The sequence below is a fragment of the Bos taurus genome, chromosome 19 (assembly GCF_002263795.3).
Source record: "Bos taurus isolate L1 Dominette 01449 registration number 42190680 breed Hereford chromosome 19, ARS-UCD2.0, whole genome shotgun sequence".
Taxonomy (NCBI): Eukaryota; Metazoa; Chordata; class Mammalia; order Artiodactyla; family Bovidae; genus Bos; species Bos taurus.
Genome location: NC_037346.1, coordinates 17,778,968 through 17,908,571, shown reverse-complemented (window position 1 = coordinate 17,908,571; position 129,604 = coordinate 17,778,968). Strand labels below are relative to the sequence as shown.

The 129,604-nt window shown below is 45.9% G+C and overlaps 3 protein-coding genes and 1 non-coding gene across 25 annotated transcripts; 3 read left to right on the top strand and 1 right to left on the bottom strand.

Annotated features, from left to right (window-relative positions):
- The first annotated feature begins 32,166 nt into the window (after window positions 1-32,166).
- On the top strand, window positions 32,167-87,848 carry RHBDL3 (rhomboid like 3). Of its 2 annotated transcripts, XM_024980654.2 has the most exons (9): window positions 32,167-32,884; window positions 34,468-34,491; window positions 53,022-53,180; window positions 57,296-57,520; window positions 61,283-61,431; window positions 63,268-63,380; window positions 69,435-69,535; window positions 80,364-80,424; window positions 83,993-87,848. In XM_024980654.2, the coding sequence occupies exons 1-9, from the start codon at window positions 32,780-32,782 to the stop codon at window positions 84,262-84,264; spliced, it is 1,209 nt and encodes a 402-aa protein (XP_024836422.1). In that variant the 5' UTR covers window positions 32,167-32,779; the 3' UTR covers window positions 84,265-87,848. The 2 variants fall into 2 exon arrangements, with proteins under 2 accessions (XP_024836422.1, XP_024836423.1); XM_024980655.2 differs by lacking the exon at window positions 34,468-34,491.
- Window positions 87,849-90,056: 2,208 nt separating this feature from the next.
- Window positions 90,057-102,530, bottom strand: C19H17orf75 (chromosome 19 C17orf75 homolog). 2 transcript variants are annotated; one of them, XM_024980652.2, is made up of 10 exons: window positions 102,384-102,530; window positions 101,477-101,557; window positions 99,190-99,315; window positions 98,114-98,257; window positions 97,668-97,725; window positions 96,082-96,201; window positions 95,246-95,310; window positions 94,959-95,095; window positions 94,031-94,134; window positions 90,057-92,404 (listed from the first exon to the last, which is right to left on the bottom strand). In XM_024980652.2, exons 1-10 carry the CDS (start codon window positions 102,503-102,505, stop codon window positions 92,189-92,191), a joined length of 1,173 nt encoding a protein of 390 aa, XP_024836420.1. In that variant the 5' UTR covers window positions 102,506-102,530; the 3' UTR covers window positions 90,057-92,188. The 2 variants fall into 2 exon arrangements, with proteins under 2 accessions (XP_024836420.1, XP_024836421.1); XM_024980653.2 differs by having other exon boundaries at window positions 90,057-91,326.
- TRNAQ-UUG (transfer RNA glutamine (anticodon UUG)) lies at window positions 95,724-95,795 on the top strand. The gene has a single exon. It is a non-coding gene; the product is annotated as a tRNA-Gln (tRNA).
- A 3,229-nt stretch (window positions 102,531-105,759) lies between the features above and the next one.
- Window positions 105,760-129,375, top strand: ZNF207 (zinc finger protein 207). Of its 20 annotated transcripts, XR_009491488.1 has the most exons (15): window positions 105,784-105,942; window positions 107,337-107,463; window positions 111,737-111,875; window positions 112,824-112,994; window positions 113,118-113,193; window positions 113,706-113,753; window positions 114,856-114,935; window positions 116,545-116,702; window positions 117,835-117,927; window positions 118,918-119,160; window positions 119,774-119,933; window positions 120,064-120,247; window positions 120,467-120,549; window positions 123,270-123,324; window positions 126,974-129,375. XR_009491488.1 is itself a non-coding variant. In XM_059877818.1 (13 exons), exons 1-12 carry the CDS (start codon window positions 105,902-105,904, stop codon window positions 120,222-120,224), a joined length of 1,497 nt encoding a protein of 498 aa, XP_059733801.1. In that variant the 5' UTR covers window positions 105,784-105,901; the 3' UTR covers window positions 120,225-120,247; window positions 123,270-129,375. The 20 variants fall into 20 exon arrangements, 15 of the variants coding, with proteins under 15 accessions (NP_001030345.1, XP_059733801.1, XP_005220042.1 ...); XR_009491493.1 differs by having other exon boundaries at window positions 112,827-112,994; window positions 114,856-114,926; window positions 123,270-129,375; XR_009491490.1 differs by lacking the exon at window positions 120,467-120,549 and having other exon boundaries at window positions 126,977-129,375.
- The last annotated feature ends 229 nt before the right edge of the window (window positions 129,376-129,604 follow it).

Here is a 129,604-nt window from a genome sequence, read left to right as displayed (position 1 = left end):
ACACATACCTTACTGATGTAGTTTTACTACTATGATTTACATGTTTATTTTCTCCTTTAACATGGATTTTTTTTTCTCCTTTGCCATTCTGAGGAGTGTTTTGTCTGAAGATCACGTTCCTTGAGCAGCTAGTAACAATATAATTTACTAGCTATAAGCTTGTAAAATAGTATGTGCCATGCTCACCTACACACTTCCCCATCTCCCTCCCTCACATTTTCATTCTGAATCTGAGGAAAAGGAGAATTGAGCGAAGAAAAGTCTACTGACGCCTCATTTTCATTATTTCTTGAGAATTCCTCATTTACCAAATAAATTTCAGTTACACAGCTTCCAATTCAGTTAATTCTTTCCTCCCAAGTTCTTCCTTGTTCCAACTGAAATGTTATTTTACGTGAATATGCTTTGTAGATTGTGTTTGTGAGAAACAGAGGAGAGAAGTTAGTGTGCCAAAAAGGTGAAAAGCAGCATGTTTACATGTTGCGATTTTTCTCTCTCAGTCTTTTCGTTTGAAGTGTCTGATTGTCAAGAAGGCAGACTGGCAGCTGCCCTGTTTCCTTCCCTGCTCTTGACAGCAGCCTCCTTCTCCTCTCAGTCCAGTTTGCAGAGGAAACACTGCCTTCACCTCGTTAACTTCCTGGCTCATGCAGGTCTTTTTCCTTCTTTCATATCTACGTTAAGGACTAGTTAATGTAGGAAAATGTGTGCATGAATACAGCAGAAGGCTTCTTCTGGCTTTACAGTGTACTCAGATGATCGCTGTAGGAATCTAAGGGTTGAAAGGAAACCTCTCACTTTGTGCCAGTGGCATTCTCTTTTAAAAGGACAGTCCTAAAACTGTTTGCTACAGCGTTTTAATGAGTTTTGGAGGCGGTCCTGTGAAGGAGCATCACTTTGAAGGTTTGTAGTCCCTTGTCGTGATGTAGTAACTTAGCCTTAACGAGCACATCCCTTGCTGTTGCTTCTTGCCATCCATCTGTTCTTTCTCTTTCGCATTGGACCAAAAAAATGGGCCATGTCCCACATTGTCAGAGCTCCCAGTGCTAGGTGGGACTGGGCCCTGATGTTAGGAGTTTGGGGAGCATGTCACCATTCTGAAGTGGCCTGTGAAGAGAGAGGAAGACTGTAGGCATCTGTGCAGATCGACCCATCACCTGTAGGGGACAGCACCGCAGAGGAGGCGTCCTGCTGAGCTGGTCCTGAATGAAAGCAGAGGAGGCAACTGGATAGTAACTAGCAGAGGGGAAACAGAGGTAAGTGCTCAAACGATACAGCGTGGAAACCTTTCCTAAACAGACCCTCAGAATGCAACTGGTGCCAGCTTCTTCTGTCTGCACTGTACTAGTAAATATCCATGTAAAAGTGTCTTTATTTTCTTTTCTTTTGCATGCCTGCATGCTAAGTCACTTCTGTCATGTTCGACTCTTTACGACCCCGTGGACTGTAGCTCACCAGGCTCTTCTGTCCATGGGGTTCTCTAGGCAAGAATCCTAGAGTGGGTTGCCATGCCCTTCTCCAGGGTATCTTCCCTACCCAAGGATCAAACCTGTGTCTCTTTCGTCTCCTGCATTGGCAGATGGGCTCTTTACCACTAGCGCTACTTGGGAAGCTCTTATTTTGTTTTATTGGAGTATAATTGCTTTACAGTTTGTCTTTGTTTCTGCTGTAAAATGGGGTGAATCAGCCATGTCTATACATATATCCCCTCCTTCTTGGACCTCCCTCTAATCCCCAACCCCCATCCCACCTATCCAGGTCATCACAGGGCACCAAACTGAGCTTCCTGTGAAAAGTATCTTTAAAATATATGTGCACATCTTAAAAATGGGTACGTGACCTAATTTTCATTAGCACATTTATCTATTTGGCATCATCCTCACATTTTTGAGTCCATGTGTTCTTAGGAAGCTGACTCGGGACTACATGCTTTTTAAGAAACACCCTATGGCAAGACTCTAAATGTATTTAATGTTTCTATTAATAGTATGAGAATGCACCATGCTGGTAATCTGAACCAAAAACCTTGATCCCCAGTTTCACAGTCCCAATAACCCATTTGTTAAAACCTCTCATCTTGCAAGTAATTCTTGTTTTTTAAACTCTATTTATCAAAAGGCTCCATCAGTGAGAGTGAATGTCTGTTAACCTGTTTGGCTGTCAGCTCTGTGGAAGTCTCTGATCTGTGAGTATCACAGCTAATGTGTTTCAGATCTCTCTAGTGCATCCCACATTCAAAAACTGTGTTCACTTGCCTCCCATGGCATGCTCACACTTGCCACACCCTTTGTCCCAGTCATTTTTGTTTGAGAAGGTACGGACACCTTACTGGAAAGTGAGATTTTGATTCATTTGGAAACATTTCCTAAGTTCATGGTTCCATTCTGGTTCCCGGCTGTATTTTCCAGTGATACTGTTTTGCTCTGTAGATTTTCTCTTCTCCTTTAACATAGAGAGCTTCAGAAAGTCAGAGAGTGAAACCGAGAGATTGAAAGCTGCCTCTCAGGTACACACACAAGGAGGCATTGCTAGTATTATCTTCATACATTGAAAAATCCAAGTTCCATGAAAACACTTTTCCTCGTTCAGTATTTCCTACTCATTCTTCACATATAGGTCTTTTATAATCAAATGACCCTTGGAAGTATTTATTATCCGAATGATGTTGGTATATAAGATGTAGTGTAACTTAGGGGTCACAAACTTTTTCTGTAAAAGGTCAGAGAATAAATATTTGAGACTTTTGCGGCTGCTCAACTATGTCATAGCAAAAAAGCACCCGTAGAAAATTGTGTAAACAAGCATGACTGTGTTCCAATAAAACTTTATTTATAGGCCCTGAAATTTGAATTTTTTGTAATTTTCATTTGTCAGGAAGTATTCTTATTTTGATTATTGTAACCACTTAAAAATGTAGGAACTATTCTGAGCTCACAGGCTGTAGAAAAACATGCTGTGGGCCAGATTTGACCAACTCCTTGGTGTAACTGATGAAGATACTAGTAGTAATCACACGGCAGCTGAAAAAATTATCTGATTGCTTTGGAATTCAGAAAGGTGCAGTGCTAGGAAGAACTTAAAATGACTTTAGTCATGTTTTAAGTGTTTGATTGGTTCCCTTCTTACTGAAGACACTGGTCACTAGGACCCAGTGCCCTGGATGAGCTGGCGCCAGCCTCAGAGGGCAGCATTGTGCTCGCAAGGGGCGTGTCCGCCGCCTCTAAGCACACCTGCAGCGTTCTCGTGGTGCTTTATCAGTGTGTGCTTTCCCTGTGTCCAGTGACCTTACTGACGTGTGTAGAAGGTGAAGGTGAAAGAGTCCCACAGGAATGTTTAACTTGACCTCTAGTCTGGGACTATCCCTTCTATGGGTGACAGTGTCATAGTACCTCTTCTTTAGATTGTAAAGTCAGAATTTCAGAGCTTAAATAGACCACAAAGATCATCTGTCCAACTCCATACTTTGATTGCATAAACTAAGCACAAAGCCACACTATTAGTGTATGCCTGGGCAGGGCTGGAACCCAGACGTCCTGACTTCCCAGTTCAGCCCTCCTTCTGCTGGAGGAACCAGCCTTAACACTTGCCCTGACTTTATACGTTTAGTAAATATGCTGTATGTTCAGTTTAAAAAGACAGGCCAACAACAACAAAAAGAGACAGAGAAAACAAAAAAAAACAATAAAGAGTTTGACATTCCTATCACCAAGAAGGGTTAAAGTTGGCAAAGCAAATTTTCTGGACGCTTTTCAGTTCCTCGGAGGCATTTTGCCTTCCCTTCTGGTAGCTGTCACCAGGTAATTGATGATGTCTATTTAGAGGAGTGCAGGCTTGACGGTTAGGTTTATTTCAGGTGTAGATAATTGAGGGAAGGTAAGGATGTAACTACTGTTTTAAAAGCAGTCTTTATGGTTTTTGTTTTAATTGTTCTAAAATTGTTAATGTTGAAAAAATTACTGTTTTGCTTTTTATTTATTAACGGAAAAGTACCTTGGAACAGGGGCTTTAATTGAGGGGAAAACAGAAGTTTTGTCATTAACTATTTTTATCTCTGCTTCTCCATTCTGCCTCTGGGATTTCTGTAATTCCAGCGTCTTTTATCCCAACTTGTTCTGTATTCCGTCTAGAAGAACATCAGGGACTGTGTGTGTCTTCATTTCCTGGTGGTGGTGGTGGTGGTGTTTATAGTCGCAAAGTCGTGTCTGACTCTGCGACCCCATGGACCATAGCCTACCAGGCTCCTCTGTCCATGGGATTTCCCAGTCTAGAATACTGGAGTGGGTTGCCATTTCCTATGCCAGGGGCTCTTCCCAACCTAGGAATGGAACCCGCGTCTCTTGTGCCTCCTGTATTGGAAGGCAGATTCTTTACCACTCCTTCTGCCTAGCCTTAAAGTACCCAGGGGGATACATGCCAATCTGCTTGTGTCTAATTTAATTTTCTTGATTTATTCAACCTTTTCTTGAGAAACCGCTTTACTCAGTCACGGCAGCCCTTGTGGATACACTTGACTAGCAGCCCTGGAGACTAATCTCTTAGTGCTACTGACAGTTCACTAGACTGCTGGCAGAGGAATAGAAAGCATGGGCTGAAGAGCTAAGAGTTGGAAGGCCAGCTCTGCCTCATTCAGCGTGTAAATCCCTTGACTTTTCTGGTTCTCTCTCCTGTCTCTCTAAAACGAAGATTAGGGTCATTGTGTACATTCACTGAGCTCTGTCCCTGGTGGTGTTTCGCCTTCTTTCTTCCCCGGGAAAATAGATCTTTGTCCCCACAGCAGACAGCACCTGGGGGTTAAGCCTCTGTCCCATCCCCCGCAGTTGAGCAGGGCTGAGCCATTGCATCTGGGTGAGCTGCTGAGGCTTGGGTGGCAGCCAGATTCTTTTGCTACATGTATCTGACAAATGTCTTGATTAAGCTGTCTGGGGTGTTGGGGCCAGGAATGCATCCCTCACCTCTGTTGTCTTGGCAGGCGGTGCAAATAGCTGATTTTCCTATCTGGCTGACTGCTTTCTCAGTCTCTTGCTGTTCAACCTGTGTTCACCCTTTTAAAAGTGTTAGCACACCCCAAGTTTCTGTCCCGAGTTTCCTCATCCGTTCTATCTCTGCTGTCTCTCGGTGATCTCATCAAGAACCCTGATTTTATTTTTTTTTTAACTTTTTATTTTGAAATAATTTGAAACGTTAAAAGTTGCAAAAATGATAATAGGGTTTGCCTATTCTGAGCATTTCATATAAATAGAGTCTACAATATGTGGTCTTTTTGTGCCTGGCTTTTTTTTTTTTTTTGGCTGAGCTGGGTCTTCACTGCTTTTTTTTTTAATCAGGCTTTTCTCTAGTTGAGGCAAGTGGGGCCTATTCTTCGTTGCAGTGTTCGGGCTTCTCATTGCAGTGGCTTCTCTTGCAGGGCATAGGCGCAGGCTGACAGCATGTGGGCTTCAGTAGCTGTAGCACAGAGGCTCAGTAGCTGTGGCTCAAGGGCTGTAGAGTGTGGGCTCAGCAGCTGTGGCGCCCGATCTTCGTTGCTCCTCACAGTGTGTGAGATCTTCCTGGGACGATTGAACCCGTGTCCCCTGCATTGGCAGGCAGATTCTCATCCATTGCGCCATCAGGGAAGTCCAGCTTCTTTCTCTGTAGCCTGTTTTCACGGTTCATCCACATTGCAGCAGGTGTCAGTGCTGCATTCTTTTCTCTGGAGAGGAAGCAGAATCATATTTCATTGTATGGCTATGCAGTATGCCTCAGCAATATTGCAAGTTTGGTATCGAGCCCCCAGATAAAGCAAATGTTGCAGTAAAGTGAGTCACTTGAACTTTTTGTTTTCCCAATGCGTGTAAAAAGTTCTGTTTACACTATATTGTCGTTTATTAAATGTGTAATAGCAATATTGTAGTTTATTAAATGTGTAATAACATTATGTCTTAAAAGAATAATGTGCATACCTTATTTTAAAAATACTTTATTACTGAAAAAATGCTCACCACCCTCTGAGCCTTCTTGCCTCAATGCCGATGGCGGCAGACTGAGTAGGGTGGTGGTTGCTGAAGGTTGGGGTGGCTGTGGCAATTTTTTAACAAGATAACAATGAAGTGTGCCACATCAATTGATTCTTCCTTTCACAAGTGATTTCTTGATAACACGGGATACTGTTTAACAGCACTTTACCCACTGTAGGACTTCTTTCAAAATCGGACTCAATTCTCTTAAACCCTGTCACTGCTTTATCAACCAAGTTTATGTAATATTCTAAATCCTTTGTCGTCACATCAACAGTCTTCATAGCATCGTCTCAATAAACCACTTTCTTTGCTCATCCCTGAGAGGCACCTTCTCACCCATGAAAGTTATATTATGGGATTGCAGCAATTCAGGCACATATTCAGGCTCCACTTCTAACTCTAATTCTCTTGCTGTTTCCTCCACGTCTGCAGTTACTTCCTCCACTGAAGTCTTGAACCTTCAAAGTTCAAGATAAACTTGGGATAAACTTCTTCTAAATTTCTTTTAATGTTGATATTTTGACCCTTCTCCATTTATCATGAATGTTCTTAGAATGTTGAATTCTTTCCAGAAAATTTTCAATTTATTTGCCCAGATCCATCAGATGAATCACTTTCAATGGCAGCTATTGCCTTACAAAATGGATTTAAGTATTAAGCCTTGAAAGCTGAAGTTACTCCTTGATCCATGGGCTGCAGAGTGGATGTTGCATTAGCAGGCATGAAAACATGAGTCTCATTCTGAGTCACCAGCTGCATTAGGCCCTAGTGAGAGTTAGCTTGCCCTTTTGATGCTTTGAAGCCAGGCATTGACTACTCTCTACTAGGAAAGTCCTAGATGGCATCTTCCAAAATACTGTTTAGCTGACATTAAACACCTATTGTTCAGTGTAGCCACCTTCACTAATTATCTGAGCTAGATCTTCTGCCCAGCTTCTACATCAGCACTTGCTGCTTCATCTTTCACCTTTATGTTATGGAGATGACTTCTTTCCTTAAACCTCATGAGCCAACCTCTGCTGGCTTCAGATTTTTCTTTTATAGCTTCCTCACCTCTCTCAGCCTTCATAGAATTGAAGAGAGTAAGGGCCTGGCTGTGGATTGGGCTTTGGCTTAAGGGAATGTTTGGCTGGTTTGATCTTCTACCCAGACCACTTAAACTTCCCCCACAACAGCAATAAGACTGTTTTGCTTTCTTACCACTCATGTGTTCACCGGAGTAGCGCTTTTCATTTCCTTCAAGAACTTCTCTGTGCTCACAGCTTGGCTAACTGGAGAGAAAGGTCTAGCTTTCAACCTCTCTTGGCTTTTGACATGCCTTCCCTGTTAAGTTTAATCATGTCTAGCTTTTGATTTAAAGTGAGAGACGTGTGAGTCTTCCTTTCACTTGAACACTTAGAGGTCAAGGTAGGGTTATTAATTGGCCTTATTTCACTAGAGTTGTTGTCTTGGGGAGTAGCGAGGCCTGAAGAGAGGGAGAGACGGGAGCAGCTGCTCAGTGGAACAGGTGGGACATACTCAGCATTTTTCAGTTATGTTTGCTCTCTTACAGGGATGTGGTTCATTGTGCCCCCAAACAGTTAAAATAGTAACATCAAAGATCGCTGATCATAGATCACTATAACAATATGATAATAATGACGTTTGAAATACTGCAAGAATTACCAAAATGTGACACACAAACGTCGTAAAGCAAATGGTTTTGGGAAAACTAGCAGCAAAAGAGTTTCTCAACACAGGGTTGTCACAAACCTCCAATTTGTTAAAAAAAGAACAAAACAGTAAAAACCACAGTGATCTGTGAAGTGAAATAAAACAAGATACGCATGTACCACATTTTGTTTATTCATCAGTTAATGGTCATTTTTATTGTTTCTAGTTTTTGACCAGTATGAATAATGCTTCTATGAAGATTTGCATACAGGTTTTTGTGTGGACATATGCTTTGATTTCCATTGGGTATATACCTGGGAGTGGAATTGCTGGACCGTTTGGTAACTCTGTCTTTGAGGAACTGCCAAACTGTTTTCCAAAGTGGCTACACCATTTTACATTTTACCAGCAGCCTATGAGGGTTCTCGTTTCTCCACATCCTTGCTGAGACACTTGTTATCATCTATTTTTTGTTGTTGTTGTAACCATTCTAGTGAGTATGAAGTGGTACCTTCATTGCGATTTTGACTATTACCGATTTTGCCCAGAATGGTTACTGCTCTGATATTTGCCGAATTTTTCACTTCTATCATTTCTTCTACATTTACTAATGGGAATTGTTATGTAAGGGAAGGCAATGCCTTCCCCCCATATGTTTATTCAGTGGTTTATGGGCTAGTGTGTATTTCCTTCGTTCTTTGGATCATAATCCACTGCTGTCATTTACTTTGTTGCTCAGTGCTGCATGTTCTTATCTCAGGGTTGGCCAACAGCAGCGCCTCATCTTGGTTCATGTGCCGTTTCCGCATGTGCCCATTATTTTCTGAGCCCTCCTGACTTTCTGGCCCCACAAGAGAGGTTCCAGGCAGCTTTTGTACTTATGGACTTCCCAGGCATCCTCCTGTGCTTTCCCTGTCCTAGTCCTGACACAACTATTTCTATAAGAAACACTGGTCCTTTTATTATTTTATTAGAAACCAAGATCCTGGAAGTAGGTATAGCTCATTGCTAGTAGCAGCACCGTGGCTTTAAATCCAGTCCTCTGGTAACTCCCAAATCAGTTTTACCAGCCTTGACCTCATTCCAGAAATCCACACTTCTATTTTGTTTCATGCCTATTATTTCCTCTTGGATTTCTCCTTAAATAGAGCCCTAGATATCCAGCACTAACCACCCGCTTCCCAGTTTTCCTGTTTTACCGGAGTACACTGCCGTCTACACTGTTTCACAGGGCAAAGCTCTGGAAGTTATCTTCTGCTCTCCCCACCCCTGCAATCCATCAACAAGTCCCGTGGGCTCTGCTTCCAAACTGTAACTGTCCACTTATCTCCAGTTCCACTACAACCACCTAAGTCTGGGCCTCCGTGACTTCCCACTTGGACTAAATGCAAGTTAACTATTGGTTTCCCACTCCCATCCTTTCCCTTTTAAAATCTATTCTCTCATGTTGCCATGACTATCTTTCAGGGTCTCCTCATCACACTTAAAGAAAGCCTAGACTCCTTGCCCTTATAAAGTGTACCTGAGGTGCTCCTTGCCTGCCTCCTGGCCTTACCTTGTGTTTCTCGACCTACTGTGTGCCTGCGTCAGAGCCTGGGCACTGACTCTTCTCTGCCTGGAATGCTCTTCTCTCTGATTTTTGCCAAGCTGCCTCGTTCTTGTCATTCACATCTCAGTTGTAATGTCACCTCCCCAGAGAGGGACCTTTCCAGACCATCTAATCTTAAAAAAAATTCCCAGAAGCGTCACCCCGAATGCTTGGCATCTCACCATCTGTGCTTCATCCTTTTTTTCCCTCGTGTGCATTCCTTCATTTGTTGAGTATTTTCCTGTGCTTGCATATACACTTCGTGGGTGTAGGGCCATGTCTGTCTTTTTTAAAATTGAGATTTAACCGGCGTTACATTCGTTTCGGGTGCACAACGTGATTCACTACCTGTATGTATTGTGAAATGATCCTTACAGTAAGTCTGGGTAACATCCATCTTATACGTAGTGACAAGTTTTTTCTTGTGATGAGGACTTTAAGATCTGTTTACTTAGCAGCTTTCGATTATGCAACACAGTATTACTAACTGCAGTCACTATGCTGGGCCTTACATCCCCATGACTCATTTACGTTCTAACTGGATGTTTATACCTTTTGACCCCCTTCCCTCATTTCGCCTACCCTCGACCCCCAATCCCACACCTCTGGCAGCTACCAATCTGTTTTCTGTCTGTGAACTTGGGGGTGGTGGATTTTCAGATTCCACATATAAGTAAAATTGTATGATATTTGTCTTTCTCTTGACTTATTTTTGCTTAGCATAATTCGCTCAAGGTCTGTCCATGTTTGTCGCAAATGGCAAGAGTCCATTATTTTTTATTGCTGAATAATATTCCATTGTGTGTGTATATATATACCACATCGTCTTTATCCGTTCATCCATTGATGGACACTTAGATTGTTTCCATATCTTGACTATTGTAAGTAACGACGTACTGAACATGCGGGTTCATATTCTTTTCAAGTTAGTGCTTTTGTTTTCTTCAGACAAATATCCAGAAGTTGAATTGCTGGATGGTAGGTAATTCTATTTTTAACTTTTGGGGGAACCTCCTTACTGTTTTCTGTAGAGGCTGCACCAGTTTACATTTCCACCAGCAGTGCACAAGGATTCTCTTTTTGCCGTATCCTTGCCAACATTTATTTCTTGTGTTCTTTATATTCTAACAGGTGTGACGTGATAACACATGGTGGTTTTTATTTTCATTTCCCTAATGATTAGTGATGCTGAGCATCTTCCCAGGTACCTGTTGGCCCCCTGTATGTCGTCTTTGGAAAAATGTCTATGCAGATCTTCTGCCCACTTTTAATCCTTTTCAAATTGTTGTTTTGCAGTTGAGTTTCACGAGCTCTTTATGTATTTTGGTTATTAATTCCTTATCAGACGTGTGACTTGCAAATACTTTCTCCCATTCAGCAGGTCGCCTTTTCATTTTGTTGATGATCTCCTCTACCGTGCGGAAGCTTTTCAGTTTGATGCGGTTCCACCTGTTAATTTTGCCTTTGCTTTTGGAGTCAGATCCAAAAGCTCATCACCAAGATTGATGCCAAGATGTTTTAATCACCACTTGTATACTCAGAGCCTCGAACAATACTTGGCACAGTTGTGCTAAGTATTTTAATAAATATTTTGTTTGAATGAGCAGACAAACAAATGAATTGCAGGCTGCTTGCCTTAAAACTCTATGGAAGGCAGTGCAGCTTACTGGACTGAGGAAATCAAACTAAAGGGAAAGCCAAATATTTTCTGCTGAGGTGGCTCTGAAGCTGAGACGCTGTGGGGAGGGGCCTCAGCAAAATCAGATACTGAACAGCAGAGACTCAGGTAATTCAGATCCAGTGGTCACAGGCTTCAAAGTTGAGCATGGGGTGTGTGTGGGGGGGCTTCCCTTCAAGCCATCTGGGCAGCTGTCCTTAGCATGAACTCAGTGATCACCCTCCTGCTGCTGCACTGTCAGGAGGGAGTCCATACTGCTTGGGCATTCATTCATTCAGAAATGTATATCTGGAAGCTTCTGTGTATAAAGCTCTGGGCTGGGTGTAGTGAGAACTAAAGATAAGATATGGTGAGATAAATTTTTATCTTCCAAGAATTAATATGTAAATGTCTGCATTTACACGTAGAAAAATAATAACTGTAAGAGATAAAATCGAGTGCAATGGGGATTCAAGCAAAGGGGGAATTTTCTCAAGTTGAGGAGCTCCCAAGCAGCTTTATGGAGGCCATGTTCAATGTGGACCTTGAACAGTTCACACATAAGACATATTTAGTTAGTTTCACTTGGGCTGAAGGATTTCAAGTTCCTGTGTGTCTTCCTACTTCTGGGGCTGGAGACCAGCAATCACCTCTTTGAAAGAATTTCCTTTCAGTGTGGTATGTAAAGCATTTTTGACACACACTTCTACTAAAAAATACCAAGGTAGCAGCTGAGTTGAAAAATACCCTCTGTGATAATGCACTTGAGACGTCTCTGGTGATCCAGTAGTTAAGAATCCACCGTCCGATACGGGGGACATGGATTCGATTCCTGGTTGGGGAACTAAGATCCCACATGCTGCAGGGCAGCTGAGCTCTCATGCCACAGCTAAGACCCGATACAGCCAAATAAATAAATATTAAAAAAAAAAATAATGTACTTGAAACAGAATAGGTGTTCATCTCAAACAACTGGAAAGCTGTGGTTACCTGTTAAGTGTTGATGGCAGCTGAAACATGGACCAGATTTTAAGCCTGGTGCAGTTGTATCATCTTAACATTGCCTTCAAGATTCTACCACATTTTAGGACTCACGTTTGGGGAGTGAGAGTTATTATTTATGAGAAATGACCTTTAAAACCAAAATAAAGAAGCTCTGCCTGCCCAGCAATCAGTGAAAAAGAATTAAGAGAGGCATGCCATCTGCCAGGAAAAGCCCCTCTCACGTGGCCAGGACTGTGGAGCTCCCAAGGCCACGAAAGGTGGGAGTGGGCAAGGGAGCTTGCCGGAGGGTCTCCTGGCTGACTTCTCTGTGCCAGTGGAGCTACCTGCTTTTAGAGCTCCCTGCTCCACTCTCTGTTGAGCTTATATTTTTGCTAAATCGAATTTTTCAACGGATTTTCTCTTTGTGAATCATAAATTCTGGAACAGAAAACATGTAGTTCTGGGAGGTGTGCAAAACAGGGAAAGTGGTATGTGTTGCTTCATGGGGTGGTGGTTTAGAGATGGAGGACCCAGCCCAATAAGGCATCTGGTCTTTACACTGCATTCCGATAAGGATTGACCTCCACCTACTACCTCCAAGGAACAATTCAAGTGCTGCTTATGCTGTATTTGAACGAAGGATCTCAAGAACAAAATGGAGGGAATTCCCTAGCTGTCCAGTGGTTAGGACTTTGAGCTCTTGCTGCCGGGGGTGCAGGTTGAATCCCTGGTCAGAGAAATAAGATCTCACGCCACACAGCCAAGAGAGAAAAGGACAATCTAGATTTCGATATTTCTAACAAACCTTGGCCTGGGAGCATTGACAGATCATCATTCCTCCTGACCTTAGGTCAGTCTGCATGTGTAGGAGTGCTTGATGAGGCAGTATCCATTTCTTTCCTCTTTGTGTGATATTTTAAATGTGCTTACATTAAGAGGACACCCAGGGACTTTGCCAGCGGTCCAGTGGTTAAGACTGCGAGCTTCCATGGGGGTCCGGGTTTGGTTCTACATGCCACGGGACAACTAAGCCGACTTACCACAACAAAATATCCCACATACTGGAGTGAAGATCCTGCATGCCACAGCTAAGACCTGACCACACAGCCAAGTAAATAAGTTAAAAAATGTTTTTTTTTAAAAGAAGGCACCCAATCTGCATATATCTTTGTGTCTGTCAGTCACTCAGTTGTGTCCGACTCTTTGCGACCCCTTGGACTGTAGCCCACCAGGCTCCTCTGTATGTGGATTTCTCCGGGCAAGAATACTGGAGTGTGTAGCCATTTCCTTCTCCAGGGATCTTCTTGAACCCAGGTCTCCCTCATTACAGGCAGATTCTTTACCATTTGAGCTACTCGGGAAGCCTGCATGTTATCTTTACGCACTTATCAATATGAATTCCTAAATTCCCCAGCTCATGGGTTGGATTCTCATTCATCTTGTTGATAGGATGGGTCTATTAGGGTGCCTCTTCCCAAAAAACAGAAACAACAAAAAAATGCAACAAATCCTTCTGAGAGAGGGTATGGGGTTCTAGCAGACAAGGGTAAAATGCCTGTCCCCGAAGATAATCTCTCTTGCTCATCAGTGAGTCATCTGTCCTTTGACTTCTCAAGGTCCTGGAGAGACAGGAGCCCAGCTGGCAGCACCCCTATGTGTGCTTCGAGCAGTGGGTAATTTGAGGTGGAGGGCGGGCAGTGGGCCCTTCTGACCCCTTGTAGAGGGCAGCATAGGACATTCCAGGTTGCAAGATGAGAACGTCCGTGCACCAGCCTGCTTCTGCCTTCAGGGTCCAGTCCGAGGCCCTGGGGATAAAGGGATCATCAAAGCCCTTTGACCTCTTGCCAGATCAGAAATGGTTAGAAGCATCAGGATTTGGTAGGTCTCGTTTTTTCTTCCCGACTCCCTGCCCCTCCCCCGCTACAAAGCCCTAGAAGGAAAGAGCAACTTAGCCCCCTTACCAGCAGTACTGAAGAATCACCCACCCCCCACCCCCCCCACCTCCAGATTACCCTCCTCCAGCCTGTATGGGAACCGTGGTCCTGGGAGAAAAAATGCTGACCTACGAACTCCCTGCCCCCCATTCTCCTCGAATGCACCCAGGGCAGAGTTTTGACTGAACTCATCAATCCTTTCTTGGGAACCTGTTCTTCCAGCTTCATTTTCTTTTCCTTGCTTCCTTTATTTCTAGAATTCTGAGAGCTGTACTGTTCATTGTTTCTACCCATCATTATTAAGGGAGAGAGATGGAAACATTCCCATGGTAACAGTTTCATCTCAAAATATCTGAATGCTATTAGCTGCTTTCCCACTCCGGGGAACAGACTAGGTCCTTTTTTTTTCTTCCTCATCTTCAGAGTACAGTTGACAGATTCTCTCGACACTGCAGGGAGGCCTGCTCAGGTCAGGAGCAGAGATAGGAAAGCCCAGAAAGTCAGATTTGTTTCTTAGCAGACTTCACTTTCTGAACTAAGTGGAAACATTTCAAAAAACTTAACATTATATGGCCCTCACACTGACCCAGAGAATTGCTGGTGGGAGCCCTGATGAAAATACCAGCTTCTCTGGTGAAAATCATCACCTGAGAACACATAAGAGGGGCCAGCACAGACGTGCTCCAAAGTCCCACGTGCCACACTGATTTACCGCAGAGCAGCCTGGTTTGAGCAAGTTCGGATGTACATGCTGATGGTCGTTAGGGAGGCAGGGACAGACAATGCGACAAGAGAGGATTATATTCAATAACTTTATATTCATGACAGGCTTTATGGCCAACCAGCGATTTTCAGATTGACATATGTTGATGGAAGAGACAGGACACGCTTGTCTTAAATAAGTATATTCGTTACCTCACTGTTTTTGTGGGTCAGACATTTAGGAGCGGTTTAGTCAGGCGGTTGTGGTCGAGAGTCTGTAATTAGGTTGCTGTCATCTGAAGGCTTGACTTGGGTCTGAGGACCCCTTTCCAAGATGGCTGGCTCATACGGCTATTGGCAGGAAGCCTCATTTCCTCACCACTCGGGCCTCTTCCCATAGGGCTGCTTGAGTGACGCCGCGGGCAGCTCGCTTCACCACGGAGCAAGTGAGTCAGGAGCTAGAGAGCAAGGGGGAACCTGCACTCTCTCTCATGACCTCGCCTCAGAAGATGCACATTGCTTCTGCCGTATTCTGTTTATTAGGAGTTACTCAGTCCAGCCCAAACTTAAGGGGAAGAGACTCAGACCCCACTTTTTGTTTTGTTTTGTTTTGTTTTGTTTGGCCTCGCTGCAAAGTATGTGGGATTTTAATTCCCCAACTGGAGATTGAACCTGCATCCCTTGCAGTAGGCGCTTTCCTAGTGGCTCATCAGTAAAGAATCTGCCTTCGATGCAAGAGACATATGTTCGATCCCTGGGTCGGGAAGATCCCCTGGAGAAGGGCATGGCAACCCATTGTAGTATTCTTGCCTGGACAATTACCATGGACAGAAAAGTCTGACGGCTACAGTCCATAGGTTGCAAAGGGTCAGACACGACTGAAGCAACTGATCATGCGTGCATGCCCTTACAGTAGAAGCTTGAATTCTTTTTTGAAAAATATTTGTTTATTTGGCTGCACCAGGTCTTAGTTACGGCACATGGGGTCTTCGATCTTCACTGCGGTGTGAAGGATCTTTTTCATTGCAGCCTGTGGGATCTAGTTTGCTGACTAGGGATCGAATGCAATCCCCCTGCATTGGGAGTGCAGAGTTTTAGCCACTGGACCACCAGCGAAGCCTGAAGCTCCACTTCTTGAAAGTAGGACTATCAAAGACGTGTGGACATTTTTTAAAACCATCACATCATAGTAGTTATGTAAAAGAATGAGGCAATGCTATCTGTACTGATATGAGGCAATCTCCAAGATGCATATTCAGGGAAAACAGCAAGATGCAGAACAGAAAGTCTGGATACCATTTGTGGTTTAAAAAAGCAATGAGGGAGACATATGCAAATACACACACATATGGTCTCACATATGTAGATTATCTCTCAGAAGATATACAATAAACTGGCCTTGAGGTAGGAGAGAGGTTGGCTTCTGAACTTTTGAGTTTCATTTGTGTAACTATTACTCTTCAATAATAAAATGTAATTTAAAAATAGATTAAAATAACAGAGGTAAATAACGTTGTTGCAGGAATTCCCAGTAAAAGAATGACCAGTTTGAGTGGAATGAAAGCTACCGGAGCAGATAATTTCTGGGGACTGGTTTGCTTGTTAGCTTGCTAGTTTTCTTTGAAGCTAGTTTGCTCTGTTTGAAGGTGTGTGTTGGGATAGGAGCAAGATGGTCAAGGAAAATAGACTGAGTTCTCTGAAGGAAGGCACTTGGAAGAGAACCTCCCGTAGCTCCCACACCATGTATATCAGCGTTTTGTATGTGTCTGTTGTCCTTTCTCTCCTGTTACTACAGATAAACTGTCCACAAGGCAGCCCCATTACTTCAGCACTAGCTTCCAGCCCCTCTCATCTGCAACCTCCAGAAATTCTTTTTCTTTGTCTCTCTCACCCTCCCTCCCCGCCCTGCACCGTCATCAACTTTTTTTTTTCCCCTTTCTTCTGGATTTGTTTGTTTGTTTTGGCTCATGGGATCTTAGTTCCCTAACCAAGGACTGAACCTGGGCCCTTGGCAGTAAGAACTCAGAGCTCTAACCACTGGATGTTCCCTGGATGTTAGAGAACCACCCTCCCCTAGATGTTCTTATACAAGCATATTGTTATTTCTGCCATTTAAAAAAATTATCTTCTTGTCCTCCACCTTCTGTTCCCCTTTACAATAGCATTGCTTAAAAGTTTCTCCCATGTCTTCTGATACGTCACTGTGGTTTTGATTTGCATTTCTCTAATGACTAGTGATGTCAGACTTTATTTTTTGGGGCTCCAAAATCACTGCAGATGGTGACTGCAGCCATGAAGTTAAAAGACGCTTACTCCTTGGAAGGAAAGTTATGACCAACCTAGACAGCATATTCAAAAGCAGAGACATTACTTTGCCAACAAATGTCCATCTAGTCAAGGCTATGGTTTTTCCAGTGGTCACGTATGGATGTGAGAGTTGGACTGTGAAGAAAGCTGAGCACCAAAGAATTGATGCTTTTGAACTGTGGTGTTGGAGAAGACTCTTGAGAGTCCCTTGGACTGCAAGGAGATCCAACCAGTCCATCCTAAAGGAGATCAGTCCTGGGTGTTCATTGGAAGGACTGATGCTAAAGCTGAAACTCCAATACTTTGGCCACCTCATGCGAAGAGTTGACTCATTGGAGAAGACCTTGATGCTGGGAGGGATTGGGGGCAGGAGGAGAAGGGGACGACAGAGGATGAGATGGCTGGATGGCATCACCGACTCAATGGACATGAGTTTGAGTGAACTCCGGGAGTTGGTGATGGACAGGGAGGCCTGGTGTGCTGCGATTCATGGGGTTGCAGTCGGACACAACTGAGCAACTGAACTGAATGACTAGTGATGCTGAGCATCTTTTCATGGGCTTATTGGTTATTAGTATGTCCTTTTTAGAAAAATGTCTGAGTCCTTTGCCTATTTAAAAGTTGTTATCTTTTTATTGTTGTAAGAGTTTACTTTCTCATTCTGTGAGTTGTCTTTTCATTTTCTTAGTAGAGGCCTTTGAAACACGTAAGTTTTTAATTTCGAAGAAGTCTAATTTACTTATGTATTTGTTGTGTTGTTTGTGCTTTTGGTAACATATCAAAGAAACTGTTACCTAACCCAAAGTGACCTATATTTATAGCTATGTTTTCTTCTAAGAGTTTTAGCTCTTGTATACATTCAAACCTTTGGTCCCTTTTATATTATATGAGCTTATATACACTGAGTATCTGCTTTGCATGTGGATATTCAATTATTCCAGCACCACTTGTTGAAAACACTATCCTCTTCCTACTGAACAGTCTTCTCTAGGTCTGTCCATGTTGCTACAGATGGCAATAGTTCATTCTTTTTATGACTAATAGTCCGCTGCATATATAAATACAACTTCTTTATACATTCGTCTATCAGTGGACGCTTAGGTTGCTTCCGTGTCTTGGTTCTGTTGTAAATATTGCCGCTATGAATGCTGAGGTGCATGTGTCTTTTAGAATTAGAGTTTTTATTTTTTCCGGGTATATGCCCAGCAGGGGGACTGCGTGATCATAACGGTAGTTCTATCCTGAATCCGTGCTTTCTCTTTCTCTGTTACGCTTATCACCACTCTTCATACTGTACTTTTTGTATAATTAATTTTGTTAGTTGTTTCCCCAACACTGTCAACTCTGTGAGGGCAGAATTTGTGTTCTGTTTTGTTCACGGCTTTATCCTCAGCTCCTCGCACAGTGCCTGGCACATAGCAGACACTCAGATATTTGTTCAGTGAATACATAAAGCAAGCCTGTGGGCACAAGGGGGTGGGTGGGAGAGTATAATAAAAAGGAGGGGAAATTAGCACATTTTATAGAGCTGTTTCCAAAGTCCTTTTCACATATTTAATTCTCATATCCAAGAGGTATAGTATTATCATCATCCTCGTTAAAACTGTAACAGAGCTGCAGCTGAAGGAATGTGGGTAACCAGTCATGGATCCAGCTGAGTAGCAGGACTGGGACTTGAACCAGTGTCCCCTGTCTGATGCCTTGATTGAGGTTGGTACCTGTTAGCAGTGGCTTCATATGTGTGTGTTAGTCGCTCAGTCGTGTCCAACTCTTTGTGACCCCATGGACTGTAGACCGCCAGGCTCCTCTGTCCATGGAATTCTCCAGGCAAGAATACTGGAGCGGGTTGCCATTCCCTTCTCCAGGGGATCTTCCCAACCCAGGAATCAAATCTGGGTCTTGGGCATTGCAGGCAGATTCTTTGCCGTCTGAGTCACCAGGGAAGCCCTCTCAAGCTCCTTTCTGCTTTCATTTTTGCTTAGGACCACATCCCAAAAGAAGGAACAGAGCTTCTGGCTCGGGCTTGGCACAGGCAGCTCCACATTTCCGAACTAGAGCACCTTAAAACCCCGGCGTGACAGAGTGAGCACAGCACCTGCAGATGCTCAGGAGAGCCTGGCACTTATTTTTAGCCAGAAGAGGAAAAACGCAGAATATCTTCTAGGAGAGTTGGCAGCTGGCGGGCTGCTGATACAGCTGTGTTTATGTAAGCCAGCGGCAGAGGAGAGCATGAGGGTTAAGAAGGAGGCAGGAGTTTGCTGAGTCCATCTATCCACTTAGCAATGCTCTGATGCCCACTGCCTTTTTGGGGGGAGTTTTGGGTCAAGAGTTATCACTGAGGAGAGAGGGCTGTGCAGATCATATAGAGACTGTAGAGAGCATGGGAGCAACCCCCACACCCCTATCAGAGCATTGTCAACGCAGTCCCTTAGAAGATGTGTCCACTGGTTCTCAGCCTCTTCCCACCGTGTTATCCAGGAGTAAATCAAACAACAGGACTGCCCTTGTGGCTCAGTGGATAAGAATCTGCCTGCTGGTGCAGGGGGCACAGGTTCAATCCCTGGTCCAGGAAGCGTCCATGTGGCACGGAACAGCTAAGCCCATGTGCACGTGCTGCAACCACGGAGCCCACGTGCTGCATCTACTGGAGCCCGTGCACCTAGAGCCCGTGCCCCCCAACAAGAGAAGCCCCCACGAGAAGCCCATGCACCGTAACAAGGAGCAGTCCCTGCTCGCTGCAACTAGAGAAAGCCCGCGCACAGCAACGAACACCCAGCACAACCAAAAACAAATACATAACATTTAAAAAAAAAAAACCAGAAGCTCATTTGAATGGTACAGCTGTAAAGCACAGCAGTTCGTCTGATTCTGATTGTATTTCTCAAGTGTTCCAGGTGAAAGCAATCCCTGACACCCTATCATCCTACAGAGGTTGTCAAACAGCGGGCTCCGGTTTTTTCATGTGCTCTGCTTAGTTGCTCAGTCGTGTCCGACTCTGCGACCCCATGGACTGCAGCCCACCAGGTTCCTATAGCCACGGGATTCTCCAGGCAAGAATACTGGAGTGGGTTGCCACTTCCTCCTCCAGGCGATCTTCCCGACCCAGGGACTGAAACCAGGTCTCCCGCATTGCAAGCAGACTCTTTACCATCTGAGCCACCAGGGAAGTCTGTGTTTTCTCGTAGAGTCAGAGAATAAAGCTTTAAAGGAGCCATTGGCAGGTTCTCTTGAGAATTAAGGTGGAAACTTTTTCCAGTAGGGATTTTTTTTTAACCTTTAATTATGAAAATGTTCAAATAGAAACAGAAAGAAGCAGACAGCATAATGAACCCTCAGGAACCCATCAGCCACCTTCAACAGTCATCAACTTGACCAGTCTTATTTCATCTGTTCCCCCACCCACTCTGAAATTGTTTTGAACAAATCTCCAACAGCACATCATTTCATCTGAAAATGTTTTGGCGTGTACCTCTCAACAATAGGGAATCTTAAAAAAAAAAAAAAAAAAACTAAAAAACACGATACCATTTTCACACTTAAAATAACTTCTCAAGATTAAAATACAGAGTTCAGATTTCCCCAGTTGTTTAAAGAAGTTTTTCTCCCCATTTTGTTTAAATCAGGATCCAAAAAAAGATTCAGCTCTTTCCCTCTCTGCTTTGCAATTTATTGCTGAAGAAACGAGGTCATTTGTCCTGGAGAGTTTTCCACGGTCTGAATTTCTTCTAACCACATCCCTGTGGTGGTTTTCAACGTATTCCTCTGTAAGTTTGTTTGTTAACTATCAATGTGTTTCTTGTGAATTGGTGGTTAGATCTAGAGACTAGGTCAGACTCAGGTTTAGTTCTATTGAAAACGTCCTTCAGAGGAGGTGCTATGTGCTTCCATCGGAGAAGGCGAATGACAGGGTTCTTTCTGTGTTGCTGGCAGCCTGGAATCATTGTCTAGACCCCACTCACTGACTAATGCCTACTCATTTTAAGGAACGAGTATGGCTGTCTCTGAGTAATACAATCAGAAAAGCATTTCCTGGAATACGCGTGGTTCGTTTGTATTTCCCAGTCAGGAAGACAGCCCTGCAAGTCTTGGTGGCTGCACCCTGGGGCCTATCCCAGAGCCCTTTAGGGAACTGCGGGCCGGGGACTTTGCAGCTCAGTTGGCTCTGTGGGGTGCTGTGGCTACTTTTCCCCACTAGAGGACACTGTGGCTCCAGGACTTCATGTGGTTCCCAGCCAGTCTTGCAACTCCCAATCCTCTCAGAAGGCCAAGCCTTCGGTGTGCAATTATTAGGCACCAAATGTGTGCCTCCTGGGTCGAGGGGAGAAAGAGGTCAAACATGATATCTTGTGGCACTGTTTCCCAAGCTAGTTTCTTTGTATTTTCTTTTAAAAATAAACCTAGGTACTTCTCCATCTTTTGGATAACACCATAGACCCAGTGCTGTAAACTGCAAATTTGGTTCCTTGGTTTGGGGGGAAAAAAAAAAAATTGCAATATATGGGCTTTTCAGAATGTGAAGGGATCCAGGAAAGATGTCAAAGTGTATTAATCTCTGAAATAATTATTCATGTATTCAACACCATGTATTGAGAATCCAGGAGGAAAAGGGTGCTGATTGAGAGGTATTCTGTGCCAGCCAGGCACTGTCTCTTCCCTTTTACTACATGTGGCAAGCTGTGTCATACTGTGTGCGCACGCACGCTCAGTCAGTCATCACTAACTCCTTGCGACCCCATGGACTGTATTCCTTCAGGCTCCTCTGTCCATGGGATTTCCCATGCAAGAATACTGGAGTGGGTTGCCATTTCCTACTCCACGGGATCTTCCCAACCCATGGATCAAACCCATGTCTCTTGAGTCTCCTGCATTAGCCGGTGGATTCTTTACCACTAGCGCCACCTGGGAAGCCCTGGTCATATTAGCCTCATTCGAATCCACGGAAACTAAGGCTCATTGAGCCTAAGTGAACTAACCTGCTGGAGGTTATCTTGCTAGATGCAAATGGAAGTCTGTATGAATAAAGATACGTGTTTTCCACTAACCCCCTGGATACCATATCATAGGGCATCGTTCTCAGGGGTAGAGAAAGTGAGGTGATTCTAAAGGCATCCTTTCCTTGTGGAGGTCTGTAGCATGGACTCTCACAGGTACCCCGTTAGGTGGTCAGCCTCACGACACACAGACTCTGCTGCTGTCCTTATGCGGGGGCAAGTCACAGACCACTAGTCACAGGGTACCACTGGGCTCCGCTGTCAGGGTGCCTTTGTGTGGACTGCCCACTCACCCTCCCCACCTCTGCCTTGCGACCAAGGCCCTCAGGGGCATCTTCGGGATTCAGGCTTTGACCCATCCATCCACTTGGAATATGTAGCAAAGCCAAGACAGACATAGCCCCTACTTTTCACAATCTAGTTTCGCAGAGAAAGACAAAAGAGACACGTGTTATCGGGGAAACAACAAGCTCTGGCAAATTCTGTGCTAATGTAGCAAATAATTTCAAACCCACTCCCAGCCTCGTCCCCATTACCTCACAGTTCAGTCCTGGCGGCACAGCCACACTCACAGCATAGGAGCCCCAGCTGTGTAATTGACTAAATGCAGTTACATTAAGGAGAGAGAGTGACAGCTGGCAGTTGGGAGGATGGACTGATGGGCTTAAGCTGGGAAGGAAGATACAGGTGGCGGGCATCTAAAGACACAGAGCTTGGAGTGCTTGGAGAGGCCCAATTCCCCTCGACACCTCAACCTCAGGCAATCAGAGCCTCAAGGTTCTGGGAAGCGAGGACGAGCGTGGGTGTGCTCCAACCCCCAGCCTCCTCCAGAGGAGCCCTGAGATAATGAATGAGCCATCAGCCTGCGCCTCTGCTCTCCCGTGAAAGGACCTCCCACCGCAGACCGTTCCTCTGCAGATACAATTGTGCCCCAGGAACCATCTGGCAAATGTGCCCGCTCCTTCAGCGGTTCTGGTATTTCCCTGGCTTGCAGCCCCTTCCTCTTGGATATAAATTGTTGCAGCAAACCACGCCAGTAGAATGCTTGCTGGCGCTTCACTGGCTTTCCCCGAGCCTGGTTAACCCCATGGCTCGCAGCCTATGAGTCTGTTCACAGCTAACGGATGTCTCGGACGCCTGTGTGTCTCCTCTCTGCTGTTCTTATGTATTTGAGAGTATGCAGAGCAGGCATACAAGCTGCAGACCGGAGCTGCCTCCGCCGCAGCCACCAGCTTGAGCGGCTGGGAGGACAAGCGCATTTCCGTTGCAGGACGTCCTTCACGGAGAAGGGACAGGTTAACTCCATCGCTCTGCAGAGGACTCGGTCCGCTCCCTGAGGAGCCACAACAGGCCACCACAGCTGTAGGACAGATCACGTGCCCCGGCCACATGCGGGAAGCTGCCCAGCAAACCCAGACAGACTGCCGCACCAGCCAGCCTCTGGGCCCCCATTTTACACAAAGCCATGTCCCTCCCCTGACCCAGCCTCATGGTGTGCAAGGCTGGAGAATTATGGGTCACCTTGGAGCCACTCGCAAGCCAGCCCCCTATTTCCAGCCTGCTTTCCTGATTCTAATTTAGAGAATAGAGAAAGGCAGGAGATGGAAAGGGAGCCCTGTGAGTCTCTCATCTCCTTGGTGATGATGCTTTATGGACAGGGGGCCAAGCGGAGTCGTCAGCCATAAGCCCCCCTTATACCCATTCAGGGAGTGCTGGATTGTTCCAAAGGGGTGGGAGAGGAAGCAGTCAGTGCACAAATTCCCAGAATGTCTCCATCACCCTAACAACGAGCGGGCAGTTTCTATGCAGATTCACACCTTCCTGCCTCAGTACATGCAGCTCCCTCTGTCTTGAACGCCTCAAGCTTCATCCACCTGGCCAGCTCCTACTCGGTGGTCTCTTGATTCTGCTCTGGCATCACTTACTTGGACTCCCTTTCTGCCCCCATGTGCTCTGCATACATCTCTACCCAGTACCCATCGCATTGTACCGTTTTTTGTTTGTTTGTTTTTTCCTAGCTTTTTAGCATGTCTCTTCCATCCGACTTAGACCTCGGTGAGGGTCTAATTCATCTCTGTGTCTGGAGCCTCAGCCTGTAAAAATGTTCATCAGCAGTGTTTTGGAGGGGAAAATCAGAGATTGCAGAATTGCAAGATGGATTTTCCTACTGAAATCCCCTAGTCCCACCCACATGGTTTGCAAAAGACAGAACTGAGGTTAGGAACCTATGCCTTCCCCACGGTCACCTGTCTACATAGTGGGCAGAGCTTGGACATGAACCCAGGCCTGCGGACTCCTGGGCCTGCTCGCAAGTGCTGAGGAATCCCATCCTGATGTGCATTTGTCCTCTCCAGACTGGGTAGAGGGCTGACTAGAAATGATCAGGCTTCTGAGCCGGCAGCAGGAGGATGAAGGATTAGAATGAGAACAATTGAATTTCAGAGCCAGAAGAGATGTCACAAGTCATCTAGTCTGACCTCTGCATTTACAGATGAGAAGACGGAGGCCCACGGGATTGAGCTGCTTTGCCCAAGGTCGCACAGCAAGCCGGTGGCAGAACTAGGGCAAGGATGCAGACCTCCTAATCCCCAGGAGACCTGGAGCGAACCTCCCACTCCAGAAAGATGATGGCCAAGCCCCCCTGCCCAGCTGCTATCTGAGGGGCGGATCCCCGGAGTCCTGGACTCTTCTGGGCTTTTCTTTCCCTCTCTCGGTGGCACGGCACTTAAGTAGGGTGCATGCTGCATAAATAATAAAGCACAACTCCCTTCCAGGGAGGAAGGCCGCGTCTGGGCAGGCAGTGTGACAGATGGTATTTACAATGTGTACTGAGAAGTTCTCACACAGCCTCACTTGGGCGGAGTGGCTGAGAGATGGAGGAAGCAGATTTGTGTGCCCACCGTCTCACTCCTGTGCCTGGCGTTCCTGCTGCTGCTGCTGCTGCTGCCGCGGCTGCCGTGTTTCTGTTCACTCTCCCTTGCGCTGGTTGCCCCTGGCTATCCTGGATCTGGAGCTCCAGGATGGTTGGCTGCTGCTGCTGCATCCTCATCATCAGAAAGGACCCCAAGGCTTCCTTCAACAGAGCAGATGCTGGACTCACTGACATTCTCGCGAAGGAGGCCGAGGAAGGCTTCTGAGGCCAAACCCTGGGCTGCGTTTCTAGGAATTCTGACATCTGGGAGCCCTTCCCCAGGCCCGGAAGAGAAATAGGAGAGATTTGTTCATTGAACAGGTTGTTGTTGTCGTTCAATTGCTCAGTCGTGTCCAACTCTTTGCAACCCCATGGACTACAGCACACCAGGCTTCCCTGTCCTTCACTATCTCCCGCAGTTTGCTCAAGCTCATGTCCATTGAGTCAGTGATGCCATCCAACCACGCCCCCTTCTCCTCCTGCCCTCATCAGGGTCTTTTCCAATGAGTTGGCTCTTCGTATCGGGTGGCCAAAGGATTGGAGCTTCAGCTTCAGCATCAGTCCTTCCAATGAATATTCAGGGTTGAGTTCCTTTAGGATTCACTGGTTTGATCTCCTTGCTGTCCAAGAGACTCTTAAGAGTCTTCTCCAGCATCACAGTTGGAAAGCATCAATTCTTCAGTGCTCAGCCTTCTTTATAGTCCAGTTCTCACATCCATACATGACTACTGGAAATAGTCATAGCTTTGACTAGACGGACCTTTGTCAGCAAAGTGATGTCTTTGCTTTTTAATATGCTGTCTAGGTTTGTCATAGCTTTTCTTCCAAGGAGCAAGCATCTTTTAATTTCATGGCTGCCATCACTGTCCCCAGTGATTTTGGAGCCCAAGAAAATTAAATCTGTCACTCCTTCCACTTTTTCCCCATCTATTTGAGCAGGTGGCTTGCTGTGAACCTTCCAGGTGCCAGGAATCATTTTAGAAGTCAAAGATTCTGCTGTCAGCAAACAGAACCAAGTGCTTGTCCTAATGGAGTAGATGCTCAAGCAGGAAGTTTACCACAGGCTTTGTGGCAGATTGCCTCCAGACTCTGTCCCTTTCACTCTGCACAAGCTCCCATCTGGCTGTGTAGTGGGGAGTGACAGCAAACCATTCCCCATCCTGGGGACCCCGCACACGCAGCTTAACAACAGCAAAGCAGAAAACAATCCAGTGGCTTTTATTTCACAGCCAGAGAGCCTCCCAATGTTATGATTTCTACCAGCCTACAGCTGGACAAGCCCCACCTACTTGCCCTGGGAGGCTGTCACTGCAGGTCGTGGTCAGGACTTGTGTATTTAACTTTTTTTTGGCCATGTGGTGCGGCTTGCAGGATCTTAGTTCCCTGACCAAGGATCAAACCCCAGCCCCTTGCAATGGGAGCATGGAGTCTTAGCCACTGGATTGCCAGGAAAGTCTGTCTTTCACTCTTAAAATCAGAAATTTGGGGGCTTCCCTGGTGGCTCAGTGGTAAAGAATCCACCTGCAATGCAGGAGACATGGGTTCGATCCCTGGTCTGGGAAGATCCCATATGCCATGGAGCAACTAAGCGCATGCACCGCAACTACTGAGCCTGAGCTCTAGAGCCCGGGAGCCACAACTGCTGAGCCCACATGCCACAACTGCTGCAGCCTGCGTGCCCTAGAGCCCGTGTTCCTCAACGAGAGAAGCCACCACGATGAGAAGCCTTTGCACCACAGCTAGGGAGTAGCCCCTTCTCGCCGCAGCTAGAGAAGAGCCCACGCAGCAACAGAGAAACCCAGAAAGCCTCGTCTTCATTTAAAAAAATAAAAAGAAATTTGGTGAGAGGAATGGAGAATCAAACCCACTCTGGGTCCAGGGAATCTTACTGTCCCTCCTTTGTATCTGTTCTGCTACCTCAGAAAGGCCGGCTTCTTGAGGATGAAATGAAATGACAAATGTGTAAGTGCTTTGAAATAAAGGCAATGGAGATACAATTGTATTTTTATTACGCAGAGAAATCTTTTCTGTAAAACATAAAACTTGTTTCTTATCAAGGGCTGAGACTAGTAACTGTGTAATTAGACCCAATGTCAGATCAAGAGACATGCTCTGTTTTTCATTAAAGAGACATTTGTTCGGCTCCTACCGTGTGCAGTGTTGTGTTTTGTGATGGGTGTGACACTGAATAAGCCATAATCTCTCCTTCAAGGAATATGTATTTGGGTACAAGGAAGGCAAAACTTAGATATTGTAATGCAAGGTCAAAAGAAATAAGTGATCCAGAGGAAGCAGTGGTTCCACTTGGGCTTGGAGGGTTGCGTAAAGACTTCTGAAGGAGAAAGCATCCATCAGACAGCACACGATTGAACTCGAAGGTGCTGTTTGCTAAGGACACAGGGCCTACCTGTGACATAACCAGAGGTCACACAGAGCATTGGAGGCCCAAAGAGAACCCAGAAATGGGGCCCCAGGCACAGCCTACCCCCCAAGGAGAGGGCAGAGAAGGAAGAGGAGAACCAGCAGAGCAGCTGAGAGTTTCTCTGCATGTATGTGCGTGCTCTCATTTCAGTCAAGTCCAACTCTTTGCAACCCCCTGGACTGTAGCTCGCCAGGCTCCTCTGTCCATGGGATTCTCCAGGCAAGAATACTGGAGTGGGTTGCCATGCCCTCCTCCAGGGGATCTTCCCGACCCAAGGATCAAGTCCTCATCTCCTGCCGCTCCTGCATTGCAGGCAGATTCTTTATCCCTGAGCCACCTGGGAAGCCCTTCCCTGCATGTGCGATTGGCTAAATCTTGGAACTGGGCGAGTTTCCCCTGTGCTTTTCTGAGCTTTTCCCTTCTGGGTGCCCACACCTCTCTTTGAAAGGATCTGGTGTCTATGGACCTAGACGTCTCCCAGTGATTTTAGTTCCCTGGAAAATTGGGGGCCCTGGAGTGAGAGGGGAAGAGACGAAAGGCGAGAAGAAGAAAAAAAAAGTCCGTTTAGCAGCCTTGTTGCGTTTGATCTCGGAGACAGCGGGCAATAATGGAAGAATGCTGGAGCTGGGGACGGAGGAGGGTTGGATTCCAAGTGTCGGTCTCCTCCCTGAGCCGCACCCGCTGTTCGGACTTGCAGACTTCAAACATGACTGGGGGATTCCGGGAAGACAAAAGAATTCAGGGCCGGGGCTTGGATCTCAGTCAAAAATAACTCATGTCTTCATCTCAAGCAGCTCGGGGCTGTTTGCAGGTTTCTCAGAAGATGGAGCTGGATGCAGGCAACGGGGACTGTGAGGGTCAGTTTTAGGTTTGCTTTGGGGAGAAAAAGTGCCCTGAGGGGTGTGGGCCTGGCTGAGGGAGACATCAGGATAGGAAACTGCTGTTTCAGAGGAGGCCTCAGCTGAGAGGTTCTGGAGAAAAAGTCACCCCCGTTTACCCCTCCTTCTTGGCGCTGCCATTTGCTTTGAGCGGTAATTACAGCCCTTAATGTTTCTTCCCTGTCTTCTCATTAGCTCACAACAAACAAACATTTGTCCACAAACAAACTCCTGGGCCCCCCTCTCCACCCTCCTTCCCTCTCCCCGGCCTTCCTGCTTCTCCAGTAGCAGCCCCATTGTGCGGGTGCTCCCGGCCCATCAGAACATCAGTTCCTTAAAGAACCGCCCCCCTCCCTCTCTGGGTGGGTGCACCCCCAGACAGCTCTTCCTCCCTTATCGCACTGGGCTGTAATTAGAGGATTATCTAATTTTCTCCCAGGAGGCCAGGGTCTGGGTCTTATTCCCTTTGTATTCTCAGCACCTCGGCCAGGGTCTGGCAAAGAATGGACACTCGCAATGCGTTAGTTGAATTGCTGTCCTGGGCTGCTGCCAACTTAATGTTCCTAAAATGCTGCTCCAGTTAGAAGCCGCCACCACTTACTTCTTCCATCACCCATTAAGCAAGGTCCAGGCTCCTCAGACTGGCACTCAAAGACTTTCTGGACACGACTTCTCACCCATCTGGTCATCCCCCGTTTGTGCTCACCCACTGAGTTGTTCCCAAGACAGTCAGTGGCTTTCCTGTCTCTGCTTTTACTGCTTTGGTTCTGTCCTCCGAGAAACCCTTCCACACTCTACTGCACAGCTGCCCCCTCTGTCCAGGTTCATCTCCATAGCTCATCCTGTCCCTCTGAGTTGGGTTTGCCGCTTCAAGGTTTGAACCGCTTTCTCCCAGGCTCTTATCTTGTTCAGCGTTGACTTAGTGTCTGGCTGTTGTGTGCTTAGTAGCTCAGTCGTGCCCGACTCTTCGCGACCCCATGGACTGCACTCCACCAGGCTCCTCTGTCCATGGGATTTTCCAGGCAGGAATACTGGAGTAGGCTGCCATTTCCTTCTCTAGGGGATCTTCCCATCCCAGGGATCGAACCTGCGCCTCCTGTGTCTCCTGCACTGCAGGCCGATTCTTTACCCACTGAGCCATCGGGAAACTATGAATCATAAGAGGTCATGGGTGTCGAGGTCTTACACAGTGAAGAGCAGAGTGTAAATGCCAGTCGGCCTCTGCTGACTGTCATCTCCAGGCAGACCAGGGCCCTTGGGCAGGGCCCTGCAGCATCCAGTGAGAGTGGGTGGTTGCTGTGCCCTTTCTCTCCTCTGTCCCCAGTAGGGCTCCGGATGTGCTGGTCCTCAGGTCTTCTCAGAGTGGGACAAGAGCTCTCAGAGAGCCTGGCCACTCCTACCCCCCAGGGGTTCTGGGCCTTGGGACCCAAGGTCCACGTCCCACTGCCTGCTGAGGGGCAGGCTGGCCCCAGCTGCATGTTCCCCTGGGCTGAGGACTGCCATGGGCTGGCTGGTGAGGCAGAGGCAAGGCTGAGGGCAAAAGGTGCGTGCGGCCTTAGGTTCATAGGAGCTGCCGGATGTCACAGCTGGTCTCCAAGTCCAGATGGTGGTGCTCCTTCCAGCGGGGACCGGGGAGGGACGGGAGCGGGCTCCTGAAGCGAGAGCCCTGGCTGGAGTTCAGGAATTCCTCCCTAGGAGACTTGGGAACACTGTTTGCCAGGGTTGGGTGTGATGTTCCTAGGACTGATGAAGGAACAACATCCCCTTCTCGATACTTCCCAGAGCCCCGCTCTCCACTTTATTCTAACTGGTGCTGCCCTCATGACTGCTTCCTTGGATCGTTGTTCAGTCGCTGAGTCATGGCCGACTCTTTGCAAGCCCATGGACTGCAGCATACCAGGCTTCCCTGTCCTTCACCAACTCCCAGAGGTTTACTCAAACTCATGTCCATTGAGTCCTTGGATGTCACCTCCCATCTCCCTATGCTTAGGGTTAGAGAGGCCAGCCTCCTGGACAGATTTTTTTTTTTTTTTGGACCAGCTATTGAAAGGCGGTCATAGTGTGGAGTCCTAAGCACTGGACCACCAGGGAATTCCCTGGAGGGATCTTTTCCAATGTTACTTTCCTGCTCACAATCCTTTGGTGGCCTCCCCATTGCTCTTAGGGCCAAGTCCAAATCTCTTTCTCAGGAAACTCCTCACAGCCCTTTAAACCTTCAAACCCTCTGCTCCAGGCTGGGTTCTTTTTTTTTTTTTTTTTTTAAAGACTTTTTTTTTGATGTGGACCATTTTTCAAGTCTTTCTTGAATTTGTTACAATATTGCTTCTATTTTATGGGTTTTTTTCTTTTGCCCTTGAGGCTTGTGGGATCTTAACTCCCCACCACCGATTGAACCCTTACCCCTTGCATTGGAAGGCAAAGTCTTAACCACTGAACCACCAAGGAAGTCTCCCAGTCTGGGTTCTCTACATTTGAGTTCCTTGCTCTAATTTCCAGCCGTGCCAAATTGATTGTAGTTTCTTTTCCAAACCATACTGCTGCCCAAGCCCAGCCTCTGTCCATGCCGTTCCCTCCACCTGGAAGGTTTCCCCTCCAGCTTTCCCACTTTGCTCTGTTTTGGGGCATATCCTTTGGGAAGCCCTCTTGGACCCACAGGAACCCTCTCCCTTGATCTTCCCTGGCTATCACTCGAATTAAACAGCTTCTGGAGGTCTGGGTCTGGATCCTATCTACCTCTCTTCCCAAAGTTCTGTCTCTGGCACTTAGTAGGAGCCCAGCAAAGGTTCAGCAAACTGAATGGAGCCTGCTGAGATCCCTTCTACTGGAGGGGATAACAGAATTGGATGGGTTGATAAGAGCTGTCCCTGGGCTGAAGAAAAGGCAGAACCCAAAGGGCAGCTGAGGTCAGAGACTGCCCAGAGACCAAGCCCTCTCTGAGCTCTTCGCCTCCCCTCTTCCCTGGAACTTCCCATTTCCTGACCACTTCTCCAGCCTGGAAGATCTAAGTGTAAGACAGCCAGCACCCAGGCAGGTCCTGTAAATGATAGCAGTGGGGGTGGTGGGGGCAGTGCCACTGACCTCAGGGCCCCCAGCTGCCCCTTGTCCTTTGGGCTTCTTTCCATAAAGGAGTCCATCGGCCTCTCTCCTGTCCCCTGAAAGCTGTTTCCAAAATCACATCCTATGCAGACAGTTTTATTTACAAGGAAATCTTGGCAGGATCTTGACTTGTTAGTAGAGTAGGGATGGGGGGAGGGTGGTGAGAAACAAAAATAGTTGGAATGATCACACTTTCTGAAACCAGAGATGAAAATTGGTGTCTGTAGCAAACTCACCTAATTAGAATGGAGTTAATTTCCTTCTCTGGGTTTAGGGGGAGCAGTTATTGTCGGCTGAGATGGTCACAGGTTGGATCCTGGGGTTATGTGTTTGCTTTATGAAGATGAGCACATTAATTGCAACTTGCACTACTGGAAAAGAGCATCCATTTCTTAGAGGGAGAGAGAGGAGCAAAGGCCAGTGGGTGAGTGGGTGGTGGTAAGAGGAGTGGAAGGAGGCACCTTTAGTGTGGGCTGGGGGCTGACTGGGGAACATCACCAGAAATGAATCCCTGAGAGGGCACCTGTCCCAGCCAGCCATTGGCACCCTTTCCAGGCAGAGCCTCTGCTTAAGGGAGACTGCCTCTCCTGGGAGGTCTTTCCTGCAAGCAAACAGCACCAATTTTTTTTCTTTAGAAGATCCCCTACTCCTCTGTCTCTAACTCGATTCCTACTTGCTGTAGTTTCTTTACCTCCCATCTTGCCTGGTCCTACCTTTGTCAGCCTGGTTCCGTGAAGCCAGGACACTGTCCCATAGCTCTGGGTGTGCGGAGGGCAAGATTTCAGGGTTTGGGGTCCGGGACTCCCCTGATTTCTCCCTACCTGAGCCTACCTGGACCTCCCAGGATCTGGGACCGAAGTGAGGGAAGGGTGGCGGTGGGGGCGGGGATCCTGTCTTCCTAGCGTCCTGCTCCCATTTCACTCCCAGTTAACCCCGACATTGCCAACTTAGTGAGAACCTCGCCCCTGCCACCTTCACGCGTCTGCTGCCTCCAACTCATGTTAGCCCGGTGGGTCTCGGCAAGTAGACACTGCACCCCGCCATCCCTCACCCCACTCGGTCCCGCACGGAGAGACAAACCCGGGCCGGGCTGGAGGCAGGTGGTGATGGGGCCCGGGCCCGCGCAGCCCCACCCCCGCCAGGGCCATGCAGCCACTTCCCCGCCAAGCCCGCCGCAGCCCTCCTCCTCCCCGGGCCGCGGCGCTCTGACCGACTTGGCCCGGGCGGTGGCGCCCGGGGGTGGCGGGTGGGGGGCGGCGGTCCCGGGAGCAGCCCCGCCCCCGCCTGCGCACCGCCCCCGAGGAGTCCGCGGGGAGGAGGAGACTCGGGCGCAGAGCGGGGGCCGCGGGAAGCGAGGAGGGAGCGCGCGGGGAGCCGCGGGGCCGGGGCCGGCCCAAGGGCGCCCTCGCCTCGGAGCCGGGCGTTGGGGCCGGGGCGGAGGCGGAGGCCGGCGGGGCCGCGGGCGCCGAGAAGTTTGCGGCGGAGGGCCTGGCGTCCCGGGGTCGCGAGGCTGCGGCGCGGGGGCCGGGACCATGGGGGCGGAGGCGGAGGCGGCGCGGCGCGCACAGGCAGCCCAGAGCGGCGCGGCCGCTGCGGCGCAAAGTTAGCCAGGCGCCCCGGGACGAGCCCCGCAGCCGCGCCGGGCCCCGGACGCCGCCCCGGCATGGGCGAACACCCCAGCCCGGGCCCCGCGGTGGCCGCTTGCGCCGAGGCGGAGCGCATCGAGGAGCTGGAACCCGAGGCCGAGGAGCGGCCGCCGGCGGAGGACGTGAGTGCCCCCTCCCCAGCCCCGGCAAACTTTCTGGGGGGTGGGGGCCGCGGTGGGGACCGCTGCCCCCGACTTGCCCCCCGCGGGGTAACTGGGAGGTTTCAAGGTGACGCGGGAGCGCCCCGGATTGGCCGGGTCCCCGCGGGCTGGAGGGGGCGGAGGGAACCGGTCTCCCCGAAACGCGCGCGCGCCATCCCCTGCTCGGGCTCCCGGGGCTTCCCGGCGGAGCGCAGCGCCCGCCGCTGCGCCGGGGACCCGCCGGCCACCAAGCCCCCTCCCCGCGGCTGGTGCAGTGCCCGGGACACGGCGTTTTCCCGCAGAGGCGGCCGCGTCACAGCAGTGGCTCCCCTCCCCTCCCACTCGCGACCTGCGGGCTCTCGGAGCCGGGGAAGGAGCGGGCGCCGCAGAGTCCCCGGAAGCCGGCGGCGCAGACCGCCCTGGCGACCCCTTCTCCGCTCGCTGATGAGCCCCGGCCCGGCACCTGCCCTGTCCAAGACCCTGATCGAAATTCTAGCTGGCCCCTGGCCCCGAGCCCGGCTGGAGGACCCACAGGAGGAGTGCCAGGGAGCTTTCGCTCCCAGAGGGGGGCTTAGGAGTCCCAGACCGCGTCGGAGCCAGCGACGATCCCCTGGGTGAGGATAGGGAGGGGCTGCCCCACAGGGCTTCCCTGCCATCTGCTGCTGGAGTCTCCCCACCTCCCTCCGGTCCTGGGAGCCATGGGCAAAGCCGGCACCGGGGAGTCCTGGGAACTGGAGTTTCTTAAGCTTCTCCCTCCCCAGGTTAACCTGCTCCGCAGAGGTGAAAAACTGGGCAGACGCTCTGCCCTGCCCCTGACCTCTCAGTGTGGGGACCGGGAAGTGAAGCCCGCCCACCCCCCACCTCCCCCCACCAGCCCCGCCGGTCTACCCAGCCTCCGCGGGGAAGTCTGAATAGGGTTGTATCCCCTCTGGCTCTTGTGCTTAAACCCCTTCTGTTGCTTCTGGTCCCATCGCTTTGGCTGACTCTTAGGGGCTCCTCACTTAGGCTCAGCCTGCAGAGAGACAGGGGTGGGTTTCAGAGCATGCGGGAATCCCCTTCTCCCAAAGTAGAGGCCAAACCTTAATGTTTATGCCCGGATGTGTTTTCCGGATAGGGGGTCTTTGACCCCCAGCAGGTGGAGACTGCTGCAGCGGGTCTGATGGAATTGCAGGAGATGCATCCGGGCATGCATTCCCAGGCCTGGGAGTAGACACCGAGATAGCTAAGCAGCAGAAGTTATTAGAGGCCCTTGGACAGAATGGCACACTTTTTTCTTTTTTTTTTTAAGGAATGTTGAGAATCACCCTTGCTCTGCTCATGTCCCCTCCTGCGTGTCCCAGAATGAGGGATGCTCTCCCTCCCCAATCTGAGTTCTCCCACCTTTGCTAGGTGTAGACTCATTTGGGAAACTCTTCCCAGGGATCCCTGGCCTCGGGTCCCTGAGCCTGGGCCCGCAGCGGGAGGCTAGGTCAGAAACAGCAGGGGGCTGCAGAGGCCTTGGTGATAAGTGTGTTTCTTTCTTTCTCTCCTCTTCCTCCTCTCCTGCATGGCTCCTTCTCTACCAGCACTGGAAAGTCCTGTTTGATCAGGTAGGTGAGCAGTTAAATGCCCCCTCCCTTCCTGCCAGCCCTCCCCGCAGTCTCCCTGCCTGCGTGGGCTTCCCCAGCTCCGCACTCCTGAGACGGTGACGTGGGGGTGGGGGTGTGGCCTAAGGCAGCTCTGGGTCTGAATGGTACTGCTCTCCAGGTTTCAGGAAGAGGTTGGGGGGGCTCCCTTAAGAGATCCTTACCTGCCTCCTCCCAACGCCACTTCACGGGAACCAGCTTTATACCAGGGAGAAATCCGATAATACGCATTGAAAGCCCTGGATGTATGTTCTCTGTGTGCCAAGGAATTGGCCGTTTAGGCTGAGGAGGTGGGGGAAGGGCTTAGGTGAACTTCCCCTCCCCCCCCCCGCCCCCTTTTTTTTTCTCCCTCCACCGTCACAGATCCACGGCCATCTCTGAGGTCAGATCTCTGCCATCCTTGGTGGGTGACTCAAATATGAGCCCTATTTGAAAGCTGACCACTCTTGATTTTGCCTCAGGGATGGGGGAGCTATAGGGGGAAAACAGGATGTGACTGCAACACCTCAAGTCGAAGTGTGGGCGGTGGAGTTGTAAGTGCCCCATTGGCTTTGGAACAGGGAGACCAACTCTTGGCCTTTAGCAGGGAAATGGTCTTCTTTGCTGGGAACTGCTTTTGCGTGCTGTTGTCTGTTTCCTTCTCCCTCCCTGTTTCACAAGCTGCCCGGGTGTGGGGGAACAGTGAGCATGGTGCCCTGGGCTGAAGATGATTATGCCAGGAAGTGTGTGCGACTTTAAGACACCAGTCTGGTTGGGTCAGAGGGAAGGTGTTGGGTTCCAGAGGCAGATAAAGCTGAAAAAGTAGCCTGCACCAGACCTCATCCTGTTGAATGCAGGGGAAGCCTTTCAAAGTATTTTTGGCAAGTTTGTTACAAGATCCAGGGGTTACCTTGGGAAGATGCTGTGTGAGAGTTGGGTGGAGATGAGAAGCCGGCTAGGAGCCTGCAGCAGTGCATGGGGACAAGCACCGTGACTTGGAAAAGTGGGAAGGGAAAGGAAGAAGGACATGGTGATGGGCGAATTGGAAGATCTTATTAGACTGGAATAGATGAGGTGAACCCCATCTGTTACTTTGAGATTCTAAATGTAGATTTGGGACTTCCCTGGCGGTCCAGTGGCTAGGACTGTGCACTTCCGGTGGAGGGGGCCTGGGTTTGATCCCTGGTTTGGAAATTAGGTCCCACATGCCACAGCTAAGAGGTCCGTGCTGCAACTCAAGATGCTGCAGCTGCAGTGAAGATCGGAGACAGATCCGAATAGATGAGGCAGACCGCGTGTACAACATCGAGCTTCCGAACCTGATAGGAGAAGGAAATGTAAGGGTTCATAAAACTGACAACTTTGATTTCAGACCAGTTCAGTTTGAGTCAGCTAAATGCAGATGCCGAGTGGGACTGAAAACAGAATTCAGGGGACTTCCCTGGCGGGCCAGTGGTTAAGACTTCACCTTCCAGTGTTTGGGGGGAGTGGGTTCTATTCCTGATGAGGGAGCGAAGATCCCACATGCCTCTGGGCCCCCAAAAAATCAAAACATGAAACAGAAGCAACATTGTAACCAATTCAGTAAAGACTTTAAAAATGGTCTGCATCAAAAAAATCTTAAAAGAAAAAACATGGAATTCAGCTTGAAAGACAGGGTGGGCCTGGAGTGGAGATTTGCGGGTGTCATCATCTTAACACAAGGCCTGACTGTGATGTGGGGAGCTTCCCACCGCTCCAGTCCTGCTGGGGTAGACCGACTCCCCCTCGGGCTCCTAAGAGCACAGCAGCTGCTGGCCTGATGCCCTGAGGCAGGAGGGAGCCGCCTGCTGCCACCGATGCCTCGACCAGCAAGCTGCCAACCCTTCACACCTCCTGCCAGATTTAGAATCGAAACCTAGAACAAAGTGTATCGTTCGTTTTTCCCCTCTGTCTGTGTCTTTCTCATTTGATTAATTTCCTTCCCCAGTCCCTGCCTGTGTGTTTACACTGTGAAACGAACGATTTGGAGGAATGGAGGGAAATTTTTGGGAGGAAGGATTTGGAACTTGAGGGAGCAGAGAAAATGCATGGCACTGGAGAGCAGTGGGTGGTCCACGAAATCCAGTTTTTCCCACTGGAGGGAGATCCCGAGTGTCACAGAGTGCATCCCCCTGCTTCTGGGAAGGCCCACCCAGAAACCATTCTGGACAGACACACTTCTAGGAAAGAAACTCTCCAAGCTTACTCTGGACAGTTTTTTTTCTCTCACTATAAGTTCTGCCTTATGTTTGCTCCCCAGCCCTCATACGGCTTTAGGAGCCCGTTTCTGTTGTCTTCCTTCCTATCGGTGCTTTGTGTTTGAGGAGAGCTGCTTGTGAGCAGGGGGCCCAACCTCTGGCAGATACCCATCCCTCTGCACCTGCTCCCCTCCTTTGTGCAGCTCCCCTTAGACCATCCCCTATAGGGCTGAATGCAGAGCAGGTGTGAGGCTCCATAAATGGTCGTACAACTTCAGAAGGGCCCCAGGAGAGCTGGGGGGTCTTATCCTCTCTGACTCTTCCTCTGGGCCTACTTGAAGGCAGGATTTGGTGATGGTGAACTTGTTGCACTCAGGAAGGAATATTTGTCTGGGGGTTACAGGCAGCCTCCCTACAATTTCTTACAGGAATAGACCTGATGGATCGACCTGTGCTGAATGGAGTAGGATTCTCCTGACACTTGTCAGAATCCCTGCTGGCTAATGTGGCCCTGGAATTCACCTTTCTGAGGTCATAGGATGGGGAGGCTGGCCCCAGTCAGTCCGCCTTCCTTTCCTGGGTCAAGGGGATACCAGCGATCACCTGGTTTCAAACTGGGATCTGCTGCGACCTTTTTCCAGTGTTAGGGGTGGTTTTGGAGCAGTCTCTCTGTGCTCTTTGGTTCTTCAGCGTGTAGAGTGGCTTTGACCCAACATGATGCTGATTGGAGCCAAGGGCTAGAAACCATGACCTTGGCCTTTTGATCCTATGTGGACACCCCCTCACCAGAATGCCTTCTGGGTAGTTGGAGGTGAAGAAAACAGGTGACTCCAGCCCCATGGAAATTCACCCAGCTGGTCCCCACTGGCATCCTGGGTGTTCGTCTGGTCTGTTCAAGCAGGAGTGCAACACGCCACCCAGCCTCATCCCTTCCCCTATATTTCCCTGTGGATCCCAGAAGTTATAACGGGTAGGAAGCCTGAAGATCATCACTTCAGCCCCCAGATATTCCAGGTGTTTGTTTCCTGTTTGAACTTCTCACTGAGGAAATGATCTTTTCATTGCCTTGGAATCAGAGTGGTTTTCCTAAATACTGGATCTTAAAGTTTAAATATTAACCTGTTGTTATGGTGTAAAATAATGGTAAAAATGTCTTCTTTTTCTGCAGTTCAGTCTATTGGGCTTTTCCTTCATGATTCCTTATGTTGCTTCAGAGCTGAGACACTTTCCATCCCTCTTCAGATCTCATAAATTGCTTTTGTTGTTCAGTCGCTCAGTTGTGTCTGACTCTTTGCAACTCCATGGACTGCAGCACACCAGGCTTCCCCGTCCTTCACTATCTCCTGGAGATTGCTCAAACTCACATCCGTTGAGTTGGTGATGCCATCCAACCATCTCATCTTCTGTTACCTCCTTCTCTTCCTGCCCTCAATCTTTCCTAGCATCAGGGTCTTTTCCAGTGAGTTGGCTCTTTACATCAGGTGGCCAAAATATTGGAGCTTTACCTTCAGCATCAGTCCTTCCAATGAATATTCAGGGTTGATTTCCTTAAGGATGACTGGTTTGATCTCCTTGCTCTCCAAGGGACTCTCAGAGTTTTCTCCAACACCACATTTTTTTAAAAATTTTATTTATTTATTTTAATTGGAGGCTAATTACTTTACAGTATTGTAGTGGTTTTTGCCATACATTGACATGAACCAGCCATGGGTATACATGTGTTCTTCATCCTGAACCCCCTCCCTCCCCATCCCATCCCTCAGGGTCATCCCAGTGCACCGGCCCTGAGCACCCTGTCTCACGCATCAAACCTGGACTGGCTATCTGTTTCACATATGATAATATACATGTTTTAATGCTATTCTCTCAAATCATCCCACCCTCGCCTTCTCCCACAGAGTCCAAAAGTCTGTTCCTTACATCTCTGTCTCTTTTGCTGTCTCGCATATAGGGTCATCATTACTATCTTTCTAAATTTCGTATATATGCATCAATATACTGTATTGGTGTTTTTCTTTCTGACTTACTTCACTCTGTATAATAGGCTCCAGTTTCATCCACCTCATTAGAACTGATTCAAATAACACCACAGTTTGAAAGCATCAGTTCTTTGGCACTCAGCCTTCATTATGGTTTAGCTTTCACATCCATACATGACTACTGGAAAAACCATAGCTTTGACTGTATGGACCTTTGTCGGCAAAGTGATGTCTCTGCTTTTTAATATGCTGTCTAGGTTTGTCATAGCTTTTCTTCCATGGAGGAAGTGTCTTTTAATCTCATGGCTGCAATCACCATCTGCAGCGATTTTGGAGCCCAAGAAAATAAAGTCTGTCACTGTTTCCATTTTTCCCCATCTATTTGCCATGGAGTGATGGGCTTGGATACTATAATCTTAGTTTTTTGAATGTTGAGTTTTAAGACAGCTTTTTCACTCTCCTCTTTCACCTTCATTAAGAGGCTCTTTAGTTCCTCTTTGCTTTCTGCCATTCAGTTCAGTTCAATTCAGTCGCTCATTCGTGTCCGACTCTTTGCAACCCCATGAATTGCAGCACACCAGGCCTCCCTGTCCATCACCAACTCCCGGAGTTCACTCAAACTCACGTCCATCGAGTCGGTGATATCATCCAGCCATCTCATCCTCTGTTGTCCCCCTCTCCTCCTGCCCCATTAGGATCTCATAATAGGTGCTTCTATTTCCTACTTCTTTTTCTCTGATTAAAAAAAATCCTCTAACCCTTTACTCCCTCCAGATCTAATTCCTATCCAATTATACCAGCATCATTTATTAAGAAAGCCTTCCTTTACATAGTGAGAAATTTTATCATTTGGTAAGTTTTTATTAATATACGTGGTGAGGTTTATGTTTTATTTCTGATCTATTCCCCTGATATTTACAATTTTGTCCAGTTACCCTTTAGTTATTGCTTTACATTTCTTCCATAGGTTTCCTCCAAGCTTCTCTTTTTCAGGTTATGCTTTGATAGTCTCCCAGTCCTTCCTGGACTCCAGGGAGGTACCCTCAAGGACCTAAGGTCAAACAGCAGGTTGTGGCAGACATAGGACTGGAGTCTGCTAACTCATAAAAGGCTTTGGGGTTGGAAAACCATTGCCACATTCACACATCCAAGTGCCTCCAAGATCTCCAAATGTTTAATGAGCAAAACGGTTTGGAGCAGAGTTCTGTTAAGTCAACAGAGCACAATTGCTTTCCAAGCTCAAGCACGTGAGAAGGAAAAGGGAGAAATAGAAGGAAATTGATCATGTTTCCCGTTTTTCCCCTTCCCACTGGGAGCATGCATTTTTCAGTCTCCAAGAAGAGACCCCTAACTTTGCCAATCTCCCAGAAGGGAAGCAGGCAAATCTTGACTCTCCCTCCAAAATTATAAACATGTTACAACCACAGCAGGAGGCTGCTTGGGTGGGCTGCTGGAGAAAACCCTATATGTGGGGCAAATAGTCCTGGGTTCAAGCCCTACTGACTCTGTGATTGGGGTCAAGTGACCTTAGCTCTCTGAGCCTCAATTTCTTTATCTCTAAAATGGACAGGATAATCTTTAAGTCTAGGGATGATTGTGGGAGTTAAATGGAAGTGGAAACTCTCTTAATAATGTCTGATACCCAGTGGATATTGGTTGGTGTTTTTGTTTGTTTGGGTTTTCCTGTTTTGTTTTTGGCTATGCTGAGTAGCATGGGTGATCTTAGTTCCCGGACCAGCGATTGAATCCACGCCCCCTGCAGTGGAAGCATGAAGTCTTAAGCTGTAGTATACCTTTGACAGCTGTTTTTTGATGGGGAATCAGAATTTGCTAGAATAAGCCCAGAGTCATTTCTGAGATCCATTCCTCCATAGGGAAGGTCTCTGCCTCTAGACAACCTCCTTCCCAGCCCCAACTCCTGGAGACAGAGCCACTTGTATGCTCAGAGGAGTTTTCTGCTTGCTTTCCCCAAGTATCTCCTCTACTCAGTCCCCTTGCCCCCAGCCTGGGGTCCTTCCTGAGCCTGACCCTAAAGCCTACCTCATTTACTGTCCTGCTGGCTGGCTTAAGACGATTCTGGGAGCTGAAAAGAGGTGCAGATGAGACTGCTGTATGGATTAGTGAGGAGCCGCAGAGAAAACACGTGCCCCAGACTCGGGGGCCTTGGCGGCGCCCCTGGGGACACAGGATTAACCAGCAGAGAGGGGTTGCCTTGCCTGGGCTCTGTGCCTCCAGCCCCTTATCAGGTGGTGTCCAGGTCCCTAGAGTCTGTGGACTCTCCTCCACCACAAAGGCCGCTCCCCTCCCCTGCCCCCAGGGACCCCAGCAGTCATGCTGCATTAACACTTTTATGCCTGACTCCCAGAAAGGCACTGGGTAGCAGCTGAGCAGTGAGGCTGAGGGAGCTGAGGTGGTGTGCTGCCCGGCTGCCTGCCTGACACGGAACGGGCACACACATGTGGAAGCGAACAGGTCCAGCTACATCCCTGCCCACGCCGTCTCTGGCTCTGATGTCCTCTCCAGGCGCTGGCCCTGGCTGTGGGCCACCTTGCCCCGGTCGGCCCCTCTGGGGCTGCGGCCACCTCGAGGACCTCGGCTTATCAGGAGGTCGATGGAAGCAGCTTGTCCAGTCTGCTCATTTTGCAAATGAGGAAACAGAAGTCTGTGACCTTAGGAGGTCACTTGGTGCTGGAGTATCAGACTGAGACAAGAGCCCAGCTCTGCTTTCTCTCTGACCTGTGTTTCTGCCGCCGGGCCATGCAGACTTCTGGCCGCTTCCTCAGCACCCCGAGTGACTAAGGGACAGGCGAGGACACGGAGTCTGGCTTGAGTCCCAGTTCTGTTTCTCCTTGCTTGCTACGTGACAAGGGGCCAGCTGGGTGATGTCTCCAAGCCTCAGTTTTCTCATCTGTCAGCTGCCTGCCCTCAGGGCTCTTTCGGGGCCTGATGAGATGCTGGGTGCACAGCACGAGGTGGTGTGTAGTGAGCCCCTGGTAAACACACGTGGTTGTTACTGTGTTACTGGAATTTGAAGAAATTGACACCATTTTCAAAATTACCTCTGGGTAATAGTTCTAGGTCTTGAATCAAAGTGTCCAGATCCCCATGCTGGGGTTCCTTCCAGCTTATCAAGCTGATTTCTTCAGGGCAAGAGCTGGAAAACCATGTTCCCTCTGAACTTTGCACAGAGAGGAGAGAAGTTTTTGGATAGAGACTGCCGGGGGTAGGGGCCGGGGGGATGGACGTCCAAGCGTTTTTCCGTCCTCTCACTGGCTGTGGGAAAGTCTGTGGCGAGAACAAGGCTTCAGGCACCAGGTGATCAGAGCCCAGGGCAGGCCTCCTCTACCCAGGGTTCCCATTTGACAGTTCCTGGTGAGCCTGGGCACAGGGCCCTGGTTTGTGTTACGGAAATGAGCTGATGAGCGTCTCGAGCTGTGGACAACTTGGCCAGCCTTGTTCCACCGGCTTTTTAAATTTATTTTGAAAATGTATTTATTTATGGCTGCACTGGGTCTTCGTTGCTGTGCGCGGGCTTCTCACTGCAGTAGATTCTCTGGTTGCAGAACACGGACTCCAGAGCGGTCTCAGTAGTCGTGGCACATGGGCTTAGTTGCATCTCGGCATGTGGAATCTTCTCAGACCAGGGATCCAATCCATGTCCCCTGTGTTGGCAGAATGGATTCTCAGCCCCTGGACCACCAGGGAAGTCCTCCGCCAGCTTTTTAAGTTTATTTATATCTTCTATTATTTTTTGGCCACGCCACATGGCAGGCAAAATCTTAGTTCCCCAATCAGGGATCAAACCTGAGTGCCCTGCAGTGGAAGCCTGGTCTTAACCCCTGGAGCACCAGGGAAGTTTCCCATCACCTTTTTTAAAAGGACGGTACAGGTTTGAGTTGGAAAGTATTCCTCTGAGAGAGCAAACACTGAGCATCTGCTGTGTGCACACAGGTCATCTCATTTCGCTCTCTTAATAACCCTGGGAGGTGAGTGGTGCAATCCCCTCTTTACAGAGGAGGAAACTGAGGCCTGGGGGCGGGGCCCCAAACAAAAAGCAAATGAGGACCCTCTGCAGAGGGGTTTGTGTGAGTGCACAAGGCTCCTGGGTGGCTTCAGCATCGGGGCTGAGGGCCACAGGAGACGAAGGAGCCTGGTGACCCTGCATCCTGCCCACCCTGCTCCTGGTCAGAGGTCTGCATCCCACTTCCCTCCTCCCTGCATCCAGCGGGACCCGTTGGTAGTTTCCAAGAGAAACAGCAGGAGGAAATGGGTTTAGGCTGAAGCAGGTGGGGTGGGGAAGATGTAAGACCCCCTCCCCACTCGAACCCACTCCCACCTCTCCCTGCCAGCGGCCGCCCTGCCTTTACAGCTGTGACTTGGCCTCAGTCCCCCAGGAGCCGTGACGGCCGGGCCTGGATGAGTCAGCACAGGCGTTCCATCTGCCTCTGGGACCCAAGGGGCCAGCCTGAGTCCCAGCCCCCAGCTGCCCCTCAGGGCCTGTGCACCTCCAAGGCCTTCTTTGGGGAGGGGACTCCTGAAGGGGAGAAGCGGGGTCCTCCAGGAGGCTCTCTTTCAGAGTGGAGATGGGCAGGGCCTGGAGGGAAGAGGTGGCCCCCATGCCTGGGCACCCACCTGACCCCCGTTTCTGCACCCCGGAGGGGGAGTCTGGGAGCTCGTCTTCCCCTCACGGCCCAGGTATTGAGAGAGAGGGCCGGATGGTTTTCTGGAAATAGACCAGCTGCCCAGCAGCTCAGCCTGGATCCAGGCCAAGACATCCCTGGCTTCTCTGCTTGAGGGAATGTGTTCCAGCCTCCTAATCAGCCTGCCAGCCTCAGATCCGGGGGATCAGCTCTTCGACTAATGGGGAGTGATGTTCAGGAGTCTGGCCTAGAGCTTCTGGGAGAAGCCCCTTGGGAGGGATGGAGCCCTGGGCTGGCAGCTGGAAGGACAGAAATAATAAAACTGGGAATTCTAGAATTGTGGAAGGTTCACTCGCCGTCAGATGCCTGGCCAGACCTCAGGGGAGCTGAGCGCCCCTCATGCCTCCAGGTGGGGAGACTGGAGGGCAGAAGAGGTCGGAACCAGGCTTTTAAAAACTGGTCTCTCCTTCCCAGGGAGACTTGAGGTCTTCATAAATCCACTCCTAGCTTCAGCTGCTTTAAAGCAGGCCAGAGAGGTACCCTGTTCTACTCACTGAAGTGCCTCTGGGCAGATCATTCATCTTGGTGTGCCTCAGTTTCCATATCTGTTAAATGGGACTAATCACACTTATACTCTAGGATTGATGTGAGAATAAAAGTGGTCAGAGGAATTCCCTGATTAGGAATGGTTAGTGTGGTTAGGACTCCTCTTTCACTGCCTAGGGCCCAGGTTCAGTCCCTAGTCGGGGAACTAAAATCCCACAAGCTGTGTGGGGCAGCCAGGAAAAAAACAAAACTGTGAAATTATTGTGAAAATATGTATTTCAGGTCTGGGGGAAAAGACAGAGCGGATGGTGTGAGGTGGTTTTCTCTATGGGGCGAATTAGCATCCTCATTTGCAAGGCAGAAGTGCTAGGGAAAGCTGCTACTCCCATAACCTCACCTCCTGACCTTGGCAGCTGCAGGCCTGGACCTAATTTATGGGGCTGTAAATATCCATGAATGGACCAGAGTTCCCTGGTGGGCTGTAGCTGCTGAGTGGGGACAACTCTGCTGAGCCCGAAACCCTAGGGCAGCCTCATTAATTCTGCTTAGCCCAGAAGCCGGGTAATGGTGCAAGGAGCCAGCAGAGGAGCTGTGATAACCCCCTGAGTGGGGAGGGGTGGCTGTCTGCACCTTCCCCTGCCCCAGCATTCACACTATGTGGTCCTTTCCCAGGGATCTTTTTGTCTTGGTAAACAGGGGACAGTGGGGCCGAGATGGAAGCCTTCCTTAGACTCTAGGTCCTAACCTTCTGGGTCTGAGAGGTCTGTACCAGGATGGCTCTCTAGGTGGGGCTTCCTGGGTAATGCTAGTGGTAAAGAACCCTCCTGCCAGTGCAAGAGACATGAGAGATACCTGGGTCAGGAAGATTCCCTGGAGGAGGGCATGGCAACCGTCTCTGGCATTCTTGCCTGGAGAATCCCATGGACAGAGGAGCCTGGATCACACATATAAATGAGCCATCCAGTAGGCGTGTTCCTTCCTCTTTCTCCTGTGCCTTGCTGCTGCTGAAGCTTGGCTGGGCTCTCGGGCCTGCGGCAGGGAGGGAAGTGGCGCCGCTGTCCTGGGTGCTGAGCAGGCAGATCTCAGCTCAGCAGCTCATTAGGCCCATCACTTCCTCCTCTTTCTCTCCCAGGGTTTGGTACCCTCCTCAGCCCTCTGCCTGGGGCCAGGATCTGGGAGATTTCTAACTTTGCTGGAGGACACCAGACAACTGCCTCAAGGGCCTGCCATTCATGAGGTGGGGGTCAAAGGCTGGTTTGAAACCACGGACAAAGGGGCCTGGTTTCAAAGAAGGGAAAAGCACCTCTATTATGGATTCATGCATTTCCCCCAAAATTTGTTGCATGGAGTGTTGCTGTGAAAAAATATTATGATCAAAGATCCAATAAGTTTAGAAAATGCTGGGCTGAACAATTCAGACAGGTTTCTCCACTTTATAAGACCTTGAAGAACTGTTTATATGGTTTTATGCATCATGCCCTTCCAAAAGGGTTTCCCATAATTTTTTAATTTTATTTTTTGGCCACCTTGCCTGGCATGTGGCCTCTTCGTTCCCTGTGTGTGTGCGTGCCAAGTGGCTTCAGTCGTGTCCGACTCTTTACGACACTATGGACCGTAGCCTGCTAGGCTCCTCTGTCCATGGGATTCTCCAGGCAAGAATACTGGAGTGGGGTGCTGTGCCCTCCTCCAGGGATCTTCCCAACCCAGGAATCAGCCTGCGTCTCTTCCATCTCCTGCCTTGGCAGGCAAGTTCTTTACCACTAGCGCCACCTGGGAAGCCCCTTAGTTCCCTTACTGGAGCAAACCTGTGCCCCCCACCTTGAAAGCATGGACCATTGGACCATTAACCATTGGACTGCCAGGGAAGTCCCAAGCGTTTCCCAAATTTACAGGACTACAACACCCTTATTACATGCACCACCTTGGGCCTGGTGCTTCATGAAACACACACTGGGAAGCACTGAGCCAGTTATATTTCAAATGCCAGAACAGGGCAGAGAAAAACAAGGAAGAGCAAAGCTGCACCAGCTAGCCCCCATGGAGGAACACTGAACTATTTCCATTTTGATCACTGACTTGCTCTGTGACCTTGAACTAGTTCCTTTTGCCCTCTGCACCTGTTTCCCTGTCCATAATACAAGCATGATACCCGACACATAGTTGATCCTTGGCAAGTACTTGTTGAATGAATGGATGAGAAGACTGAGTTGGGGTCTCTCAAACCCTTCAGGATGCCGCAGCATCTGAAACTGGGAGACTGTAGGCTCTGGCCCCTCCACCTGGATGTGAGTCCACCTGCCCAGTTACCAGCTCTTCAAACCTGGGCAGCTCTGTGCTGGATGCCTCGTCTTTCTCCCGTATAAAATAGCACCTCCCTCATAGGACTGTTGTAAGGTTTAAATGGGGGGATCATTTAGTGTCCACCCTGGGACTGTTTTGAGAGTGAAAGGGGGCACTGTTAATAAACATGCTGAGGGACTTCCCTGGGGGTCCAGTGGTTAAGAATCCACCTGCCAGTGCAGGGGATGCAGGTTTGATCACTGGTCATGGAACTAAGATCCCACAGGCCTTGGGGCAACTAAGCCGGTGTGCAGCCCTACAACTGGAGAGCCAGCAGACAGCAGTGAGGTTCCCACATGCCACAGTGAAGATGGGACGCAGCCAGATGAATAAGCTGGAATAAACAAATAAATCATCCTGTCATCTCCAGTTCCTGCTCACCCAGTTCCTTCTGAAACATGCTGAGACGATAGGTGTAAACCAGGACTGTCACAGACAAACCAGGATGTAGGGTGACCTGAGGTTTCCACGAGGTAGTGCCTGATGCTTGGCTGCTAAGTCACTTCAGTCGTGTCCGACTCTGTGTGACCCCATAGATGACAGCCCACCAGGCTCCCCCGTCCCTGGGATTCTCCAGGCAAGAACACTGAAGCGGGTTTCCATTTCCTTCTCCAGAGCATGCAAGTGAAAAGTGAAAGTGAAGTCGCTCAGTCCTGTCTTGACTCTGAGCGACCCCATGGACTGCAACCTACCAGGCTCCTCCATCCATGGGATTTTCCAGGCAAGAGTACTGGAGTGGGGTGCCATCGCCTTCTCCTGATACTTGGCAGGCACTGCATATGCAGCTACTATTGCGTCTCTGTTCAACCAGGGAGTCCGCAGGAGACCAACAGAGAAAACAACTCAGGAACGTCCCTGGTGGTCCAGTAGTGAAGACTCCAAGTTCCCGAGGCAGAGGGCATGGGTTTGATCCCTGGCTGGGGAACTAAGATCCCTCAAGCTGCACAGTGCAACTAATAAAAAGAAACAAAAAACTGGAAACAAACAAACTCAGATGGGGCCTCTCTGGCTGAGGAGGCAGAGGGGGCTGTTCAGCAAACCCTTCCCCACCTCTCTGGGCCTCAGAGGTCCCCCCAACTCCTAGAACTCTGCAGAGCAGCTTGAAAACCACTGAGGTTCCTTTTCAGCTCCCGTGGACCGTGAGATAACAATCTCCTGATCTGCTGCCTGTCTCCCCAGTGTCACCAGGTCCCTCGTGCAACACAGACCTCAAGCCCCACCCCTCCACCCCTGCCCCTACCATGTAGCTGCCTCATCCTGAGTCCAAATTTCCCATCAGCCCTTTGACCGAGCAAGGATGCAGAACTGAAGATCAGCCGCTCCACGCACTGTATGGGTCGTGAATTTCTCTTTCCCCGGCCGTCATCTGCATACGATGTGTTTATGTGTGCAGGGCTGGGGACAGACCCCCTTACTTCCATCCAAGAGGGGAGAGTTCCTCCCACATGATGGATAGAGAAATCCAGGCAGTGTGGCTAATGCTCTGCCCAAGATGGCACAGCAGCTAAGGGTGGGGTTCTTTCCAGAACTCTTCCCCAGCTCCTCGCCCCAGAGGAGGGGAGGAGCCCTCAGAGAGAATGTGGTGGGTCCTTTCCACAGTCGGCTTCCACAGTGGCTGAGATGATAAAGAATCGGCCCACAATGTGGGAGACACAGGTTCAATCCTGGGTCAGGAAGATCCCCTATGGCAACCCACTCCAGTATTCTTGCCTGGAAAATTCCATGGACAGAGGAACCTGGAGGGCTACAGCCCATGGGGTCGCAAAGAGTCGGACAGGACTGAACTGCTAACACTTTGCACAGCTGAGGTTGTAAGTAAGCCAGGAGGGGGCCCAGGGCGGGAGACAGGGATATATATGTACAAACGGCCGAGCATGCGTGGGGCCCCAGGCAGGGGAGAAACCGGCAACCCAGAGGATTAAGGGGCCAGGGGGCTGGGCATTCTGGGATTAAGCGCCCACCACCCCAGTCTCGCAGCTCTTTTCAAGGTCCAGGCAGGTGGGCGGGGGCTGCTGGAGGATCACTCCTCATTCTGTGTTTTCCTCTCTTTCTGCCCCAGCAGCCCCCACACAGGCTGAATGTGGGTTTGGCTTCCCCTTCACCCACCTCCACAGTCAGGCCTATCCAGGAGGCAGGTGCGAGGGTGCTCCTGGCTTCTGACTCCCAGGGGGCCCTCTGCCTGGGGCCTGTTCACAGCCCCGCCACCCTCAGACCAGCCCCAGTCAGGCTGTCTCCAACCCACCCAGCCTGGACCTCACCCTGAGAGCGCCCCACCCAAAGTGGATGAATCTGGGCTTGGAGCACCCAGGACCCGCAGTTTCGGGGCCTTCGGTACATTGCGTGTGTGCTCAGTCACTCTGTCGTGTCTGACTCTTTCGTGACCGCATGGACCGTAGCCCTTCACGCTCCTCTGTCCATGGGATTTCCCAGAATTTGAATGAGGCAAGAATACTGGAGTGGGTTGCCATTTCCTCCTCCAGGGGATCTTCCCAACCCCCGGTTTGAACCTGCCTCTCCTGCATTGGCAGGCTGATTCTTTACCACTGAGCCACCAGGGAGCCCCATTCGGTACATTATTGATGAGGAAATGAAATTGCATTCGTTTGTTGGGGTGTTTGTTTTTGGCCATGCGTTCTGTGGGCTCTTAGTTTCCCGTTCAGGAATCCCCGCCCCTTGCATTGGCTGCGCGGAGTCATATTCACTGGACCACCGAGGAAGTCCCAGAAACTACATGCATAGGGTTTGTCTCTCCCAAAGCTCCAAACCACTGTGCTCGTATGATCCTGTCCCCATCGCTGCCCTTGAGGAGGCCCAGGGTGGGAGTCGTGTCCAGGAGGGTCGGCCAAGCCTCCGTAACACGGCTGCTCTCCCTTCCTTTGAATGAGGCAAGTGGAACTGGACACTGAGTCCGGCCGACCCTGGACCCTGGAGAGCCCAGCCCTGCGTTTGCTTCAGCCCACTGCACCCTGCGGAGAGGCTCGCTCTGCTTGATAAGTGAGGCCGAGGCAATTATGGGTCGAGATCATTACCCGAAATTACGCAAACTGCTCCATGGCCGAGGCAAGAATGGGATTTTGCCTTGTTCGTTGCAGCCTTCTTTAGAAGCTCTCAGCATCCTCCCGGGCAGTGGTGCCTACCTCTCTCCACCTTCTGCGCGAGTCCTCTCTCTGTGTGTGTTTCTGTCTTCCCCTCACTCGCTCCCTTTGTTCCCTGGCTCCCCCTGCCCCATCCATGCCCTCTGTCAGCCTGTGCTCTTGCCCTCTTCCGAGGTGTCAGGGGTGGTGGTTGGAAGGTGTCCTGTGTCCATTCCTGTGGGGCTCAGGCAGCTGGCCCCCTCCCTTCTTCTGCCTCCCCCCAGTCACCCTCCTTCATCCCTGAGGCCTCATTATTAGGGTAGCCATGACCTCGCATTGTCTGGCCTGTCTGGCCCTGGCATGAAAGGTAGAGTTTTGGCAGAGAAGGGGAAGCTCGGCCAGCTTCCAGCTCCTTCTCTGTAACATGCTGGGGGCAGACACGGCGGGGCGGGGTTGGGAGCTGGGGCAGGAGCCCCAGGGCAGCCCCTGTCACTAGGGCAACAGCAGGGAGCCCTGGGTTGTGGGGGGGCGGGGGAAGGAGACCAGGGGAGCAGGTGGTTCTTTGTCTGGAGCCGGAATGAAGGAGAGGGGCCCTTGCCTGATCCCAGCCCCTTCACCCCATCCCTCGGGAGAGCCTTGGATGGGCCCCCCGGGGAGGGATTATCTTCCCCCCACCCCAGGCTGATGCAGGAGACGCTCCCTGTGGTGCTCACCAGGGGAGGGGCGGGGAAGGGTGAATGTTTCCAGGATTCAGGGCTGCTTCTGAACACCCTCTACTTGGAACCCACCCCCCCCCCCCGCCGCCCAACCCCCATCAGCCCACCCAGGACGAGGGTCACAGGGAACCAGGCAGGGCCAGGCTGGTGAGTCCCTGTTGCCGGAGGGGTAGGGGCCCAGGCAGAGCGGGAGACCCCCACCCAGCTGCTGCCGCTGCCACTTGGTCACCACAGGCATCATTTCCCGTCTGAGCTGTAAGGAGATCAGAGCTGTTGCTGTGTGAGCGCTTTCCTGCTTTAAAAATCTGTTTAGAGTGGACCCTGGAGGCTCCTGGAGCCCCTCCTTTCCGGGCTTTGCGCTCACCTCTTTGATGCTTACATTTGGCTTCTGAGCAGCAGAGCAGGCTCTGAAGGCTGACGGGCAGCGGCAGCCGGTGGTGATGGTAGGGCCGGGCTGTTCGGGCCTGGAATTCTGGGGTCTTTGGCTCCGTGGCTCGCAGGCCTGTCACTTAACCTCTCTGCGCTCATCTTCCTGAGTCTTCACTTCCTCATCTGTGAGACTGAAACCATGTAACTCGGACTGGGACTCGAACCCATGTCCCAGGACTTGAACCCACGTCCCTGGACTCAAACCGACCCAGGCTTTTAACTGAGATCGCACACCTGGTTTCAGGACTTAATGAAGCTCAGGCTCTTGATGTCTCATCACAGAAAGAATTCAGTGAGAGACCAGCTGATAGGTAAGAAGTGGATTTATTTAGAGAAAAACACAGTCCACAGAGTGTGGGCCATCTCAGAAGGCGAGAGTGGCATCGAAATGGGGTGGGGTTACTTTTTATGGGCTAGCTAATTTCACAGGCTAATGCGTGGGAGGATTAGTCCAGCTATTTGGGGGAAGGGGTGGAGATTTCCAGGAACTGGGCCACTGTCCGCTTTTCAGTCTTTGATAGTCAGCCTTGGAGCTGTCATGGTGCCTGTGGGTGTGTGACTTAGCTTGCTGATGTGTTACAGTGAGTATATACTGAGGCCCAAGGTCTAGTGGACGTCGACTCATCGGCCACCTCGCGGTCATTTAGTTCTAATAAGTTTATGTCATGTCGTTTGGCTATGTCGTTCTCTTAAAGGCTGTGCCCTGCCCCCTTCCCTCTGGTTTCAATATGAAGATAATTATATGACATACTCGTAAGGTTGTGGTAGGAGGTTAAATAAGTCATATATATGAGGTGCTTGGAATGGTATTTAGCCCCATAAAAACACTCAGCAAATAGTAGGTGTTTTTGCTCCTAGAGATCTTTCTGGAGCAGGGTGGAGGTGAATTTCCTGCAATACTCCTTGTTGGGACCCAAAGAAGTGTCATTCCTGAAATCTGTTTTTTTGGGTGGAGGGTGGGGAACAAGTGCAGACTTTTCAATAGGCCTCCTTCGAGATGTCCCCTCTCACTGAGTTCTGGGGAGGATTGAAGGAGTCATATCTCCTGGGCTGTCTTAGAGAGGCTGCACACAGAATCAACCTTTCCAAAAATAGTCTTCACTGACCTTATCCAGGAAAGGCAGAAAAGTGGGCTTGATTTTCCCGGCTCCCTGTCGTGCACATGCAGATGTCCGAAATGTCTGTTCGCTCATTTTTTAAATGCCTTTTTAAAAAATTTATATATTTTATTTATTTGGCTCTGCTGGGTCTAAGTTGCATTCTGTGGGTTCTTTAGTTGCAGCCTGTAGCATCTAGTTCCCTGGTCAGGGATTGAACCTGGGGCCCCCTGTATTGGGAGCACAGTCTTAGCCACTGGACCAGCAGTGAAGTTCCTATTTGCCTGTTAAAATCGAAGCAGCCCGCAGAAGCATCTCCAAGTGCAGTGAGTTCATGTGGGGAGGCAGTTTGTGATCAGGAACTGCTCTGGGTGTCTGTAAAGCCAGTTAGTGTGCGCTGACTGGGGACACTGGGTGCGTTCTGTGGGGAAAGAGATGGGGCAGTGAAAGGGGGACCTGAAGGTCACGGGCCTCTCTGGGGGAAATGAATAAGCCCCTTTTCTTTTCCTTTTCTTCTCTTTTGGCCACTCTGAGTGGCACGCGGGATATTAGTTCCCCTACCAGGGATTGAAGCTGCAACCCCTGCAGTGTAAGCACAGAGTCTTAAACCACTGGTCTGCCAGGGAGGTCCCAGTCCCTTTTCTAATGGAACCCCTGAGCCGTTCCTTGGAAAATGACTGCCCATCTTTTCACCCAAACATCCACTTATTCACCCAACAGATCTTCAGTGGGTGTCAAACTATGCCAGCCTCTGTGCTGAGCCCCAGGGATAAGTTGTGATGCCAACCTTCAAGGAACCAGTGTCCAGAGAGGAGTTGAAAATAGATAGTGGGGTGGAGGCTGGAGGGCTGTTGGAGATTCCAGGGAAGCAGATCGTGTGTTGGGGGAAGGCTGGCTGGACATGGGACATCTGAGGAGTTGGAAGGGTGAATCCGAGTCTCCCAGGGAGATGAGGGGCCAAAGGGCAGCAACCAGACGTTCAGAGCACGGGGTCTTTGGGGAGCCTTGTGTGTAGGGTGTGGGGTGCATGTGGCCTGGGCATGGGAGAGGGGCTGGCAGGCTGTGTTCCCCACTGCCCGGGGCCTCTTGCCTTCACCCACTCAGCCCCTCCAGCCCAGGGTCCAGATTTCTTCCTCCACTCATCACCTTTTCATTCCCACTTCCCACTTGTCCTGGGTCAGAAGTAGGGCAGAGAGTCACCTCTCTGAGCCTCCATTCCCCTTTTCTGTGCACCAGCTGGTTGGATTGGGCGATCTCAGAGGTCTCCAGGGCCTTCTAGGGTTGTTAATGGTTGTCTGCCCTATTTGGATGTTTCCCCTGGGGGCCTTGGGAGCAGTCCAGATGCCGTCTGGTCCTCTGTCAGCAGAGGGCTGAGGATGAAAGCCACGAGTGGTGGCAGTGATGGAGCGCCTGGGGCCTGCAGGTGGAGGGACGGAGCCCCACTGACCCCGCTGCTGTGTGTGCTTCTCCCTCAGTTTGACCCTGGAAACACAGGCTTCATCAGTACAGGCAAGTTCCGGAGCCTCCTGGACAGCCACAGTTCCAAGCTGGACCCGCACAAGAGGGAGGTACTCCTGGCTCTCGCCGACAGCCATGCCAACGGGCAGATATGCTATCAGGATTTTGTCAACCTGGTGAGCACTCTGGGTCCCTCACCACTGGGAGTGGCCTGTTTGGGGGCGTGGCTTAGAGGGCCCTTTTGGATAATTAATTACTGGGATTGGTGCGTCTTCATCATTGAAAAACTCCAGGACTATGGCAGCAGCAAAGTGGCTGCAGCTGTTCCAGCCCTCACACCCTCAGACCTCACCCCAAAGGAGAGGAGAGGAGAGGAGCTCTTTTTATGGGAGCTCCCACATGAGGCCTGGGATTTCCTTCCTTCCATTGGCCTAGATTGGGTCAGTGGGATGTGCTGATTGACTCAAACTGATCAGTGCCCACCCTGGGGGCTCAGAGGAGAGTCACTTCCATAGAAATGAAGGGCCGGAAGTGGGAAGTCATGGTTGGCAGGAGAAGAGCTGGGGAGTGGATGTTGGGAGGATCGGGCCAGGCCTTTCAGGAGCAATGGGGCATGTGGTGAAGGCTGAAGCTCTTCAGACCTGCTGGCAGTGGTCCTGGGTGATCGGAGGGGCTGGAGACAGGAGGCCCACGCATCCTGCTCGGTGGTCTGGTGTCTTGGAGTCAGGACATCCTCCTTACTGGGTACTGCTGTGATGTTTCGGGGCTACAGTGGCAGGACTGGAATGGGGTTCAGTGGGGTTGAGCAGGAAGCAACCCACCGTGGGTGAATGGGATGTGAGCAGAAGCCGCATGAACTAGCGGGATGAACACAAGGCTGGGAGATTCCACGCGGTTCCCTCTTGGTGGAATGGAAGAGTCGCCTCTCTTCTCGTCGCCCATTAACTAAATGACTGGTGTGAACAGTCAGTTCTTGAACATCCAGGCTCCTGGAATTCACAGGCGTCAGTGATGGGGGAGCCAGGACTTGCCATCGTGCCAAGTCCGTTCTCTGATGCGAAGGCTTTGGTGGTGTTTTAATTGCCTCTTAACTGAGGACCTGCCTTCATCCAGAGATTAACAGATGGCAGCGAGCAGCTGTGAGGCTTTTAGGGATGAAGTAATCTGCTGTTCAGATTGGACCCAGGGAGCAGACCTTTTAGAGGGTGGGAGGCAGAGCTCAATTAAGCAGGGAAGTTGGGATTCACGGGATGGGTCATGGAGGTGAGTTGTGTGGCTGGGAACCCAGCAGCGCCAGCAAAGATCAGGCCACAGGTTCGAGCTCGTGGCTCCTCCACAGCCCCAGCACTAGCATGTTTGACGCGTGCTCTGCTCAGCCCGGGGCAGAGCGAGGGCATGGCAGAGCCAGTGAGTGGCTTCTGTCCAGCTGGGGGTTCAGGAAATCTGCGTGAATTCGCAACAGCAGGTTGCTTGTTGCCATCAAGATTTCTCTGTTCAAGTTCTGAGCTGGAGTGGCCAACCAGAGCCTGGATTCCTGTGAACAAGGCTGCCCTGGAGGTGGGACTAAGAAGGGGCTCACGGGGAGGGAGGATCTGGGAAGGGCAGAGAGCTCGGGGGCTGGAGTCAGGCGGACCTGGGTCCTGCTTAATGCGCTGCCTTTGCCACTCAGTGGGAAAGATTCTCTGAGCCCATGTGTAAAATGAAGCCAAAGTACACCTTCTTCAGAGTGGTGGTGGTGTTTAGTCACTAAGTCACGTCCGACTCTTTGCGACTCCATGGACTGTAGCCCGCCAGGCTTCTCTGTCCATGGGATTCCCCAGGCAAGAATACTGGAGTGGGTTGCCATTTCCTTCTCTGGTTGATCTTCTTGACTCAGGGGTCAAACCTGTATCTCCTGCATTGGCAGGCACGCTCTTTACCACCGAGCCACCTGGGGAAGCCTCTTCAGGATGGTGGCAAGGATTAAATAAGATGAAATGTTTGAAAGTTTTTGTTGCCTCTTAATGTTCTTCCAGGTTAACTCCTCGGCATCTTTTGTGAGCCTTTTCCCACGTCCACCCAGGCAGAATGAACTAACCTTATCCTGAGCCCTCCAGTGCTTTGCGCAAGCCTCTCTTCTAACACAGACCACATTGCATTACAGCTGAGTGGTCAGGGTTGTCATGTATGGGTCTACAGGTTGTGGACTGTATAAGGATGCCAGGCAGAGAGACGAATGACTGAAATCTGCCCTGGGCTTTGTTCAGCAAGGCCTGGAAAGGGTGCATCCACCTGGAAGAAGAGGCTTCCTTATCTAACTGGCATGAAAGCACCATATGGGCCAGCATAGGCCCCAGAGTCAGGCAGATCTGAATCTGAATCCTGACTCCATGATTTACTAACTATGGGTCCTTGAGAAAATTACTTTCCAAGGAAAATTACTCTCCAAGCTCCCATCTCCACCTTTATATCACGGGGATAACACAGTGCACCAGATAACAAAGGAGACATCATCTTTTGCTGCTGATTACACCTCTGTCTCTCCTATAAGCTCCGTGAGGCTGGAGACCATGGCCGCTGCTGTGCCTAGCACAGTTCTAGGCACATCAGGGCAAAGGTCAATGGTGAGTGTGTGTGTGCGCACACACACTGCTTCTCCCATACTCATGCTGAGCGCCTCCCCCCATGAGTCTTGCAACTGTGTGTTTGTGAGTGCATGTACACACCTCGAGATTGGGGGAGAGGATGGCTATACACTAATCGGATCACATGATCTTGTCTTGGGCTTGCAGCGAATGCAGAGCCCTAAGCCCTGCCTAAATTTATAGAGCTGCCAAGCCACTGAGAACCAGGCCGAAGCTTTGCAGGCATGGAGGGGATGGGAATAAGGAATCATTGGAAGGGGTTCATCCGGGAAGGCCTGCTAGAGGGGGAAGGCTTCAGCCAGATTTTGCAGGTGTGTGCAGAACCCAGGAGAGGGGATGGGAACTGCTGATGGAGACTCATTCGTCCTGGCCTGGTCTGAACCCAGATCTTCCCCAGCTCTCTGCCCCCAACAGGGCTTCAAACCCCTATGCCTTTATCCGGCTGGCTCCCCTTTGCATCCCTGTCTGGACTCCTGCCTTCGGGTTTAGCCTGATGTCCACTTCTGGGCCCGCAGTCCCAGAAATGCATTGATAATCCTTACTCAGTGACCGTGGGGCAGCCCCTGGGCAGCACTGTGGACTCTGGTTGGGAGAGCTGTGTCTCTAGAATATTTCCCTGTATGGAGGGTCTAGAGTGTGGTCGGGGAGAGTGTGTGGGAGGTAGCAGAGGCCTCTGGAGGCTGAAAATCAGCAGGTCTGCCTCTGGGAGTCAGGTTGCCAGAGCTCTGTGGGGGAGAGGCCCTGGCCTGGGGTCCTCGAGTATCACAGTTCCCTTGGGGTCCTTCAGGACTGATGACCTTCCACAAGCACAGCTTTGGGTTCTGGCTCTAGGGGCCAGGGATGCAGACTCCTACTTGTCCTGTAGTTCTCACTCATGCCACCTCCTCCCAGGAAGTCCTCCATGACCACCTTGGGACCAGGTTGGGCCTCCCTCCTGTGTGTTCCCACAGCAAGCTTCACTGTGAACCATGATTGCTGGTTACTTAGGTGGCTCAGACAGTAAAGAATCTGCCTGCAGTGCAGGAGATCTGGGTTCCATCCCTGGTTGGGAAGATCCCCTGGAGAAGGGAATGGCTACCTACTCCAGTATTTTTGCCTGGAGAATTCCATGGACAGAGGAACCTGGTGGGTTCCAGTTCATGCAGTCCCAAAAAGTTGGACACGACTGAGTGACTAACACCTTCACACTTTCTTCACTTTCACTTATCGGCCTTCGACACCTCTGTATTCCAGTGTCTGGCAACACCTGATGCTTAATAGTTGCTCAGGAAATTGTGAGGGATGACAGGCTGGTGGGTGGGAGGAGATATCGTGGATATGAATCCAGGCTCTGGAGCCTTGCTGGGTTTGGACTTGATGGATTCTTAGAACTCTACGCTTTGGGCTCGTCATCTGGTGGGATGGGGATATTCATGGTCTTTATCTAGCAGGTAGACTAGATGCATCAAATGAGCTGAGCTGTGATGTGCTTAGAACAGCCCCTGACACAGAAGAGCTTGGTGAATATTGCTTGTTAACTTACATTTAACTCCTTGCAAACTATTACAGAAGAAAGAGGAAGGTGGCCTCAGGCCTGGGCGGTCTAAGGAACTGGCTGGCTGGGAAATGGGATGGGGCTCCCCTGAGACCCCGGTTCTGACCCCCTCCCCTCCCCTGTTCCCATGTAGATGAGCAACAAGCGGTCCAACAGTTTTCGCCAGGCCATCCTGCAGGGGAACCGCAGGCTCTGCAGCAAGGCCCTGCTGGAGGAGAAGGGGCTGAACCTCTCCCAGCGACTCATCCGTCACGTGGCCTACGAGACCCTGCCCCGGGAAATTGACCGGAAGTGGTACTACGACAGTTATACCTGCTGCCCCCCGCCCTGGTTCATGATCACGGTCACACTGCTAGAGGCAAGGATGGGGGTGGCGAAGGGGCTGCTGGAGGGTCAAAAAGATATAATTTTTTTTTTCCCTGCACCGTGTGACATGTGGGATCTTAGTTCCCCAGCCAGGGATTGAACCCACACCCCATGCAGTGGAAGCATAGAATCCTAGCAATTGGAACCACCAGGGAAGTTGCAGGAGGATATCTGAGATCACAAGGGGAGGGGCAGCACCTTCACCACCGAAAGGTGATGGTTGAGGATCAAATAGCAGTTGTCACGGCAGGTTAGGCCCTGGTACAGGGCATGCAGGTGTTGTTATAACCCCTCGGCCACAGAGGTATTACAAAGATCATGACTTGAAGTCACATGCACTGCAGCAAAACTCCTGTATGACCCTCCCCCCCGCCCAAATCAATGGCAACACGAACAGTGTCAGAAGGTCTTTGATTGGGGGCATTTCACCAAGCAAACTCATTAAAGCAACTTCTGTTAGTTCCTCCCAGAGTGAGTGGAGTGAGCCTCGTGGATGGGTCATTTGTTCCCCCCGGCCTCCATCTTCCACCTGGAAAGTGGGAATAACCAGACTTGCCCTCCTTCTCCCACGCGACTCCTCTGTTTAGAGCCAGAGAATTGCTGGTGGTGCTTTCTGAGCACAAAAGCATTATATCAATACGTATGGGAAGGAGTGTTTATGAACAGGTAAATGTGGGCTTCACATATTTTGCAGGAACATTCTCCCCTTAGGGAATCATCCTTACCTATTGTAATTCTAAAAGTCTCATCTTATGCAACATGATCCAAAGTACCACTTTCTGAATCAGCACTCCTGTATGAGGGACTCTGAATGCTTCCGGCTCTTCAGCCCCAGAACTTGCGGCCCACCCCCATCCCCAGCGCGGGCTCTCAAACGGATGCTTGGCTTCCTTTTGGCATTTTATAATCTCCACCGTTTCTCTTCCAGAGCTAGGGGCCTAATTACCGCCCCTGCGTACGTTCATATAAAATTCCTGCTGAATCAAACTGCAGGATCATTAAGCCTCATGGCGTCCTGCTTCTTCCTTTCTTTAATCAGAATATCTGGACTGCAGACCAGAGCTCCTCGGTTTGTTGTTCTGGCTTCCTCCAAGTACATGTTGAAGTTGCGATTTTTCCGAGATATTCTTGGACTTGTTCTCCAAGCGCTTACTGTGTTGGTCTATTTATTAACTTCTATTTGAGGACCAATAATAACGAGTTGGCTTGCAAGCTGTGTTTGCTGCCAGGCCACCCGCATGCATGGTGTTAGGTGAACAGATTCGGCTCCCAGGGAGTCCAGCTGCTGGGAGCCCTGAGCCATTCCCAGGCTTAGCCCAGGAGGGCTTAACCCCAAGCTAATTACAGCTGCCTTCCCTCAGCTGATGCTGCTCACAGGGCTGGCTCTTCGTGTACTTTATCTTTAAAAAAAAAAAATTATTTATTTTGACCACGTCGGGTCTTAGGGCTTCCCAGGTAGCACTAGTGGTAAAGAACCTGCCTGCCTGTGCAGGAAACATGAGACGTGGGTTCGCTCCCTGAACAGAAAGCTCCCCTGGAGTAGGAAATGGCAACCCACAGTAGTATTCTAGCTTGGAGAATCTCATTCTAGCTTGGGGAATCCATGCTGAATCCCACGGACAGAGGAGCCTGGCAGGCTACAGTCCATGGGGTCACAAAGAGTTGGGCACGACTGAGCATGCAGAGAGAGATCGGGTCTCAGTTGCAGTGCACAGGCTTAGATGCCCACAGCGTGTGGGATCTTAATTCCCCAACCAGGGGTTGAACCAGGTCCCCTCCATTGCATGGTGGATTCTTAACCATTGGACCACCCGGGAAGCCCCTGGTGGGAAGCCCACCTTTAAAAAAACATTTTATAGTTTATCATTTTTAAGCCTCACAATCACCATGGAAATGTAGACATGAGTATTCCCATTTCCAAATGGGAAAACCACGTGTGTGCTCAGTCTGACTCTTTGCAACCCCATGGACTGTAGCCTGCCAGCCTCCTCTATCCATGGAATTTTCCAGGCAAGAATACTGGAGTGGGTTGCCATTTCCTACTTCAGGGGATTTTCCCAACCCAGGGATCAAACCCACATGTCCTGCATTACAGGGGGATCCTTTACCACTGTGCCACCTGTGAAGCCCCAGAGAAATGGACGACCAGTGAATTAAAATAATTTGCCCAAGGTTATCCAGAGGAGCTGGATCTTTTGTCCAGATTGGTTTCTGATTTTCCAAAACCTCAGCTGTGTAAACTCAAATCACCAATCTAGAAGAAACTGGAAAATGATGAAGTAACTGTTTCAGAGTCCTTATACCAAAGCCCAAGCCTTTTGTTTTATATCCTGTTCCAGTAACCTAACTTTCTGATTCCGTAACAGTGAGCATAATGGGAAGCTACTGGAAGAGGGCCTCCTCCCTGCCAACAAGAGGAAGTAAGAACCTGGTTGTGGTAACTGGTTAACAACTTGCTGACACCCCAGGCATGGCAAGAGAGGACAAGAGAAAATGTACAAGCAAACCTGAGTCACAAAGAAACAAGAATTTGGGATCATTTAGTACAGGAGCGAAACCCCCATCAGTTGCTGGAGAAGACATTGCTCCTATAGCCCAGATCAATACCTGAGGCATCCTTAAAATTAAGAACCTAGGGACATGAATTATGCATCGTAGAGAGAGTTCCAGGGAGAAATAGTTAAAATAAACACCCTTTTCGGGCTTAAACAAGTATGCTTCAGTCATCTTCACAAATTCTTATGTGAGGTGTTGATGAGAATTCAGAGCAATTGAAATCCTTGTGTACTGTCGGTGGGAATGTAAAGTGGTATAGCCATTGTGGGAAACAGTATGTCAGTTCCTCAGAAAATTAAACCAGAATTATCACACGATCGTGCAACTCCACTTCTGAGTGTATACCCAAGAGAATTGAAAGCAGGGACTCAGATATCTATATATCCATGTTCACCGCAGCATTGTTCACAGTAGCTAAAAGGTGAGCGCAACCCGAGATCCATCAACAGATGAATGGATAAACAAAATTTGGTAGCTACATCCAGTGGAATATTGGGAAGGAGATTTTGACACATGTTACAACGTGGATGTATCTTGATGACATTATGCTGAGCGAAATAAACCAGTCACAAAAGACAAATGCTGTGTGATTCCACTTCCACACAGTCCCTGGAGTAGTCGCGTTCGTAGAGACAGAAAGCGGAATGGTGGTTGCCAGGGGCTGGGGGGCAGGGAATGGAAATTAATGTTTCATGGATATAGAGTTGCTTTCATCACTTGTACAAGATGGAAAGAATTCTGTGAATGGATAGTGGTGATGGTTGCCCATTATGAATGTATTTAACACCCCTGAACTCTACACTTAAAATGGTTAAGATGGTAAATTTTATGTTACTTGGCTTTTGCCACAGTTTTGTGTGTTTTTTTTTGGAAATCAACTTATATGGCATTGCCTCAACCCCAAGTGGGTATGTGAGTTATTACTGGAATTAAAGTTTAAAATCCTCCAAACCCTTTCTGCTTAGCACCGAGGAAATGTGGGCAGAGACCTTGAGACCATTTTGTGAACCGTGAACACACAATGAACAGAAGTGGAGTGAGAGGTGGTAGAGAGCTAGCTTGGGTGCTGGTCACCGGGGTGTGAGAGAAGGACAGATGGCAACTTCCCTAGGGATTCCGCATGATAATAAGCTCAGGAGGGCTTCCGGGCAGTTTCCTGCCTAGTAACGGCCTCTCTGTACTCTCTGCTCTCCTCCAGGTTGCCTTTTTCCTTTACAATGGGGTGTCGCTGGGCCAGTTTGTACTGCAGGTGACCCACCCACGGTACCTGAAGAACCCACTGGTTTACCATCCACAGCTCCGAGCACAGGCTTGGCGTTACCTGACATACATATTCATGCATGCGGGGTGAGTATTGGTGTCCTTCACTCTATCAACAATCCCTGCAGAAAAATAACTGGTCCAGAGAGCCTGGATTGAAATTTTATTTTTTTTTAGTTTATTTTTGTCTACCTGGACACAGGATTTGAGATGGCTTCTTAAAACTTATCTAATACCAAACCGGTATGTGTAAATTATTTGGAGTATATGGGAGATGAAAATGTTTTACAGTTGGTGGTGGTGATGTTTGTGCATGCCAGGCCATTAAAACTATACGGTTTAGGGGACTTCCCTAGGGGCGCAGTGGGTATGAATCCACCTGCCAGTGCAGGGAGTTTGATCTCTGGTGGCGAAGATTCCACATGCCATGGAGCAGCTAAGCCCGTGCACCACAGCTACTGAGCCCTGTGTGCTGCAGGTACTGAAGCCCATGTGCCCAGAGCCTGTGCTTTGCCGCAAGAGAAGCTACTGCAATGAGAAGCCTGCGCACCTCAACGGAGAGTAGCTCCCACTTGCTGAAAATAGAGAAAGCCTGTGCAAAGCAATGAGGACCAGTGCAGCCAAAAATAAATAAAATTATATATTTATTATATATATATATATATATATATATAAATTGTACAGTTAAAAAAAAGAGTGTATGGGAAAGAGAAAGCAAAGTGAGATCAGCATACACAGCATGTGATTCTATATCTTTGCTGTAAGTAGGTTATAGATTTATTCTGAGCTTCCTGGTGGCCAAAGCAAAGAGGGAAATGTGGTCAACCACCAGGTTCATTGTCCATAAACTATGTGTGAGAGCTCCTATAAGTTGAAATAAAGCACTGATTTGTTGAAAGGAGGTCTACCTATATGGTGACATGAGTCTTCTGGAGGAACTCTGGAAATATTAGAGTTTCTGTTTACATAGCCATGTGACCTCTTTTGGGACCTGGAGTGCCACCAGTTCTCAGGGATGCATTTTACCCCATGATAAGGACCTCCTAGCTGGCCAGGTGACCACCCAGGTCCAAGTCTCTTGAATGCACGATCTTGGCTGGAGAGTTTTTACGTAGTGGAAGTGTGGAGTTGGAAAGTCAGAATCCCCGGACCCCAGACCTCTGCAGTGTCTTCTACAGACTCTAGAGAAGTGGAGAGAAAGCGTGGAAAAGCCCTGAGGGTGCCTGTCCCTCAGGCAGTGGGGATGCCAATGGGAAGAAGATCACCCGGGCCCTCATGGTTCTTTCCTTGGGAGAATGACCCACAGTGGCCACGAGGAAGCTCCACTGTGAACCTCTGCTCCTGCTGAGCTTCTAAAGGGGCCAGAGAGCCTCCCCCAGCTGGCTGCACCTGCTGGGGAGGCTGCTTTGGGGTGAAGAGACTTCTCTGGTGGTCACTGATGAATGTCTCTACTCTGAGCCTAAGGGGATGGCAGCCTGGCCTGCTATGTCTCAGCTTCAACTTCAGGGCTGAGGAGGAGAGTGGGGGAGGCCCTTCATGCTTGGGTATCCTCATGAGCCAAGATGTGGACACAACAGGAACTGGGGGAATAACTTTGACTTACTAAGTTGTTTTTTTTTAAGTATTTATTTATTGTTGCACTGGGTCCTCATTGCTTCATGTGGACTTCTCATTACAGTGGCTTCTCTTGTGACGGAGTGTGGACTTTGGGAGCACAGGCTTCAGTAGTTATGACACGAGCTTAGCTGCCTGGCAGCATGTGGGGATCTTCCCAGACCAGGGATCAAACCCATGTCCCCTGCATTGACAGGCGGATTCTTCGCTACTAGGCCACCAGGGAGCTCCCAGCCGTAGGGTCTGGTCCACTTCTGGATGCCCAGCCTCTTGACATGCTGACTGAATGACTGTGGTCTCTCTGTACAGGATAGAACACCTGGGACTCAACGTGGTGCTCCAGCTCCTGGTGGGGGTGCCTCTGGAGATGGTGCATGGAGCAACCCGCATTGGGCTTGTCTATGTGGCCGGTGTCGTGGCAGGTAGGCAGGTGGGCCCAGAGTCCATAGGGGTGAACCTCCCCAGGGCGGCTGATGAGACCCTGTGCCATCAGGCAGGCCCCAGGCTTCCAGCGGACGCTCATCACCCAGGCTCCCGACTGCTAGGGTTCTCCTCCGGGTACCTCTCCCCACCTCCCCAGGGAGACCGGACGGGGATGCCACCCAGAGGGGGAGGCGTGTGACGGCAAAGCGGGGGGAGGGGTGTGATTTGGAGCCGGCAGACTGACCGAGGTTTCAGTCTCTCACTGCCGTGTCGTAGCCGTGTGAACTTGGGGAAATTCCTTACCTTCTCTTGGCGCCTGTTAAGCTTTAAGAGGGAACTAATGAGATCTGCCACAGAGAGTCGGACACAACTTAGCGACTGAACAACGAAAAGGGAGATATGCGTGCAGGATGTGAGGAGGGCGGGGCGAGGTGAAGAATGAAATAAAGCAAGCGTAGTGAGATCCCGGGGGTGGTGGTGGGGCACCTGTACCCGAAGGGTAGTCTTGCCTCTGCCTGGGCTGGCCCTTGATTGACCCACTGCAAGCAGGAGATAGTCTGGCCCAAGAAGTCGTGAGCACTTGTGCCAGCTGGAGGAGTCTGGGCCCTGGCTGACTCAGCCCACGTGGCAGGTGATGCGTGTAATCACTGTGGCCTTGAGGACAGTGTCGCAGCTCCTGGGCCCCCGCCCCGGTGGGAGGGGAGGTGGACCGGGGCAAGGTGGGGAGAGCGGAGGAGATTTCTGCAGGAGTCTGCACCAACTGTGCTTCTGAACAGAGGAATCTCCCTGGTGATGTCTCCAACTTTATTGCTGGCTTTTTTTCTTTACAAGGTTTGCTGCTTCAGCTCTTCACCTTGACAGCGGTGCCCAAGGGAGCTTTGCGTGTGTGTTTAAGTAAGATCTTAATCCTTTCTGAGTGGCATTAAAGCTGTCATCAGGAGAGCAGGGCAGCGTCGGCCTTGTAAACAGAGGGCAGGCAGGGACCCCGGGAGTGAGTGGGAGGGCTTCCGGAATCAAAGAGGGAAGGCTCCCACCCCGCCCGTCCACCCGTCCATCCCAGGAGAGGCTGGTCTGCTAGTTTGTAAAGCCTCAGCCTGGGAGGTTGGCCCAGCGCTGTTCTCCTTCACTCCTGGGCTGAGGTTGAAAACTTGGCCACCTTGGACAGCGCCCACACCAGCCTCTCTTCTCCCAGAATCCAGCACCTTCTGCATCCTTGAACAAAGGTCTGAGGAGCGTCTCCGTGCGCCAGACTTCCTCAGTCACCCACACACCCGTGAGCGTCGGCATGTGGGGATTCAGAGCCACGTTTTCCATACCTACTCAGAGACCCAGATGGTTAATGGCGAGGAACAGGGAAGTGCTCGTAACACTTGCAGTTAGTAGTCAATTAAGTGGGCGTGCCGGAGTAACCTAGAAGACAACACAGATTCAAGATGACTCAGGTCTCGTCCAAACCAGATGATGCCCAGCGGGGAAACAGTGCAGATATTACTTCCCAGGGACACCAGTGCAGAAGGGGTTGGTGTACAGGCAGAAGGGGGCTTGCCAGCTGAACCTGAGGGTGTGGGTCTGTACTGCAAAGCAAACGACGTGCACTGTCCTATTTGAGTCATTGATTCAGAGCAGAGGGCATTCTGGTCACCACATGTCACGCCATTGATCTCCAGGATTGAGCTGATTGATCCGCCTGCACCCTTTCCTCCTCCTCGGCTCTGTGTGTGCATCGCTCTTCAGAGAGGGGGTGCCGGTTCAGACAGTCAGGCTCTGACCAGATAGCCAAGTGCGTGTCCTGTGCAGGCTGTATTTAATCCCCGCAACAACCTCCTGAGGCAGGTACTATTACCCTTCACCTGTTACAGATACAGAAGTCAAGGCTTGGAGAAGGAAAGTGACTTGCCTAAGAAGATACAGTCATAAGTGGTGGAGCTGGGCTCCGATCAGGCTGTCTGACCCCAAAGGCTATGCTCTAACATGACCTTAGTGTTATGAGAACCAGAGGCAAGACTTATCCTTCATGCATGGAATTTATTGGAAACCAAGGGAGGTCATTGTTTTCATGTTAAAGATTTTTTGATGTGGGCCATTTTTAAAGTCTTCACTGAATTTGTTACAATATTGCTTCTGTTTTGGGTTTTGGTTTTTTGGTCGTGAGGCATATGGGATCTTAGCTCCCAGACCAGGGATCGAACCCACACCCCCTGCATTGGAAGGCGAAGTCTCAACCACTGGACCACCAGGGAAGTCCTCCAAGGCGGGGCAGTCTTCATAGACATTAAGCCCTGCTCTTTAATTCCTGCCCAATGAAAATATTCCAAATCCAAGGCCATCGCATTTTGTAACAATTATAACTAATCTCTGCTCAGCATGTCTGATGGTCCAGGCATGTGATAAAGGGTTCACGTGTATTATCTCATCACATTCGTCTGAAGTGGCTACTGACACCCCCATTTTATAGGCAGTTCAAAGAAGTGGAATCACCCTGTTTGCTCAGCCAAGAAATCCTAGAACTGTAGTAGAAACTTCCCCAAACCTGTGCTTCTAGCCAATGCTTGAAGCCAAGATGTATCTCACTTCTGCTAATGATTATAGGGCTGAATTTAAATACTTTAACATCCAGTCTTGGGACTTCCTTGGCAATCCAGTGGTTAGGACTCTCAGCTTCAAATGCAGGGGACATGGGTTGAATCCCTGCTCAGAGAACTTAGATCCTGTAAGCCATGTGGTTCGGCCAAAAAAATAAAAATAGCCCGATCTTTTCACTGTTTTGCCCAAATTTGATTATAAATTCTGTAGATCAGAAGCCATGGGCGCACCCCCCAGAGCCTAGCACAGGCTTTGGCACATGGCAAGCACTAAATGAGAGGGTACATACATAAATAAAGTTATACTGCTTAAAGGTAGGTGTTCTGGCAATTTTTATTTGGATTTGCTTTTCTTTAGCAACCAAGGGCGGAGAAGGCGATTGGCAACCCACTCCAGTACTCTTGCCTGGAAAATCCCAGGGCGGAGGAGCCTGGTAGGCTGCAGTCCATGGGGGTCGCTAAGAGTTGGACATGACTGAGCGACTTCACTTTCACTTTTCACTTTCACACATTGGAGAAGGAAATGGCAACCCACTCCAGTGTTCTTGCCTGGAGAATCCCAGGGACGGGGGAGCCTGGTGGGCTGCCATCTTTGGGGTCGCACAGAGTTGGACACGACTGAAGCGACTTAGCCGCAGCAGCAGCCGCAGCAACTAAGGGAGGTGCTGGAGGACACCTGCTTTAAATTTTCCAGGCTAAAATGATCCCAGCTGTGCGTTATGGCGAAGTCGCCAGTTCATCACTGTGCTGGCATGGACCCAGGGTTTCGGGGAGTGGAAATTCACAGCCCTGAGTAGCACTGGTCCTCTGGTTTGCTGCTGTGCAGAGGTGTGGCTTGCTTCTCTGTCTTCTACCTTCCTGACCTCCGTGGGTTCACACTGCATCCCATAGGTTTGTCAGGAATCCTCCCTGGCCCTGGCTTCCTACCCTGGAATGGCTTTGCTCTGTTGATATGCAGAGCAGCCCACATTTCTACTTGACTTCTCCCAGTCCCTCTGAAAATGAAAGTGTTAATCACGCAGTCCAGTGTGACTCTTTGTGACCCCATGGACTGTAGCCTGCCAGACTCCTCTGTCCATTGAATTCTCTCCCACCAGACTTCTCTAACCATGGAATTCTCTCCAGGCAGGAATACTGGAGTGAGTAGCTATTCCCTTATCCAAGGGATCTTCCTGACCCAGGGATCGAACCCAGGCCTCCTGCATTGTAGGCAGATTCTTTACCATCTGAGCCACCAGGGAAGCCCATAGTCCACGACTAATTTGCAGTCATTTAAGGAAAGTCTTTCTGCCACAAATGGAGGGCAAGTGGGTCCAGATCATTTCCTTCTAGATTCTTATATCAGTATTCAAACCCCAGACCCTGGATCTTAGGCCAAGGCTTTTATTATTGTATTTCTGATCTGGAAGGAACCCTGGAGGTCCCCTCCAGTGAATGGCAAACTTTACTCCCCATGTCTCACCCCCATTCAGCCTGAGCAGCTGTCTGCCCTCTGCTCTGTGGGATAGGGGTATAGGTCAGGTTTCTTTGAAAAGAGAGTCTTACTGCTCAAACATTGGACAGCCTTAGAACTAACCTCCTCATTTCACAGATATGAAAACTGAAGCCCAGAGAATTCAGGGGCTGTGTCCGAGGTCACACAAGTAGCCAGTCTCGTCCCCAGTCGACCATCCTGCCACCATCCAGACTGACCTGTGGCCCTGCCTGGGGTCAGGACTCCCATCCCTGGATAGGGTGAGGGAAAGGTCAGTGCATGGAGGCTGGACCCTGCCGCCTCCCTGCCCTGGTGGATCCCGCCGGTGAGGCCGAAGGAGCAGAAGCTGGGCCCATCTGCAGGGACTCACATGGAGGAAAGAGGCCAGCCTGGGAGCTTCCTCTGTCCAGACGGTAATTAAGAGGAGCCCAGCCCTGCAATGCAACCTCCTCCACCAGCCCCAGCCGGGAGCGTGGGAATCCTTTGTCATGCAGATCTCTGCTGGCCTGCAGGCCACCCTGAGATTTTTTTTTTTCCCCTCCTGTTATATAGGGTTGACCCCATGGCTCAGCAGTTAAAAAAAAAAAAAGTTATCTGACAATAGATCAATACCTAATTAAAGCCGAAGGGGAAGCATGAAAGGAGAGAGGAAAGATTTATAGTTGCCCTGGGAGGGGAGAAGGACTCGGGTGTTCTTAGTTCATGACAGTTTATGTTTTCCTTGAGAGATGACATCCCCCTGGAGACGAAGAACCTGTTGTGGGGAATCTCTTCCTGGTAGGATCACAATAAGCTCAGAGCCTTGAGAGCGATCTGGGGTGGCGGCAGCAAGCGATGGGGGGAGAAGGCAGATGACATTGCTGCTACCTCTCCAGGCCCAGGGTGTCAGGTACCCTGGTTCCCAGGCGGGCCCCAGCCTCTTCCTTAGGAGCTGACCCTCCACCCCCATAGGGCCTGCAGAACTTGGCCTTCTGCCTTGCCCTCCTCTCTCCACCCAGGCAGTGACTAATTGGCTCAGGAGCCTGTGGGCATTTTCCAGTGGTGATTTCTGCACACTCACCCTGCCAGCCACCTCTCATCCTCTGAGCCCTGAGTTCTAACTCCCAGTTATTTTTAGTCTCCTGTGTCCTTCCCTGGAAGCCAAAGCATTGATCACACTTAAATGAGACCAGAACAATGCATTGCCCATCTCCTCTCTGCCCAGCTTCCCTCCCAGGACCAAAGTTTCTCATCCTCCAGACCTAGAGTCTGTACCATTCCTTTCCCCCAGGGGGTATGACATCATCTTTCTTTCTTCCCTGGAACTTCTCAAGGACATTTTTCCTCCAAAGATGCTCAGCTCTAGAGATCCTGTTGGTCTGTTGCAGTTTCACTCAGTTGGAGGTGATGCATGGCAGGTTTCTGGGTGCTATTGAGAAAGAGTGAGGGTAGAGGGTGGGGATTGACAGGTTAGGGAGTGGCTGCTGGAGAGGCCAAGAGTACACGAGTTTTGTGTTAGGCAGGCCTGGACTCATGTCCTGGCTCCAGCCATTCCTACCAGGTGACTGAGGCCTCAGCCTCCTCATCTCTGCGATGAGGCTGTTAGCGCCCGCCTCAGCGAGTGGGCTTGAGGGTCACACAAAATGTTTGGCAGTTGTCTGACACACAGCACCCCATAAGGGTGGCAGTTTCGGCAAAACTACTGCTACCATTTTCTTGACATCGCTCAGAACCCTGAGATAGCACCCGGTGAGGCCAGATCACCAGGCAGATGGTCTGGGTTGGAGCTCTACTGTGGACAAGTCACTTCCCTCCTTGAGACTTTGCTTCCCAGTTGTAAAAGGAGAGGTTTGAACCAAATGGTCCTTTCGGTCGTAGATGAATCTTTCAGGAAGCTCCAGGGTGATGGAGCTTTCGCTCTGGAGTCTCAGCCCTGAGGCTGCAGCATCCCAGCGCCTGGGACTCGGGGTGGGGAGCGACTCCAGCATCCTTGAATTCTCCGTCTCTCTCTGTACCAGGGTCCTTGGCAGTGTCTGTGGCTGACATGACCGCACCAGTGGTGGGCTCCTCTGGAGGGGTGTATGCGCTCGTCTCTGCCCATCTGGCCAACATCGTCATGGTGAGCACCCCTGTCCCTGAAGTCCTTTCTTGGCCCACCCCACCCCTTCCCCGCCATCACTGGGCCTGGATGTTAATCTACCAGAGTTGGGTTTTAGATTCTTTTCTGTGCTCCAGCCTGGGCTCGGAAAGCCCCAGGTGGCCTTGGCCAGTAGCCAAATTCAAGGAAACTTCCTCACCCTCTGCCGGGCCATTTCCAATGGGTCCCTTCTGTATATGATTCCAGTTTTCTCCAGCCTGGCTTTGCCTGTCTCCCTATTCCAACTCTGCTACTCGGTGGCTTTAAAAAGTGAAAATTCTTGACCACTAGCACCCATCAAAATTGTAATTCATTGTTTCTCATAGTTTGGTAAAAGTAAAGGGCCTTAAGGGCTTCCCTGGTGGCTCAGTGGGTAAAGAATCTGCCTGCCAGTGCAGGAGACACAGGTTTGATCCCTGATCTGGGAAGATCCCAAATGTCACAGAGCAACTGAGCCCGTGTGCCACAACTACTGAGCCTGTGCTCCAGGGCCCAGGAGCCCCAACTACAGAGCCCTCATGCCCTGCAGCCCCCACAATGAGAAGCTGTCACACCGCAACTACACAGTAACCTCTGCTCACCACAACCAGACAAAAGCCCCTGAAGCAGTGAAGACCCAGCACAGCCAAAATAAATAAAATTACAAATAAAGAAGTAAAGGGACCTTAGAGATGATCTCACCAAAATTCTCAAATAGGAAAGAAGGCCCCGACAGGTTAAATGATTTGTTCAAAGTCATAATCAAATTGGTGACAAAAATACGGTCTTGAGCCCACACCTCCTGGCGACCATTTAAGTGCCACTGTCCTCCACCAGCCCGTCACAGTGTCTGGACACCGTCATCCCGTTTCTCATGTCCTTCCTTCCCTTTTCCTGAAAGGCAATCTAGTGAACTAGCTAACAGCAGGGGCTGTTATTCAGCTTAGATCTGAATGGCAGCCACCTACTTCCTGAAGAGTGACCTTGAGCAAATGACTTCAGTGCTTTGTGCCTCAGTTTCTACATCTGTGAAATGGGATGGGGTGGGACGAATGAGATACAGTGAAAATAACCACTTGCTGTAAGTGTTCGCTTCATGCCTGAGCCCTCACAGAAGAGGCTGGGGTGGACTCAGAGTAGAGACAGGACCTTCAAGGCAAGAAGTTGAAAGCCATCTGATAGTCTTAGAGGAGGCCAAAGGAAGACAGCTTCCTTGTTTTGGAAGCAGTCTGAAGTTTGGAGGCTGAAAGAGGAGTCGTTGGCAGTGCTTGGTTCACTCTGCCTGATGCCCCCCACACAGGCACAGCCCAGGTCTTACCTATCTTTTCCCCAGTGCCTGGAATAGGGCTGAACGCATGGCAGAGGGTACCCACTGAATCTGGGGGCAGGCGGGAAGGAAGAACCCGGGGTTAGGGGAGCAGGGACCATGTCCAGGAAAGGAATTTCTCTTTGGGAGCCTCTTGTTCTCACTTTCCTCCCCCATCACTGTCTTCACCCACGTGGCAGATATTCAGATGCTCAGTTACAACAGTTCATAGAGTTCCTCAATTCCCCCACGTCTTATTTATTTTGCCCGTGCTGCCAGGCATGTGGGCTGTTGGTTCCCGGACCAGGAATCAAATCCGCGCCCGCTGCCATGGAGTCTTAACCACTGGACCACCGGGGACTCTCCTCCATTTCTTCTTTATCACCGCTACTGTCAACTGTCCTGCTCCTCAACACGATTCCCTCTTTTTGCACCAAAGTCCCATTTGTACCCTGAGAGAGAAAGAGAGCTGCCGCAGAGGCTGGAAAGCCCATGTGAGGGCGTGGCGGGGCGGGGGGCGGTTGGGGGCAGTAAGTGTGTTTACACACAGGGTGCGTGCCGTGGTCTGCTGAGCACCTGGGAGCCCAGGGCCGCCTCACGTGGCCCTTTAAATGGGTCGTTCTGTATCAGCGCCACCGCTTTCCCCAGACACAGCTTTTCCTCTGAATTCTGCTTCCGCCACTCCCCCCTCCCCCTGCCCCAATTCCTTTCTGCAGGGGGAAGAAATGCCACCCTCCCCCAGCTGTTCCCCCCAGGATGTGTCTGTGTGGAAGGACATGAACCAGCACAGCTGAGAAGGGAGAGGCAAGCAGGACTTCATAACGATGCCCTGTTTCCACCCCTTGCCGCCACCTGGGAAGTAGCTCTGGTGTTCTCAGAAGTTCCCACTGTGAGAGCAGACCCAGGGCCCAGGGTGGGGCGTGGGGTTGAGGAGGGGGTATTTGAGAGCAGTTTTCTTCCAGTTTGTACTTCTTTCTGCAAGTAGCCAGTGGTGGTGCAGCTGAGCCCAGTGCTCTTCCAGAAGGACATGGCTTTCTCTGGCCAACGGGGAGCTTTGGGGTCCCCTGGAGCGTGACATTTGGTAGCCCTCCTTTAAAAAGCTGTGTGCTATTTATTGGACAGTGAAGAATGTTCATTTCACTCGCTTCCTTCTTAGAAAGGTCAGTTTCTTTTCATCAAGAGGCTACCTTTACCCAAACTAGCTCTGTGCCCAGCGATTCGGAGATGCATTAGGACAAGCCAAATGAAATTGGTATTTCTGTGGGTCAGAAGCATTTCAACCTTGGCAGTTTGATGTGGCTCAGCCTAATAGATGACATATTTTTTCTCCCCAGAATGTTAGCAAACGTAAGAGGAGAGTTCTTTTTTTTTTTTCTTTATTTTTATTTTATATTGGTGCTTTCAAACTGTGGTGCTGGAGAAGACTCTTGAGAGTCCCTTGGACTGCAAGGAGATCAAACCAGTCAATCGTAAAGGAAGTCAACCTTGAATATTCATTGGAAGGACTGATGCTGAAGCTGAAGCGCTGATACTTTGGCCACGTGATGCAAAGAGCCGACTCCTTGGAAAAGACTCTGATGCTGGGAAAGATAGAAGGCAGGAGGAGGAGGAGACAACAGAGGATGAGATGGTGGATGGCATCGCTGACTCAATGGACATGAGTTTCAGCAAGCTCTGGGAGATGGTGAAGGACAGTGAAGCCTGGCGTGCTGCAGTCCATGGGGTCACAAAGAGTCGGACATAACTGAGTAACTGAGTAACAAATAGTTGATTTACTGTGTTGTATTAGTTTCAGGTGTACAGCAAAGTGATTTACTTATATATATCCTTATTCTTTTTCAGTTCTTTTCCCGTGTAAGTTATTACAGGATACTGAGTAGAGTTCCCTGCGCTGCACACCAGGCCCTTGCTGATTATTTTGTATACAGTGGTGTATATACGCTTAGTGGGCTTCCCAGATGGCACTAGTGGTAAACAATCTGCCTGCCAATGCAGGAGACTCAGGAGACATGGGTTTGATCCCTGGGTCGGGAAGGTCCCCTGGAGTAGGAGATGGCAACCTGCTCCAGTAATCATGCCTGGAGAGTCCCATGGACAGAGGAGTCTGGCAGGGTACTGTCAATGAGGCTGCAGAGTCAGACATGACTGAGCGGTTGAGCACATACATTTAGACTGTTGATCTTTAATTCCAAAATGAATATTTGGTCTGTGTGTATATACCCAATAAAGCACCTCACTGGAGCAGAAGGAGAAAGAGCATGCACCTGTCAGGAAATGTGGATTTGAGGTCTGGTATTACCATCTATTATGCTGTGAGTTCCTTAACTCCTTAGGGATTCTGTTCTCTCATCGGTAATCCTTTCTTCACAAAGTAGTTGTGAGAAAGACATGAAAAAAAATGCATGCGAAAATGTCGTTTATGTGGCAGATTGTCATCCTGGGAGATCCTGTAGGTATATGTGTGTTTATATTAGTCAGTTCAGTTGCTCAGTCGTGTCTGACTCTTTGCGACCCCATGGACTGCAGCACGCCAGGCTTCCCTGTCCATCAACAACTCCCGGAGTTCACCCAGACTCATGTCTGTTGAGTTAGTGATGCCATCCAATCATCTCATCCTCTGTCGTCCCCTTCTCCTCCTGCCCTCAATCTTTCCCAGTATCAGGGTCTTTTCAATGAGTTAGCTCTTCGCATGAGGTGGCCAAAGTGTTTGAGTATCAGCTTTAACATCAGTCCTTCCAATGAACACGTAGGACTGATCTTTAGGATGGGCTGGTTGGATCTCCTTGCTGTCCAAGGGACTCACAAGAGTCTTCTCCAACACCACAGTTCAAAAGTGTTTATATATATATATTTTTTCTTTCTAACAATTTGTTCCTTTATTTAGCCTGAAACTTTTTATAAAGGTAAAAAATAATTTTAAGGATGAATATCATCATCATTTTATTTGAGCTCTTTTGATTTAAATTTTATTATTTTTCTTTATTTTCTAATTGAAGGATAATTACTTTACAATATTATGTTAATTTCTGCCATACATCACCATGAATCAGCCATAGGTATACATATGTCCACTCCCTCTTGAACCTGCCTCCCTCCTCCCACTGTCCACTCCTCTAGGTTGTCACAGAGCCCTGGTTTGAGTTCCCCGAGTCATACAGCAAATTCCCAATGTCTGTTTTCGTATGGTAGTGTATATGTTTCCGTGCTTCTCTCTCGATTGGTCCCACCCCTACCCCGGTGTCCATAAATCTGTTCTCTGTGTCTGCATCTCCATTCAGTTCAGTTCAGCTCAGTCGCTCAGTCGATGCCCTGCGCACAGATTCACCAGTACCATCTTTCTAGATTCTATAGTGTGTCGTGTGCTTAGTCGCTCAGTCGTGTCCGAATCTTGCCACCCCATAGACTGTAGCCTGCTAGGCTCCTCTGTCCATGGGATCCTCCAGGCAAGAATACTGGAACAGGTTGCCATTTCCTTCTCCAGGGAATCTTCCAGACCCAGGAATGGAACCTGGGTCTCCTGCCTTGCAGGCAGATTCTTTACCAACTGAGCTAGATCCTATGTGTATGCGTTAATATGCGATATTTGTTTTTCTCTTTCGGATTTATTTTACTCTGTGTAATAGGCTCTAGGTTCATCCACCTCATTAGCACTGACTCAAATGTGTTCCTTTTTATAGGTGAGTAATATTCCATTGTATGTATGTACCACAGCTTCTTTATCCGTTCATCTGTCAGTGGACATCCAGGTTACTTCCATGTCCTAGCTATTGTAAATAGCGCTTGAATGAACATTGGGGTAACATGTGTCTTTCTCAATTATGGTTTTCTCAGGGTGTATGCCCAGTAGTGGGATTGTTGGGTCATATGGTAGTTTTATTCCTATGTATATATTTTATATATATTCTTTAATTACAAATTCCACCGGATGTCTGCACAGGGAATAATCTGAAAATGTGTACTTTATGCTTCAGATACATAACAGAAAAATGTCGAACCCTCCTGTTCTCAGGACTGTACTTAAGTGAAAGAGTCTGCCTGAAATGAAAGCGTGTCCTATTTTTCATAAAAAAAAAAAAAGCACTTTGAGTTTCAAAAAGCTTGTTTACATCTGGGGATTAAATCTAGAAAATATTTCAACAAACGATCTGGATGGCATTAAAGACCTGCAATCAGGACTTCTTATTTGAAATTTTAGAAGTATAAAGACGCACATAATTGAATAATTTATTAATTGCTTTTTGCTGCGGCCCATAGAGCAGACTTTCATTTTTAAATATATAAGATATTTTCTTATACTTTGCCCCACTCAATAGATGTTTTTCTAAAACGTTTTGAGATCGAAATTTTCACAAATTGAACCGTACTGTCAAAGCACAGGAGAGATTGTTGTCTGAAAGTCGCAGAAGATTGCTGCGTTACAAGGTTCAGTTTATTAAGTAAAAAGCCTGCTGTAAGATTTTTACTTAATGACATCTAATTTTATCTGTGTCATGCTTTCTTGTTTCCTGTGTTGGGTTTTCTTGAAGTGATTTGACAAGAAGTTGTTTCCACTGGGGGTATGTAAAGCAGTCTGGGAACAGAACCTCCCGCCTGGGTTTCAGCCTGTGAGCTCTTAGCTGGTTGGATGAGCAAGATGCTGAGAGGCCTGGTTCCTGTCTTGTTTGCCGTTGGTGAGTTACCATCTCACCCTGCAAGGCTCTGGGAGAGAATGAAATTAAAGGGCCTGAAAAAAGTATATATTCCCCAGGGGCCTGCAGGCTTTTCAACATTTATAGCAGCAGCATGGCTGGCGTGTGTGAGGTTTTTCCCCTTCTCCTGTTGTTTCACTGTGCTTATTTTACTGGAGAGAATAATGGGGAGGGGGCTGGGAGATGAGGCAGCTGGTGCAAAGGAGCGACTTTCTAGTTAACCCGTCAGCTGCTGGGAGGCTGGTCACTTACTGACTGTTCACTCAGCTTTGGGGGGCAGCTGGGGGCAGCCGGCAGGGACAGACAGCACAGACAGACAGAACATAACCTTGCCTCGGAAGTGTGGGCAAACAGAGCCCTGGACTGGGAACCTTGTCAAGCTCGACCTTAACTCACTGTGACCTTGCCCTAGCCCTCCTTGACCCTCAAGTGCAGATGAGAGGGTGTGACTGGATCAGCTTGGCAGACTCCAGTATCTTCCGGAGCCAGGTATGGTGTGGTGGATGAAGCTGGCCCGGCGGGGGTGCTGGGGGGGCAGGGCACCCATGTGGGAAAACTGGAGTTCCCTGGCTTCATCGAGGGTCATTGAGATTCTGCAGAATTTTTTTTTTTAAGATTTTTTTTTTTTTTTTTACCTTTTTATACAATTTTTACAATTAATTCATTTGTTTTGTTTGGGGCTGTGCTGGGTCTTTGTTGCTGCACACAGGCTTTCTCTAGTTGTGGTGCCAGGGCTTCTCTTACTGTGGATCTTGGGCTTTAGGGCCATGGGCTTCAGTAGTTACGGCACACGGGCTTAGTTTCCCCGTACCATGCGGGATCTTCCCAACCCAGGGATCGAACTCTTGTCCACTGCATTGGCAGGAGAATTCTTAACCCCTGGCTTCCAGGTTGTGCAGTGGTAAAGAATCTGCCTGCCAGTGCAAGAGATGCAGTTTCAATCCCTGGGTTGGGATGATCCCCTGGAGGAGGCTCCTGGAGTCAGATGGACTCCCTGCCTGTGGGAGTGGCAGCCCACTCTAGTATTCTTGCCTGGAGAATCCCATGGACAGAGGAGCCTGGTGGGTGAGCGTCCATGGAGTTGCAGAGTCAGACTTGACTCAGCACACAGATGTGACTTGCACACTCCTTAACCACTGGGAAGTCCATTTTTGTACAATTTTAAAAGGTTACTTTGCACTTACAGTTATTACAAAATATTGCCTATATTGCCTGTGTGAAACAAATCATCCCTGAGCCTCTCTTACCCCCAGGCGTTTGCACCTTACGGTCTCCTACCCCAATCTTGCCCCTTGCACTGGTTACACTAGTTTGTTTTCTGTATCTGTGAGTCTACTTCTCTTATGTTCTATTCACTGCTGCTACTGCTGCTAAGTCACTTCAGTCGTGTCCGACTCTGTGCCACCCCAGAGACGGCAGCCCAGCAGGCTCCCCCGTCCCTGGGATTCTCCAGGCAAGAACACTGGAGTGGGTTGCCATTTCCTTCTCCAATGCATGAAAGTGAAAAGTGAAAGTGAAGTCGCTCAGTCGTGTCCGACTCTCAGTGACCCCATGGACTGCAGCCTACCAGGCCCCTCCATCCATGGGATTTTCCAGGCAAGAGTGCTGGAGTGGGGTGCCATTGCCTTCTCCGGTTCTATTCACTAGTTTGTTGTATTTTTTAGATGCCACGTGTAAATGATATCATCCAGTATTGGTCTTTCTCTGACTTATTTCACTTCGCAGAGATTCTGAAGTTTTAAAACCGTTCTGCAAGGCAAGCTCACTATCTTTGCCGCAGGTCTAGATACTATCAGACATTTAGACGGATGACTCTTACTGTGTTCCAGTCTGTATTCTTTACACATATTAATTCATTTCACCTTCGTAACAATGAGGTGGGCTATGAGATACGTACTATTACCTCAAATTTATAAACAAGGACCCTAGGAAAAAGGAATTCTGAGTCATCCCAGGGTGATCTTGCCAGACCAAAAATACAGACGGTACTTTTTAAGGCAAATCCCAGGTTGGACCCAGAGGGGTGTGGACCTCAGCTGAAGGAGAGCGTGACCAATACATTCTAAACTTACTTTGCCCCATAGTATCAGTCAGAACTCAGGGAAAGAGACATGAGGTAAAATATCCAGAGAGCTTTTATGAGGAAAAGGGATATTAGAAGTGTTCCATGTCACTTTTTTTTTAAAGAGTGTTCAGTACATTCATATCATAGTACGATACGAATCACCATCTATCTACAGAACTCTTTCCATTTTGCAGAACTAAAACTCTATACCCTTTTAACAACAACTTCCATTCCTCTCTCCCCCACCTCCTGGACTCCTCTGTACCTCCTATAAGTGGAATCAAATGCTCTTTGTCTTTTTGGGAGTGGATTATTTCACTTAGCAGCATAATATCTTTAAGGTTCATTCCAGTTTGGGATGAGTCTTAACGTCTTTCCTTTTGAAGGCTGAGTAATATTCCACTGTGTGGCTAGCCCACCTTCTATTTCTCTGTTCATCTCTCCTTGGACCCTTGATTTGCTTCCACTTTTTTGGCTGTTGTGAATTACACTGCTGTGAATGTGGGTGTCACTTTTAAGAGAGAATGAAGAGCCATGGGTGGACATCACAGGGAGGCAAAGCCTGGCTGGACAATGGCAGGAAGAAATTTTCCGTGATTATAACCCCTTCCTGGGGCTGCCCCAGGAGCTGGGGAGCTCCCCGTCACAGGGGCTTCTTGGCAGGGGTGTCCCTTTGGGAGGAGATGGCCCACCAGGTGACTCCCAAGGTCCCTCCCATCCTAAGGCTTCCTCATGGAGAGGAGCTGAGGGGCTACCCAACTTCAGCCAACTGAGCCAGCTCGGACTGGGTTGCCAGATCCAATGGAAGGCACCAACTCCTGTTCTGTTCCCTGCCCCCAGCAAGAGTCCCCTGTGGGCAAACCCCAGCAGGGGACAACGTTGTCCTGCCATCTGCTTCTTAGTACAGAACATGTCAGCAAGCAGAGATCAGACTTTCCCACCTGAAGAGGGACCGTGTATCACTCACCTCCCCCTTTTTTTTTTTTGGTTGCAGCATGTGGGATCTTTAGTTGTGGCACGTGGGATCTAGTTCCCTGACTAGGGATCAAACATGGGCCACCTACATTGGGAGCTCAGAGTCTTAGCCACTGGACTACCAGGGAAGACCCTCACTTAGCTTTTTGTGAGGAAGGACATGCTGATCATTGAGGAATAATGGGGAAGAGGGAGGCGAAGGGCAGAGAGCTGAATGTGGCAGGATTTCTGTCTTTGGGACAGCGTCCCTCCATTCCATTCGGTCCACTGAAGCTTCCATAGACATTGCTGTCCGTGCCAGTGTTCAGGAGCCCCATCAGATTTCATGCATGGGTCCCCCTATTTCAGAGGAGTTCAAGATGTGCCCTTGAGCTGGGCCTGGGCCAGGGAGCAAAGGCAGGGGGAGGTGGGTGGGAGGAAACAGAAGCCGGGGCATCCCCACTTGCCTCCTCCCCCAAGACTGATGTTTTCCAGGGAGATTCCGGGCTCCTTTCTGCTTCTGGGTAAATGGAAGGGAGCTTTGAAAGCACTGCAGGAGTGGCCCTCAAAGGAGCCCTGTGGCGAAGTCTTTTGTAAAGTGAACAGTCCTTTTGTAAGGTGAATAATTGTGCTCTGATTATCTGCTTTGGAGGTTCAGAGTGTTCAGAGATTCTCAGGGGAAAGAGGGATTTGTCTGAAGGCCATCTGGCCCACCCCGCTTCCAATGCTTGATTCTCTCAAGCACCCGCTCTGAGTGATGCGAAGCCCCTATGTGGACCCCTCTGTGATGGGAAACTCACCATCCCATGGATCATTCCATCTTTGGACAGCTCAGCTGATTAGAAATGGAAGCGTATCCTGAGCTTAAAAAGAAAAGTCTGTCTCTGAAGTTTTATCCATTGTCTCTGCTTACAGGTTACACTAAATATACCTTTTGCTTATGTTGACTCACTTGATAGCTGACCACAGTGAACTTGACCTCCCCCAGATCTTCTCTTCATTTGTTTCTCGAATGCAGGATTTTGAGTTCTCCTATCGTCCTGATGGTTCTGTTTTGACTTGGCTTGCTTTGCTGGCCTGCATCGCTTTGTAACCATGAGACCTAGCAGCTGGGGCAACATTCAGATTATCTATCTGTGTCGTGGAGACAGGGACTCGTGTCTCCCAGGATCTAGATTCTCTTCCTATGTTGGTGCAGCTCCAGAGCTTTTATGACAGTACCAACCCCTAAAATCTCCAGGCTGTGCTGGTGCGATCTGGGACTGCGCCACAATCACTTCATTCAGGATTTAATAGAGATGATTTCTTTTTAAACTCCATCTTTATTTTTATTGTACTCCAACTCTTTTAGCCTTTCCTTTGTTTACAAATTTTCTTTTTTTAATTTTTAAAACTATTTATTTTTACATTTATTTGACTGTGCCAGGTCTTAGTTGAAGCATACAGGATCTTTAATTGTGGCATGCAGACTCTTAGTTGTACCATGCGGGATCTAGTTCCCTGAGCAGGGGGTGAACGCTGGCCCCCTGCATTGAGAGCATGGAGTCTTAACCACTGGGCCACCAGGAAAACCCCACTAATTTTATTTTTAAATTTATTTTTGGCCTCACTCTACAGCTTGTGGGATCTTAGTTTCCCGATCAGGGAACAAACCCAAGCCCTTGGCTGTGAAAGTGCGGAATCCTAACCACTGAACCACCAGGGAATTCCCAGAGATGACTTTTTTAAATGTCAGCTTTTCCTAGGCTGGCTACCTCTGCAGAGAAGTGGTCTGATCTGAAACTAATGAAACTCTCTCTCTTTTTTTTTTTTTCCTAGAACTGGTCAGGCATGAAGTGTCAATTCAAGCTGCTGCGGATGGCTGTGGCCTTGATCTGTAGTAAGTTCTGATAGGGCTGGCTGGGGAAGGGGGGCCCTGTACCAGTCCTGGGGGATGTAGAGATGGCACAGTCCCTGCTCTTTAGGGACTTGTGGTCAAAAAGAGAAGGGAGACATGTTCACAATGTGCAAAGAAGTGGGGGTTACAGGAGGGTCTGACCTCCAGTGCTGCTCCCTGACCTCTACTTTTCACAGACATAGACTGTGCAGAGAGTAAAGTCCACATAGAGAGGAAAGTCCACATAGAGAGGAGAGTCCACATAGAGAGGAGAGTCCACATAGAGAGGAGAGTCCACATAGAGAGGAGAGTCCACATAGAGAGGAGAGTCCACATAGAGAGGAGAGTCCACATAGAGAGGAGAGTCCACATAGAGAGGAGAGTCCACGTAGAGAGGAGAGTCCACATGGGATAAGGCTGTAGCTCAATGGTCAGATCAAGAAGAATAACCTTTTGGGGCTTTTATTCCTTTTGGTTTTAAAAAAATTCTGGTTTCAATATTTTTATTTAAAAATGTTTTTCCTTCCAGTTTTATTGAGATAAAATTGACACATGGCCCTGCATGAGTTACAGGTGTACAGCCTGATGATTTGACTTATATACATCACGAAATGGTTAGTACCATCAGCTTAGCAAACATCCATCATCTCGTATAGATGCAGAATTAAAGAAATTGAAAAAAAAATTTTTTTCCTTGTGAGAGAAGTAATTTCTTAACCTTTTGGGTCACGGAGTCGATCCTTTGAGATCTCCTACTGGAAACTGAGGATTACTTTCCAGAAAAAGGCACATATGGGCAAGCTCACGTGGGCGTGCACACACACACATACACACACTCTAAAACTTGCAGTTTAGCAGGCTCACGAGCTATAGCTAATCCACGAACCCTTGTGAACAGGTGTGATGAGGGCCTTCGTTGAGAGAAGCCAGTCTACCTGCAAAGGACATTTTGAGTGTGAAAGACAAGACAGGTGTTCACCAGGTAGACAGGATGCAAGAGGCCACTTCAGGTTCTGCAGAAACAAAGATGCAGAAGAGTGAAGGGTAATGGCTGGCAAGTTGGTTAACAAAACTGACCCATGAGGTTTAGGACTGTGTGTGATTGTGTAAGAGATCACTGGAGTCAGACCATGGAGGGATTTAAATGCAAAGAGAAAAACTGGGCTTCATCCCCAGATGCACTAGGAGGCCAGTGAGGGGCTTTAAATGAGGGAGATGTTTACAATTTTGAGTTTTCAGTGACTCATCAGATTGCAGTGTGGAGGGGGAGGTATGTGCAGGGGATAAGACCAGAGGCCAAGAGGCTCATTCTGAGATGGAAAGAGATGAGTCTGAACAGAATAGAGAAGAGGGACACACAAACTCTCATTCAGTCCCCAGAACATGGCTATGAAGAGCGGATTGATTTTAGGCTCAATTTACAGGCTCAGAACATGAAGGTCACCCCCCTACAGGTGGTAGAGGCAGAATTCAGAGTGAGCCTCTGCCGTCTCTAATGCCCTACACTTTTGCCAGGCTGGGCAGGAGCTCCGGGACTATCTCTGTCTGGGTCAGCCACTTGGTTTGCGGGGAAGAGGAAAAACTGAGCCAGAACAGATATGGAACGGATAAGGGGCCCAGGTGGGCTCCATTTAAATCCACTTCCACATCCTTTGTACCCCATGGCTTTCAGGATCCTCTGATCTCTGTTTCCTGGATGGCGTTGGAGGATTTCTAATCCTGGAAAGGACCTTCCAGCTCTAAAACTCACAGAATCTTTGAATCAGGGTCTGGGGGCGGCAGGGGGTTGGGAGAGGCTATGGGAGGCAGTGGGCTAGGAGCTAGGGGGAGCATAGCTTCCTCATCTGCTCAGCCTGAATTTGTCTGTTTGTAAGAAAGGGAGCAGAGTCATGAGTCTTACTGTTTAAAAGGATACAACCTGGGGACTTCCCTGGTGGACCAGTGGTTAAGACTTCTCCTTCCAGTGCAGGGGCTGCAGGTTAGATCCCTGGTTGGGGAGCTAAGATCCTACATGTCTCCTGGCAAAAAAAAAAAAAAGAAACAGAACATAAAACAGAATTGTAACAAATTCAATAAAGACTTTAAAAAATGGTCCACATAAAAATTTTTTAAATAAAATAATCTAACTACAAGCATTATAAAAACTAAAATGCAATTTTGGAACTGAGACCAATGTCACTCCAACCTCCCTTGTGGACTGCAGGGCCTGCAAGGGAAAGGGCAGGAAGATGCCTTGGCACCCGGGGAGGCAGGAGGAGGTAAGGATGTGTGTCCCTTGCCACTCCTTTTCTGCCATCTATTGGCCATCCCTGGGGTTGCAGGGCTCAGGCCTGGAAGCTTAGGCAATTCCCTGGGGAATGAACATCCTTGGAGGTGCTGGCATCTCTGGGGTGGTTAGGGTGGAGAGAGGCACCCTGGTTAATTAAATGGTAACCTAACAAGCTTCTTTGGGTGATAGGTAATAAAATGGCACTTAACCCTTCAAGAGAGCACATCCCCGTTGAATTGGCCAAGCTGAGTTTGCACAAGAAGGATGGATTGGAGAGCAAGATGGGGGCATTTTAGGTTCTGACATTCTAACACTTTGTTGAGATTATTTATTTCCGTTCCTTCTTTGCCCTTCTCTCCCTTCATCGCTTCCTTTCAACCACAAAAGCACCAGTTCTGAGGGTTCTCCAGGGTTTAGAGCTAGTACATGAAGACACTTAGTAGACTGTAAAGGTCTCACACATAATGAGATTCTTATTGATGTCCCAGCAGTGTAGCCTGGTATGTAGAGTCTGAGACTATACAGATGGGGAGACTGAGCCTCCAGCACTCATGACTGCAGGGGTGCAGGCCCTTTGGGCTTCTGCACAGAGCTGTCCCCTCGGCCTGAAGCGCTCTTCTTAAGGTCTTCTCTCTCTTTTTAAGATTTTTTTCTTGATACGGACTATTTCTAAAATCTTTATTGAATTTGTTACAGTATTTTGTATTTTTGAATTTTTGGCCACGAGACCTGTGGGCTGTTAACTCCCTGCCTTGAAAGGTGAAGTTTTGACCCGTGGACCACCAGGAAGTTCTGAGTCTTCTCTTGATATGCAAGTGTCCCTCCTGTGGGAAGATTTGGCCTGATTCTCCAAACTGAACAATCCCCTTCCTGAAACACAGCCTTGATTTTAAATCACCTATTTTTTTCTTCCCATAGGGTTTCTTTTGGGCTTCCCTGATAGCTCAGTTGGTAAAGCATCCGCCTGCAATGTAGGAGACCCCAGTTGGATTCCTGGGTTGGGAAGATCCGCTGGAGAAGGGAAAGGCTACCCACTCCAGTATTCTGGCCTTTTACCGGATTATCTTACTATGTAATTATATGCTGGTTGGTCGCCAGATTCTGTAAGCCCTGGGAGAACAGTAGTGTGTCTGCCGTCTTCATGATTGTATGTCCAGTGCACACAGCAAACCCTGCCTGGCCTGTTGGGTAGTGAAAGAATTAGTGGCTGGATGACTGGGTGGCTGGCTGGAGTGCAAGACCTCTCGTTCAGCTCCCGCCCCATGCCCTCTGGTGACCTGTCTGTGCTTCCTCCCCTTGCAGTGAGCATGGAGTTTGGACGGGCCGTGTGGCTGCGCTTCCACCCGTCAGCTTACCCTCCCTGCCCTCACCCGAGCTTCGTGGCGCACTTGGGTGGCGTGGCTGTGGGCATCACCCTGGGTGTGGTGGTCCTGAGGAACTACGAGCAGAGGCTGCAAGACCAGTCGCTGTGGTGGATTTTTGTGGCCATGTACACCGTCTTCGTGCTGTTCGCTGTCTTCTGGAACATCTTTGCCTACACCCTGCTGGACTTGAAGCTGCCGCCACCCCCCTAAAGGCCTGAAGGACCGTGGTCCAGGAGAGGAGGGAGAAGCAGCATCAGCCAGGAGCAGCCGTATTCTTTTTCTCATCACCAGCTCAGTGAGGCCAGAGAGGAGAGGACAAGAGATGCTGGGCTGCTGTAACATTTGTGTTCAGATCTGAACAGACAGTGGAGGCCTTTTTCTGAAGGCACCCGTTGGAGGAATTGGATGTGGCTTCTGTAGTTTTTCTAGATTGTTCTGAGGACCTCGGGCCAGGGCGAAGGCCTGGGGTGACGTGAGAGTGGCTGTCCCCTCGGGCTGGGCATGTCCCATGTGTTCAGGGACACAGACTGGGTAGCAGCCTTCTCCTTCATCCGCCACCCAGAGGTGCCTAAGAGTGTAAGGAAGGCCCGCGGCTTCTAGTCATCCAGTAGCCAGGCAGGCCGTGTCCAGCCCAGAGGTCACTATGGGGCCAGGATGTGTTCCCTCCATAGCTGTTGTTATGGAGCTCTGGAGTGGAAGGGGGCCTGGTGGTGGAGGATGGTCAACTTTGGTCTCGGCTGGGGGGACCCAAGACGCCCTCCCATGCCTGTTGGTGGGCACTGGGGTGCCCACCAGTGGGGCTCTCTCTCAGGCCTGGAGAGCGCAGAGGGAGATCCTATAGCTCCAGGCTCCCCCTTCCCTGCTCCCTTGCCCTCGGGGTACCTGTGAGAGGAGCCTGAGAGGGAGGCAATAACTTTGTTCAGGGCTTCCCTAGTGGCTTGGGTGATAAAGAATCTGCCTCCTGTGCGGGAGACCCAGGTTCGATCCCTGGGTCGGGAAGATCCCCTGGAGAAAGGAATGGCTACCTACTCCAGTATTCTTGCCTGGAGAATCCCATGGACAGGGGAGCCTGGTGGGCTACAGTCCGTGGGATCACAAAGAGTTGAACAGGACTGAGCAACTTTCACTTTCACTCCCCTCCACCCCACCCTTGCCCTCCCCACCCCCAGTGCCAGTGGGGAAGGGAAGGGTATCAGCTTCGGACTTCTCCCGGGTGCTGACGTCTCACACCAGTGTCTGGACATCCAACCCCTTTTGTTCAGGGTCTTTTCCTCCCCTTCCACTGCCCACAGCCCCCAGTGTGCCTGTCCTCTGCTTACAGAGCCAATGTTCTGGTACACGTGTACGTGTGTGTGTGTGCATGTGTGTGTGTGTGCACATATATGGTTTGGTGGGCAGATGCACATGTGATGGGAAAGATGATGTGAGGCCAGCTGGAGGCTGCAGAGGAAACCTGCAGAGGGCAGGGGCTGTGGGGGAGTCCGCCTGAGAGGAAGGGGACACTGAGAGATAGGAAACTCCCACCCCCTTCTTCCCCATCCCCGTTCCTCTCTGGTGCCTCCCTGAGACTCCCTGACCAGTGGGAGACATGCTGTGGTGGAGGGAGACCTCCGCCCTTCCAGGGACCTTGAGGATGCTGAGGTTTCCCTCCCCTTTGCCACGTTCTGCTCTGACTCCTGTCTAGAGGAGCCTTCCTGTCTGAAAAGATTCTGTTGTGTCTCCCTTAGGAGGGAGGGAGCTTTGGGGGTGCAGGAAAGGCTGGAGCAGGAATGTTGGGGCCTTTTGAAGTTGGGGGCACAGGGATTCCAATTCAGACAGGAAACTGCTCCTGGAGAAGAATTAGTGGGTGCTTGAGGGAATATCGCAGGCAAGGAGGACAGCCCATGGATGCTCAGAGCCGGGAGGACACATGGAGATGGTCAAATCTGCGCCCCCACCCCAAAACAAGTGGCAGAACAGGGCTGAGGCAACAATCCCCTGCAGGAGCTGGTGCCCACCCCGTGGGGAGGGTGTGGGGAGGATGGCCTTTGATGAACTGTGTCTCTTTATGCTGCCCTGGGAACTCCCTACACTGACAACCCAGAGGGCTGTGTTCCTGCAGGAATGGGGCCGCCACAAGCCTGTCAGAGCCCTTACATATGCTAAGGTCCAGAGTCAGCCAGGCCAGGTATTCACGGGTCTTGGGCCACTGTGATCACCCATAAATGGGCAGGGTCTTCCTACCCCACGACACCCCTACTCACCCCCGGGCTATGCCAAGCCCTTCCCTGTCTTGGCCCAACGATAGATTGTTCTGGTCCCCACATAGGGCTCCCAAGGTCATGCTGCACTTGTGTCAATGCTGTGCTAAGGACACCCTGGCAGGATGGCCCCGGGTGTTTGGCTGAGCCATGCCAGTCTGTCCCTGCCAGCCATCCTCCACCCTCCTGAGGGCCAGGTGTGGTTGAAAGAGTGAGCTTCTTAGGAGAGGAGACTCTGAGCTGGAAAGGAGGCCAAGAAGACGTGGGCAAAGATGGGGGTGGGAGGGGCTCCGCTGTGGACTGCCACCCCTGCTAACCCTGAGTGATGCTGTCCCTTCTGGGAGCGACAGAGGCTGCTTGTGCTCTGCTGGGAGGCAGGGCATCGCCTCTGTCCTGGCACCTGAGCACTCTGGGATGTGGTGGAGGAAGTGGAGACACTTCTGCCTTTATCTGGTGTGGTCTGGAGCGGGGGGCTTCCGCTCTCAGACGTGGGAAGACTGTGAACTGGAAGAGTCTAGAAAGCCCATCAGGGAAGCACCCAGTTCCTTCAGGGCTTAGATGGAAGCTTGTTACTGAGGACTGCATAAGGCAGAGGTGTGGAGTCTTGCCCTGCGAGGCCTGGGATACACTAAGGGCTCCTTCTCTACACCCCGCACCGCCGGCCCCAGCTGCTCCTGGTCCACAAGCAACCTCGAAGTTCTTTGTTGTGCTCAACGCCCACCTCCGCCGCCTCTCCCGACCACCACGTCCAAGCAGGACCACGCAGTGGTGGCAGGAGTCACTTCAGACGCTCCAGATCTCCAGCCCAGGGCCGGCAGACAGCTGTCCGGTAAGGTTTACTTCTGGGGGTCTGGCTTCCTCCCGGGCAGGTCCCTCTGTTCCCACATTCCCTCCTCATCCAGTATGGCCACCTGACCGGGTGCTGAGAAGCAGAGGGTGGAGAGAATCTTCAGGCTGTGGAAGCCAGTCAGCCTTTTATCCACAGGCTTCAGAGGCTGAAAACTGAAGGTTCCCCTAACAGCAGCCTCAGACTCACCCTCTCCTTACATGGAAGAGGAATCACAGAAACTCGGGAAAGGAAAACGACCTTCCAAGGAGAAATTTCATTTTAGTGACACCACTCATCATTAGTTTTTTAATTAGGAAAAGCTCCTGGATGAGACGCTTTTGCCAGCTCACAGGGTTCTCAATTTCCATGAGAACCATTCTTGCCCAGAGGATTAGGGGAGTCCATGCTCACCAAGCCTGGATCTCCCTGCAGTGTCCAGTTTCGTTTGCAAATAATGCTGATTCCCAGGTGCAGTGGAAAACCCTTTCCTGGCATCATTCATGTTCCCAGTGCTGGCCAGAAAGCTCCAATATTCCTCTGCCTTAAAAAACTGCCCAGCCCAACACCTGTCTCCCTGCCCCCAGGACTGGAGTAGGTGGGAAAAAAAAAAAGCCACAAGCTGCAGTGTTTGTTTCTAAATATTTTTGTATCGTGTACATTCTGTATATTTTTGTTGTAACATATTATTTGAGCACAGATTCCATTAAAGATTTTTTTTTCTTTAAGTCATTGGTTATACAGTTATTCTCACCAGTTTCACCAGTTACTTGGGAAGGGCTGGCACTGGAGCCTGTTTCATCTCGGTCTGGGTTAGGGTTGGGGAGGCAGAGAGGGTGGCCAACAGTGGGGGTGGGTCTGTGATGTATGCTGTACGGATGGGGCATCCGTGCTCAGCACTGGTCTTTCCGGCTTGGTAGTTCTTAGCCTTTCTTGAATACAGTTCTTTTGAGTGGTTGATGGAAGCTATGATTATTCTTCCCATAAAAATGCACAGATAGACAATTCTATGTATAATTTAGAGGAAAAGGGCTATGAATAAGGAAACTCATCTAGGGTTTCAGGTCATGAACCTCTGTGCCAGCTGTCCTGGTGGGTGCCTGGCCTTCCCCTTCCACTCTTACACTGTACCCCAGAGAGAGCTTAATATTCTATTATTATTGGATGAGTCTTCTTCAAAATATCCTAGATACTTCCTTCATTACCCCAATAGCCTAGTCTTTAGGTCTTTTCTTTCTTGTCATGCAGGATCTTAGTTCCCTGACTAGGGATTGAACCCATACCCTCTGCATTGGGAGCATGGAGTCTTAACCGCTGGACCACCTGGCAAGTCCCTAGGTCTTTCTAGGGGCTGTCAGCACCCTGATCCTAAAAAAGAAATAGGAATGTCCTTGGGGTAAAAGAGCATGGACAGTTCACTTACAGAAGGGGAAAAATAAGAGGAGAGCAAATGTTAAAGGTAGTCTGGTGCTTGGTATGTTTAATAATCAAGTGGGCTTTGAGTGGGTGAAGCCTGAGAAACCATTCTCACCAGTTTCTCTAAGCTAATGGCAGTGTATGTGGTTTGGCCATTCACAGCTTTCAGTGGAGGATTAAACTACCCTGTTAAAATTCAGGGTATGGGAGTTGTTTCTGATCATGTTTTCACATCAGTTTCTTGTGTATCATTTAGAAATATTTCTACATGCTTTCTGGGATGGCAGAAGTCATCCCAGAGCAAATTTTAGGGCATGGTTCAGGCTCAAGATCTAGGATCTGTTTGGAGTGTGGGGAACAGAGTCCTGTCAGCAGCCGTGGTCCTGGGACTCGGTTCCCAAAGGTAAGCTCCCTGGCAGCCGGCAGTCGTTAAACCAGCTTTGCCTCTGACCTCCTACCACTCTGCTCTTCACTCTTGCTTCCTCCCTTCCACCAGCTTCTCATTCTTCCTATAACTTAAAACTGATAATAGGGTAATTATACAGACCACTTAGTGGGTACCTACTCTGTGCCTGGGCACTGGGCGAGGCACTTTCAGTCTTATTTAATTGCACAGCTACTTGAAGTGGGTATAAGTACACCCATATCTACCCACGAAGGGACAGCCTAGAGAAGTTCAGTAACTTGCCAGTAGGATCGCAGCCAAGACGGCCTGGTTCCAAAGTTCCTGTGCTCAGCCCTCGGGTGTTTGTATAGAACTTTAAGGACACTTAAGTTTGTAGAAGTGTCAGGGCGTTTGTTTAAAGATCCAGTCTTGTTGCCCTTGACCTGGGGCCATCTGGTCACAGTCCTGAACCTTGGCGTATTTGCTTGGTGTTCACTTAACAGGATCTCCACTTTGTCAGCCCTCCCAGAAGTAGTTCACAAGAAAACTCACAGCTATCAATTCATTACTGCTCCCTATCACTGCCCCACCAACCCTGACTTCTGAAATCTAGCATTTCCGCCAACTTAGAGAGATATGAAGTCTGTGAGGCACATTTCAGAAGTTTAGCAGGTATAGGACTGGAGCTGCCCTCTTAGGCCTCCAAGTGGAAAGACTTCGTTGAAGCCAGTGGGGTTTCCATGACAGAGAAGACTCATGGTTAGGAGAAAGGTAGTCCTGGTAACTGAATCTTATTTCTGAGACGCTTGCAGGCTTTCCTGGCATTTGGTGTAAGTACTCCTCTGGTAAAGGACAGGCATTCTGTCATGGTTAATAATGAATGAGAGTGAAAAGAATTGAGTCGGGCCATTGAATTAGACAGGTGTAAGCGTACTGGACGATGAATAAAACACTGTGATGGAAACTGCTCATATAGTCTGCCTAATGCCTCCTGCAGGTTGCAGAAAGATGTCTCCTAGCAGGCAATTTGATTTTTTTCAACAAATTCCTTAGCCAAACAAGTATAATTTCCCTCAAAACTTGCTGTGAATTAATAAAAATGTCAGACTGGAGAATTGAGCTCACTGAATAAAAATGACTGTGTTGCTGAGAAGCTAAGTTTTATTGTTATTATAATAAATATAATTACAGGTAAATTGAGACCATTTTTGATCCATGACAAACATACATTTCCTGTGTGTATAGCACACAAATAATACACAATGTATTCCACACTTAACAAATGCTTTTTAAAACTTTGAAAGTTAATATATTAGCTTATTAAAATTTGAATATAATACATGTTTTTGGTCACAAACTCTGAGTTTCTTCTCACGGCCCACAAGACAGTCAGCTCCATATCACTATTTTCCTTGTCTACAGCAGTGATATACACACACTTTAAAATAAGACTGTATTGTATATAACTGTGTGATGTCATGAGCCTACATTACCAAAAATATATATAAAAGTACATATAAAGAATATGTAATTATGCCTTGACTCTATCCATAAATGACTTGAAGCAGGTAATATATTTGCTTTTAAATGCTATTTACAACATGGACTCTTGAATGATATGTGAATTTGAAAATGAAAAACATATTTTCCAGACTCAAAATGTTGATGTCCTAATGTTATTTATTTAAAAAACTGATTTCCAAGTGGGCAACCCTACCTTAGAAAAAGTCAGATTCAAGGGTTGTACCATAAAATTTCCCATAGTCATTGTGAATGCTATAAAAAAGATGGTACTTGGATTTTTTTCTACACTGACTACAATCCAAGTTATTAAAGTTTAAAACTATATGAAAGCCTTTATGAGGATCCTGAATTGTATTTCCCATTAAAGAAAAGAAATGGCTCAGTGAGTCATGTCTCTAGGTTTCTGTAGAAGAAAAAGCAGAAGGCCGTTGTCAGTTATCTTGAAAGTTAAAACTCAGCACTTAATGTGAATTTAGATGAGTTTAGGAGAGGAGTTTTACGGGCTTCTGTTCCTCTGAGCATCCTGAGGGCAGTGAGAACAGAAGACTTCTGATCTTCCAAACAAAAATCATTATCAAATGGATTTATTAAAGAGCTATGCAGAACAAACTGCAGTCATATGTGTGTAGCTATAGTTGGCTTCCATGGGAATTATCAGTGGCTCTAACGCAGGGCACTTTCAGTTGATTCAGAGTAAAACAATATAAGGCTTGTAACACGTGTACAGAAAACTAAAATCAATGTGAAGAATCTCTGTGCGAGTTCTTTATTTTGTTTGCTTGTAAAACTGATGTACTTTGTTTCTTTTTTAACACTCCATTTAAAAACTCCAGCATTTTCATATAAAAGAAAAAGAGAAATTATAGGCTCTTGGCAAATACCTGTGAACAAAAGAATGAAGAAAAGTGATGGGGCCATTTCTGCAGTAGCTTTCCATCAGAGATAATATCTTATCTTGAAGCTAGTGCACCTATTTTTAAAGTTCATTTAATTCCTTACACACTCATGATTTATTTGCATATTGACATAAAAGCTGCCTTCATCATCCATGCCATTATCAATCAGACAAAAAAAATCCATCAAGCACCCACAGGATGCAGAGATCTGTCTTTGAAATGGTGGCATGGTGTTAATCTGTCCTAAAACTAGGAATAAGTTTTTTGAAAGAAGCTATAGTACATTGAGGGATTCCCTGTGGCTCAGTGGTAAAGAATCTGCCTGCCAACACAGGAGACGAGGGTTTGATCCCTGGGTCAAGGAGATCCCCTGGAGAAGGAAATGGCAACCCACTTCAATATCCATGGACAGAGGAGTCTGGTGGGTTGCAGTCCATGGGGTCACCAAAAGAGTCAGACATGAGTCAGCGACTAAACAACAACAATACCTTGGGAAAGAAGTATTATGATTTTTCTGGGAGGGAAAGTTGCTAAATACTGCAAAATCCTCAGAGAAGCTACAAAATCACCTCTGAAGGTTTTAAGCAACAATTCCCTGAAGCTAGAAGTTATGGGACCAGCAATGTAAAAATTTCACAGTTCTAACATACATCTATCTATGACTGTGAAGATGTGCCTCAGATTTATACATCTAATTGGGTTTAATCTTGAAGATACAAAATGAGAAAATCTATAATGTGTTTTCAAATAATCTGAAATAGCAATCCTATGACAGTTACCAAACTACCACAGTTTTAAACACCACGGCTTGCAGGACTTCACAATACAATCATCTCCAAATACGTCATCAAAAACTCTGGGCAGCAGCTTCTTTCATAAATTCCTCGAGGACAGCTACCACATTTTTGGCTTCAGGCATTTCTTCGTGTTCCACTTTAACAATCTTCAAAAGGATATCTCCACTACCACAGTTCTTTAGGAACATGTAACATTTAAACAAAGCATAATGATTCATTTCTGCCTGCCGGATAAATCTCTTCAAATTATTTGTGTCTTGTATGGCCTAGAAAAAGATTACCCAGTTAACTATGTGTTCAGTGAGATAATAATGAAGCTTGAAAAAGATCTCCTATCCAGCTGAGAACTCAACTATATGTGAATGAAATGTTTGCCTTTTATTTCAAATATTTTAATTGCTAATATGCTTTGCCCTTGATACAACAAAATCTTTGACATAAAGTAAAAATACAAATCTCCTAAATAAGGTGACAACATGCCTCCCCAACAAAATTCTGAACTTTTAGGCATGGAACTATGTTTTTTGTGCTTCCCAACTAAGATATGCCGTAAATTATAAGACGGATGTCCCTAAAATATAAGCAAGCATTCAATTCAATTTATTGGAAATGCAATGATACATACACAGAGGCCACTGAAAACTATAAATACCTTTGGAAGATTCTAGCTCTTGTTTGTTTTTCAAAAATTAGAACATCATTTTAATTATTATGAATAAGGCTTACAGTGCAAAAACACAGAATAAGCAAATTTGTGGTTAAAACTTGGACTTTACTTGACAATTCATCAAAAAATATAAAGATAGTGTTTATATATAAAGAATGACAGGTAATACCTTTCATTAGTATTGCCTTTACTATTTCTAATGTCACTATATCATAGTGGATACATCTGCTCCATCAAAATGTCTTTCTGTTTATTTGCTAATACTAAACGAACATGAAAAAATGTTCAGCCTGAATAATAATTAAAGACAGATTTGAATAGCTATGGAGTGCCAACATTAAAGTAATAAAAATAAATAAGACTGATAAAAAACTGTTATATTAGGTTCTGCATAGAAAACCCATACACATTGCTGAACATTCTGTAATTTGTTCCTATTTTTTTTGAACTGCAAGCTGGCAATTTGTAATAGAAACCAAAACATTAAAACCCTTGACTTGGTAATCCCACTTTTGGGAATATACATTAAGGTAATAATCCAAATGAAAAAAATACCATCCAGCAATGCTCCTTCTGGACATCTCTCTGAAGAAAACCAAAGCACCTACTCAGAAAGATATCTGCAGTGCCATGTTCCCTGAAGCATCACCAACAACAGCCAAGACATGGAAACAACCCAAGTGTCAACTGATGGGTGAATGGACAAACTGTGGTATATACACACAATGGAATACCACTCAGCCAGTAAACAGAAGAATGAGATCTGCCAACAAGGGCTTCATGCTAAGCGAAACAGGTTCTACAGAGAAAGACATCTACATGTGGAATCCAAATATATATATATTTTTATATAAATATATAAAAAACAACTCATGGACTCAGAGTACAGAGGCAGCAGATAGGGAGTGGGAGAAATGGGTGGACTGTTTTGGTTTTGGTTGAAACAAATTGAAATTTTTACATACAAATAAAAATAGTGATATACCAGTGTCACCTGTCAGGCTGGCAAAGACGAAAAGTTTAGATACCCGGTGGTGTCTGGGTTTGGGGAAACTGGCACTTTCAATGCTATTGGTATAAATGGAAATTGAGGATTATAGTTTTGAAAGTGTTCTAGTTAACAGACATTATAGCTGTGAAGCAGATTTGTTTCCTGGTCACTGGTACTAACTAAACTTTGTGACAAAGATTATATGTGGCACTTGGCACACAGCCAATTAGTTACCTTTAGTTTAAAGTTCTCCAGGACTTGTCGAAAAAGAAAAGGGTTACCTCCTTCAGCACCATTCATAAAAGCCTGCATCCAATCCTCACAAAACCGGTTGCTCCCTATAAAATATTTTAGAAAAATGAATAAAAGTAACATCACAAGACATTTATTCTTCCTTTCTATTTTCTTTTTTAAATTGAGGTATAATTGAACCATGTAACATTATATAAATTTCAAGTGCACAGCACAAGGATTCAATATTCGTATACATCACAATATTCTTTCCTCATTTATAAAAACACTTATAGTGAATTATTTAAGGCTTCTATATTGGTCTAAAAAAACCTTAACTCACCACCTGGCTAAGAAATACCAAACTGGTCGAAGCTCCCACATGCATCTTCCTAGCTGCATCCCCCTATTTTCCCATCAGAAAGGATTATCATGCCCATGTCTTTCTTTAAACCTTTGCCACATACTTTATCTCTAAGCCCTATATAGTGTAAAAAAATTTGCATGTTAAAACTGTACTTTTCTTTAACAGCTCTTTCACTATATAGTATGTTTGGATGCTATACGGAGAGATATAGCTCTACTTCACTCGCTGTCACGGCTGTATAGTATTCTACTGTATGAGTATAACAGCTTAGCAGTTCTCCTGTTGACAGACACTTGAGTTGCTTTCAGTTCTTTCCTTGCAAACAGTGCCCTTATGAACGTCTTGTATTTGTCTCCTTGTGTACATACATAAGAGTTTCTCTATATACCTAGGAGTAGAATTGCTAGGCATGTCATGATTTCCATGTTTCTAGAAATGCTCTTGTTTTTGGCGATTTGGGGATAAACATGTAAAACTGCACAGGGCAGGGAGGATAACTTTGCGTCATTTGTTGTCCGTGTGAAAACAGTGATTGACAAGGCTGTTCCCAGGGTTGTGGCTCACCTGCATTGTGGAACTGAGGCTGGGAGCTGCTGCAGTCGATGATCACAGACTTCTGCTGCTCCTCCGTCATGGCCATGCACAAGGATGTCATGGTGCCTTCGTGAATAAGGCCTTGGAGACTAGCCACGCTCAGAAACCTGCCACACATACAATCTTTTTCCACAAAGTATATTACAGGATGGGAGGGAGAAAGCAAATTCATTCTGCATTCCGTGGTGGGGGAGTTCAAAACAGAAATATCAGACTGGCTGAGAAAAAGGTGCTCTCTTTGCAAAACTGTTCTTTACCTGTGAATGTCTCTCTTTGTTTTTTCATCTGATCCTTTAACCTCAACAGGAGTATAACTCAGAGCCTATGAGAGAAAAATAACGCCCAGTTGATACACGTATGCCAATTTTCCTTGCAGAGCAGCTAGTGACTAAATGTCGCCTCCCCCAACAACCACCGCACCAGACCATGTTTGCTGGACACCGCCCCGGAGCTCTCCAGAGCTGTGTTCAGCTGCTCACTGATGGTCGGGAACCTAGCCTTACTACCTGGGCTTGAGGGGCTGTCCAGGCTCAGCTGCATCCACCCACCACATGAAAAATGAAAAACCTGGCCACTTACTCAAGCCTTCCCCACTGTCCAGATATTCTATTAAATATTTTATTTGGGCATTTTTATATAGTTAAAAATTACTTTGGATTTCCATTTTCCTCTTCAAATTGTTTTAGAAATCACATGTCTCCCACATCACTTCAAAAAGTAATTATTTTAGAGAATTCCCTGGTAGTCTAGTGGTTAGGATTCAACACTTTGACTGCTGTGGCCCGGGTTCAATACCTGGTTAGGGAACTGAGTTTCTGTAAGCCGTATGGCACAGCCAAAAAGAAAAAGTGATTAAAATGTTTTATTGTATTAGAAGATAGTATTCGCAACTCTACCTTCGTAGTGTAACTTTCTGGATCTGTGTAAACAGAGTGCGGTGTATCCTTATTGCAAGCATAGTCTGAATGAATATTCAGAGGGCAGGTGGAAGTAATAAGTAATGTTCAGAGAAAATAAGTATGTCTTTAAGTAAACCAAACTACGCCAAAGTGATCCTCAATGAAGGAAATACCTTCGTTTGGGCAATACTTACAGCATGTAGCAGAAAGGTGAGCTTCTCCTGAAAGAGATGGACCACCCTTTGGATGGGGCAAACAACATCTGCAAACCAGCTGCTCAGGTAAGACTGGATGTGGTTCTCCCCACCACTTTCCTAGATTAAGAGAGAATGTCATTTGCTTTGATCTAAGCCTTCACCTTAATTAATACACTTAACATTTTCTTCATGATACTCTTGGCAGTGAAAAGAAATGGGGACCAACACCTCCTTCTTTTTTAAGCTAATGCCACCAATTAAAACAAAAGGAATTGTAGGAATTTCCTGGCAGTTCAGTGGTTAGGACTCTGCCCTTCATTGCCAGGCACCTGGGTTCAATCCCTGGTTGGGGAACTAAGATCCCACAAGCAGAGAGGTATAGCCAAAAAACAAAAAAAGGAATTGTGATATAACTTTGCTGGGCTTGTTAGGCAGAGAGGGGATTAATTCAGTACTGCATTTAAAAAAAAAACACACTAAAACATGCATTATATAAAATGAAGAAACTAAAAAAATAAAAAATAAAATGAAGAAACTGACTTAATAGGGTTCTATGCTATTTCTTCACTGAAAGGAGTTAGGGCATTTACATGTCCATCTCCTCCCACTGTGCTGTGAACTCCCAGAGATACTCTCTTAATAATCCTTATCTCCAAAAATTAATGAATAAAACTCTTTAAGGGGAGGAAAAAAAATCCTCATCTCCCCAAGCATCTGGTACAGTTTCCGAAACATCCATGGATGAGCTTATAAAGGGCCTGTTGAATGACTGAAGGAACGCAGACAGCTCACTAACATTTGAAAGCGAACAGGGAAGGACAGAGGTCAACACATCAAAGTGCTCAAGCCCACTCCGGTGTGGTCGGACACACTGCCAGGAGCTCATCCAGCTTCCCTGGCTCTGCTGCTCCCTAGGGACTGGTGGGAGCACCCCATCCTGGGAGAGCGGCTACCCTAGACTTGCTTGTATCCCTGGCTCACTCCGATGCTGTCATTCCCCTCTGTACTGCCTTGTAAGCACAGGCATGACAAGGAAAAGGAATTATTACCACCTGTAATGGGTAGAAAATTTATGAGTTATACTTAACTCCAACAAACCAAACGCACAGTATTTAAAAGGTATGGATAAAGGAATCAATATGGATGTATCTAATTCACAAAAGATCGATTAATGAATAACAGGATGTTTCTAAACATCTTTGAGGTTGAGTTCAAGGACAGTCATCCCGTTGCACAGCATGTCTCTGGTGCCAGCGGCTTCATAAGCCATTAGTTCTGTCCAGAGTATAAATCCTATGTCTAGAAATCAGGAAAGCAGCATCTTCTTCCTTGATTGGCATGTGACCGTATACCTTTGAACTTAATGGATTGAATTTTTCATAGATACAAAACATCACAAGCAGTCTTGTGAAACTTAGAGCACTGTGTCCCTTGCTCCTCTTAACAGCACTTTCCTACTAGCCCACAAAGTAGCACATTTTCAGAATTTAAGTGTCTGTGCCCACCTGGATGCTTTGATAAGAACAGCAGTCACATAATGTTAGTCATTTGGGTCTTTAAAAATATTAATGCAATTGTCTTACCTCACAGTTCATGTTATTTTTCAGCCCTTGAATGTATTTGTCCAATTCAAGCCTGAAAGTATGTTCTTAAGGAAGTGATAAAGGATGAATCAAGACAGGGTTTTATCTCTCAATGGATAATAGGAAAATCTCTTAAATATCTGTTGGTTAAAACAAGCCACGATATGGGAATTTCTTGGCAGACCAGTGGTTAGTACTCCATGCTCTCACCACCTAAGAGCTCAGTTTCAATCCCTGGTTGGGGAACCAAGATCACACAAGCCGAGTGGCCAAAAATAAATAAATTCATGATAAAAACAAGTGAAGACAAACTGGTTGTATGAAGGTATGAGATTGAAGTTAATGCATAAGAGGTAGAAAGGCTTTTCGGGGGTTGGTAGTGATAATCCTCCACTTGCCTGCCAGCATTTCCTTCCTGATATCCTCAGAGACCAAAGAAAGGATATAGCTCAAGTCCTTTTTCAGACCCTCCTAAAAAACAGACCACATACTCTGAAGACTTCTGCTCAGAGTCCGTTGATGCTGTTTGGGGAAGCAGTTTTTCTTGCTGGAAAAGGCAGTAATAACAACCGACTCGGTAACCTGGAATTCTAGAAAAGAAAGAAAAAGCTAAAATGCATTCTTTTGACAACTCATGTATGTTGTTTTGTAGGCTTCTCTGAGTGCTGGTCATCCTGATCTGGCAATATCGTTAGACTGCTCTGTAATTTAGAGCTTCCCAGACTTCTCCTTGGTTTACTGGTAACAACAGACGAAAGTGAACCTTCATCGTAATGGGCTTTAGCTAAAGCAGCACCTAACAAACACAGAATTTCTTTGAATTCTTCTGTCTTATGTGAAAAATTCATACAAATTCCACTCTTGTTCACGGTTTACCCATGTTTACATGGTTTATCTGTGTTTTCCCTCCCATAAACATACACGAATCACTGAAGCTCCAGGAGGATGTGAAGTGTTGACCCTGTGGTCTTACCTTTGGGATGTGGCCTCATACTCCTGAAGGGACTCAATGCCAATATCATGGTCTGAAGTGAACTACAATCAAGGGGTGTAATGGAAAGATGGCTGGAATTCAACCAAGGACACCTATATTTAAGCCTGAATTCCATCAATGTGACTGGCCTTAGGAACTTAACTTCTCTGAGTTTATTTCCTCATCTGAAATAGGAAGTAAGAGTATATGCTTTATCACCCCTTTGTAAGGAGAATGGCATTGAAGCTTGTGAAAGCCCTTTACAACTGTACAGTGTACAATTTCAGTTTTGGTAATGAGCTCATTTCTCCCAAGTACAAGACTAAATATGTACCCTTAGGAGGAAGGGTCTCTGCCATTCAGTTAATTTCATTCCTCAAAAGTGTGTGTGTGTGTGTGTGTGTGTGTGTGTGAGGCCCACGGCTCAGCTGCCAGGAAACAAAGATGAACTTTGCAGGTCTACCCAGAGTTGATCTTTTGGAGTTTCTCATCGCTTCCCATATTTAGCTCAGAAATAAAACCTCAGGACACAGCACATTTTACACTTACCTCAGCTCTACAGCTGCAACATTACCCAGCCCTTCAAAGACTGCTCCCTTAGAAAGACGCTTCGCGATGAAACTGCGTAGCTCTGGCTCCACTTCAGATGGTAGATTAGTATCCACTAAGGAGAGGCTTGACAAATGAAAGACACATGTTCCTTAGCAGTGGACTCTGCATTTATACCCAGTAAGTCAGACAGGACATTGCTAAAAGCCCTCACTAAGGACTCGGCAGAGCTTTCTGTTTGGGTCCTGTTGGTGAGGCTTCTAGGGATGTATGTCACCAAGTACGATCTGCCTCATCTGTTTAAAGTAGTCCTACCTTTCTAGCTCATTTTCTTTAGTATTATGACTCCACTGGGACCCCTCAAACCCACTGACCTTACCTCTTTTTCACAGTAACCTCAAGTTTCTCATCCTCACCTCCCCTCTCCTTACCCAGCTTAAATTCCACGGCCAGTCATTACGATCACCGCCCCGCATACATTCTCATTCAACCCCTTTGTTTTCGCCTCCTGGTATTTGCTTAGCAAAGCTTCAGCCCTGCTTAGTCCAGTTCTCTACCTAGTCTGCACCTGCCCCTGTGCAGCTGAATGTGGCTGGACAAAAGCCCACCACCACAGTGGCTAGTCTCATTTGAAATCAATGACCACCAGCCACCAGCGGGCCCTGACCGCTGCCCAGCTCTCATGCCATCTCCTGGTCCACTCACATCTTCTACTATTTCATGCCTCCTCTTCTTCCCTCAAACCTCCAACTACCCACTGCCCATGAATAAACACACCAGCTCAGTGATTTTTTATGACCTAGACACACACATTTCAGTTTGGTTGAGATTAGAATATAAACAGAAACTATAATTTGAATATGTAAGAAGATTTTCCATCACCAAACTTCCCAACAGAGAATATGAACCCAATATGCCTCACATCTTTGGTTCCACATTAAGGAAAATTTCAAACACTGAAAAGTAGAAAGAATAATATAACGAACCTACATGTACCAACCAACCTACATGACCAACGTAGGTATAGGACCTACGTATAGCACTGGGAACTCAATACTCTGTAATGGCCTATATGGGAAAAGAATCTAAAACAGAGTGGATGTACGTATATGCAAAACTGAGTCACTTCGCTGTACACCTGAAACCAACACAACATTGTAAGTCAATTATATTCCAATAAAAATTATAAAACATTTTATTTTCATCTGTACTCCCATGTTGTCCATACCCTCCACCTCCCAGACTTATTTTGGACTTTTTTGTTTTTACACTTTTGATTTTGTATTGGGGTATAGCCGATTAACAAACAACACTGTGATAGCTTCAGGTCAATAGCAAAGGGACTCAGCCATACACACACATGTATCCATTCTCCCCCAAACTCCCTTCCTGTCCAGGCTGCCACATAACATTAAGCAGAGTTCCATGTCCTCTACAGTAGGTCCTTGTCGGTTAAACATTTTAAATATAGCAGTGATTACATGTCCATCCCAAACTCCCTAATTATCCCTTCCCCCAGTCCTTCCCTTCTGGCGAACCATAAGTTTGTTCTCTTAAGTCCCATACTTATTTTGAAGCAAGTTCCAGGCATCATATTATTTCATCCCTAAACTTCTCATTACATATCTCTAAAAAATGAGGATTTAAAAAATATATATGTATGTATCTATAACCACAATACTGTTACAGCACCTGAAAAATTTCTTAAATCATCCATCATCCAGCCTCTCGGTGAACATAATATTTTTGTACTATATCCTACTTTGCATCAAGTGTTGAGGTTCATTCATTCCTTCCCTTAGTAAATATATATTAAACATCGACCCTATGCCAAGTACCTACCACTCAAGGTTCTAGGCACGGAGACATCAATGAACAAAAGAGACAGCAATCACTGCTGGCTTGGAGTTGACACTGCAGTATGCAGCAGCAGAGCTATGAAAGGGTATTCAATGGGGGGGGGGGGGTAGGGAGAGGAGGATTTTAAATTTTTTTTTTAAATTTTTTGATACTCATATGATATTGAATATTTACTGGAGTTCCAATCAAGAAGCTCAGAATAACTGTCTGCCTAATCAACATGGTGCTAATCACCACGGTATGTGGCTCTGCCCCAGCCTTGAATAAATGAATAAAGGACAATAAGATGAGGTTCCTAGGGGTGAAGGGGGCTTGATGGTTTCGTTAGGGAAAGCTGAGGGCAGATAAGGTACCCACTGACATCTGCATGCCAGAGATGCCCTTAGGAGAAAAGCACATACACGGCTTAAGGCCAAGCTGTTTTTACCTGAAATCATCACCAGAGGGACTTTCTGCATTTGTGCCACCTGGGCTTCCATCATCGCTGTCCGCTCGCTGCTGTGCCAATCTGCTCGCCACAAAACCAATTCAGTTATGAACTATGGGCTCTAAGTCAAGTGGAGTATGCCCTCCCTCCCCCAGCAAGCAAGGAAGGGGGCAAACAGACCACTAAAACTGCTGCAAGGTAGAAATACTTGAACCCCGTCCTCCTCCGCCTAGCTTCAATGACAGGGAAACCCCACAAAACAGCGCTGACAGGAGCCCCTTCTCTCTCCAGGCCACTTAAAGGGTAGAGGAAAGCCTAAATTAAATATCCAGAAATGTCAAGGAAATTTTCTCTTAAATGCACACTTTACAGGGAATTCCCGGGTGGTCCAAGTAGGACTCGGCACTTCCACTGCGGGGGGAACCAAGATCCCACAAGCAGCCCCAACAAAAACAAAAAGACTTTACAGGGCCAAAAGAGCCCCAGGAAGTCGGCTCTGGAGGAGGGAGAAGAGGCAGCAAGGACAGACGGTAACCAGAAGGTGGGGGGAGGGAAGAGGGGTGGGGACGGAGGAAAGCGGGGAGACAATGACAGGAAGTAAAGGGGGGATGGGGATTGACTTTATTGAGCGTGCAAGGCACTGCGCTAAACAAAAGCAGAGGTGACAGGAAGGGGCTAAGAAGATGTCAAGGACACAGCGCTGAGGCATGGGAGGACCAGGCGCAAAAGTCCAGGATTGGGGGCCGGGAAGTATGGCGTGAGGCGAGGAGGGCCCTGAGGGCCAGAGACCTTGGCTGGGAGGGGAGAAGACTGCGTTTGGGAGCCGCCAAGCTGCGGAACCCGGAGTGGGCTGCGGGGCCGGGCGGCGGGGCCGGGGCGGGGCCACAAGGGCGGCCGGGCGCTGCACCTGCTTCCGCGGTAGCTGTAGAGACAGTAGTGGCTGCTGGGCTCCTCGGCGGAGCCGCCCTCTTCGCTGCTCTCTAGCTCCTTTTCATCCCCATCCAGCGATTCCTGCAAGGAGGGGAGCATCGCGGCGGCCTCTGAGCGGCCGTGCGTCCCCGCCAAACCGCTCCCCCGGTACCGTACAGTCCTCTATGGCCGGGCTCGTCCGGCTCCCGGCCCTCGCGCATCTGCGTTCCGCTGGTTTCCCGGGCTCTCAGTCGAGAAAGCTGGAATGCCCCCTGATTTTTCTGTCTTCTTTTTCTCACATCATTCAGGTCTGTGCAGAAACGTCACTTCCTCAGAGACAACTTCTTAACTGCCCTATGCAAAACATCCCCCTGGCACCTCCACTGCTGTCGCATCAGTCTCTAACCTATCCCCTTGTATTGCTTAATTCTTCATCCCAGTTATCACCCCGACAAGATGTGTTTACTGTCTCTGCTACTAGAATGCCATCTTGTTCACTGCTATACCCTCTGTCCTAGCCCGTGCCCTATGCGGCTCAAAAACTGCCGAATTAGTTTTAAGATTTTGTCACGTCAGAAAAAAGAAAAGATTTTTGTAACGCCTAGGCATCTTTTTCTTGCACGTTTTACCTTATCACCGTATTAAAGATAATAAAGTACACCTACATCCCATAACTTTATATAGAAAAATGGTAGTTAACATTTATTAAGCATTTTCTGTGTGAGGACTTTTCTAAGTGCTTTACAAATACTTATTCATTTAATTCTCACAACCCCATGAGGTAGATATTATTATTATCCCATTTGACAGAAGAGTAAGCCAAGGCTAGAATTACTTGACTTGTCCACTGGAAAATAAGGTTGTACGTGGCAGTGCTCAGTCATATCCCACGCTTTGTCACCCTGTGGACTGTTGCCCGCCAGGCTCCTCTGTCCATGGAGTTTTCTAGGCAAGAACACTGGAGTAGTTGTCATTTTCTACTCCAGGGGGATCTTCCTGACCCAGGGATGGAACTCGCATCTCTTGCATCTCCTATATTGGCAGGCAGATTCTTTACTACTGGAACACTTGGGAAGCCCTAATAAGTGGCAGAGTGGCTTTCAAACCCACTGACTCAAGAACTCAAGACCACAAAATTAAAGATGACTTGACCTAAATTTATGTCTTAAAGCCATTTATTTGGACAGTTCATCTCAGGGTTTTTTTGTTGTTTTCACTTCTTTAGATCTTTAATTTCTTACAACAATATTTTGGTTTTTCAGAGTATAAGTTCTGAATGTTTGTTAAATTTTTATTCTTTTTGATGCTATTATAAATGAAATTTTCTTAAATTCTTTTTCAGATTGCTGTTGCTTGTGTATAGAAGTACAATTGATTCTTGTATATTGACCTTTGTTTTAAAATTTTATTTTTTAATTGAAGGATAATTGCCTTACAATATTATATTGTATATTGATTTTGTATTGTGAACTTTGCTGAACTCTTATTAGCTCTAGGTTTTTAAAAAATGTATTCCTTAGAATTTTCTGTATATAAGTGTTTCAGTTTTCTAGGGTTCCTGTTAAAGTACCAAAGGCTGAGTGGTTTAAATAACAAAATTTATTTTTTTGGAGGGCTGTGCACCTTGGGGTCCCAACAGTAAAAGTGCTGAGCCCTAACCACTGGACCACCAAGGAATTCCCTAAACAACAGAATTTATAGTCCCACAGTTCTACAATTTTAAGTCCAAAGTCAAGCTGTCAGCCGGGTGGGTTCCTTTGGAGAGCTGTGGGGAAAGAGTCTGTTCCAAGTTTCTCTCCCTGACTTACGGAGGTTGTCTTCTATATCTCTTCATATTGTTTTCCTTCTATTCCTAACTCTCTTACAAAAAAATTCCCTTTTTGTGGTTAGCGGTTCATGCTTTCACTCCAAGAGGCATGGTGCAGCCAGAAAAAAATGTGGGTGGGGTGGGGGAGTTGAAGTAATTTACACAGTCACAGAGTAAGTATGGAGCTGAGTTAGAGTTGAGTTTTGTAAAACATTTTGGCTCAATAGTGAGAACAGTGGATTGGAGTCTGAGAGGCATGTCAGAGAATGTGACAGTAACCTGGATAAGAGATCAAACTGGTCTGCAGTAGGACATTAGTTGCAGAAAAGCATTTTATTCATTCTTCCTAAAACAAAAAATAAGATAATTCTATTTATTTATTTATGCCATGTAGGATCTTAAGGGTCCACTAACCACTGGACGACGAAGGAATTCCCTACAACTCCCTTAAGCTCTCCCTTTTTTTCATCTGTATTAACCGGGTGTTAACAATGGCACCTACATCACAGGTTTGTTGGGACAAGTAATGTAAAACTTACACCTTGTCTGGCACACAAATGCTTCATGGATACCCGCTATTATTTTTTCCTTTTAATAGGAACATGTAATTTACCTTACTAGTTATTTCTCTATGACAAACTGTTCTTTAAATGAAGGCAGAGAAAGTTTAAGTGGCTTGCCCAAAGTCATGCAAATAGGCGGTAGAAAGCGATCCCAAGCACCTGGACTCTAAAGCAACTACACTCTTAACTTGTGTTATTCTCTAACTGTCCTCTTAAAACTCTTAGGTTGCTACCCAGGGACTTCAGCATAAAACGCAACTTCTCAGACTGCTCGAGAATCTCAAGAAGTCATCTTTGCCAGCCTCCTCAGCATCATCTGTTGCCATCAGCCCCTTCACTACCAGCTCCAACCTTACTACCTCTAAACTTTTTTTCAGGTCCTCAGGCTCAAAGACTTGCACTTTTTGCACCCTTAGGGAGATACCCTCTCCTCCACCTCGCCTGCTCCCATTCACCCTTCCGGCAACCTTCTTTGATACCCTGATGACCGCCAAGGCTCTATAAACCCCGCAACACCTCGTATTTCCATCACCTCGGTGACCATGCTGCCGTAATTTACGCACCCATCACCAATGTGTGAGTTACAAGACTGAGACTTCGACTTCTTTGATTCGGTAGTAGAAAAACGTCCACCGCTTACTGCAGAGTAATCAGGGCAATGAAACAAAACGAAAAACTGGGCGCTGTCTCAGTTATCCTTTATTTGTAATTTACCCTGAATTACGCTGGGTAATCTTTTCAGCTTTTCCACCCCCTCCTCTCCCCTCCAATTCGCGAGCGTCTCGGCGTACCTAGGTCACCATATCCTTTACAAAGAAAAATGAGCTCTGAGGAACTCGCTCGCCCACGAAAGCCGAGATGGCAAGCACTGACAAGATGGCCGGCAGCCCGACGGGGCCGCGAGTCTCCATCCACTTAGGACGGAGGCCTGCGTCACGTCACACCCCCCCCCCACCCCCGCCCCCGCTTGGCACCTCCTCCGGCCGCAGAGCCTGACGGGAGACAGAGCAGCGAGCGAAGGCGTCGGCCATTTTGTGGATGTTTCCTGTGGGACGCGGTGGTGGCGGTTGGGTTGGAAGAGTGAGCTGTTCTTCACGTCGTTCTTTACTGTTTGTTTTTTCCTCTTTTTGTCGATAGAGCGCAGTTATGGGTCGCAAGAAGAAGAAGCAGTTGAAGCCGTGGTGCTGGTATCCTTTGTCGGTTTGAAGTCGAGGCCAAGCGGGGGCGCCGGTTAGTGGTGACTGGCTAGGAGAGGCCTGGCTTCGGCCTATGGCGGAGAGTGGGATGTAGGCCTCGAGGTCGGTGGTTTGGTGGTTGGACTGGGATTTGGGAAGACTTGTCAGAAAGTAGGGGCCCTGGGGCGAGAGGCTCTGGCAGCTGTGGGTCGTGGGCCTTCGTGACTCAGGAGGTTCTTGCTTTGGTGCGAGCGTTGACCCCCTGAGGCGACTTGGACCCCATCACCAAGGACAGAGTCCCTTGAGGACTCTGCTGCCACACTACGTTGTTTTGGTGACGATTCAACAAAGGGACTTTCTTCGAGTATAATACGCTCATTGACTCTGGAGGATTAGGAGAGAGCTTCCGGAGTCTGTCACCCACTTTCTTTTTTTGGTAGAATCTGGTTTCGTAAAGGCTTCTGTTAGTCAACCCTGATTTCGACCCCCCCCTTCCCCCCTTTTTATTGCGGGGGTGGGGCGGGGGAGCTAGTTTCCGCGTCTCGCCCTCTGGCGCGTTAATCTTCGGGAAGTAACAGGGTGGGGTTACTTATCTTTCTACCTAGCTTTCTAGGAGTGAAAAAATACGTTTTAGGAATAAAACGTGGCGGTTTATTTTTTTCCCGGGAACGTTAATAAACTACGTTCCAATTGTTTTTATTTATTGTCTTGTACCTGAAAAAGCTTTGCTACAGAACTGAATTTATTTTTGTAATAGTTGAAAAATGGTTACAAGTTTTGTTAAAGTCCTTTTAGGAAAATCTGATTAGTGAGTTAATTCTCGGTAACAACTCTTCTGTGAGTTTAAATGAAACCTTTGGCAACATAAATTCGGAATTGCAGGCAACTTTATGGGTTTTTATAGGAAATGGTTACTTTTACTCGCAGTGAACTTATTTTCAGATTCCAAATTAGTGTTAAATTCTAAATCTGATTATTTTTATGTTCTACTTAATTGAAGTTCTGTCAATATAAATTGTTTTTTTTCTTTTTTTAATAAACATTGATCCCTTGCAGTTAACATCGTGCGTTTGTAAATGTTGAGAGATTGAACAGAAGTTAATTTCGCGTAAATCTGGTGGTAAACGCTGAAATTTGACGAAGCTGTATTGCCTACGGAGATGTGTTTTTTTAGGGTTGGTGAAGAGAGATTGTGGGCTTCCGGGACATTGAAAATTCCAAAATTAGTGGCAGGTTTATTTCTAGTTATATAATACCAAAAGCAGAGTTTGTACAAAGTACTTTTGGTTTTAGCTGTTCCCCGTTTTTAATGTTAAGTAGTGAATAGTGTTCTCTTTAATTGCATATTTATTTTCTATAAGTAATGTTATTGTGCTATATTTTTGTACCTTAACAATAGTGACCAGGTATTGTAATAGAGATTTTGATGATGAGAAGATCCTTATACAGCACCAAAAAGCAAAGCATTTTAAATGCCATATATGTCATAAGAAATTGTATACAGGACCTGGCTTAGCTATTCATTGCATGCAGGTAAGGAGTTTTTTCCTCTTATTTAATATTACTCTATTGTAGTTTGCAAACAGCATGGAGGGAAAACCTTGAATTTCTTTTTGAAACCCAAGGGTGTTTTTTTGTTGTTCATTGCAAAAGATTGGATAAGATGACCAGTTAATTAAAAAAAAAAAAAGGTTGTTTAGCCATGGAGAAGATAAACTATTGATTTTCTATGTTTAAAGAATTTTTATTAGTATTTACCTTTAAGTTATTGATATCTTCATCCTAGGTTAAATATGTGACAGGCTGAAATCACAAAATATTTCCTCAATACTTGGGCAAGAAAACAAAGATCAGAGATTTAAATTTTGTAGGCAATCTGACCAGTTCTACTCCTGTAAGAATTAGTACATAATTAACTGCCATTACTCTGCCATTGAAGGATTTTACAATCTGTTGCCTGCCTGGGGCTAGGTTTAGTTCCACCATTTATTCCATGGGAGGGTAGTATTGTGTTTTCATTTAAAACTTAGGTTTTTTTTCATTTCTAAGTAGGGGGAGCTTTGTAATGTATATTTCTGAAGATCCAGTAAGTTTTATTTTTGAAGATGTTTTATTAAACATTTCTTCTACTTTGTCAGTCCAGAATTGCCTGAATTTTTGCGTAATTGGACCCTAGAGAGGCGTGAGATGAAGGAATCCCCATTGGAAATTACTGTTGGTAGGAGGCAGGGAGGTAAATTAAAACAAGATTATTGTTTCCCCAAGCTTAAAAATAAGTTTTTGTAGATCTTTCTCACTTCTCTCAAGCCAATCAGTAATTTAAAATCCATTCAGAAATGTCAGTGCCTGCTACATCCACAATTTTCCATTGTGGCAATCACTGGTTCTTAGTTGCTAAATCCTGTCTGACTCTCTTTGACTCCGTGAACTGTAGCCTGCCAGGTTCCTCTGTCCTTGCAATTTCTCAGGCAGAAATACTGGAGCAGGTACCTTGAACTCAGGTGTCCTTCATTGCAGGCAGATTCTTTACCGCTGAGCCTTGAGGGAAACCCAGTCACTAGTTACCTGTGACTATTGAAAAAGAAATTTAAAAATGAAAAGTTAAATTCCTCAGTCGCATTATAGCCACATTTCCATTGCTTAGTCACATGTGACTGGTGGATGACTTGTATAGTACAGATATAGAACTTTACCATTTATGTGAGACAGCATTGTACAATATTTGAAGCACCATATATATAGCAGTGAATAAAATAGTCATTTTTGTGAAGTTTAGATTAACATTGTGGAGGAAAACCTATAAATGTTTACTTAGTCTTATGCTGATACATCGGAGAAGGCGATGGCACCCCACTCCAGTACTCTTGCCTGGAAAATCCCACAGATGGAGGAGACTGGTGGGCTGCAGTCCATGGGGTTGCTAAGAGTCGGACATGACTGAGTGACTTCACTTTTCATTTTCATGCATTGGAGAAGGAAATGGCAACCCACTCCAGTGTTCTTGCCTGGAGAATCCCAGGGACGGGGAGCCTGATGGGCTGCCGTCTACGGGTCGCACAGTCGGACACAACTGAAGTGAAGTGACTTAGCAGTAGCATGCTGATACATGATACAGAACTAAAACTAGGTAGAGGGGAATAGGGGCGGGCCATAAGATAGTAAAGGCCTGAATGACAAGCTGACATCTAAACAGAGATTGAAGAGGATGAGGGAGAGATTCCAGGGAACAGCAAATGAAGAACTGTTACATGAGGAATATTATCCTATATTGAGGGAAGAGCAGCAATGTGCTACTTTATATAGGAGGTCTTGTCGGCTGCTGTGTTTCTTTAAGTCTGAATGAAATGGGAGGTTTTAATTGAAGTGTAACATGCTTTGGTGTACTTTGGGTCATTTTGGCTGTAAGGGTGAGAATAGACTATAGAGTGCAGTAAGTCCGTTTTAGGAGTATTCGAGGCAAGAGGTGATGGCGACAGAGGTAAGACTTTGTTGATGAGGTTAGATGTGGAACGTGAGAAAGTGAGGGGTGGAGGATGATCTGAAGGTTTTTGGCTTGAGCAGTGTGAAAAGTGAGTTGAATACAGTGGTAGTCAATTGGCCCTTGGTATTTTGGTATCACTGTGGGTTCAGCCAACCACAGTTGGGAGTCAGTTGATTGAACCCACTATCAACTGAGTGCAGAAATACACAGATAATGGAGGGTGCCATTTTATATAAGGGACTTGAGCATCCTTGGTATGAGGTGGGTAGTCCTGGAACCAGTTCCTCCTCGATACCAAGGGATGACCCCTGATGTGTAGAAAGCTGCGGGAAGAATAGGCTTAGAGGTGAGAATACTATATCATCTTAAGTTAATTTTGAATATTTTAATGTTGAGAAGGTCTTCTTGAATATCCAAATGGAGATAGCATATAAACAGTTGAATCTACGGATCTATAGTTTAGAGAAGTTGGAGCTGGAGATAGAAGTTTGGGAGGATACAGTAAAAGGATGGCTATTTTAAGCCATGATACTAGATGTCCTTAGACAGTATAGATAGAAAAGAGGTGCAAGGACTCCACCTTGGGTATCTCCCAGCATATAGAGGTCAGATGATTAAAATAAACCAATCAAGATTGAAAAGGTAGGAAAACTAAGAGATTAGTGCCCTGGAAGCCAAATGAGGTGTTTTAAGGAGAGAGTTAAATCAAAGCTAGTGGTAGATCAAGAAAGCACAGGACAAAGATTGGTTTGATCAAAGTAGAGGTCATTGATTACTTGTCAGGAGTGCTTTCCTAGGATGAAGAAGATGAAAGGCTGATTGGAGTGCTGGCAAGAGAATGAGAGGGAAAGGAGAGGCACTATTTCAGGGATTTGTACTGTAAGAGAAGAGCAAAGAAATGTCATGAAAGCTGGAAGGAGATTAGTTGATAAACTATTAGTAATGTCTTTAATTGAAATTTTCTATTTATATATTCTTATAGCAGCCTGTGACATAGGCATGGCAGTTAAATCAGACACATGCTCCAGTTTTTATAGTAAAAGATGTTTTTCCCCCTCATTACTTAGAAGCATAATGAAAACTAGTTACTGTGTCTGTGGATGTAGCTATATTTCTTTAAAGAACATAGAGATGACTTCATGTACATCATCAAGAAAAGTAACATTCTAAAAAACCTGGGGGGAAGTGATTACATCATTTATTGAGTAGCTTTATTCATGGATCTTTTAATCATAATTTCTAAATTTCATTTGTGTTTCAGTTTTTTAAATATTTGAGATACTCCTCTAAAGAGAAAAAACAAGTTTTCTTTACCTTTCTTCTGTTCTGTGAAAGAGTCTTAAAGGAAAAGAAAAATGTATTACTTGGACAACTGTATCAAAGTCATTACCCTTACCCTATAAAAGTGATTCTCAAACTTGAACATGCAAAGGAATCACCTTGAAGACTTAGATTCATGGTTGTACTAAGAGTTTCTGATTCAGTAGGACTCAGGTGTGCCCTGAGAATTTGCATTTTTGTTAAGCTTCCAGTTGAAGCCAATGGTCTAGACAAACTACTTTGACATCCTTTAACCTAAGTTAAAACATTTTGCTGAAGGAACCAAGACTGATCAGGGTTTTACCATATTGGCAGAAGTTACTCACTGAGGGTTAGAAATGTTTGATCTAGGAAAGACTATACAGTGAAAAAAGGTCCTGAATTCTCAGTGTTATACAATAATACATCTTAAGAACTTCTTTTTGTGATCAACCAAATACCTTCAGAGATAGTGACAGGTTCTCTGCTATGGCAGTGTTAAGCTCCTTAGGTGACTCATTAGTTGTGGGTAATGCTAATTGTAAATGTCACTTTTGTGGTTTGTAATTACTAGCTTGTCAAGTACATCATTGGAAATTTCAGTTTATTCTGATACTTAATATAATAAGGCTTCATAAGCATTACTTAATTCAGACTTCAGACTTCCCTGATTTGAGTAGTACTGTTACTTTATTGCTAATAATTCAAACAAGATTATAAGCTACACATTGCCAAGTGGTTTTTATATACAGTTTTTTTTTTTTAATCTTAAAAATAACCTGAGAAATTAGGTACTAAATTAGATGAAGTAAACTGAGGCTTAGGTCAAATGATTTGCCCAAACTCTCGAAAGTTGGAGGGTTGAATTCAGTCTCACTGTAGCACCAGTTACTCTTAACCTTTATACTAGATGGTCTATGAGTAATTTAAAATTCCTTTTTAAAAAAGACTTTCATGAGGCACTTCTGTCTATCTAATGGAAGGCTTGTGTTTTGTTTATATGGATTTGTTTGTTTTTTAATTTAGGTGCATAAAGAGACAATAGATGCAGTACCAAATGCAATACCTGGGAGAACAGACATAGAGTTGGAAATATACGGTATGGAAGGTATTCCGGAAAAAGATATGGATGAAAGAAGACGACTTCTTGAACAAAAAACACAAGGTAAGTACTAAGATAAATGCTTAGTAAGTAAATTTCTTAATAAAGCTTCACTAATGAGAGTATTATTACTGTTTTCAAGTATAAATTTAATGGTCGGTATTAGATCTATTTGGGCTTCCCTGGTGGCTCAGACAGTAAAGAATCTGCCTGTGATGCAGAAGACCTGGGTTTGATCCCTGGGTTGGAAAGATCCCCTGGAGGTGGGCATGGCAACTCACTCCAGTATTCTTATGTGGAGAATCCCCATGGAGACAGGAGCCTAGCAGGCTGCAGTCCATGGAGTCGCAGAGTCAGACACGCTGAGCGACTAAACATAGCACAGTACATTAGACCTATTCAGAATTCCACAATTTTGAGGGGTTTTTTGGTCTTATATTTGAAATAGATTTTATTTTGTATACATGGTATTGTTTGGATAATTTTATACGTTATTTTTTTTGCTCATAACTGAATTCCAGGTAGATTTAGCAAGTGTTAAGGCCTTTAAAAATGAAGGTGCCTTGTTTAGATTTATGAAATCACTAGTTGTAAATTTTTAGTACTGTATTTGACTTGGTATTTGCAGCCCTCTCCTATCCAAATGATAGAATCTTCTTAATAACCTAAGAAATATTTTATTTTGAAAAGCGTTACAGGGAGGTCAGACTGCTTTGTCATAATTTACCTTTTGGAGTGAAATAGGAAGCTTGTTTGGTAAAGTATAGCTGATTTAGGAAAATGATTTTTGCCTGCCATAGAATAGGGAGAACATGTTAACCCTTCTTGCTTAATACAGATTGAAAAACCATTCGAAGAGTAAAGAACAGTGTTGGCTGAATTTTTTTTTGCAAAAAAAATTCTCAAGAGCTAGTTGCATTGAAATAAAGTTTTTAAATGTTGAATGTCTTAAACTTGATTTGTTTTTCTTTTCTTTTACTCTATGGGGAAAATTAATTGAGTCTTTTTTAGCAGAGAGTCAAAAAAAGAAGCAGCAAGATGATTCTGATGAGTATGATGATGATGACTCTGCGGCTTCGACTTCATTTCAACCACAGCCTGTTCAGCCTCAGCAAGGTTATATCCCCCCAATGGCACAACCAGGACTACCACCGGTTCCAGGAGCACCAGGAATGCCTCCAGGTAGCACCTAAGGCCTCTTACAATTTAACATTCTCAAGTCTTCATTGATACAGATTAGAAGTATTAATTCTTCCCTCTTAACTTTTTGTATGTTTTCTTCTTGGTGAAAATTCTTATTTATAGGCATACCTCCATTAATGCCAGGTGTTCCTCCTCTGATGCCAGGAATGCCACCAGTTATGCCAGGAATGCCACCTGGGTAAGAAAACTCTTTTAATTGACTTGTGAGCTGATGCCTAGTAGTGATCTTTCTCAGCTTGGGTGTTTACATCAATTAAATGTTATTTTGTGGGGTTTTTTTGTGTTTTTTGCTTCTAAAAGGTATGGGCTCTATTAATTATTAAACTTATCTAATAAAGAAATCTACTAATAAATTTAAGGAATATAAATTTGCCTCTGGAGAGAATAGATTTTTGGGTTTTAGGATAAATGTAGGCAGCCATCTGCTTCAATTGCATCTGATGTAATTAAAGTAGTTGGTTGTAGATTTGAGTTTTTGAGATTCAGAACTGTCCATGACACTTTGTAGTTGTGACAGAAGCAAATTCTGTAAATGATTTGTCAAATCTTCAAGAACTAAAATGAATTTGAGGTGCCCGTGCTCATCACTTTACTTAAAAATATTGTTGGATGTGAAAGGTATACAATACACTTTCCCACTGTATTTTGAAAATCACAGTTAGATTTTGATTTTGTCATACATTTTCACAGATTGCATCATCAGAGAAAATACACCCAGTCATTTTGCGGTGAAAACATGTAAGCATCTCATTCATAATGTAATTCAGGAGGTATAATCATAATGTCATTTTTTTGTGTGTTTAATGGTATCTATTCAGTTGACTTCAAAACTTTTCTAACCTTCCTCACTAAAACTTCTAAAATTTGCAAACTGACACAGATCTCTTAAAGGAGGGAACTAAAAAACATCTGAGGAAATAGTAATAGACCCACATAAATCCTTTTCTAACTGTGCAGCTGTTTTCCCCAAACTGCTAAAAGTTATGAGACTTAGTAGAAGGGGTTGATATTTAAGAAAGAGTATATTCTTAGGTGAAATTACATGCTCTATTATGGAAAGTAATTGAATTTTCTTTAATAAAACCTGTATATAGAAGTTATTCTGTTTGAGTCCTAAATCAAAAATTCACAAAACTTGTAACTTTTAAAGTGAATTGGACACTGATATTTGAAGGTGAGCTCTTCTAAGGAAAGGAAGATAAATATGGGTTATGCTTTTAAGTCCTGGTTTAGTGTTAGGAACTTTCTACATAAAAAGTAGAGACTGAGTTTAGTTTTGGTTATCTTTGGTTATCTTAACTACAGATTGATGGTAGTTTATGTTTGTGCATCCCCAGAAAAAGAAATCTTCACTCCATAGAATACACTTACTATTTTTTCTTTTTGAAAAAAAATCTGACAGCTCTAAAATGGAGGGTTCTTTTTAAGGGGGGAGGTTTTTGGTTTTGTTTTCATTTTTTAATTTATATTCTGTGGATATATTCCAAGTGAGACAAAAAATGATTTTGTTTTCCAGTTACACATTTTAGATAAGGCCTCTTGTTTTTAAGAAGAGTAAAATATTTGTTCTCAATAACTTCAAATGTATTAAAATATTCTTTTAACAGACACTGAATTTTTTCACCCCTATTCTACTGGTAAACCAGAGAGTTTGCTGGGTTTTAGGGGATTTATTAGGATTGTTTTAGTGTGTTGTATGTTCTTTTCACTTTGATAGATTTCAATATTAGAGGTCAAATTCAAGTCTTTATTGTTGTTTCAGGCTTTTAGCTAGAATATTTTCTAATGTTTTATGCTGTTAATTAACTTTAGTTGTCTCTTGAAATTTGCTTTCTAATAGAATGATGCCAATGGGTGGAATGATGCCACCTGGACCGGGAATACCACCTCTGATGCCTGGTATGCCACCAGGTATGAAATGTTAGTTTCCTTTTTAATATGACATATAAAAATACGACATGTTTTATTCTTAAGTATTTTGAATAACAGATTTATGAGCGTTGGTACAATGTGATTTTAAATTTTCTATGGGTTAATAACTTCTTTTAAAATTACTGTGAGAAATGTATTTTTTTGTTTTGTTTTTTTTTTGAAATAGATAGTAAAAGTATGAGTTACTGAGCTTGTGACTTAAGAGTGGTTATATAAGGACTATTTTAGACAAGTAATGGAGACCCTTAGCAAGTAACAGAAAAATCCAACCCTAAGTGGTAGATTTGGCGACTATGGCGATAACAAGAACCCATACTTTCTTAAATTTGCCGCTTTGCCAGCCTTAGCTTTTGTTCCTCAGACATGTTACTCAGTAGTTCGAAGATGACTCAGGCAAGAAAGGGTGCTTTTATTTCTTTTACTTTATGGCAAAGTAACTTTCTAGCCTCTTAGATATCATTTGCCAGAAAAAGTCTAATGGACCCCCTAGGTACAAGGAAGCCTGCAAATTAATTAAAATATCTTGACTTCTTAGTCTATAATGTGAGGGGATGGGATTTGGTTAGCCCAGGAAATAAGTGTGGCACAGAAGTTTTCATGAGATTCTCTCGATCTGTTGCCTAGTTTTTTAATCCTAGCACGTTTGATTTGCAATCCATAACAGATTCACATGTACTCAAGTGATAGTATAAAAGGAACAGGAAAAATAAAGCAGCAGCAAAATTTGAATCATAGCTAGTGCAACCATTAATTTTGAGATGGCAACTTCACATACATTATGATCTGAGACAACTTAAGACCTTTAAGGAATAAAGAAAAATAATCTGTATTCATTTGGTAATGGGAAGTCAGTAAGTTTTAAATTATTTTGAGGCACTTGGAAGAACAGCTAGTGGTGCATTTAGGAAAATGTATGTACTTTGGCCACCTCATGCGAAGAGTTGATTCATTGGAAAAGACCCTGATGCTGGGAGGGATTGGGGGCAGGAGGAGAAGAGGACGAGATGGCTGGATGGCATCACTGACTCGATGGACGTGAGTCTCAGTGAACTCCGGGAGTTGGTGATGGACAGGGAAGCCTGGTGTGCTGCAATTCATGGGGTCGCAGAGTCGGACACGACTGAGCGACTGATCCGATCTGATGTATTATTTAAAGGAGTAACTTCGTTTCTGGAATAATTTTTATTACTAATAGTAATTAATAGTAAATTAATAGTTTTAATAGTAAAACTTATTAATAGTTTTTATTGCAGTTTGCATTAGAGTTCTGGAAACATCTATTAGATGATTGAAATAATTTCTATTAAAAAAAGAAATAATTTCTATATGTTTGAAAATTTTATTGCATTAGTAATAGGCCTAATTGTTGATCTGCCCATATACAGGTTTTCTCGTGGTTATCTTTAACGTCTAAAAATTTTAAAGAGGAACAAAGTCATATAGAAAGTTGGAGGCAGAATTGTTCCAAGTGGCAAATGCCTAGGTTCTCTGAGCCTCTTTGAGTTCAGCAGTCAAGAGTTAGTAATTTTACAGTATAGGGTTTTTTGTTTTCTTTTTTTTAATTTAATTGGCTACAAGTTTTTTTAATTCTCTGCAGGTATGCCCCCTCCTGTTCCACGTCCTGGAATTCCTCCAATGACTCAAGCACAGGCTGTTTCAGCTCCAGGTATTCTTAACAGACCACCTGCACCAACAGCAACAGTTCCGGCTCCGCAGCCTCCAGTTACTAAGCCTCTTTTCCCCAGTGCGGGACAGGTAAGGTGAAACTCTTGAAAAAGGAGTGCATTAATATTTAAAGGTAAAGTGCAGTTTACTGAAATCCTTCAGTTTGTCATAGGTTATTTAAGTATTTCCTAATCTTTTTAATATAATTTATTAACTATACTAAAGAGTGGCCTATTCTCTCCCATGTTTGCACACATTGATTTCCTCTACTCAAAAAAGATTAACTGAAACCAGAGAATAGTGTTGTATGTTGTTTTTTCATAGTAATTAATGCTGGTTACTCTTCACTTTATTAGAAATGGAAATTTAATTTCTGAGAGCTTAAATAAAAATGTTCCTCTTTTACATAATGATCTCTGGGTAGAATGAAACCAAAGACAAAAATGTAAAATCCTATAGCAAATTATTTTGGGGTTCTTACTTTAATCTAGAATTGTTAAACAATGTTGCACTGTTGTAGGAAGGGCATCATTTAATGGATTTTGACCTAGTTATACTGGTATTTCCTATTCGTCTTTTTTTACCCCTCACCAGAACTCAGAAGCAAAAGATTATTTTATATGTAGTATGTATGTAATGGTTGGTAACCCAGTTTCATTCTGAATTAGGCAGGTGTGTTTAATTCATTCAGAATTCAAAAGATCAGGATGTATGTTCTTTATTGTTCACCTTAAAATGATCCATTAGATGTTTTCTTTTTTCAACTCTTTCCTATTTGTAGTTAAAAGGCACTTTTTAAGTGCTTTTTAAGGCATATTACCTTATGTTTTTGAGGTTGGGGTGATCTCTTTTTTTTGAGAGATGTTATTAAACTTTTGGCAAATATTGTTACTGAGAAAATTGAAGTAATGCGTCATAATTCTCAGTTTAAGGTATCAGTTTTGAAATACCATAGTGCAGAACACCTTAGGTTTAGGTGGAAGAAAAAACTGGTTAATTAGATTTATTGATATAGAATTCAAGTTTTTTTGAAGCTCATACTGTCACTCTGTTTATTGCAAATGCATTAACTGCCTACCTCTATATATAAAACAGCTTTGATGGCATTGTATTTTGCATTTACAGAAATGCAATCTATACTGGAAAAAAAAGTCTACCACGTGGCTTATTTTCACCCATTTGTTTGGAGACTTTTCATTGTTTCCTTTCTTTTATGCTACAGATGGGGACACCTGTAACAAGCTCAAGTACAGCTTCATCCAATTCAGAAAGTCTGTCTGCATCTTCTAAAGCTCTGTTTCCTAGCACAGCACAAGTACGCAGGAAGTTGCAGTTTAAAATTGTTAAAATGGCTTTATAACTTAACCCTTTGGACCCTACTTGAAAACTAAATCTTATCCCAAAAATATATTATTTAATTTTTTAAAAATAAAATTAATGGCTTATAAATCAATGGTATTGGAAAATTTGAACTACATAATAATAGAAAAAAATGTACCCCAAACTCCTATGGCTCTAAAGGGTTAAAAGCATGTAAGCAGTAAGTGCATTATAGTGGCCAATGATTAGCTTGATGCATGAGTAAGCTATTCTGTTTTATGCTGTTTAATGCATCACATATAACGTAAGGAAATTTAGTACTCTGCATTTGGTTCTAAAAATTGGCCTAATTTACATGTTTCAGATGCATAGTGTTACAGAAAGTAACATTTATTACTGGTAACTTTATGCTTAAAAGCTCTACTGAATCCTTTTGTCCATCATAATCATACAGACATTGTTAATTGAGCGGACATTGTATTACTATATAAAGAATACTTCTGAAGGCCATATCTTTAATGTGTCACCATTGATAATTGTTTATGGTAGACTTGGTAACTGAAATTTATGCCAACATTTTTTTGTATTCTATAATTTGACTTTTTGTTTGGTAGATCAATTTTTAAAAAATAATTTAGAGTAATGAAAATTGAACATGTTATTTCATGATACAATACAGTATTTCATCAATTAGGAATAATACAAAGCTTTGTAAATTAAGTAATTTTTGGTGAGGAGACATGCTGTCTGAGAAATTACATAAGCAGTCTTGTTTCTTGTTTCCCCTGCTGTGTTTTAGATGTGCTTTGATTCAGCATCTTTCAATATTATATGTTATCTTAAATTTTGTGGATTGATCATGATGTTAACTTAGTTTTCATTTAAAATTTTGTCCCTTATTGAATGTTAGTGTATTGTTTTTAAGTTAAATTGGTAGTAAATAAATTCAGTTTTGAGGTTTTATTGATGAAAGATTGTTTTACAGGCTCAGGCAGCTGTCCAGGGACCTGTTGGTACAGATTTCAAGCCCTTAAATAGTACCCCTGCAACAACTACAGAACCACCAAAGCCTACATTCCCTGCATATACACAGTCTACAGCTTCAACCACTAGTACAACAAATAGCACTGCAGCTAAGCCAGCAGCTTCCATAACAAGTAAGCCTGCTACACTTACCACAACCAGTGCAACCAGTAAGTTGATCCATCCAGATGAGGATATATCACTGGTAAGTTGTTTACAATTTTTTACTAGCAGAGTTTGATTGAGTACTATTGTAGCAACTTGTTCATTTGAAAAAATTTTAATTTGTGTACCAATGGTCTTACAGTCTGATTGGATGCCAAGTAATTTTTGCCATTAGAATTTTTTATTTTTACCATACTAACTTCACAAAACGAGGTGAATATTGCATATTTTGATCTTAGATCCAGTCCCCATCCCCTAACACTATATCTAAAAGAAGGTAGTGAGTTGGGTTCTTACTCTTAAAAATTAGTTTAGTTGGACATAAACTGGTAAATGAATTGAAGAAGCAGTTAAGTGTGCGATAGAATCTGCAGATTGCTTACTCTACATACACCTTCTTGATTACAGTATCTTGCTGAAGCAATTTATAATTCCTGGATAGCTGTTCAAACATAACATACTTCAAATATAAAAATAGGTGATGTTTTCTTAAGGCATCAAGGTTTTAAGTAGTTGGATTGATTTGTGTTGTGAAAGTAACTGGAATGTAAGAGTACATTTAAAAATGACTATAAAGACTTGAGATTCTTGCCTTCATGCTTAACAACTCTCTGTGTTCATATGTTTCACATCTCACACATTTTTATTCCTAGGAAGAGAGAAGAGCACAGTTACCTAAATATCAACGTAATCTTCCTCGACCAGGACAGGCTCCCATGGGTAATCCACCTGTTGGACCAATTGGAGGTATGATGCCACCGCAGCCAGGCATCCCACAGCAACAAGGAATGAGACCCCCAATGCCACCTCATGGTATTCCTCTTTTTTATGTTTTTTTTATTCAGTATACACACAAAACAAATTTATATGCAAAATACATTACATTTAAAAGTACTGTGCATAGACTGAATCTATCTTTTTGTGTTTTAAATGTGTTTTTTAGGTCAGTATGGTGGTCATCATCAAGGCATGCCAGGTTACCTTCCTGGTGCTATGCCACCATATGGGCAGGGACCGCCAATGGTGCCCCCTTACCAAGGTGGGCCTCCTCGACCTCCGATGGGAATGAGACCTCCTGTAATGTCGCAAGGTGGCCGTTACTGATCTTACTTCATCCAGTCTAATAGGTTTGGAGATTAAACCTTTTCTCAACTTGTGCTGTTTATATAGCCAAGCTTCCGTCAATAAGGCGTCATTGTGACTTTAACAAAAACATTATCTTCCCACATACCAGGAACTATTGGACATTTATTTTACATGGGAAAATTTATTTGGAATAATAAAGCAGGAACTTTTCCTGAAGTTGCAATTTATACTGTATGGCTTCTTTTTCATGTTTCATCTAGGTTTTTAGAAGTGAAGTATAGTAAATTTGGTTCGTTATATTGTGAAGGCGCTGGAATTACATGAACATACCACCTTAATAAAGGCAAGTTCTGTAAGCTTACATTGCTATTTGTAAAGTTATGCCTTCACAGCATTTCAGATGCTGTTGGACTTCATGTCCCCAACCTAGCTTGGTGAGGGCTGTAACTGTCTCCAAGTACCTGTACATTGGAAGTCTGAATGTGTAACAATATTTAATGTATTTAGAGTTCCTCATGTTGCAGGGTTTAAGAAATCTGACCCTCCAAGGTCATGTGACTTTTCTGTACTGTTAAACTTCATTGTAATAAAATGAGAGAAAAATTTATGCCTTTTTATTCATAACCCAGCTGTGGACCACTGCCTGAAAGGTTTGTACAAATGCATGCCAGAGTAGATGTCCACATAATAAAATTCGTAGTTATCAATGCAATTTTGATATATCATTGGATTCTGTCATTGAATTGTAGGTTGTTCGTTAGCTGCATGTTTTTAACTGGATAGTGTATGTGGAATTGTATGTTAATCCTTCAGTTGACAAAAAACTTAGAGATATATACATATATATATATATATGGGTCAGAGTATGAAATCTTTATATTGTGTCACCCTTCTACCCCCTTGGTGTCAGTACATGTTAGATATCATAGAGACTTAAAATGTAAATCCTGATATTCCCTTCTTCCTGCTGCTGATGTTTAGAGCCTAGTGCCAGACCCATTCATTTCCTTTTGATTATATTTGAAACTGCAGTACTGAATGGACCTCAGAAGCTTTTCAGGTGCAAAATTCTAGAAGCTTAGGTGCATGCAGTAATAGCCTTTTGTGCTGTTAATGGCTGGTATGTATTCTAAGTATAATTATGAGAATCTAAATGTGCCTCTGTTAAGATGGTTAACAGATGGATTTGAAATTTTTTACTATGTTTCTGGAAGATTTCATTATTTCTTTGATTAAATGGCTGCCTTCTGTTATTAAGCCTAAATGGCTTTTTGCTGTTAACCTTTTCATCCTTGGAAATTTGAATGTTAAAACTGTTCTATGGAGAACTTTTCTGTAGAGATGACTGCTATTATTCAGTATCTTGTGTTGCAAGTCTCATAATAATAGCTTGTTGACCACTTTTTGGCGTCTATTTTAAAATCTTTTATAGAATACTTTTATGATTATTTAAGTATCAAATGACTTGTACAAAGTATAATTATTATGAACTCAAGTTTAGTTTTCCTCGATACAAAGTTAAAAGACAGCTAAGAAAATAACATTTCTCTATAACCTTATGTGGAGGTGTAGGTATCAGACAGAATCTGAAGTTTTGTTTAAAAAAAAAGTTTAACCATGTAACAAAATACTAAAGGATGTTTTAATTATCATAAAAGAGTCTGTATATAAGTGACAAGTAAAGTCATTGATTTAAAGAAAACACTGAGTATTACAAAGCTGAGTGCCATTTGTTTTGTTCCAGTGGTGTTACAGCTCCTGTGCTATGTATCACCAGGAAAGCATTTCTTTCTCTACCCCTTTTCTTAACCAGCGCCTACCTACCAAGATAGTTTTGGAATTATCGTATATGTCTTAGATTTGGAAGTACGTATATCATACTGCCAAAGACCTGTGTTGAGAATCTTTAAGGTCAAGATGGCACAATTTAAATTTAGAATTATTAAATAGGAAATGTTTTCTCAAACCAAATATCTCCCAAGCATTTCATGTATAGGATTATCAATAAACCAGGAATGGATGATAGCAATGGGGCAAAGGGGGCAGGAAGAGGGTAAAAATGGGTTAGTAATGTTTCAAAAAATTTGCAAAGCCTCATTTGCATTTAATGCAAAGAAAACCAATATATTGAGGTTGCTTTCTGAGATCCATGAAGAGAAAACACTAGTACTTTTGAATAAGGGGTAGAATTCTAATTAGAAGTTATTGTAAAATGTTATGCATAGCACATAGGCACATCATCTCTTGTGTTTGTATGTATATGGCTCAGATGGTGCCCATTTGGTATATTTAATGTGTAATTTGTGCATGCATCAGAGCGTAATAAGCTTCTAGAACATACTTTTTACCTAACTGCTTCTGGGGTCCATATTATGGTTCAGTAATGAGTGGAACAACTTACGTTGAAGTAATTTTAACTCTTTGACTTAACTTTCTGAAATAATGGATGGAGTTCAGTTTAAGTAAACTTCATCTGCCCTCAGAGAAGACAGCTTTGGGGACCCAGTTATATACAAGCAGGCATTGTGATTAACATAATTTAGGAGGTTGTCAGATTAATGAGACTGCCATCTTTGGCTCTAGCATACATCCATTGTCACCACTTGAAAAAAAAAAAAAGAACCACTATTTTTGTCTGGCACTAGTTTCTATTGTGTAGCTTTTACTACTGTATGACAGTAACAAGGCCAGCAGGTGAGGATCAACTTTTGAGGGACTGCTGGAATATCATTTGACTTGAATTCTTACTGTCTTAGCAATCTCTCACACATTTACCAATTAGAAATGGGGTAAATATTCTTTGAGCCCTCCTATTCCACTGATCAAGTTGCATAATTGAACTTAAACTTAGTTTAATTAAATTTAGTTATTTGTGGGGGTGGGGGAGAGTCCCAATAAAAGTATGGACTCAGAATGGAATTACAGTGGACAATAGATTTTTTTTTTTAAAGAGCTACTCCTTTTTTCCTATGCTTGCTTGATCATTGGGATTTTTTTTAATGCATGTCTTTTAAATTAATTGGGTAATGTTTTTCTAAAATTAAAATTTTCTTCTTCCTATAGCCCTGCCATAGGACAGGCTGAGGCTGAGTCTCAGTGTTGCCCTGTTCAGTCTGAGGCAAGTGGGATTTATTTTATTCCTTATAGGGGCTTTCACAGCTTTATGGCTGTTGGATATTCATGTCCCCAAACTTGCAGCAAGTTTGGTGAAGGCCCCTAAATTTAATTAAATTTAGGGTTTTTATACTCTTTTGGCAGAGAAGGCTCTATATTAATATTCACGTTTGACTGTGGTGTTAATAAACAAAATATTTGACATGTAATTTGTGTTACATAATACTTAACAGCCTCAGTAAAGCTGGTATTACTTACATTGAACTTTAGGAAATTGACAAAATTTGACATTCTTGATTTGGAGGCCTGATATGTTTCATTCAAATTTTCCCTTTCACTTTTTAGGAAAATCTGGTTATTTTCTTCTCAAACTTATTAAATTTAACCTCAAGGATAAGTTTAATCATTAGATGTGCCACTGGATAGTGAAATCTACTTTTTTTAATCCCAAAGTTATTCATTGAAGGTTGAAAGGCCATCTGGAAATGCTTGTGATTTTTAATATATATAAATCTCACCACATTAGAGCAAATGTTAATGTAGAGCCCTGTGAAAAGTGGGAAGATGGTGTGTATGTGTGGTATGTATGCGTATACACTACACATTTGGTATAAAAAACGTTTGGGTATTACGACTTACAGTATGGGTGGATTATTTTCAAGCAGTCAAACTGAAATTGTATCACATAGTAAAGTTAGTATATTGAACTGTGGTTTTGGAATGATATTTTGAGTTTCATTTTTATCTTTACTGAGCAATATTTGATGCAATATGCACACATGAAAAGCATCTATGTATGTTTCCAACCAAAAATTGCTTTTATTTGGTTAAGAAAAGTATGTGTATATGTTGTAGGGGGCAAGTAAATGGGGAACTGGAAGAGAGGCCAAATCATTAACTTGGATTACTCTTGTTCCTTCCTGTGTTAAAGCCATCATTCTATGCAGATAGCATTTTCCTCTGAACAGTAACAGTTAACGTAGTAGCAAACTCAGGCTTGTGTTTCTTTGTGGTTTTAATTCTTGGAAGCGTAAAGAAATACACATTCAATGAATTCCAAATTTTCATGTCTGTAACTAGAACATATGCTTTTCTCTGTAACTGAATCATGGAAAGAAGATAACAATGTTTGAAAAAAGAATATGTCACCACAAAAAAATTCCGTTGGAATATTTTACTCCCTGCTCAATAATTGCACCTTTTAAGACTCCTTAGTTGGAGGTGCTTTCTGTTATAGCCACCATTGCCCCAATATATTGAAATATTCAAGAGTGAAGTTGCTTGTCCCAATTCTGATAGTGATCATTGAAATAATTATAATTGGAATATACTCTTAAACATTTGAGTGCTGGGGTGGGAGGGATTTTCTAAGGGTGACATAATTTATTGAAGGTGATAAGATGTAGGTTCCTTGAACTCTGTAGTTCTGTGATTCAGACAAATAACAATTTTAAGAATTACTTAACTTTCAGGTGTCTATCATGTCCACTGGTAAAACTTGGTAAATTATAGAAAGGAAATGTTGAAGTCACTTACTTTCTGAGATAAAATTTTGTTTAAACTGACACTTGCGTTGGTTTTGAGATTTTTTTAAAGTAGGAAACATGTAACCTAAAATTTGTATAAATCAGGTATGTCTTTAAGGTGGTATTTATCTACCATATTGAATAACTTTTGTATGTTATTCCAAAATGAAACTGGTTCTCTCTTACTCTTTTATGGAAGTCTTCTAAAAGAAAGGATTCATTATGAGACTATTGACTATAAGGCAGAGTTTTGTAAGTAAACATTCTCCCAATTATACTTCTGCTTGCAATCCTCATGATTTGAATATTAGTGTAGGTTACTCCTCTCTTAACCTTCTTTCTCAATATTTTATTTTCTGTTATCTGAATCATTTTAATAAATAACCATTTGTTTTTATAGCATATAAATCATCTAACATTTCTGTGTGATTTCTTGGCAAAATAAGCAGCTACATATAGTGTTATGCACATACTGGATATTCACAATTTTGTGGTTAAATATCTCCAATATTTCCAAGTGTTTTCGTGTTTTTACTTGGCATTGTGTTGGAAAATACAGTTTTTAAAAGAAACTAGATTCTTCATTAAGGCTTGGAGAAGAACTGCTTTTTTATAAGCATTGTTTTTCCTGACCTTTTGCATAGTATTTTGGCCATAAAAGGAAAAGCCTTTCATTTTCATCCGAACTCAAAAAAGAATAGTTTGAAACTCTTACTAGTTTGAAATTATTGAACCTTCTCTCTTTAAACTTAATTAATCTTATGTAGTCTCAGGGGAAATTATACTAGTCAGGATATAGAAGTCATTTTAAGGTAGAAATTGGAGACCCAAAGTCAATCTTCACTGAAGCTAGTTTGAGCTATTTATTTCTATTTGACGCAAATTGAACATAGTATTGTAAATGAAGACTGATATAGTTAGGTTATTTAGGAGGCAAATAATGACCAACTTTCTTAAGAAAATATGTTTGTATAATTGTAGTTTTTGTCAAATTAACTGCAGAGAAAATACATGTGAGTAAACTGAACAATTGATTACTTGGATCCCAGCCATTAATTCCAAATATTGTAGTGCTATGTAAAGTTGTGATACAGCACAGCTTCAGTAATGTGCTGTGTTGGGTCAGGAGTTTTTGTAATGCTTTGTGTGTAAAAAGGGGGAAGTCCTTTATTGGAATTTTCCAGGCCTTTTGGCATTCTTACTGTGTCTGGGTTTTGTTTTTTAACCATTATTATAGTTAAGAATTGTATGTTTTGTTTTGGTTTAATTGTATGTTCAGTTTTGGTTTAAATATAAGGAACTGGCAATGAAATTCATTGATGCCCAACTTGGATAAAAATGAAGAATGTTGTTTACCCAGCTTACTACACACAAACCAGTAGTGATTATTTGGGAGAAGCCATTGTATAGTGTTGTTGACTTTTTTAAGAACCATAAATACAACGAAAAGTGACAGCATTCTGGCCTTGGTTTACATTCATTATGAAAGGTTTCACCAAATCATTTATTGCAATGTAGCTTGTCAACATTTTATTCATAAATAGTTTGGTGGTCAGTCAAAGATGAAAATAAACAAGATTTGCTGCACCATTTCCCAGTTTCTATTAATAAAACAAGGCTGCTTAAGTACCCAAGTGGACCAAGGAAAGTGTTACTAAAGTTTCTGGAAGTTTGAGTTAGAAAAGTGAGACATTTTAGTTATTGAACAGAGCCTTCCCTTTTAGTTAATAGCTTGTTACTATACTTGTAGGAGAAGCGATAGAATTTACTTTTTTGCCCGGGTTCTTAAAATTGAAAATCTTTAGTATAAGGAAATGAAGTCAAGTATTTTAAAAGTTGAATCTTAAAATATTCAAGTTTACCCTTAGAGTAACTTGTGTTTTCATAGTAAACATACCAAAATAGTTTATTAAAATTGAGATGTATCCAAGAGATATACAGTATTAGTAACTCAGTCTCGTAAGATCACTCTAAATTTAATAGCCAAAATAAGGTAATTTTTTAAGACTTAGGGAAAAAAATTTTTAACTGTATTAATGTCAGACTCTGAGGAAATTTTATGCGCATTGACTTTTTAAACTGAATTGAACTCCTCAGTTTAATACAATTTGTGTTTTTGTTAACTAGCAGCAGAATTTCAGCATTTGCTACTTACTGGTAGAGAAGAAAAATCCCACAGCCCTGCCAGTACAGGTTAGTTTAATCTGTAAGTACCTGATGTTCCTATTTTTTTCAAACATATCCATATAACCCACACAAGGAAGAAAGCTGTGCAGTTATTAAATGTGAGTATGACTAATAGAGATCCATTGGACACTTTCAGACACACAATTTTTGGGCCAAAGTAGCTCTAGGTTTGATCACCTTAGTTGTAATAAAGGTGTAATACTGCTCCTTTATCTGGTTATGATTGAACCTAAATACATAAATTGTACACAGGAGGAAGACCGTGGCAGTTTCAATTGGCTGTACGCTCATGTTGGTATATAGAGTGCAGGTGTTTGGCTTCAGGGTATCCTACTTAAGCCACTCCTGTGGTGGAACTCATAGTTTTTTAACTTTTTACAATGTGAATCAACAGACAAAAAGTCACGTTTCCTCACCTCTAGCAGTGATAAATGGCGTGCAATCATAAGCTAGAAATTTTTTTTTTATACCTTTTTTGATCTTACATGTTTTTAGCAACTTTTGCTGTAATTAAGTACTGATTTAGTTCATCTTTTTTGTATACTATAACCTATTCTGTTGGTGCACCACCATTGTGGGTTCGTTTTATTTTGAACTAAGCAATATTTTAATTACCAATGAACGCTGACTATCAAGAAATCTAGACAGGTTTCTTTGTGTATTCCTCTTGAGGGGCAATGAGGACATATACATTAAAGTTTTTGTTAGTTTCATTAGTTCTACCAGGATTCATTGTCGACTTGAACCATCCTTCAAAGATTTCCTTTAAGCTGTAAATATTATGCTTTTATGTTGATAAAAATTTTAAATACTGAGGAGAGAAGAAGAAAGTGTACAATTTAGTTTACACAAGCCTGAACCATTCTTCAGTCTGTATGGCTTCCTCTTCACCTTAAGTGTAAAGTTGTATAATATGGGACAGTCTTTTCATAAAACTAGCTGATCTTTTATTCATATTAAACTGGGATGGTGATGAGCCACTGAAAACAGATCATCTCAATGTTAATATGAAAGTCATGTTTTCAGTTAAGTGTTCTAATGACCTTGATTTATCAACTGATAATATTTTTTATAAGATACTAGCTTGGTTTTTTTAAATATAAAATTGCCTAAGGGCTTAAGTTTCATTGCCTTTCACAGTTTAATCTGTATAAGAAATGGTGTACATACAGTGGAAATGGTTTTCCTTAAAACCATCTCTTTAAAGCTGCTTTGCTGGTGAGTACTTACTATTTTATACTTCATATAATTACTATTTCTCTAAAGTTGGACACTTTGATGGCAGTGTCTTGAGTTTCTGTGTTCCTCAACTATTATCTGAATCAAGAATGTTAAGGTGATTATTTGACTTCCTCACAGTTCCTAATAATTGGGGCTCACTTTTTTCCTAACCTTCACTTACTAGACTCTAACTGCAGAAACTTTTAACATGTAAATTATTTCCTTTTGGTGAGATAGGAAAAATGTTTTTGCTCAAAACTAACATTTAAGGAAAATCTTTTACAGATTTTTTTGTAGTTGACAGAAAATTTTTTTCTCAGTGCTTTTGATTGCCATTTTACATAAGTATAAAATTTAAAGACCACAATTTCTGTCTGTCCAGCAATTCCTGAGCAGTTAACTGAGAGTAGAGTAAAGGAAAGTTTGCCCAAAATGGTCATGCAGACTAATTGCTTACACAGAAGCCTCTGAGTGAAGCTTGAAAATTTCAAATGTACTCTTAAATCATTCTAACCTTGCATGAAAAGCTTTGGTTGGAATACTGATTTCTAGGACTGTGTATACCAGTGGAAATTAGCCTGAGTATATTTCTAATTACTTGATCCCTGTTTAATCATTGTATCACATAGATTCCGCCCGCCCCCGCTTTAGCATTTAGTCACATCCTAGCTAATGTCAATATATGCTAAGGATGTTTTCAGATTGTTTCTCCTGCTGTGATCTTTGTCAGTCAGTAATAAAGAGGCAACTCTTTGCTTTTTAGTATGAAGAGTGATCGTCTTCTAAAACCTGAAAATTGATATCTGAGTATGTGATAATGGTGATGTATTGTTCTAGATAAGCACTAAACAAAGTGTGGACCCTCAATTGATGTCTTTAAGATTTAAAGTGAAGTATATTTCTAAGGAACTCTGTCCTTTCCTAGCAAGGATAAGCAGACACTGAAAATTTGGTAAGTATGTAACTTTAAATGCATGTAATATTTGAATAAATAGCTAAATTTCCATGGTTTAAGGTAGTATCTAGACATAAACAAGAATTCTTGAATATCCTTTGTGACTTAATGTGTCTAGCATTTTTACAAATTTGTGTGCACACTGATTAAATTGAAAGGTACCTTACTCCTTTGTCTCGTTTGTTTTTATTTTTATAGTGCATTACTAATTTCATATTTCAAACTTTTTTCAGAGTAGAAATAAGTGGCGGGTAAAGAATATCTTCAAGGAAGAATTATTTAAATGTCCCCATCTTAAAACCCAATGATCTTCTGTTTACCTTAAGGCTTCTGTTCTTACAGCTCCAGTTAGATCTGACAGATAATAGGCAACTGATCAAAAATGGGAATGAAAT

Coding starts and splice junctions, on each gene's coding strand:
- RHBDL3 (XM_024980654.2), top strand. CDS start 32,780: ATGGGCGAACACCCCAGCCCGGGCCCCGCGGTGGCCGCTTGCGCCGAG. Junction 32,885..34,467: donor AGCGGCCGCCGGCGGAGGAC/GTGAGTGCCCCC, acceptor CTTCTCTACCAG/CACTGGAAAGTCCTGTTTGA. Junction 61,432..63,267: donor TACATATTCATGCATGCGGG/GTGAGTATTGGT, acceptor CTCTCTGTACAG/GATAGAACACCTGGGACTCA.
- C19H17orf75 (XM_024980652.2), bottom strand. CDS start 102,505: ATGCTCCCCTCCTTGCAGGAATCGCTGGATGGGGATGAAAAGGAGCTA. Junction 101,558..102,383: donor TACAGCTACCGCGGAAGCAG/GTGCAGCGCCCG, acceptor TGTGGCGAGCAG/ATTGGCACAGCAGCGAGCGG. Junction 94,135..94,958: donor GCCTCAGTTCCACAATGCAG/GTGAGCCACAAC, acceptor AATATTTTATAG/GGAGCAACCGGTTTTGTGAG.
- ZNF207 (XM_059877818.1), top strand. CDS start 105,902: ATGGGTCGCAAGAAGAAGAAGCAGTTGAAGCCGTGGTGCTG. Junction 112,995..113,117: donor AGCACCAGGAATGCCTCCAG/GTAGCACCTAAG, acceptor TCTTATTTATAG/GCATACCTCCATTAATGCCA. Junction 116,703..117,834: donor TTTTCCCCAGTGCGGGACAG/GTAAGGTGAAAC, acceptor TTTATGCTACAG/ATGGGGACACCTGTAACAAG.